This window comes from Macaca thibetana, chromosome 11, assembly GCF_024542745.1.
Source record: "Macaca thibetana thibetana isolate TM-01 chromosome 11, ASM2454274v1, whole genome shotgun sequence".
Classification (NCBI taxonomy): domain Eukaryota; kingdom Metazoa; phylum Chordata; class Mammalia; order Primates; family Cercopithecidae; genus Macaca; species Macaca thibetana.
This window is the reverse complement of record NC_065588.1, coordinates 27,460,914-27,578,637: the sequence shown is the minus strand read 5'-3', so window position 1 is coordinate 27,578,637 and position 117,724 is coordinate 27,460,914. Positions and strand designations below refer to the sequence as shown.

The 117,724-nt window shown below is 39.7% G+C and overlaps 1 protein-coding gene across 5 annotated transcripts; it reads right to left on the bottom strand.

Moving 5' to 3' along the window:
- Positions 1-41,652: 41,652 nt before the first annotated feature.
- On the bottom strand, positions 41,653-116,924 carry BMAL2 (basic helix-loop-helix ARNT like 2). Of its 5 annotated transcripts, none has more exons than XM_050746709.1 (18): positions 116,668-116,924; positions 86,928-87,078; positions 85,108-85,209; positions 79,316-79,357; positions 78,473-78,580; positions 75,618-75,775; positions 70,250-70,329; positions 68,489-68,581; positions 67,230-67,347; positions 66,152-66,295; positions 57,571-57,811; positions 56,976-57,082; positions 56,665-56,815; positions 55,656-55,714; positions 54,797-54,905; positions 51,680-51,758; positions 49,430-49,538; positions 41,653-42,103 (listed from the first exon to the last, which is right to left on the bottom strand). In XM_050746709.1, exons 1-18 carry the CDS (start codon positions 116,696-116,698, stop codon positions 42,051-42,053), a joined length of 1,935 nt encoding a protein of 644 aa, XP_050602666.1. In that variant the 5' UTR covers positions 116,699-116,924; the 3' UTR covers positions 41,653-42,050. The 5 variants fall into 5 exon arrangements, with proteins under 5 accessions (XP_050602666.1, XP_050602665.1, XP_050602670.1 ...); XM_050746708.1 differs by lacking the exon at positions 41,653-42,103 and adding an exon at positions 42,959-47,422; XM_050746713.1 differs by lacking the exons at positions 41,653-42,103; positions 116,668-116,924 and adding exons at positions 42,959-47,422; positions 116,487-116,536.
- Between the last annotated feature and the right edge of the window lie 800 nt (positions 116,925-117,724).

Genomic DNA, 117,724 nt, shown 5'->3' with positions numbered 1-117,724 from the left:
CCTCAGCCTCCTGAGTAGCTGGAATTACATGCATGCTTGGCTAATTTTTGTGTTTTTAGTAGAGATGGGGTTCTACCATGTTGGCCGGGCTGGTCTCGAATTCCTGACCTCGAGGATCCACCCATCTTGGCCTCCCAAAATGCTAGGATTACAGGCGTGAGCCACTGCACTGAGCCTAAGCATTTGATCTTCTTGCAAACCAGGGATGCTCCTACTTTATACCTCTGTGACCTCATCTCCTTTGAAGTCCATACTTCCTCTTATTATCACACTTTTACAACATACCTTCACCTTCTTCCAGGACTTCAGTGCCAGGTTCCCATTTCCCTCTCTACCATATCGTCTCTCATTATTCTTAATGAACTCGGCACCCATGGAAAGGGCCTAACAGTCTGACCTTACAATTCCTAAGCCCCTGCTCTTAAGACATTCCTCTTCACCTGTCAAAAACATTTAGCACCATGGAGATAAAATACAGAACAGTTCTTAAAAACATCAACTTTAGAATCACATCAGTGTTTGAAACCTGGTTTTGCCATTTATTAGCTTTCTGGTTTGGGTCCAAATTTAATCTCTTTGTCTGAAAAATTGGTTTACTAAGATCTACCTAACTGGCTTGTTGAGAAGATAAAGGCACCACGTGAGGAATGAGTTTCAGGTAGAGTGGCTGCCACACAGTAGGTGCTCAAAAAATTTTGTTAAAGGAATGGAATGAATGCATACATGGTAGGCATGATTTTTTTTATGGCAATATTTTAGGTCTCATTATCACCCTGAGTATTTCTTCAGCCAAAAGCTCAAGTTCAGATGAGTTACCTTTCTTCTTACGGTCTGTACTGCATGCCCTACCTAGTTAGGAACCAGACTCCATCAACAGCCCTCCCCCAGTGCCTGCTGGGCTAGGATCCAGCCTTCAGTCCCCTCCTTATACCATGACTATGCTCCGAACTTTGGTTGTTCTGGGCGACCTTACATTTCTTTAGGAAAAAATCACAAAATTCTTATGACTAGTTCCATCACAAAATAATAACAATAATAGTAATAGCTACTACTTGCTGAGTGATTACAAATGTGCCAGGCAGTCTTCCAAGTGTTTTACATATATTACCTAATTTAATCCTTATCACCCTTTGAAAAGGAAGGGATCTTGGACTTAAACCCAAATCCAGTTAGTCTGGCTCCAGGGGCCATGCCCTAAAGCACCACTGTATAGAACACACTCACACACTGGGTTCTCACAGTTACTCAGCCAAACTCTTCTCTCTCTCTTTTTTTTTTTTTTTTTTAGACAAGGTCTCGTTCTGTTGCCCAGGTTGGAGTTCAGTGGCACAATCATGGCTCATTGCAGGTTCGACCTCCTGAGCTCAAGTCATCCTCCCACCTCAGCCTCCCGAGTAGCTGGGACTACAGGCATGCACCACCACACCTGGCTAACTTTTGTATCTTTTTGTTTTTTGTAGAGACAGGGTCTCACCATGTTGCCCAGGCTTGTCTCGAACTCCTCGGCTCAAGCAATCCTCCTGCCTCGGCCTCCCAAAGAGCCAGGATTATAGAGATGAGTCACCATGCCTGGCCTCTTCTGTGTCTCTGGTTGACTCCAAAATATATGGGCCCCAACAGCCAGTTTTTGTCTTCCTCAGCTCCCTCCCACTCTGCCAGCTCCCTCTGTGGGCGGTGACCTTGCCTCTGCCTTACTGCACTGATCAAGGCCAGCTGATGAGAATCTTCTTTCCACTGACAACTCCTGTGTGTAGCCTCTTTTCCATTCAAAATATTCCTGTGTTTTCCCTCATCATCTCCCACTCCCCTTCTATCTCAGAGAAAGCACATGTCCACTCTCTTTCCTAAGGCTCCCTTCATTCAGACCCTTGTTGTTTTTTGGGGATTCTATTCCATTAATTCTAAATGCTGTTTGCAATTTCAAAACCCCTTTTTGAGTGCCTGTGCTGGCATTCTGCTGGGAGCTCCCAATTTCTTTGAGGAAACAGACGTGTAAGTATACTTCTGACATCCTCAGGCTCTGCCTCTGCACTGTTGCTTTGCTTCTGTATGCAAACCTGCTTCTGTTTTCTCTCTTTTAGGAAAAAATAATTTCTTTCTTCACTCTGTTTGAGCTGCCATCTTCTCTCTCTCTTTTTAATAAAGATTTCTAAGAATTTCTCATGACACATTACTCATTACACATTCATATTTTAACTGCCTGTGGTATGGCTTGTTGATTGCAGGGGATTTTTGTTGCTTTTTGCTTATTTTCACAGTTTCAGAGCCTTCAGTCATCTAATTTCCCTGATGGGGTGGGAACAGTGCATTTGTTTCTTACACTTATTTGACCCCAGAGCCTTTTCTGTGCTCAAAGCAGTGTGTTTCATGGATTGTGCTTTGGGAAACCCTTTTTAAAGATTATGGAGAAGCCCGGCATGGTGGCTGATGCCTGTAATCCCAGCACTTTGAGAGGCTGAGGTGGGCAGATCACTTGAGGTCAGGAGTTTGAGATCAGCGTGGCCAACATGGTGAAACCCCGTCTCTACTAAAAACACACAAAAATTAGCCGGACGTCATGGCAAGCACCTGTAATCCCAGCTACTCCGGAAGCTGAGGCAGGAGAATGGCTTGAACCCGGGAGGTGGAGGTTGCAGTGAGCCGAGATCGCCACTGCACTCCAGCCTGGGCAACGCAAGTGAGACTCTGTCTCAATAAATAAATAAAGAAATAAAGATTATAGAGAACGTAAGTGAAGTTCTCAGCCTACAGGAAGAATCACAAACAGCAGCACCCACAATCACAGGGCATCCCCATAGTTGCATCTTGGACTCATGACCTTGACCTTGACAGCTTTCCTGAACCACCTCTTCTCATCCAGTGTTGTAACCTCTTGGTGCTGCAGAAACAGACTCCCTCCCAGGCCGGCAGCTGGGTCTAACCCCAACATCTGCTCCACTCCAGTAGGAGGGATGGTGTAGTCCCAGCTTGTCCCATCTGCCAGCCATCAGGCCACCCCCTGCCCAGTGAATCCTGAGACCCAACACTTAAGAAGGGTGTGGGATCCCAGAGAAAACCATAAGCCCAGAGATTTCAGGAAATAAACTTAGAGGGGAGTAAATATGTGTTGATTTATATTCTCACAGAAATCTAAACCTTTTAATGAGCACCTTTCCCTGGAGGGGTTTGTAATATTTTAATTTACTCTCAATTATTGTTGTGAAACTAGTAGTTAAGTAGGCTACTCTGGTTTGAATGTGCGTCTCTTTAAACTGTGCCAGGACAGACAGATACCTGCACGCTACTGAATGCCTCTGAGCTTCCCTTCTCTCATCAGCAAAACACGCAAACAATAGCTACCTTGCAGCTTACTGTAGGTATGCAGTGGCTTAATTGTACATAAAGCTCCTGGAACACAGTAGGCATTAAAAAGAGAAGTGATGGTCTGGAGGAGTCAAATACATAAAACCTCAGGCGGCGAAGATTTTGACCTCCAGGAGAAAGGGAGTATTATTCATTCTACATCTGGAAAGTCCCTGGCTTCTAGCCCTTTAGTAAAATGATAAAATCACTGTTTTTAAGGAAATTGAGCTCAAAGAAAGAGAAAGAAAGGGAGTAAGGGGGAGGGCGAGCAACTGTGTCATTTCCTGTGATAGTAAAGAAAGTTCTTGGAAGCTGAAACTCTCCCGTTAGACTCTAAGCAAAAGTGATGTGGGAGCTAGAGCTATAGAAATTGTTAGCACGTCGAATGAACGAGATTAGGGCAGGTAGTGCCTACAGGACTTCATAGATATCTAGGAAAAAATATCATTGTGAAGCCCCCTTATGTGGTGGTAATAGCAACCTCATCTCTATTATCAAATATTCATCAGTTGCAAATCTAAGGCTTTGTGCTAAGTAAGGCAGGGAATAAAAGGATGTCCAAACAGTCTTTAACTTCAGTTTAGATAAAGATAAATAACAACAGCAGTTAGTACACGTTGATTGCAAGTAATGGCATACGTAAGTGCTACAGGATTGTAGAGAAAGAATTATGGAAACAATGCCTACAGAAGGGTAGCGTGGCTTTTCTAATACTTTCTAAGAGTTTCACGCAGTAAAAGCGACCTGAATCAAATATTGTTCTGATTAATGAAGAACAGGGAAGAAAGCTTTCCAGGGAATGGGAGCTTTCTGAAATGCCAAGGTAAGGGATTTAAATTTATATAGAAGTTGATGAAAAGAAAGTTTGTCTGACAAATTGTATTGTATAAAAGTAATTGTAATTCAATGAATGTTTTAACCAATTAAACAGAATAGAAGGCAATGGTGGAAGCCACATTTATATAAATAAATATTCATCATCATATCTATACAGCCAATTCTCCTTAGCTGCGGGATCCAAAATATTTTAAACATTATTCTAAGCGAACTAACACAGAAACAGAAAACCAAATACTGCATGCTCTTACTTGTAAGTGGGAGCTAAACATTGAGTACACATGAACACAAAGGAGGGAACAGACACTGGGGCCGACTTGAAGGTGGAGGTTGGAGGAGGGTGAGGATTGAAAAACTGCCTATTGAGTACTATGCTTATTACCTCAGTGATGAAATAATCTGTACACCAAACCCTGTGACATGCAATTTACCTGCATAACAAACCTGCACATGTGCTCCTGAACCTAAAAGCTAAAAAAATCTTAAAAAATATAAAATAACAATATGACAATAAAATAATAAAAGTTTAAAAACCATACAATATTTACATAGCATTTACATTGTCTTAGGTATTAGAAGTAATCTAGAACTGATTTAAAGTATACATAGGAGGATGTGCATAGGTTATATGCAAATACTACACCATTTTATATCAGGCACACGAACGTGGGGGGGGTGGTTCCTGGATTTCAGAAAGGAGGAAAGAAAAGGGAAAAAGACAGGAAGGCAGACAAGCCCATTGGCAGGAAGGAGTTAGCGAGGATTTCTGTGCCAGGACTGACTTGGTCTATCATGCCCTTGCACAGAAACCGTGTCTTCCTTTCTAAAACCTGGCTTGAAATTGATGTCAGGACATGGTTTCTGGGCTGTTGGAAAAGGAAGCAGTGGTTTCTGGGCACTGGTGTGGGTTTTCCAAGACAAGCCCCTGACTCTCATTTCTTTTCCTTTGCGTAACAGAGCTAAGGCTTTTGTAGAATAGTCGAACCTTGAACAACACGGGTTTGAACTGTGAGAGTCCACGTATATGAGGGTTTTTGAAAATAAAATTTACCCCGAGTGTGCCTGCCTCTCCTGTCTTCGCTTCCACGTCCTCTACCTCTTCTGCCTCTGCCACCCCTGAGACAGCAAGACCAACCCCCGGCTTCTCATCCTCCTCAGTTTACTCAACGTGACGATGACAAGGATGAAGGCCTTCATGAATCACCTTTATGATTCACTTCCACTGAATGCAGAGCAAATATGTTTTCTCTTCCTTATGATTTTCTTTATAACATTTTCTTTTCACTAGCTTACTTTATTGTAAAAGTATGGTATATAATAAAAATACCATACAAAATCTGTGTTAATTTACTGATTATGTAATTGATAAGGCTTCTGGTCTACAGTAGGCTATTAGCAGTTAAGTTTCGGGGAGTCAAAAGTCATACATGGATTTTTGACTGTGTGTGTGGGGTTGGTGCCCCTAACCCCGGCATTGTGCAAGGGTCAACTCTATTTATTAAGTACCAATAACTGTCCTGAACACCTTGCATATATTAACTCATTTAATTCTCAAAATAGTCTTATGTGGTTGGTATCATTGTCTCCATTTTACAGATAAAGATGGTCTCACAGAAAAGTCACGCAGCTGGGAAGTGGTAATACACGTTACATATGATTTAGATCTAATTTTAAAAATAGTTAAAATTAATTTTAGATTTGTGATATTTAATTTAAAGGCAGATGCAAACTTGTGATAAGTTTATGCTACTTACTTGCCAATATGTATTCTCCCCTTTTGCTGTCATAACAGACTCCTGAGGTTTTAGCTCAATACGTGCCTGCACAGAATAAAAACCACATTTTCCTGCCTATTTTTCATTTCCAGGTGACTACATTCTGGACAATGTGAGTTAGGCGGAAGTGTCATGTGCAACTTAAACTAAGAGGCATGCCCTTTGTCCCCCTTCTCCTCCTCACTGGTGGGGATGTGAGGATGTCAGTGTGATGGCTTCAGCAGCTATTTTGGGCAATGAGGAAGCTCACACCCTAAATGATACCCCACTGGGATAGGAGAGCAGACAGCTGAAAGAATCATGGTCCCTGTCCAAATCATGAATATTTATTTATTTATTTATTTATTTTAACTTTTATTTTTGGTTCTGGGGTACATGTGCAGATTTGCTCTATAGGTAAATTGTGTGTCACAGAGGTTGTGTGTACAGGCTATTCTGCCACCCAGGTAATAAGCATAGTACCTGATAGGTAGTTTTGATCCCCACCTTCTTCCCATACTGCACCCTGAAGTAGTTCCCAGTCTGTTGTTCCCGTTTGTACCCATATGTACTCAATGTTTAGCTCTCACTTGTAAGTGAGAACATGTGGTATTTGGTTGTCTGTTTCTATGTTAGTTTGCATAGGATAATGGCCTCCAGCTCCAACTCTTTCAGCTCCATCCAAGTTGCTGCAAATGAATGGTTTCGTTCTTTGTTATGGCTGTGTAGTAGTCTGTGGTACATAAATATCACATATTCTTTATCCAGTCTACCATTCAAATCAAGATTTTTTTTTTTTTTTCGAGACAGAATCTCACTCTGTCACCCAGGCTGAAGTGCAAAGATGCAATCTCAGCTCACTGCAACCTCTGCCTCTTGGGTTCAAGTGATTCTCCTGCCTCAGCCTCCCAACTAGCTGGGACTACAGGTGCACACCATCATGCCCAGCTAATTTTTGTACTTTTAGTAGAGACGGGGTTTCACCATGCTGGCCAGGCTGGTCTCGAACTCCTGACCTCAGGTGATCTGCCCACCTTGGCCTCCCAAAGTGCTGGGATTAGAGGGGTGAGCCACTGTGCCAGGCCAGGAAGTTTTATATAGAAGAATAAAACCTTATATTTAAGCCATGTTAATTAGGGGTGTCTATCACTCACAAAAATCTAATGTAGATAATATTAAATTTAATTGTTTGTAGACATTATTTAAACTTTCAAAAAACCTTTATTTGCCCTATTTATAAGTTGATTTATTTCATTTATAAGAACTGCATAAGTGCTTAGAAAAATTTTACTATGCTTATAAGTCCCTTCAGGCATTTGAAATGTTTGAGAGGAAAATCTATGAAATGTATAAATTTTATTTAAACTCTTTCAGGAAGTTTAATTAACCAGTTGGTAAATGAGGTTAATTGTTTGAGGAATTTAATCTGTTTAATTTATTCATTAATTGAACACTCATTAATCAAAGAATGTGTGAAAGTAATGCTTCCTTTATTTTTAATAAAAATAAATTTACATATAGAGTACAAATGTGCCTAAGCTAAATTTAGATTAAACACTAGGTTTTTAAATTTGTAATTTAAATAATTGCATATTAATTTAAGCACAAGCAGATGCAATTAGTCTTTTCTGCCTACAAAACTTTTTCTCAGACATTTAACAATATAGCTGACAGCAGATGAGAAAAACGGAGACATTGAGGAAGCTGCAAATATGTGAGGAATGAGAAGAAAATTTTAATCTTTCTGCTGGTGCAAAACAAAAAAGAATGAGAGAGAATACAGATTTTCTCACATTCTTTTTCCAACTAAAACATCAACCATCCTTCCTCCCCCAAGATGAGATAACAAAAAGATATTACATTTTATTTTTAACCAGAAGCACTTGTTACGAAGTTTTAAATTATTATGTCTTACGTAGATTCTGACTTCACCTGTAGTCTCAGTGACTTTGTACAGAAATCAGGAAGATGCTTTGAAAGAAACACTGTGCAATGAAAGTGCTATTGGTGTGCCTAGCATTGAATGCTTTTGACTGCAAAGACTTGAGCCCACATGTTGCCTGAAACCTTCAGTCACTCAAAGCTGTGATTTCAAGACCCAGATGCTGACAGCTGCTCAGAATGCTTCTCAGGCAGAGGCTGGGACTTCCAAGACCCCATTCCTGGGTTGGGTGGTGAGTGGCTCTGATACTGTGAAAACTCACAAAAGACTATGTAATGACACCGAGCACGTGAGACTATTTTGAGAATTAAATGAGTTAATATGTGCAAAAGACTTTGTGAGTGGGACAAAGAGAACTCAGAGAGTGTCTAATCTACCATGGCTGGCTACATAATTTGGGAGCCCCAATGAGAAGTGAAAATGTAGGGTCTCTTTTTCAAAAATTATTAAGAATGTCAAGACAGTGACAGCAAAATGTTAAATCACATGTGAGGCTCTGGGGATTGCACAGATCTCAGGCTTTCAAAGCTGGTTTGTAATTTGTGTGGCCTGGGGAGCCAGGTCAGGGGAGGGTTGTTAGGCCTGCCACCAACAGGACGAGGAACTGATCGGAGTCGCCAACTTCTGCCCTCTAGACCAGCGGTCCCCAACATTTTTGGCACCAGGGGCCAGTTTTGTGAAGGACAATTTTTCCACAGACAGTGGGAGAGATGGTTTTGGGATGAAACTTCCAACTCAGATCATCAGGCATTAATTAGATTCTCATAAGGAGCACAACCTAGATCCCTCACATGTGCAATTCACAGTAGGGTTTGTGCTGCTATGAGACTAACGCCTCTGCGGATCTGACAGGAGGCTGAGCTCAGTAGCAATGCTCACCTACCTGCTGCTCACCTCCTGCTGTGCAGCCCAGTTCCTAATAAGTCACCAGTCCTAACTGGTACCTAACAGGGTACCAGTCCGCAGCCTGGGGGTTGGGAACCCCAGCTCTAGACCAGCACTTATGGTAGGTTTTATACATCGGTGGAGTTTCACTTAAAAGTTTGGGGAAAAAAAATGATTCTTCTCCCAGGAAAAATAAAAAGGAAGAGAAAACAAAAAGGAAGAAACTGATTTTAATCCTTTTATTTTATACTTTAAATAATTATTAAAAACCACTTAGTAGTCAGGTGGAGTGGTGCACACCCATAGTCCCAGCCACTCAGGAGACTGAGGTGGGAGGATCGCTTGAGCCCAGGAGTTTGAGTCCAGCTTAGGCAACATAGCAAGACCCCATTCCTCCCCCTCCGCCGACCGGGTTACACACTAAGAACAGTTTTGCATTATAAGAATTCAAACAGTATAAAAATATACAGACTTTAAAAATGACGAAACGCTTTACTTGCCTTATAATTCCACTTCTCACCCCAGAGGTATCGATATCTTGATGTGTACTCTTCCCAAGGACATTTATCCATGTGTTGATGCAGAGCTATATTCATATAATATATTTTATATATCCAATACTTCTTTGTTATTTTGTTTTTTTGAGATGGAGTTTCACTCTTGTTACCCAGGCTGGAGTGCAATGGCGCAATCTTGGCTCATGCACCACCGTGCCTGGCTAATTTTATATTTTTAGTAGAGATGGGTTTTTGCCACGTTGGCTAGCCTGGTCTCAAACTCCCAACCTCAGGAGTTTGGGATCCACCCACCTCGGCCTCCCAAAATGCTGGGATTACAGGTGTGAGCCACTGCACCTGGCCTCCAATACTTCTTTGTATATAACATTACTGTGATCATGCTGCATGTTCTGTCCTAAAACTTTTTATTTCTTAATATGTCATGGAACATTCCAAGTTAGTCTTATACATCTTCCTCATTCTTTTTAATTATTGCATAACATTTCATAACATAAATTTTCCTAAAGTATATAAGCCATTGATTTCTCCTATTCCTGAATAAGCTATTTCTTTTCAATTTTGGGGAGCTGCTACTCCTATTACATACAAGGCTACAATGAATATCCTTGTTGGTGCTTCTTTTTGCACATACAAGACTTTGTTGTTTTGTTTTTGGGGCTAGATACCTACAAGTAGATTTGGTGGGGCAAGAGAAACTGAGTTGCAAAAAACCTACACCACAGCGCACAGGTTTTAATGGTAAAGTTGATCTAAAAGATAATAAGCTTGGTAAACTTATAAACTGTGTTCTTCTGAAAGCAATTTGTGATTTTATACTAAAAGCCCTATAAATGTATCTTATCTTTTGACCCAGAAAATGTGCCTCTAGGGATATTCAGATCTTTGTGAAGACACCTCTCTATAAAGATATTCATAGCTATTCTATTTGTAATAGTACTAAATATTTTGATGGTCAGAAAGCTTGCATCAATATGCCCACTGGACTATTAAAATATTAAAAATCTTTCATTATGAATGATACATAGATGCTGCTTGGAGTGCTTCTCCAAAATGCCCCCACCTGCCTGCCTCCTGGATCCTCCTGTGAAATTAGGCCCTGCCATTCAAACACCAAGGTTAATGCCTGGAACAGTCTGGGGCCTCCAGAACCCAGCTCTGGTCTGACAGCCTGGTCATCCTAAGTGGCGGGTCCATGCCCTCCTGGATGTTAAATACTTTCTATGTATTTTCAACTTAATTCCTGGAAATAATGTAAAAGTTCAACAATAGGAATTGATTAAAAGAATTATGATAATAGAAGTCCATGCAGCTATTAAAAATGGTGGTCTGCCATGGAGTACTATGCAGCCATAAAAAGGATGAGTTCATGTCCTTTGCAGGGACATGGATGAAGCTGGAAACCATCATTCTCAGCAAACTAACACAAGAACAGAAAACCAAACACCACATGTTCTCACTCATAAGTGGAGTCGAACAATGAGAACACATGGACACAGGGAGGGGAACATCACACACTGGGGCCTCTTGGGGGCTGGCAGGCTAGGGGAGGGATAGCAATAGGAGAAATACCTAATGTAGATGATGGGTTGATGGGTGCAGCAAACCACCATGGCACATGTATGCCTGTGTAACAAAACTGCATGTTTGCACATGTACCCCAGAACTTAAAGTATAATAATAAAAAGAAAAAGAAATTTGCCAATCCAAAATATAGACAATAGGAATTAAGCAATGTGTTTAATACCACAGAAAAGGCAGGTAAAGAGAATTGCAAAAGGTTCACATGGAAGCATTTTAAAACTCCAACCCTATCGCCCATTATCATCCTATAAATAATTGGATGAATTGTCCTTTTCAAAAAAAAAAAGGTGCTCTGAAGATATGATTGGAATATATTGCCAAGTGAGGGGAAAAAGCAGTATACAAAACAATATTCATGATGTAATCCCATTGGAAACATATTTATTCATATTGATTCACAGAGAGGGCCAGGCATGGTGGCTCACATCTGTAATCTCAATACTGTGGGAGGATGAAATGGGAAAAATCACTTGAGCCCAGGAGTTCGAGAGCAGGCTGGGCAATATAGTGCAGCCCGTCTCTACAAAAAATTTAAAAATAAGCTGGACATGGTGATGCATGACTGTGGTCCCAGCTACTCGGGAAGCTGAGGTGGGAGGATCACTTGAGCCGGGGAGGTTGAGGCTGTAATGAGCCATGATTGTGCCACTACACTCCAGCCTGGGTGACAGGGTGAGACCTCGTCCCCCTCCCCCACAAAGAAAAGATTTATAGAAAAAGGCTAAAAGAAACAAAAATGTCAACAATGGTTATATCTGGATGATGAGATTATACTTGATTTTTGACACTTGTTCTTGTTGCTTACCTGCAGTTTTCTTTTCTTTTTTTTGCAATAAGTTTGGCAAGTCTTATAATTAGGAAAACAATGTGTTGCTTTAAAAATAAACTAGAACTAAAGTTAGTTAACAGGAAAAGGCAGCCTTTTTTCTTGATTTGTGCAACATTTGCTGTACTTGCTTGAATTCAGCTCCCTGGGGCAGGGACTAAAGGGTAAGCCAGTAAGGCTGACAGAAGCTCAGCAAAAACATCTGGAGGGAGGGAGGCTGGGGATGGAGGGAAGAGAGGCAACCGTATCGGCCAGCCTTCTGTCTCCTTTCACTCGTTCCACTTCCTTTTGTTCAGTCAGTTCATTTTGGTGAGGCCGCAGGCATTTTTGAAATTCTGCAGCGTGGGGAGCTGCCAGGATCAGCCTTTCTGTTCTTTCATGTCTGAGCATATGTGACAGTTTTTCAGAGAATATATATAAGGGAACGTTCCATTCTCTAGCTGGGCTTTCATCCAAGGTATAGATTTTCAGAGCTGTGGACACAGCCACTGAAATAGCACTCACATGCCCCAGCACAGGATGGGGCAGCAGCTTTTATCTCAGCAGGCTCTGGTTAGAACGGTCTTTTCATAATGATAAAACTTTGAACAATAGGAAGCATACCCAAGCCACAAGGAATTCTCTGGACCACATTTGGAGGGCTGACACGGAACATGTCTTCCCATCCAGCCGATTCCTGGAGGAGGTACTCTCATGGCCAGGGATCTTGTATGATATGATGGATGCTTGACTCCAGAATTTTACCTGCTTAAGAACTTGCAGCCAATCTACAGGTATGTCTCCCTTTGGCCATTGGGACAGCAACTTGAAATGCTCAGTGAGACCCCAGGAGGAGTGGGCCATGGGCTCTAATGCTCTGAGATTGTTGGCATCAAACAGAACTCCAGAACCATAGACTTCATGGGACATTTTTACAACCATGGGCCTAGGAAGAAAGCTCCAATTCCCATAGTAGGTGGTTCCTTAGTGATGTGATATCAGAAATGAACCTTCTTCTGAAAAGAGAACCACCATACAATCCAGCAATCCCACTACTGGACATCTCCCCAAAGGAAAGTAAATCAATATATCAAAAACATACCTGGCTAGGCATAGTGGCTCTTATCTGTAATCCCAGCACTTTGGGAATCTGAGGTGGGAGGACTGCTTGAGCATAGCGGTTCAAGACCAGCCTGGGGAACATAGTCAGATCCTATTCTACGACAAATAAAACATTAGCTGAGTGTGGTGGTGCACACCTATAGTCTCAGTTACTTGGGAGACTGAGGTGGGAAGAATGCTTAAGCCCAAGAGGTCAAGGTTGCAGTAAGCCATGATTATGCCACTGCACTCCAGTCTGGGCAATCGAACAAGACTCTGTTTCAACAAAAACAAAAAGATACCTGGACTCATATGTCTATCACAGCACTATTCACAATAGCAAAAATACAGAATAAGCCTAAGTGTCCATCAGTGGATGACTGGATTAAAAATGTGACAGAATGTGGAAAGATAGACCATGGAGACTCAGGAGGGTGAAGGAGTGGGAGGGGAGTGGATGATGAGAAATTATTTAACGGGTACAATGTATGCTATCCGTTAATGGATACCCTAAAAGCTTGACCATTACACAATGTATGCATATAACAAAGTTGCACTTGTACAATTTATACAAAATTTATACAAACTCAATTTATACAAAAAAAGAAGTGAACCTTCTTTAGCCCCACTTTCCGTAGTACCCACCCTATGACTCTGCAATCCTTCTGATAAAGCTTCATTCCTCAGTATGATTAAAGAACAGGTCCTTACACAATTGTAAATATCCTTGGAACAGTGTCCTATCAGATATGATATCTTAAATATGATTGAATTTAATGCATCCCACTCCTGCCAGTTCACAGATATTCCCTGCAGAGAGGGGTAGATGTAAGGTGACTTGAAGAGTGGTAATAACAGGTTCCTATCATGGATTTCACTTCAGGAAGACAGGCCTAGGAGGATTCTAGAAGAGAAGCCAAGAATGAAGGTAGTTGGGACAGGAGTGGCCACGGAACCAAGAATATGCACAGTTCTCATTATTCCTCACTAATCCTTATTATTCACAGATTGCATATTTGCTAATCCACCTACTAAGTATGATTTATTTGCATCCCCCAAATAAATATGCTTCATGCTGTTGAGGCAGACATGTGCAGAGTGGCAAAAAGTTTGAGTCATACAATTCATGTTTTCATTTAAAGTGGACTCCAAGTGTAGTGCTGAGGCACTGCCCAGTGTTCCTAAGCCCAGGAAGGCTGTGAGGTGCTTTGTGGAGAAAATACACGTGTTAGATAAACCTTGTTCAGGCATATCTTATAGTGCTGTTGGCTGTGAACTGGATGTTAATGCATCAACAGTAAATATTGAGCACAGTGTCTTTAAATAGAAACACACATAAAATAAGGCTACATATTGATCATTTGAAAAAAATATGACTAGAGAGGGGACCAGCAGGCGGAGGTCGGGAGAAAGAGAAGAGATAGAAATGGATGACCGTTATAACCCCAATGGGGAGTGCTATCCAGCCCAGGGTCTCCCTCTCCCCAGAACGTCAGGCTGAGGCTCCAAAAGATAACGTTATAAAAGAAGAAAATGTGACTAGAGGCTAGAAAGAGCCTAACCCTGTATTTCCCCTGGGAGCAACAGTTTGCATTTGCTAATTCAGGGCTCACAGCAACTACAGAACAGAACTACCACGTATAATGAGAATCAACTGCAATCTGAAATTTTGGACAGAGAACGAATAGTAAATGGCAAACAACTACCTATAGTAGTAAAATAAATGACAGATATATTTGTATCGTTCTATTATTTACATGAGAAAAGGTGAATGAGAGCCTCGGCTTGGCAATTTGTAAAGTTTATCAAAGTCTAGAATTCTTTGGAATAAACCAGTGTCTCGTAAAGTTTCTAAAATTTCTCTTTCACTCCTCCCAAGGAATTATTCAGGGCAGCAACCCTTTCCCTGTGAGGACAGCCTCGTTCATGGACACCCCTTTGCAGTACTCACTGTATGAAGCCAATCATACAAAAAGACCAAGAAAACACCACCTAAAAAGATTCAGCCCATTTTACCTTAATATAGAATTTTTATCACTTAATTTTATCAGACAGGCAAATATTCTTGAAAGTCAGTTTCTAAATAGCTATAGGAATAGTTACTTAGAAAAACTCCAGGAACAGTCCTTGACCAACGAGCATTCTTTCTAACATCACCTAGGTAATTGAGGGATTCTCTGTTCCTGGGTTAGATAAAGATTGGCAGCACCGCTCCCTCTGTGGGGACCCTGGGCTGTGATCCTCCTCGTGCTGATTTACCAGTCCTGAAGTACGGCTTCCCAGGAGCCGCTGAGGGTAAAATCAATGTTAACTTACATTCACCTTCATCACACCGTTTGCACTGAAGGAACACTGCTAGACTTACTAGTGCTGGATTCTAACAAACTAGGTGAGAAGAAGCCCCAGCTAGTTGATAAAATTCATTTGTAATGAGGACACAGAGGTCCAGTGGAAACTGGGCATCAGAAGAAACAGGCGAGGTCACGTGGTGCTTGTCAGGAAGCCCAGCCTAGTTGGTAGGGGTGGGCAGGGAGGGAGGAGGGCCAGAGAAATAGGGTGCCTGCCTCCTTCCCAAGGTAGGGATTGGAAAGCCTGAATCAAGAAAGGAAGGTCAACAGCCTTGAGGAGAATATGTTTCAGTGACCAGGTGTGACCCTCAGAACAGGGCAGGCAGCCAGAGGCCCCACAGACCTCTCCCCTGAGAGAGGAGCAGAGCTGAGCCGGGAAGAACGCTGTGTTCCTGCATGTGGCCCACAGAATTCATTCCTCACAGCATTTGATAAGCTTGACTTAAGGGGAGACCATTATGATTGGAGTAGAAGTCATGAGCTAAATCTGGCCGATGAATGGATGGAGGTGAGAACGAATAAAGGGAGGCAGCAAAGGCAGGGCTGCCTGCTCGAGTCTTTCAACAGTCCTACAGGAAGGGCTTGGCTAGAGATCTGGACCCATGTAGCCAGGGATGAAAGCCCAAGAAATGGGTTCAGCCCCTCCTTTTGGTTCTCCAATGGGGGAAAACTGGCATTGTAAGAGCCTGTCATTGTATTATAGGACAAATGGAAATACCCAGCCAGAGAAACAGAAGTCCAATGTGCCAAGAGGGGAGTGGGACACAATTTGGGTTATCAGTGCATTATTCAATGGATTTATAGTAGATATTTTAACTCCCCCCACCCCCACTTCAAGGGACCAGATGAGAGCTAAATCTGTATAAATCCTTGGGTGTTATCTTTAACTCAATCCAAGGCACAATAGATTTTCAACCACATTTTCTCTGTGCAGAAAAAGTTTCCAAGAAGGAAATGGAGGAGAAGCCTTATTACTCCCTTCTGTCAGTCTCTTACTCTGAACCCTCCATAAGCAGTTTCCTGTGTTTCTCACAATTAATTTTATAATTTAATTTTTGCAGATAATTCTGTATCATTGAGAGAGTATGTCAACTTGTTCCTATAATTTTTTCAGAAGTACACAGTGGGTGACAGATTTTGTCCCTTACACAGATAAAGATAACGAAAGTATGAAATGTTTGTTCATCCAAATGTTATTTATCCAAAGATCAGAGCAAGTGTTTGGTTTGGGTGTGGTAGTTCAAAGAAGCATCTTGATGACCTTTGCAGCTTATCTAATAATGCCAGCATTATGTTCTCTGTGATCATGGAAGCGGTGCAGGGGTGGCCTGATTTATTATACAACAGTCTTTGGTTTAGCCAGTCTAGCACACTTAGGACCGTATAATCAGGTCAAGTTTTCTCACCCACACAAAGCCTGCAGGGTGGCTGAGACCTAGGGTGGCTTTAGTCCTCAACTTTTTGAGCCAACAAACACTTGAGTCTGCAGTGGACAGACAGTTTCCCTCCGCTTGCCTTCTCTTTCTCCTCTTTCAAAGTCCCTTCGTCTTTTATCCCTTTGATTCCGGTGTGACCATTCCATTCGTCTCTCATTATTTGGCCAAGTGGTAGACTACGTGTGGGAGTGGGAGATTGAGAGGTTGAGAGAATCATGTGGTTGGAGAATGAGGGTAGAGGATGTTAGAGTGAACTCCGAATGAATTATCAAAAAGACCATAAGACCTTTCTCAATGCAAATGTTAACCTCCAGCTAGTACATATTAAGCTGATTATTCTGCTTAAAGCTCATTTGTTTACTGCCTCACCTTGAACCACACTATAAAAGGTTCCCTTGTTTACTTTTGTTTGGAACTGGAGAGAGGATTTTAAAAATGTAATCCCAAGGGTCCCAGAGCCTGGCTTAAGGAGCTTAAGGGTCTGCTGGCCCCAGTTTAAGTTTTGTTCTCCTGACACAATGCCGAGAAAGGCATTGATTCCAGCTCAGTTCTCAGGTTTGTTTATTTGGTTTTACTTTTATGCAGTTGGGGGAAAACAGAAAGAAAAATGGCATTAAGCTCAAGTGTGGCCACCCTTTCTATTTCAACAAGTAGTATTCCACCCAACTCAGTAAAGACTTGCCGCTTGGGAGAACTAAGGCAGAGGGCACTCTTCTTTATTGTGCCAACCCTGACTTGGCAGACACAGCATTCTGGGTTTACATCTATTACACCACTAATCCTGACAGCAACCCTGTAGGGCTGATATATTTCTCAACTTGATAATATTCTCAACTTAACAATGAGTAACAACTTCTGGGAGGAAGGTGACTTGTTCAGGGTCCTACAGCTAGTAAGCAGTAAATCAAGAACTTAAGTCCAAAATTCTCGAACCAGAGAGCTAATACTTTATCTACTTGTTTCTAAAAACATGTATTTAATTGATAACTATTTTTGAGCATCTGCTATGTGCCAGGTACTGTGCTGGAGTGGAGAACGCAAGCATGCGTCAAGATACAGTTCCTGTCCCTGCGGAGCTTGCAGGCCACTAGGCTCTGGTCAGGAGCAATGTGTTAAGTGCTAGGGAAGGTTGCGGTGGCAGCACATAGGAGAGGCACCTGGCTGAGTTTCTGGGACTCAGACGCATCAGTCCAGAGAAAGTACATCTACAGGAGCCTGAAAACAGTTTCTTAAATTTTACTGTAAATGTGAATCATTCTAGGATCTTGTTAAAATGTGGGTTCTGATTCAGGAGGTCTGGAGTGAGGCCCAAAGTTCTGCTTTTTTTTTTTTTTTGAGAGTCTTGCTCTGTCTCCCAGGCCGTGATCACCGCTCACTACAGCCTTGACCTCCTCTCATCTCAGCCTCCCGAGTAGTTGTGACTACAGACGTGAACCACCATGCCTGGCTAAGTTTTTGTATTTTTTGTAGAGACAAGGTTTTGCTGTGTTGCCAGGCTGGTCTCAAGCTCCTGGACTCAAGCGATCCTCCCACCTTGGCCTCCCAAGGTGCTGGGATTACAAGTGTGAGCCACCGCACCTGGGCAACTCTGCATTTCTAACAAGCTGCCAGAAGAGGCTGTTGCAGCTGGTCCATGGATCACGCTGTTAGTAGTAAGGCTCTAAAGAGCAAGAAAGGGTTAGCCAGCTAGAGAGGTGTGTTGGTGGTGAGAGCTTCCCCAGTAAAGATGCAGAATGGGCAAAGACTTGGGGAGAAAAAGATCACGATCATCATCAGGGAACTGTGGTTTCCCCAGTAATCCTGGACTGGGGCATGAGGAGGTGAGGTAGTTCAAGAAGGGGTTGGAGGCGAGAGTGAAGAAGTAAATGGAAATCCATCATACACGGCCCCATAAGTCTTCTTAAGGGGCTGTAGACACTGAGGGCAGTGAGATGCCATTCACTGTTTTAAGCCGATGAGTTCCTTTATCGGATCTGTAAGCACACTGACTACAGTGTGGAATATGCATTAGAACAGTGTTTTCAACGGTGTCTCCATGTCAGAATCACGTGGGGAACTTTATAAAATGCCAATGCAAAGCCACCGCCCCTAACCCCCACCCCAGACAATTCAAGAGGATCGCTAAGGCAGAGGTTCTCAAAGCATGATCCCTGGACCAGCAACAGCAACAGCATCAGGGAACTTGTTAGAAATGCAAATTCCCAGGCCCCATCCCAGACTTACTGAATCAGGAACTCCGGGAGTACGCCCTGCAGCCTGAGGTTTCAGAAGCTCCCCAAGGGACTCACGTACAGCTAATGTTTGAGAACCACTGGATTAGAGAGAGAAAAGTGAGGAGAGAGAGAGGATAGTTGACCAATCAGAAGCAGAGAGATGATGATGTCACAGAACCCACATCAGCTCTTATTAAACTCGAGGATCAACATCATCTTGATAGAGCCCCATAGTGTCTCAAAGTGGGGAGGTTAGGATGCTGGTTAGTCATGGGGTATTTTCAGAGTGGAAATTGATCAGTGATATTTTGTCAGGGATTGATCCAATTTATAAACTAGGTAAGTTTCTGTGTTATGGATTGAACTGTTTTTCCCTCCCAATTCATATGTTGAAGACCCACCCCCCAGTGTGATGGTGTTTGGAGATCAGGCCTTTGGGAGATAATTAGGGTTAGATGAGGTGATGAGGGTGGGGCCCTCATAATGAGATTAGTGCCCTTATAAGAAGAGGCACCAGAGAGCTTTTTCTCTTCCTCCTCCATCCTCCTCTCCCCTTCCCCTCCTCTTCCTCTGTCCCCAATCCCTGCTTCCCAACTCCCACCATGTGAGGACACATTAAGAAGGCCACCATTGGCCAGGTGCAGTGGCTCACACCTGTAATCCTAGCACTTTGGGAGGCTGAGGTGGGTGGATCACTAGGTCAGGAGTTCAAGACCAGCCTGGCCAATATGGTGAAACCCCATCTCTACTAAAAATACAAAAAGTAACTGGGCATGGTGGTGGGTGCCTGTAATCCCAGCTACTTGGAAGGCTGAGGCGGGAGAATCATTTGAACCTGGGAGGCAGAGCTTACAGTGAGCTGAGATCAAGCCATTGCACTCCAGCCTGGGTGACAGAGCAAGACTCTGTCTTAAAAAAAAAAAAAAAAAAAAAAAGAAAGAAAAAGAAAAAAGAAGGCCACCATCTACAAGCCAGGAAGAGAGCCCTCACCGGAAACAGACCATGCTAGCACTTGGTCTTGGACTTCTATTCTCCAGAACTGTGAGAAAATAAATTTCTGTTGTTTAAGTCACCCAGTCTGTGGTATTTGGTGATGGCAGCCTGAGCTAAGACACTTCTGGAATGGTAAGTGGGCTTGTTGGGACACACAGGTCCCTGTGGAGTTAAGTGTTAAAATGGTTTGTCTGTGGCCTTATCTTGGGACACATGGGTCTAAGTGAGTTGCACCTGTAACAAATTGAGCTTATATAGTTTATGTTGCAAGTTTTCAGTTTTGAAATTGTGGCTTTTGTTTCATATTTTAGAATTCTAAACTAAGGCTGTGATATGAATTATTGAAATTCAAAACTCTTAATAGGGTTTCCAGATAAAATATAGAACACCCAGTTAAATTTGAATTTCAAGTAAACAGTAAAATGTTGAATATAATTACATGCCAAATAGTGCATGGAATATACTTATTCTAAAAAAAAAATTATGTTTTATCTGAAATTCAAATTAAACTGGGTTCCTGTATTTTTTAAAATCTTATTGGGGTACAATATACATATATAATTTGCCATATTTACCATTTTTAGATGCAGTTCAGTAGTAATAAATACATTGATAATCTTTGTTTTCCCTTTATTCTCCTCCCTTTCTCTGCCTCTGGTAACCACCAATCTACTGTCTTCATGAGAATCACTTTTTTTTTTTAGCTCCCATATATGAGTGAGAACATATGATATTTGTCTCTCTGTGCTTGGCTTATTTCACATAACATAATGGCCTCCATTTCTATCCATGTTGCTGCAAAGGGCAGGATTTCATTCTTTTTTTATAGCTTAATAATATTCTACCGTGTATATATATCACATTTTCTTTATCCATTCATCCATTGATGGGCACTTAGATTCATTTCATATTTTGGCTATTGTGAAGAGTGCTGCAATAAACATGGGCGTGAAGCTATCTCTTTGATATATTGATTTCCTATCTTTCACATATAAACCCAGGAGTGGGATTGCTGGATGATATGGTAGTTCTATCTTTAGTGTGCTGAGTAGCCTCCATCCTGTTCTTCATAGTGGTGGTACTAATTTATACTCCCACCAATAGTGGATGAGGGCTCCCCTTTCTCCATGTCCTTGTAGGTATCTGTTACTGCCTGTCTTTTTGATACAAGCCATTTTAACTGAGCTGATAGATATGATCACACTGTGTTTTTTATTTGCATTTCTCTGATGATTAGTGATGTTTGCAAATATTTTCTCCCATTTTGTGGGTTGTCTATTCACTTTGTTAGTTGTTTCCTTTGCGTGCAGGAGCTCTTTAGCTGAATGTAATCCCAATTGTCTGTTTTTGCTTTGATGGCCTATACTTTTGAGGTCTTACACAAGAAATCTTTGCCCAGACCAAGGCCCTTGAGTATTTCCCCAATGTTTTCCTCTAGTAGTTCATAGTTTCAGGTCTTAGATTCAAGTCAGTAATCCATTTTGAGTTGATTTTTGTATATGTTGAGAGATAAGGGTCTAGTTTCATTCTTCTGCATATAGTTATCCAGTTTTCACAGCACCATTTATTGAAAAGACTGTCCTTTCCCCATTGTATGTTCTTCATGCCTTCGTCAAAGACGAGTTGGTTGTAAATGCATGGATTTATATCTGGGTTCTCTATTCTGTTCCATTGGTCTATGTGTGTCTGTTTTTATGCCAGTATGCTGGCATACGGGCATAAAATCATGCTGCTTTGGTTACTATAGCTTTGTGGTAAATTTTGAAGTTAGGTAGTGTGATGCCTCCAGCTTTATTCTTTTTGTTCAGGATTGCTTTGGCTATTTGAGGTCTTTTGTGGTTCCATATAAATTTTAGGATTGTTTTCTCTGTTTCTGTGAAGAATGTCATTGGTATTTTGATAGGGATTGCATTGAATCTGTAAATTAATTTGGGTAGTATTGTAATTTTAACAATATTAACTCTTTCAATCCACGAGCATGGAGTATCTTTCCATTTTATTGTGTCCTGTTCAATGTCTTTCATCAGAATTTTATTGTTTTACTTGTATAGATCTTTCACTTCTTTGGTTAGATTGATTCCTATGTGTTTTGATTTCTTTTACAAATTGTTCACTGGTGGCATATATAAATATGATTGATTTTTGCATGTTGATTTTGTGTCCTGCGACTTGATTGAATTGATCAGTTCTAACGGTTTTGTGGTGGAGACTTTAGGTTTCTCTAGGTATAAGATTTGTCACGTACAAACAAGGCTCATTTGACTTCTTCCTTTCCAATTTGGATGCCCTTTGTTTCTTTCTTTTGCCAAATTACTCTGGGCAGGACTTTCCAGTATTATGTTGAATAATAGTGGTGAAAGTGGACATCCTTGTGTGGTTCCTGTCTTTAGAGGAAAGGCCTTCAATTTTTCCCTATTCAATATGATGTTAGCCATGGGTTTGTCACAGATGGCCTTTATTATTTTGAGGTATGTTCCTTCTATACCCATTTTGATGAGCCATTTTATCATAAAGGATGTTGAATTTTATAAAAATGTTTTTTGGCATCTATTGAAATAATTATATGGTTTTTGTTCTTAATTCCATTAATGTGATATATCACATGTATTGATTTGTGTATGTTGAAACATCCTTGCATCCCTGGGATGAATCCCTCTTGATCACCATGAATGATGTGTTTAATGTACTGTTAAATTCAGTTTGCTAGTATTTTGTTGAGGATTTTTGCATCTATGTCCATCAGAGATATGACCTGTAGTTTTCTTCTTTTGTGGTATTTTCTTGTCTGGTTTTGGTATCAGGGTAATGCTGTCCTCATGAAATGAATTTGGAAGAATGTCCTCTTCAATTTTCTAGAATAGTTTGAGTAGGGTTGGTATTAGTTCCTTGAATGTTTGGTAGAGGCCAGGCACCGTGGCTCATGCCTGTAATCCCAGCACTTTGGGAGGCCAGGATGGGAAGATCACTTGAGCTCAAGAGTTCAAGATCATCCTGGGCAACACAGTGAGACCTTATCTCTACAAAAAAATCCAAATATCGGCTGGGTGTTGTGGCGCATGCCTGTAGTTGCAGCTACTTAGGTAGCCAAGGCAGAAAGATCACTTGAGCCCAGGAGGCTGAGGCTGCAGTGAGCCATCCACTGTACTCCAGCCTGGGTGACAAAGTGAGACCCTATCTCAAAAAATAAATGAATCAATGGTTGGTAGAATTCAGCAGTGAAATAATAAACTCCTAGGCTTTTCTTTGGTAAGAGACATTTTATTATGGCTTTGATTATTGGTTTGTTGAGGTTTTCTATTTCTTTATGGTTCAATCTTGGTAGGCTATATGTGTTCTGGAGTTTGTCTGTTTCTTCTAGGTTTTCCAATTTGTTAGCATACAGTTGTTTATAATAGTCTCAATGATTCTTTGTATTTCTGAGGTCTCAGTTTCTTTGTCCCATTTTTCATTTCTATTTATTTGATTTAATTTGATTTGAGTCTCTTTGTTTTTTAAAATTAGTCTAGCTAAAGTTTTGTTGATTATATCTTTTCAAAAAGCCAACTTTTCATTTCATTGATTTTTCGATCTCAATTTCATTTATTTCTGCTCTGATTTTTATTATATCTTTCCTTTTACTAATTTTGGATTTGGCTTGTTCATGCTTGCCTAATTCCTTGAGGTACATCATTACGTTCTTTAGTCTACTTTTCTGATCTAGGGATTTGTTGCTTTTAACTTCCTTGTTAGTACTGCTTTTGTTGTATCACATAGATTCTGGTATGTTGTATTTCCATTTTCCTTAGTTTCAAGTCATTTAGGAGCATGTTGTTTAATTTTCATGTTTGATTTATTTTCCAAGGCTGCTCTTGTTATTGATTTCTAGTTTTATTCCATTGTGGTAAGAGAAGATATTTGACATGATTTCTATTTTTTTGAGTTTATGCAGACCTAAGATATGGTCTATTCTGAGAAATATTCCATGTGCTGATGAAAAGACTATGTATTCTGCAGCAATGGGGTAAAATCTGTAAATGCCAGTTAGGCCTATCAGATATAGTGTGTAGTTTAACCCCACTGTTTCCTTGTTGATTTTTCTGTCTGGATGATCTATCTATTACTGTGAATGAGGTGTTGAAGCCTGTACTATTATGGTACTGCAGTCTATCTCTTCCTATTAATGTTTACTTTATATTTTTGGGAGCTCTGGTGTTAGGTGTATAGATGTTTATAATTTTTATATCCTCTTGCTGAATTGACCCCTTTATCATTATATAGTGACCATCCTTATTTTTTTGATAGTCTTTGATTTGTAGTCTGTTTTATCTGATATAAGTATAGTTACTCATGCTTGTTTTTGGTTTCCAGTTGCATGGAATAGCTTTCTCAACCCTATCACTTTCAGTCTATGTGCATTTTTATAGGCGAAGTGGGCTTCTTGAAGGCAGCATTAGTTAAATATTCTTTATTTATCAATTCAGCTCCTCATGCCTTTTTTTTTTTTTTTTTTTTTTTTTTTTTTTTTTTTTGAGATAGAGTCTCACTCTGTTGCCCAGGCTGGAGTGCAGTGGCACAACCATGGTTCACTGCAGCCTTGACCTCCCAGGCTCAGGCAATTCTCTAATCTCAGCCTCTCAAGTAGCTGGGACTATAGGCATGTGCCACCATGCCAGCTAATTTTTATATTTTTTGTAGAGACATGTTTTGCCATGTTGCCCAGGCTGGTCTCGAACTCCTGAGCTCAAGTGATCTGCCCAACTCAGCCTCTTAAACTACTGGGATTATAGGCATGAGCCACCATGCCCAGCCACTCTATGCCTTTTAATTAGAGAACTGAGACAATTTACATTCAGTGTTAGTATTGATAAGTAAGGACTTACTACTGTCATTTTGTTGCTTGTTTTCTGTGTTTTGAGACTCCTCTCTTCCTTTGTGGTTAAGTGATTATCTCTAGTAGTATGTTTTAAATTGTTGCTTTTTATTTTTATTGAAGCTACTATAGATTTTTATGCTGCGGTGACCATGAGGCTTATAAAAACATTTTATAGCTATAAAAGTTATTTTAAAGAGATGACAACTTATCCTAGATCACAAATAAAACACTAGAAACAAAGGCAAAAAACAAAACAAAACAAAACAAAAAAACAACAGAAAATTCCACATTTTAACTCCACCACCCCCAACACACATTTTGACTTTTAGTTGTCTCAATTTATTTTAATATTGTCTATCTCTTAACAGGTTGCTGTATCTATAGTTGTTTTTGTTAGATTTACCTTCTGGGCTTCATTCTAGAGTTATAAGTGGACTGCACACCACAAATACAATAATAGAGTATTCTGGGTTTGTCTGTGTATTTACTTTGCCAGTGGATGTTATACCTTGAATAGTTTTCCTTTGCACATTAGTGGTTTTTTCTTTCAGATTGAAGAACTACCGTTAGCCTTTCTTGCAAGACAGAACTGGTGTTGGCGAATTCTCTCAGCTTTTGTTTTCTCTAAAAGATTTTATCTCTCCTTCAAATGTGAATGACAATTTTGCGGATACAATATTCTCGGGCGACAGGTTTTTTTTGTTGTTGTTTCTTTTAGCACTTTGAAAACGTTTTTCTACTCCCTCCTGGTCTCTGTGGTTTCTGTTGAGAGGTCTGTGGCCAGATGAACTGGAGCTTTTTAATATATTATTTGCTTCTTATCTCTCACTGCTTTTAGGATCTTCACTTTATCTTTAGCCTTTGGGAATTTGACCATTAAATTCCCAATTTATTTGTAGTTTTATTTGGGTTGAATCTGTTTGGTGTTCTAAGACTTTCCTATACCTGCATATTTACATCTTTCTCAAGTTTAGGGAAATGTTTTATCATTATTTCTTTGAATAAGCTTTCTACCTTTTGCTGTTCCTCAGTTTCCTCTTAAACACTAATAATTCTTAGATTTGGTCTTTTGAAGTTTTTTTCTATATCTTGTAGGTGGTCTTTGTTCCTTTTTGTTCTTTTGCTTTTTTCTTCTCTATGTATTTTCAAATGCCAGTCTTCAAGCTACTGATTCTTTCCTCTGCTTGGTTCATTTTGCTGTTGAGAATCTCTAGAGTTTTTCAACTCAGCAAATGTATTTCTCACTTCCAAGATTTCTGTCTGAGTAAAAATTATTTCAATGTCTTTGTTAGATTTCTCCGATACATTTTTGAATTGTTTTTCTGTGTTATCTTGGAGATCGCTGAATTTCCTTAAAACTGCTATTTTGAATTCTTGGTTGGAGAGCTCACAAATTGCCATCTTGTTCGGGTCAGTCACTGGATTTTTGCTTTGTCTTTTTGGCAAGGTCATGGTTTCCCATTTGCTTTTGTTTCTTGTGAGTATATGTCTATGTCTTTGCAGTGAAGGATTAGTTATTCAAATCACTGCCTCCTTTTCAGTTCTAGGTGACCTTAAGCTCAGGTTCACCTTGGCTATAATAAATGGTTGAAGCACTGCCTGTCCCAAATGTGGAAGGTCCCAAAGGGATTATCCCAGCAGTGTGGGAAGGCTGGCTAGGGCTTCGTGCCCAGGGGGCCTGGGGAACATACCTCCTACAGCCACTTTTATCTGGTCTCCTTTGGCCAAGTTAAAGAGCAGAGTTTCTGGGCTGAAGATGGTAGCCCTGCCTCCCTATTTGTCTCTGCCTATCCTTAGGGATATTTCTCCCACGAAACAGTCCTAATGCTACTTGTGGGTTAAGGCAAGGACAGTTCTCCTGCCAGAAAAGCCAGAAAGGTGAGGAAGCTTATTAACCATCTCAGTTTCACTTTTCCAGCGTAGGAACCAGAAGTTGGAGGGGGATTTTCCATGTGGTTCATGTCTTGCACAATGGGGTGGAAGGGGCATTGCAGATGCAGATGTCTGGTTCTCCTACCACTGTCTCAGAGTTCTTCCGTTTCTCTGTCGCCACAGGAACTGTCTCATCCTCATACTTGAGCTCTGGTTTGTTGCTGGTGAAGATCTCAGTCCTATATATTTGTTTGTTTGTTTGTTTCGTGGGGGAAATGGTGGTTGAGTGGGTGGGTGGGGGGAAAAGCCAGCTTGCTTCTGTGTGGCCATTTTGGAACTGGAAACTCCAATCTCCTGTATTTGCTAAACCGGCAAGTCTAACCTGTAAAGGATTGATATAGATAGATGAATGTTTGTTGAATGGATGACTAATGTAGTTGATCAGATGTATAGAGTAAAAGGGAGAAATGAGTGAATGATGTCTTCCAGGTTCCTGGTTTGGAAACTGGGCAAATATTGGTACCCTTCAGAAAAATAAGGACAATAGAGGAAAAGCAGGTTGGGGAAGAAAGGCAAAGTGATGAATTGCATTTTGGACAGGTTGAGGTTAAGGTCCCCCTGGAACATATTAATAGATGTGACCAGTAGGCTGTTGGCTGCGTTGTTCTGGAGCTAAGGAGAAGATCAGGATGGAATCATAGGTTTGAGAGTCATCATCAATTGATGGTAGTAAAGCTATAGGAGTGGATGAAACCACAGAAAATAAAGCAAGTAGAAAGCAGGCCTAGGATGAAGCCTAAAGGAATTCTGACATTCGAATGGCCAGCTAGTTAAAGGAAAACCAGGAGTGAGATATCACAGAAGCTGAGGGAGGAAGATTCGAGAAAGGGAAGACGTGGTCTGCAGTGACTAACATTCCAGAGAAACAAATGTTCGAGAACACAAAGAGGTCACTGGTGACCTTGATGAGAAGCATTTCAGTGGAGGAGATGAGATAAGAAGTGAATCAGAGAAGTGAAAGCAGGAAGCCTGGGAGCGTAGGCAAGTCTTATAAAAACCCAACTGTGAAGAGGAGGGTGGTCACTGGAGAAAGACAGGGGCCTAAAGATGATTGTGTTTGTAATCAGAGTAAACAGAGTAGGTTTAAATGCCCACGGGAAGGATTTAGAAAAGAGGGAGATGTTGGAGATACAAGAGAGGGAGACAGACGGAGGTGTTGAGGGGAGATCGGATACAGAGCCCAGGTGAAGGGGTCTTTCGACCAAAGGAGCTCTCTTCCATTGTAGCAGGACAAGCCACAGACAAAACTCCTCAGACACTGAGTTAAAGAAGGAAGGGGTTTATTTGGCCTGGGGCATCGGCAAGACTCCTATCTCAAGTGCCAAGCTCTCCAAGTGGGCAATTCCTGTCCCTTTTAAGAGCTCACAACTCTAAGGATGTGCATGTGAGAGGGTCCTGATTGATTGAGCAAGCAGGGGGTACGTGACTGGGGGCTGCATGCACCGGTAATTAGATCAATTAGATCTAGAACAAAACAAGATAGGGATTTTCACAGTGTATTTCCATACAATGTCTGTAATCTATAGATAATATAACCGATTGGGTCAGGGGTCGATCTTTAACTACCAGGCCCAGGGTGCAGGGCCGGGCTGTCTGCCTGTGGATTTCATTTCTGCCTTTTAGTTTTTATTTCTTCTTTCTTTGGAGGCAGAAATTGGGCATAAGACGATATGAAGGGTGGTCTCCTCCCTTACCATATTGACAGGAAGGAGGCTGGAGCTGCGCATGCAGGTGAACTGGCAGTTTAGGAAAAGGAAACTGCATTATGGCAGGAGAGCTCTGTGCACAGATTCTCCCCGCTAAAGAACCCCCTCCCCTTTGTGACCTGTTCATGCCAGTTGTACTTATAATATTTAACAAGGTGAGCTGAAGGAAATCAATTTAAAATAAAATCGAGTGAAATAAAATCAAACTAAATGAAAGCTACACTTTGCGAAAAATCCTTTAAAAGGTGAGTTGCTACTTTTTTGGGTCAAAGTAGGTGTGGGCAAAGTCAACTATAAAAGTTTGGATTTAAAAAAAAACAACAGAACCCCTAAAACTGAGTAGGACTTTCACCTGTATTGCTTTACCTAAAAAGTCCAAATTGGACATCATCAATGAAAAATCATTGTCATGATTTTTGCAAACTCCAACTTATGGACCTTCTCCAAAAGGTCTTGGCTCTAACTCAGATGATTAACAAATGGATGCCCACTATGTTTTGTTTTTGTTTTTGTTTTTTGAGACAAGGTCTTTCTCTGTCACCCAGGCTGGAGTACAGTAGCCCCATTATAGTTCACTGTGGCCTTGAACTCCTGGGCTCAAGTGATCCTCCCGCCTCAGCCTCCCAAAGTGCTGGGATTACAGGTGTGAGCCACTGCACCCAGTCCCACTTATGTTTTAAGTTAAAATAAAATGTCTACGTTATACATATGTTTCTTTTTTAGTGATTTCCTGCTTTAATAAGCCTTTTCAGTTCATGTAACAATGTGTAATCCCAACCACATCCCATAAGGGGATTTCTGCTGTACTTTCATGGTGAACATGGTGAAGTGATATGCACAGTCATCTCTTGTAAGGACAATGTGGTGACATGGAAAGTTTGAAGAAAGGGAAAAAGTTTGAAATTGCTGTTCATAGGGAATGGGCAAGATAACTGGCTTCATAAATATATGTAGCTCTATCGTCATGCCCTATGTGCCTATATCTAGCCCATTACCAGGAGGGGCACGATCTTACCACCTTACTCTTAGCTAGCTCACCAGCAACATACTTCGAGGTCAGTGGATGGAGCTTTCCTTTACTTGATACGTCTGGGTCAAGGGGATGGAGTGGATGGAGCATTCCTTTACTTGACCCATGTCATTACTTATAATTCATACAGAGTCAACCTTAGCCAGGCACCTGGAGGCTCATTCTTTCCCTGATCTCCCTCACTCTCTCCTTTCTTTTCTTCTTTTTGTTTCTTCTTCTTTTCTTTTCTACCCCTCTTCTCTTCTGCTAGACCCATCCTGTGAATGCCCATGCACCATGGTCAGGGCTGGAGGAAGGATTGTTTCTGGCTGCATTCTGGCAGGACAAATGTGGGTCTATCTGGTTGGTCACTCCTTACAGTTTTCCACAGGGTTCCCACCCATCCCCTACAGTTTCCATTCTTCAAAGTGCAGTATTAATAAGGCAAAACCAAACCAAAACAAAACAAACTTTGTGTTGCTAATACTGATGAGCTCCCCACCCTAGGTGAGTGCCGCAGACTGAATGTTTCCTGATTCATATGTTGAAATCCTAACCCCACTGTGATGGTATTAGGAGGTGGGACATTCGGGAGGTGATTAGGTCATGATGGTGGAGTCCTTGTGAATGGGATTAGTGCCCTCATTAAAAGGGTCTCAGAGAGCAACCTTTCCCCTTTTCCATCATGTAAGGACACAGCAAGAAGACAGTTGTCTATGAATCAGGAATTGGAATCCTCATCAGATACTGAATCTGAGAGTATCTTGATTTTGGATGTCTCAGCCTCCAGACTGTGTGAAATAAATGTTTGTTGTTTAAGCAATCTATGGTATTTTTGTTATAGCAGCCCAAATGGAATAAGACAGTAGGAATGGAAAAGATCGAAGTGGGTAAAGAAAAACAAGAACCTCATGGGGCGGGGGGTGGAAGAGAGAAAAAGAGAGAGAGAGAGAGAACGGAGGGGTAACAAAGCAAAATAGGAATCAGATGAGTGGTGGCATTAACGAAGACAAAGAACAAACAAGAGAATGATTTTTCCTGTCCCTTTTAACAGAAAGAAAGGAAAACTCTACCTCTTTAGAGTTTAGAGTAGTGGTTCTCCATTATGGGGGTGGGGAGTTTGCACCCCACCCTTCCAGAGGACATTCGGCCCTGTCTGCAGACATTTTTGGTTGTCACAATTGGGGGTTGCTGCTGCCATCTAGCGGATAGAGGTCAGGGATGCAGCCAACAGTGCACCGGACAGGCTCCCATGGCAAAGAATTATACAGCTCCAAATGTCAGTAGTGCCAAGGTAGAGAAACCGTGCTCTAGAAAATGTGTCACTGTCATCTGAAAACTGTGAAGCATCCTCCAAAATGGGAACATTACCCAGGAGTTTAAAACGTGCCTGCCTAAGGAACCCCGGCTTCTCAGCACAGTTTATCCTGCCATGAAAAAGAATGTGAAGGTCTCCAAGAGGACAGGGAGATTTCAGGAGCCCCTTGGAAGGTGGTGGTTGTGAGTGGAGCCTTCCATGGCCTGGTAGCAGGTGCCGCCTCTGTGTAGCAGACAGCCTCCTACAGACACTCCCTCAGTCACTGCAGCTGCCCATGGTGCCATCTCTAGAGCAAACAAGCTCTCGTATTTGACTTAGAGGACCACCCTCCCTTAAAATGTCCTGTTGCTATTTATATAAGTTTGGATTATTTCCATAGCTGGGGAATGGCTACATTATTTTCTCCTTAAGCTGCCACAGATATTATTAGTCAACTTTGCAGTATTTTTTTCTTTTTCTTTTTTTTTATTATAAACTAATTGTCTAAATCCAGTGATAAAAAAGAATGGAACTTTTTTAGTTGGTTTGTTTTCCTGAAAATGCTAGCATATCTTCTTTTTGTGTTCTAAAAATACATAGACAACTTCTGTACTCAATTTTGCTACAATAGGAGGGTCATTGTTCGGCTGCTCATTAGATGTTATATTTGGAAAGCTGTCTCTGTATTTTGCTCTTCAAATGTGAGGAAATTCTAATATTATCAAGATCACAAAGAATAAGCCTCAACAAGTCTAGATAAAATGGACCAAACTAATACCAGACACGAAGCAAGCAATAGTTCACAGTAGCGTGTCTCAGAATCACCTAGAGGGCCCATTAAAGGTTTCTGGGCCCTATACTCAGATTCAGTGGGCTCAGGTGGGGCCGAAGAATTTGCATTCCCGACAAGCTGCCAGGTGACACTAACGTTATCAGTCCCAGGACTGATATTGGGAACCACTGTAGATTCCGACATTTATTTTTGATGGATTCTGTTTTGGTACTAGGTTATGTTTCAGAAATCAGCTCTTTACTTTTCAGAACCACGTAGTATGTTACTCTCTAATGGTTGTTCTTGTGACCACACATCTGAGATTGGAGAACATTAAGCTTTAAGATGTTTTGCACAGGGAGGTGAGAGTTGCAGTGAGCTGCGATGGCACCGCCGCACTCCAGCCTGGGTGACAGAGCCAGACCATGTCTCCAAAAGATGTTTTGCAATCTTGCATGTTCATGGCCACTGTTGGTATGATTTTTAATAACTTTATTTTCTGTGGCCTCTTAAGAAATATTTTAATAACAAATGCTCATCAAAACTGTATCTATGTAAATATATAATCTTGAGTTAAAGGAAGAACGGCCTCTAGGCAGTAGGCCTAAGCAGCCATGATTTCTCATCTGTGCAAAACACCAGCTAGATATCTAATTAATAATGACTTCATTCCTTTTGTGGCTTAGTTTTTCAATATCTGTAATCATTATAGTTTAAAACAATCACTTAAAGTTGGGTAGAGTTTTAGAATTTCCTTTCTCCTGACACTTTTGAAATGTTCATTCCTGGTTGAGAATATATGTGTATATATGTGTGTGTGTGTGTGTATGTGTGTATGTGTGTGTGTATGTGTGTATATATGTGTGTATGCATGTGTGTGTGTATGTGTATGTATGTGTGTGGTGTGTATGTGTGTGATGTGTTTGTGTGTGTGTGTATACATCTGCATCTACTCATGGTGTAGAGCATCCCTTTCATCTCTAGAGCAGATGCCCACTTATTTGACTTAGAGGTAGCCCCCTCCCTTAAAATGTCCTCTATCTATATAAGTTTGGATTGTTTCCATAGCTGAGGAATGGCTACATTATTTTCTCCTTAAGCTGCCACAGATAATATTAGTCAACTTTGCAGCTATACTCTTATGCTGTTAACGTTTCCTTCTTGTATTGTTAGCGACCAATCCTCTAAATCTAGTGATAAAAGAGAATGGATCTTTTTTAGTTGCTTTGTATTCCTGAAAATGCTAGCATACACACACACACGTATATATGTGTGTACATGTATGTTTATATTTTTTCTTGTTTTTTAAACTTTAAAAATTATACATTTTCTTGGAGACCAAATTTCACAAGATAGTTAAGATGCAGAATAAAGTTGACTAACATTTTCCAGAGAACTGACACCAACGTTATAAATGGCCATTCTATGGTAAATACTGGAGAACTGTTTCAATAATACTGTTTCATACAAATCTAATTTCACAGTATTTTAATAGAAACAATATAGAAAATGAGGATTAATCAGTGAAATAATTTCTGTCTGGGAGGACTTCTCAGTGAGTTTCATATGCTTGTAATCATTGTGAATCTGCAGCTATGACTGTTTTCCAACGTGGCATGTTTGGAGAATTCGGCTTTAATGAATATGCTTTTGGAAGTGTTTTTGAAGACATAATGACAAACAGATTTCATGTAACCTGTCACCTCAGTTGATCGTGAATGGTTGCCTGGAGCTCTGTGTTGAGAAGGGTTCTGAAGCCCATTTGGGTTCAGCAAGCAAAAGCGTGATATTTCTTTAGCCGCATCTGCTGGGGATGTGGAAAGGATATGGTACAAATGCTGTGTGCTTGCTACCCCTCTTTTAGATATGAACAGGGATAGTTCTTTTTTTCTGTCTCCCATTTCTTCTTCTTATATAGTTGTATAAATTAGCCTCTCATATTTACAATGCTGAACTAACGATTTACAAATACAATTTTCATACTACATATTTCAAGAAATTTCCTAAGGTTTTCAAAATGTATTTCATGGCATTTGTTAAAAGTTTTTAATGTATTTTTTCCCAAATAAGTAGGATATGTGCTTCAGCAACTGAGATGGAAATAGACACCAAAAGCACAAGCAACAAAAGCAAAAATAGACAAGTAGGACTGCCTCAAACTTAAAAGCTTCTGCACATCAAAGGAAACAATCAGTGGAGTGAAAAAAAAACCTATGGAATGTGAGAAAATATTTGCAAATCAGGTATCTGATAGGGTGTTAACATCCAGAATACATACATACATACATACATATATATATATATATATATATATATATATTTTTTTTTTTTTTTTTTTTTGAGATGGAGTCTCACTTTGTCACCCAGGCTGGAGTGCAGTGGTGTGATCTCAGCTCACTGCAAGCTCCACCTCCCGGGTTCACACCATTCTCCTGCCTCAGCCTCCCAAGTAGCTGGGACTACAGGCGCCCGCCACCACGCCTGGCTAATGTTTTGTATTTTTAGTAGAGGCAGGGTTTCACCATGTTAGCCAGGATGGTCTCAATCTCCTGACCTCATGATCCACCCATCTTGGCCTCCCAAAGTGCTGAGATTACAGGTGTCAGCCACTGCACCCGGACCCAGAATATATTTTAAAAAACTCAACAAAAAGAAGCCAAATAACTTGATTTAAAAATGAGCAGAGGACAGAAGATATACAAATGGCCAACAAACATCCGAAAAGACACCCAACATCACTAATCATTAGAGAAATGCCACAATGAGATATCACTGCACACCCATTAGGAGGGCCACTATCCAATAAACAGAATAATAGGAGTATAACAAGAGTTATAACAAGAGTTGGCAAGGATGTGGAGAAACTGGAACCCTTATGCACTGGTGATTGCAATGTAAAATGGTGCAACCACTATGGAAAACAGTTTGGAGATTTCTTACCTCAAAAAAAAAAAGAAAAAGAAAACGGAATTATCATATGATCCAGCAATCCCACTTTCAATCCAAAGAATTGAAAGTAGGATCTTGAAGAGATATTTGCACACCCATGCTCCTGCCAGCATTATTCGTAATAGCTAAGAGGTAGAAGTAACCTAAATGTACTTCAATGGATGGATGGATTTTTTAAAAACATGATCTACAATGGAATATTATGCAGCCTCAAAAAAGAAGGAAATTCTGTCACATGGTACAACGTGGATGAACACTGAGGCTATGATGCTAAGAGAAATCCAGTCACAAAAAGACAAATACTTCATGTAAGTATTTGTATTTAAAGTATTCAATCTTATAGAAACAAAGCAGAATGGACGTTGCCAGTGGCTGAGGAGAAGAGGAAATGGTATAGAGTTTCAGTTTTGCAAGATAAAAACATTCTAGAGATCTGTTGCAAAACAACATGACTACAGTTAACCACTAAGCGTGTGATTCAGTAGTGTTAAGGTAGTAAATTTAGGCCAGGTGCGGTAGCTCATGCCTGTAATCCCAGCACTTTGGGAGGCCGGATCACTTGAGGTCAGGAGTTCGAGACCAGCCTGGCCAACAATGGCGAAAACCCATCTCTATTAAAAATTTAAAAAATTAGCCAGGCATGGTGGTACACACCTGTAATCCCAGCTACTAGGGAGGCTGAGGCAGGAGAATGGCTTGAACCCAGGAGGCAGAGTTTGCAGTAAGCTGAGATCGCACCACTGCACTTCAGTCTGGGGCAACAGAGCTGTCTTTAAAAAAAAAAAAAAAATAGTAAATTTTATGTGTTTTTTTTCACAATTAAATATCTTTTGTAAAAGAAATTGCTGTGCATTGAGTTCAGGGGGTTGGGGTCCCTGAGAGCGCACGATAAGTCAAAGGTTTATCAAAATCACGGTTGAGAGCATGCATCGAGCTGCTTGGGTCTGGATTCTAACTCCACTGCTTATGAGCAGTGGGGTAAGTTACTTAACTCTTAAGCCCCAGTTTGCTTGCGTATAAAATGGGGGATAATACCAGCATTTATCTTCAGGATTGTTAGGAGGCTTACATTAATACATGTAATAGGCTTAGGAACTGTGCCAGCCATGGTAAGTATTTAATGAAGGTTCGATTTTATTCTTATTCCCTCAAAATTTCAACAACGCAAGAGAATTCAGATTGTAGCATTGGCAGATGGTTCCAAGAATAAACATGTTGGAATTAGATTTCTATATATAACAAAAGTTTAAAGGAATGCTAACACAGCCAAACTGTTTCTGAAAGTTTGGTTCTAACACAGTGGAACCTCCTGGGTTCAAGCAATTCTCCTGCCTCATTGACGGAAGTGTTTGATGGGTGGTCTGATAAATTAAAAATTTTAAAAGGAAACGTTAAAGTCAGAAAAAGCCACTATTCCCTCTGCTATCTTATAAATATTTTATAAACAAATATATAGAACTATATTTTATAGTTTGAACACTTTTCAGAAAATAAGAGAAGAAAAAGTGATATACTATCACATAATGGAAAGATCAGTATCAAACTCTACTGTGTTTATTAACTTAAACAGTTTGGTACTGGTGAAAGAACAGACAATCACATTAATTCAACTCCTTGCCCACCACCACCATTACTTCCTTTCAAAACGAGTACCAGAATATTCAAGAACTTAATCAATGGTAATGGCAACATTTCAAATCAGTGGGAAAAGAAAGGACTAGTCACTGGAGAGTTGTGGAGAAAGAGCATAATATTTTGGAAAGAAAAATAGACTCCTGTATCTTATTATAGGCCAAAATAAACTTCAGCTAGATCAAAGACTTTAGTATAAACTACGAAACCACAGGACACCTAGAAGGAAACTGAGGTGTGTGTTTATTTGATCTTGGGGTGGAGAAGTTTTCCCTCCTAAGCATAAAAACAAAGAAATTAAGCAAGAAAAATCAACATATTTAACCACATAAAATTAACTCTGGAAAGAATGCTGAATGCAAACTGTTTATGGCAATTGGGCAATTTTGATCTGGCAATTGCACTCCAAGAAATTCATTCTAAACAACAGAAGAGAGGTATACAGCATGTGTGTGTGTAGAAGGATATTAGCTGTCATGTTACCCATAACAGTAAAACTTTCCAACATCCTAAATGCTCCATAATAAAGAAATACTTAAATGAATTGTTGACTTCCGATTCTATACTCATTCTGGGCCACTCATGAGTGACAATAAAAGCATACTTAGAAACATAAGTACAATAATCAGCTAAAAAATGGTATAAGTGGTTGCTCTAGAGAACAAGAATTAGGGCTAAGGTGGGGACTTTTTTTTTTTTGTAATTTTATGACTTTAAATGTTATCTGACTTTTAACCAATATATGTGTTACTTTGTACAATTTCATTATTTTTTTGTATTAAACAGTAGGATTCTAACTTTTAAAAAATCATTAGAATATAAAGGCCTTGAAAAAAGAGAAAGAATAGCCAAGTGTTGACTATGGTTTTTCACTAGGTGGTAAAATTCCTTATTAGGTGATTTTTATTTTCTTTTTAGCACCTTTATATAATCCTGAATTTTCCAAAAATGAATGTAAAGTTCTTCTACAATCAGAAAAAACAATTAAAAATGCAATCTGCTACTAATATGTTACTACAAAGAAACAGAATTAGTGTCTTTTTACTCCTGTTTATTATTTTACATATAATCTGTGTCCATTTTCTCCCCCAATAATAGATATTTCAGACACTATAACTGTGTTTTACTTGAACTTTGCTAAATCAAATGGAGCATTTATGGGCTCCCAAATAATTTAATCATCAGCTAATTATGTGATATTGGTCTACATATCCCTTCTGGTAGATGAGAAGCCTTTTGGGTGATTGCTCAGTCAACAAAGTATTAAATACAATTTTCAAGGGCTCTGTTAAGTTTTAAGTTTATGTAATGTAGGCATCTCATTTTAGTGTAGTTGTGTAAAAAAAAAAAAAAAGTAAATTTATTTGATGTATTTACCCCCAAGGTAAAATGTAACAGATTTCCTCCTGGACAGGAGTAAATGTGAGAAGCATTGCCTTAAAGTCAGCCAAGAGCTAGGAGTGTCTAAGAAACTGTAATTCCAAGGCCAGAGGCACACAGCTGGTCAAGAATTTAAGGCAACTCTTTATTGACTCCCTTAACACACAATGCCTTAAGCAATGGACAAAGTCCTCCACAGTGACTAGTGGCTGAGTATTTAAAAAAAAAAAAAAAAAAAAAAAAAAAAAAAAAAAAAGGTGGCCAAGATTAAGATTAAAAAGGTGTGACACAGCTTTCTCTGCCTTGCCTCCCCTCCTCAACAAAAAACAACCAAAACAGCCAAACAAAAAGATTGAGGCTCACGTACTGAAAGTGCCCTTGCAAAAATTATAACAGTGAGAAAAATCTGACATAGGAAAATCATGACAGTTATGGAAATCTGACCTAACCAGCTCCATCTTGCTTCTAACTTCCAAGGTATCCTTGTTCATTCCTGGGTGTAGGTTGAATTAACTTTGGGAGGGGTTTAGTTTATAGTTTAACTTTGAAACAAAGATGCTAACAGCCCCTCCCTGAAACAAACTCACTCCTTGCCTGGGGACCAGACTGCCTTTGTAAAACTAACAAATTATTTACAAGATTAGAAATTATGGCTTGGGAGTATTCCCACCCTCCCCAATTGCTCCTGTGGATAACATCACTATTGTAAAACCTAACATTGGTGTTCAGAGATGTTTCTGATGAACCAACTGGTGTCACCCACAAGGGTAATCCGGCTCAACTAGTTCTGCGATCCCACCCAGGAACAGAAGACAGCAAGAAAAACCAGCTTCAACCCCGTATGATTTCATCCCCAACCCGACCAATCGCATTCCCCATTCCCTAGCCTTCTGCCTGCAGAAATATCTTTAACAAACTCTCACCTCCAAAGTTTGGGGATGGCTGATTTGAGTAACAATAAAACTCCAGTCTCCCATTTACCTGGCTCTGCATGCATTAAACTCTTTTTTATTATTATTATTATACTTTAAGTTCTAGGGTACATGTGCACAATGTGCAGGTTTGTTGCATATGTATAAATGTGCCATGTAGGTGTGCTGCACCCATTAACTCGTCATTTACATTAGGTATATCTCCTAATGCTATCCCTCCCTGCTCCCCCAACCCCATGACAGGCCCTGGTGTGTGATGTTCCCCTTCCTGTGTCCAAATGTTCTCATTGTTCACTTTCCACCTATGAGTGAGAACGTGCGGTGTTTGTTTTTTTTGTCCTTGTGAAAATCAATGTGCAAAAATCACAAGCATTCCTATACACCAATAACAGAGAGCCAAATCATGAGTGAACTCCCATTCACAATTGCTTCAAAGAGAATAAAATACCTAGGAATACAACTTACAAGGGATGTGAATGACCTCTTTAAGGAGAACTACAAACCACTGCTCAACGAAGTAAAAGAGGACACAAACAAATGGAAGAACATTCCATGCTCACGGATAGGAAGAATCAATATTATGAAAATGGCCACACTGCCCAAGGTAATTTATATATTCAATGACTTTCTTCATAGAATTGGAAAAAAAAAACACCTTTAAAGTTCATATGGAACCATAAAAGACCCCACATTGCCAAGACAATCCTAAGCCAAAAGAACAAAGCTGGATGCATCGTGCTACCTGACTTCAAACTATGCTACGAGGCTACAGTAACAAAAACAGCATGGTACTGGTACCAAAACAGAGATATAGACCAATGGAACAGAACAGAGGCCTCAGAAATAATACCACACATCTACAACCATCTGATCTTTGACAAACCTGAAAAAAATAAAAAATGGGGAAAGGATTCCCTATTTAATAAATGGTGCTGGGAAAACTGGCTAGCCATAAGTAGAAAGCTAAAACCAGATCCCTTCCTTACACTTTATATGAAAATTAATTCAGGATGGATTAAAGAATTAAATGTTAGACCAAAAACCATAAAAACCCTAGAAGAAAATCTAGGCAATACCATTCAGGACATAGGCAAGGACTTCATGTCTAAAACACCAAAAGCAAGGTAACAAAAGCCAAAATTGACAAATGGGATCTAATTAAACTAAAGAGCATCTGCACAGCAAAAGAAACTACCATCAGAGTCAACAGACAACCTACAGAATGGTAGAACATTTTTGCAATCTACTTATCTGACAAAGGGCTAATATCCAGAATCTACAAAGAACTCAAATTTACAAGAAAAAAACAACCCCATCAAAAAGTGGGCAAAGGATATGAACAGATACTTCTCAAAAGAAGACATGTGTGCAGCCAAAAGACACATGAAAAAATGCTCATCATCACTGGCCATCAGAGAAATGCAAATCAAAACCACAATGAGATACCATCTCACACCAGTTAGAATGGCAACCATTAACAAGTCAGGAAACAACAGGTGCTGGAGAGGATGTGGAGAAATAGGAACACTTTTACACTGTTGGTGGGACTGTAAAGTAGTTCAACCATTGTGGAAGACAGTGTGGCAATTCCTCAAGGATCTAGAACTAGAAATACCATTTGACCCAGCCATCCCATTACTATTAATGGGTATAATCCCATTTAATTATGGATTATACCCATTACTATTAATGGGTATAATCCCATTAATACCCAAAGGATTATAAATCATGCTGCTATAAAGACACATGCACATGTATGTTTATTGCAGCACTATTCACAATAATAGAGATTTGCAACCAACCCAAATGTCCATCAATGATAGACTGGATTAAGAAAATGTGGCACATATATGCCATGGAATACTATGCAGCCATAAAAAAGGATGAGTTCATGTCCTTTGTAGGGACCTGGATGAAGCTGGAAGCCATCATTCTCAGCATTAAACTCTTTACTGTAATTTCCCCATCTTGATAAATTGGTTCTATCTGGGCAGCAGGCAAGAAGAGCCCGTTGTGTGGTTGCAATACCTACAACAATTCTAGGGAGTCAACCAGCATGAATTACAAGAGGTTCTATTGTCCCTTCTGCAGATAACCCCTTCCTCCCTCTGGCCCCAGGCTGTCTGGCTGTTGGCTATTTCTGATGTCTTTTCCCCTTCAAGGATGCCTTTAAAGTTCATTTTAATGTATTTAATAAGAATTAAAATGTTATAAAGGGAAGGCAAAATAAGCAGTATGTTCTGTCCACCCTGAGGCCCTCTGTTCCCTACTCCACTTTCCTCAGAAGAGCCCTAGAATAAGAGGTCTGTGGACACGTCCATTTGTTGTTTGTGAATGGCAAGATCAGCGGTTCTCGAAGTGTGGTCCCCAGGCCAGATACCTCAGGATCACCTGGCAACCTACTGGAAATGCAAAATCTCAAGCTCCAAGACAGACCAACTGAATTGGAAATTATGGGCGTAAGGGGATCCATAATCTGTGTTTTAACAAGTCCTCCAGGTAATTCTGATGCAACTAAATGTGAGAGCCATTGGTCTGGATAAATAGGAAAAACCTGCAAGAGTGTAACATATTTTGACTACACTTCACATACTCTATTAGCCTGACCTTCCCATACTCTATTAGCACTCTGCACATCCCTTTAAAGCAGCAGCTATCATATTCTATAGTTACTGCTTTCCACTGTCTTTCTACTAAACTGTGGTCTCTTAAGAGCAGGGACTGTGGCGTTTTCAATTGTCTCTAAGAGCATAGCACAGGATAAATAAGTGCTTAAATGGAAACAAATGGTGTCATTTATTAAGAACCATTTGAACTTTCTTTTAAAATGCCTTATAGATGTCCCCCTTAGCAAACAAAATTGTTTATCTCTTTGTGCTGTAGACATACGTCTTCCCAAACACCCTACCTCAGTTGGGTTCTCTAGGTACTTAACGCTTTCCCATTGGTTATGAATTTCTACTGTTATTTGGGTTAAACTTTTGCAAGGCTTAAACTGCTGTTATACTACTTATATATTTGTTTGCTATATAGTCTCAGGAACTTTTTACTAACTTAATGAAGCATCTCTATAACACTAATTTCCAACATTTATTATCATACTGTAGAGCTTATATATATAATATATATTATATATATAATATTACATATATAATATATAACATATACAACATACATAATATATAATACATATCATATTACATATATAATATATGTTATATTACATATATCATATATTGCATCTATTATATATAATATACATTACATATATAATTTATTATATTGCATATATATTACATATACTATATATTATATATTGCATATATAATATGTATTATATATATTATATATTGCATATATAATATATTATATATATTGCATATATAATATATATTATATATTATATTACACATATAATATATATAATGATCATTGTTAAAATTACTGTCAACGTGATAAGCACTTTATGTAAGCTAATTTAATCCTCACTAAAGCTCTGCAAGGGTATTTACAAACGAAGTCTACTTTACAAACGAAGAAACTGGGGCTCAAAAGCTTCAGTGTGCTGCTCATCTCAGATCTGTCTCCCATCCTCCATACTCACATATCCAACTATCTACTAGACATCACCCGGATGAACACAACTTGTGTAGAACTGATGCATCTTCCACTCCAAAGTTGTCTCTCCTCGTGTAACTCTTACCTCTTGAACAGCACTGCAATCCAGACCCCTGGGGCCAGAAACTTGAGTCATTATTCACAGCTTTTGCTTCAACATTTCCCATATGCAATTGGTCCTCAAGTTCTTGCCATTCTACTTCTGTAATACTAATCTCAAATCTGTATCCTCTTCACCTTCACAGCCTCTTGTGCTGGCAGCAGGAGACCTGGGGAAGAGGAGAGTCCAATGTGTTGGAAGATTCCCATGGGAGATCCCCATGTTATTTATGGGATTCCAACAGGGCTGCCTTGCCAACCTTCAACCCAAGGTTGGGCATGTATCACAGCCTGGCCAATCCGTATATTCCAGCCTGTTGACCTGGAAAGAACCTACTGCTTATTTTGCCTTCCCTTCCTAACATTTTAATTCTGATTAAATAAATTAAAATAAACTTTAAAGGCATCCTTGAAGGGGAAAAGATGTCAGATGCCAACAGCCAGATAGCCTGGGGCCAGAGGGAGGACCGGGTTATCTGCAGAAGAGACAATAGAAGCTTGTAATTCATGATGGTTGACTCCCTAGAATTAGTGTAGGTACTGTAACTGCCCAATGGAAGGTCCAGGTAGACCAAGTTGATCCAGAGGCCCAGTCAGTGCACATTTGCGTGTGAATTACTAGGAAACAGAGAGGCTCTCTTTCCATTGAAATTGTCAGGTATAAGAACAATACATGCTTGGAACTTCTGAGTGTCATTATGGGGAGAGGGTCTACCGACACATAAAACCAGCTCAGAGGAAAGCAAAGCTGACAGATGAAATGAGGAAGAGGCAGAAAGGGAGGAGGAGAGAGTAAGAGGGTCAGATAAGGCTGATGATGTTGGAGTCTGATATGAGCAGAAGAAAATCTTTACTGGTTAAACCACTGAGATTTTGGAGTTGTTATAGCAGTTAATATACCCTGGGGAACACACCCAGAAACATACATAGTAACAGAGTTCAATGTACCCCTCTGCCCAGTGGTTTGAGGGCACTGGATGGTTTCCTTAATCTATGTTTCCACATTAGAAAGTAGTTAAGGGCATACTTTTTGGAGGAAGTTTATTAAATTAAAAAAAAAAAAACTACAATGAGTAATTATAAAAATATAATTTCACTCTTTTCATTATTTACTACAAAAATTTAAAAATACCAATATACAGACAAGCGCAAGTGAACTGGAAAAGAGCTAAAAATTTTATAAAAGACAAATCTAAACTCAAGAATATATGAGCAGTGACGTACACCACATACTCTCGAGTGAGTTCAGAAAGCATATTCCATGCTGGACAGGTTTCTTTCCAGGTCAGTTTTTATTGGCACCACACCTGGAAAGCTCCCTAAGCCAAAGTTCTTATGTGTCAGGATCTTCCTAGACCTCCCTTGGAAAGCATTTCTCATAAAGCAACTCTCACCAGACAGGCTGACTTATTGTAGGCGCAAAAATCATAAATACCTCTCATAGGCCCCATGGAGCTTGGAAAAAAAAGATCTGCTAATGAAAACAAAGCATTATAAAAACGGAAAAGTGGCACCTAGTGGCCACTTAGCAGCTTTTCTTTATGGCTTCTAGTTAATCATAGATGTCGGCCTCTCTGCCCATAGCATTGTGCTGGGCAAGTACGAATCTCCAATTCCAGAGCCCAGCAATGACCTGCCCGAGGGGGAGATACCTCTCGGCAGCATGATCTGAACCCGGACACTACTAAACATGGTCGGGTAACTAAATATTGGCTATTTCTTGTAGCTGTGCCCCAGATTTTATGGAGATCCCTCAATGACTATGATGACAAAGACCTCCTTTTCTGTCGTGACACTGTAAATAAACACTTCCCTTCAAATTCCATTTATTAAGCTCTATTCTGTACTTTCCTGTTTGTCTTTCTGTTTCACGACAGATTTCTAAATTTGGTGATGACCATATAACTCATTTCACTTGATTCCAAGTATCATCCTGTAATAAAATATCTGATATTTTAAAGTTTATTATTTTCAAAAGTTTAAATTTGGTAACATGGATAGAGACTTGTTATTTGATCTTACAGATTCAAGGATCAATAAATAATTGTTCTTCAAACATGGTACTTAAGGAAAAATGTTCTTACGGTATAAACTTTGGTCTACTTCAATAGTAACCACTTAATATAATGTTCTAGAGCAGCGCTGTCCAATAGAAATATAATCTGAGCCACATGTATAATTTTATTTTCTTCTAGCCACATTAAAAAAGTAAAAAGATACAAGTAGAATTTTAATGTTTTATTTAATTCAGTATATCCAAAATATCATTTGAACATGTAATTAATATAAAATTATTAATGTGACATTTTACATTCTTTTGGTAATACTAGTCTTCAAAATCTGGTATGTATCTTACATTGACAGCACACCTCACTTTGTGCTAGCCACACTGCAAGTACTCAGCAGCCACATGTGGCTAGTGGCTACCGCACTGGACAGCACAGTTCTAGGTTCCACCCTAACGCCCACGTCCTGTGGATTAGAATCCCAGGATCAGAGTTGGAAGTAAACAGAGAGTTCAAACCTCCTTTTAAAAATGAGGCAGCTGAGGCACAGAGAGTTTAAATGGCTTGCATGAGGTCACACAGCTAAATTCAGCCTCAACAGGGTCTTCTGATTCTAGGCACTCTTCCCACTCCACTACATTATTGTACTGGTAATTCTAAGGGTTAAAAAAAAGTCTACAGTACTGTTTTTATACTTTTATGCAATTTGTGGATATGTTCTTTCTCACCAAAGTTCAAACAATTGATTTGTAGGAGAAAAAAGTAACATAGTGTATGCCATAAAAATATGTCATGTCCAACAGCAAAAATCAAATTTAGTTGAAGACAACTAAAACATTTTGAAGGAAACACAAACCTTAGGAGAGCGACGGTATCATACGATGCATGGATTAGATTCTGAGTCCAGGACAAAAGGATCTACAGAAAATATTAGAGTGAACTAATAAAGGATCAAACCATGCACAGAGTATTCAACTGGCTATCTGCCCACTGGTCTATGGAATCGAACAGCCCCTCCTCTTGCAAAGAGAAAAAACTGCCACTGTCTGAGGCAGCACTGGTCTGCCTCTAGAAACTCTGCCTCTCAAATCCTGGCATCAGGAGGGCAGGTCTGCCCCCATCTGCTTTTGAGGCCATCCAGCCATGATGGCCTACCCTGCCACTCCCGGCTCAGGCAGACTCTTTGGAAGCCAAGTCCAACCCGCAATGGCTCAGTCCCCTAAAAAGTGATATTGGTAGGCAGGCCTCCCTGCCCAATTTAGAGAACACAGGGGATCTTTCACACTTCCTTAGACTTAACTATAATGCTTAGGCTGCTGCACACCAATTCTCCCCATCTCATAGGATTTCTTTGGCTTATTCTAAACCTGATGTCTCTCAGGTCCTCGAGTGTCAGACCAGGAATGATGCCGACCCTCCGACATTGCTGGGACACTGTATCAGTTCAAGAGGTCAGGGTGCCAATACATCCTTGTCCACGCAGCCCCTGCACATTTCACACTTGAACATTTGTTTTTGGTTATTGTCTGTTGGTATGTTTGTCATTAACATGTCTGACAGAAGTTCTAATCTATCACCTACAGCTAAAGAAATAGCATGCAGGGTCAACATGCTTTGTTTTGGCGAGGGGCTCTGAGGGAAATTTGCTGGAAAGATGTAGCACCATAGAGAACAGGAAACTGGATTTGAAGCCCACATTGAAGTGTGAGGGCTGCTGCATGAGTTCCCAGCCTATCTGACTTTCATCTGTGAGGCACAAGAGAGAATATATGGGAGCATACTCGGTAAGCTATGAAGAGATGCCGAAGCAGAAAGTGTCATAAAGTAGGATCCCCGAGAAGGTAGACATGCAGTATTTTAAATAATCTCAATTCTTATACTCCACTTGAGCCATCTCTAGATTAATTACTGTTAAAAATGCTCTCCAAATTTTAAATTATAACTAGAAAATCGGTTTTAAAATTATTTCTCATTGCCTCATAATTTAAAAAATGTACTTGTCATTTGTTTCATTACCTTTGGTTACAGGCAATAATAACTGTAATTACCTAGTTACCTAGAAAGCTACAACTAGTTCCTAGGTCAGTTAGTTAATCATTTAACCAGTGAGACCAATGTTTTCCCAAATGTGTATAAAGAAACTTGTTTATATACATTACACATTTAAAACTATGAATTCAACGTGTGACTTTACACAAGACATTTAATCTGCCCAGGCCTACTTTTTTCCTCTAGGACAAATCTATCCCTAAGTATTTTTTCAATGTCAAAAACCTAATCTAGCTATAATAGAGATCTTCAGTGATTATATTAAGAGTAAATCTTATTTATTTATTTTTTTTGAGATGAAGTCTCACTCTGTTGTCCAGACTGGAGTGCAGTGGTGCGATCTTGGCTCACTGCAACCTCTGCCTCCCAGGTTCAAGCAATCCTCTCACTTCAGCCTCCCAAGTAGCTGGGATTATGCCTGGGTAATTTTTTTTTTTTGTATTTTTAGTAGAGATGGGGTTTCACCATATTGGCCAGGCTGGTCTTGAACTCCTGACCTCAAGTGATCTGCCTGCCTCGGCCTCCCAAAGTACTGGGAGTACAGGCGTGAGCCACCATGTCCGGCCTAGTAAGAGTAAATCTTACATGCAAAGGTTAATCCCCAAGATCTAGGGCCCAAGATCCTTCCTTTTCTGTAAAGAAAACTGAAACTCTTTTGACTTTCTGCATTTTAAGTAATAAATCATCTCACTTAAAATTCATCTTAAAGTGCTCAACTGAGCATACATATCCCAGCTCTGTGCTTGCCTAAGTCTCCAAAGATCAAATACAGTATTCAATGTGATTATGACTATAAATTGCACTGTCCCTTTAAATGTTCAAGTACTCACTGTTTTCTTAAAGTGTGTAAGCCCTATCCTCAATTAAGGAAATTCGCAAGGAATGGAAAATGTTCCAAATTATACAAACCTACTATTATAAATGAATCTTAGACACAAAGGAAAATATCAATATATTACATTACCCCAACTAAAAAAAACTGCATCAAAAATAAAACAAAGCCAAAACAATAGGTATGTAGTATTCTTGGTTAGAAATATTTTAGCAAAAATATGGCAACTAGTGGATTACAAGCCATTTCACTGAATAAAGGAGTCTATAATAAACTTGGTTCTCTTGGGAGGAAAACATATTTCCCCACATCCCTGTGACAATAAGATGCAAATCTATAAAAACTGGTAGAACATTAATAAAAGATACAAACAATATCAATACAGTACTGAAGAATAGTTGAGACAGTTTTTCGTAAATAAAATGCTTTAAAATGTTTCTCATTATTGGAGTTAAAAATCAAAGGCTAGAGGGTCCACTGGATGTCACTGAAGTCCCCAGGGTCTCCCAGGCCCCCCTCTGCTTCTAAGTAATTCATAAATGCAGCCATGGCTGTGTCATCATTGTCACACAGGGTATCGAAATCCAACTGTGCACCATCACCTATGAATTAAAATACAGGGCTGTGTAAGTAAAGGTGATCAAGAAAGTCACATGTTTCACACATTTAGAGGTTAAAGAATGATTGTGATTAAAAAAATGGCAAAGCAAGGCTAGAAAACCATAAAATGTGTTTTTGAAGGCAAAGTATGTATCTTAAGCTGCAGATGGCTGATATACTTTTAAATGGGTTACCTAGTTTTACAACAATCTGCCAGATAAATTGCACCTAATTCATCTGTTACAGAGAAGTAAGCTAGTCTATGAGTTTTCTAATAGGAAATTACATTGCTAAAGGGTACAGACTCTCAGAGAGCTGGAAGGAAGCTAGGAGATTTTTGTGTGTGTGTGTGTGTGTGTGTGTGTGTGTGTGTGTGTGTGTGTGTGTAAATCCTGGAAGGAGAAAATGTAATCTGCTTGTGAAAGAACGCTATCTGTTTCATACTGAAATGAGAAGCCTAAGACAAAAGCATTTTCTAAAACTTTGGAATTTTCTTACAAAAGGGAGGTAAATCAGATTTTTATCAAAAAAGGAAATAAGTAGGAACCATGGAGATGATAACTAATTTAGAGATAAGAGGTTCTAGAAATTAGGGTTAAAATGCAGATAAAGACTAACCGAAGGTTTGCATATATGTGTCAAAGAACAATGGAACTTCAGATAATAAATATATGACTCTCTGTGTGTTTAAAGTGGATATCCAAATTCCTTCAAGACCTTTGATTCTCATTAGTGTATGCTTTAGCAGAGCAATGTCAGTCATGGAGGATATGAAACTATATACAATAGTTTGAATTGTCCACTAAAATTCATGCGTTGGAAACTTAATCCCCAACACAATGGTGTTGATAAGTGAGGCCTGATACAAGGGGATTAGGTCATGAGGCCTTTGTGCTCATGAATGGACTGTCATCATCGTGGGAGTTGGTTAGTTATCTCAAGAGTGGGTTTGTTATAAAAGTGAGTTTTCCCACATCTTGCTTTCTTGCTCTTACGCTCTCTTGCCCTTCTAACTTCCACCATGGGAAGATGAGGCATGAAGGTCCTCATAAGATGCCTGCACTACACTCTTGGACTTTCCAGTCCCCAGAACTGTGAGCCAAATAATTTCTGTTTATTACAAATTACTCCATCTGTGGTATTCTGTTACAGCAGCATAAAACAGACTAAAATACCACATCACTCAATTTACTTATCTGGACTTTGCATAAACATTGTTAAAATGAATGATTACATCTTAAACTTTTTTGACTTCTATCCTTTATGAATTCTTGGTAATTCTTGAGAATGGACCTTTTTTTTTTTTTTTGAGATGGAGCCTCACTCTGTCGCTCAGGCTGGAGTGCAGTGGCACGATCTTGGCTCACTGCAAGCTCCGCCTCCCAGGTTCACGCCATTCTCCCGCCTCAGCCTTCCAAGCAGCGGGGACCACAGGTGCTCGCCACCATGCCCAGCCAATTTTTTGCATTTTTAGTAGAGACAAGGTTTCACCGTGTTAGCCAGGATGGTCTCGATCTCCTGACCTCGTGATCTGCCTGCCTCGGCCTCCCAAAGTGCTGGGATTACAGGCATGAGCCACCATGCCTGGCCAACGGTAGCATCCATTTTAAGATTGAGTACAATTATTATTATTTAGAATTTTGAATGAAAAAATATTTATTTATTTACTTATTTTTTTTGAGACGAACTCACTCTGTCATCCAGGCTAGTAGCTAGGACTATAGACATGAGCCATCATGCCTACCTAATTAAAACAATTTTTTTTTCAGTAGAGATGGTTTGTTGCTATGTGTGCCAGGCTGGTTTGAACTTTTGGCCTCAAGCTAATCCTCCGGCCTTGGCCTCCCAAAGTGCTGGGATTACAGGTGTGAGCCAATGTGCTCAACTGAAAAAAACCTTAGTTTTAAAAACTGTCTGCTTCTCTTGAAATTTCCTGTGCCTGAAAACACAGTGATTAAGAAGGGGGTTTTGATAATGAAAATGGTCAGCAGTTCCCAAAGAAAACTTACTGAGGAGTGGCTCATGGCTGTGGACAGCAACAGTACTCTGGTTTTGCCTGGTAGCCTCTAGCTCCCCCATTTCAGAAGGACTTGGTGGAAACAACTCCTTATTCGACATCTGAAAAGACAGCCAGAGTAATAAACAGTGAGGTTCCTACTAGAATAAGGATAAATACTCTATTTATTTATTTATTTTTACTTTTTATTTTTTTTGAGATGGAGACTCGCTGTGTCACCCAGGCTGGAGTGCAGTGGCATGATCTCGGCTCATTGCAACGTCCACCTCCCGGGTTCAAGCGATTCTCCTGCCTCAGCCTCCTGACTAGCTGGGATTACAGGCATGTGTCACCACGCCTGGCTAATTTGGCTAATTTTTTGTATTTTTAGTAGAGACGGGGTTTCACCATGTTAGCCAGGATCTCCTGACCTCGTGATCCGCCCACCTTGGCCTCCCAAAGTGCTGGGATTACCGGTGTGAGCCACTGTGCCAGGCCAAGACAAATACTTTTTAGCAGTTATCAGACATGGGCCAGCCGCCAGTGCCACAACTACCACCATCAGTATGGAAGCTTGCTTTTCCCAAGTACCATGTGCCAAGCTCTCCACCTGCATCGTCTCATCTCACTTCTCAGATACTGTGAGGCAGCTATATTACACATCATCAATCTGAGGCCTAAAGAGGGCACCTTGCCCAAGGTGCTGAAGCCATGATTCTAACTCAAGTCTACCTGACTCCAAAGCCTGCGTTCTTAAGAGCCATAACTGAAGGTGCATATGTAAGGAATAGTTTTGGATGAAGAAGAAAAAGTTCATGACCACAAATGCTTCAGGTCAAAGTTTATTTCTGTGTTTACAAAATGATGGCAAAACTATACCTCATATAAAACTACTATGGGAAATACTGCTTTGGAGTAGGAAACACTAAACCAAATGCTGTTACTGAAAAGTTCTTATACTGTTATATAGTTACAGGCCAAACAATCTAATAATCCATGTAGCTCATAAAATAGGAAATCATTTGCCTATATTGTCTTATTAAGTTAACATACTTTATCTATAGAATGCCTACATAATGTACACTACTTAGACATTTTTACTACCACATAAATCTGTTTCTCGCATACTACCTCGCACAAAATGGATGCCCAATAAACATGTGCTAACTGTATGAGTAAATGAATAAATAATAAAGCAGAAGACATGATATTTGTGTAAAAAGACATGACATTTATATTTTCTTTTTTTGCTTTTAGACAGTTGCAGTCTGCCAGTCAGGCTAGTGCAGTGGTGTGATCATAGCTCACTTCAGCCTCAAACTTCTGGACTCAAGTGATCCTCCTGCCTCAGCCTCCTGCAGTAGCTGGGATTACAGGTATGGGCCACCATTACTGGCTAGTATTTTTAAAAATCTTTTTTAGAAAGGAGGTCTCACTATATTGCCCAGGCTGGTCTTGAACTCCTGGCCTCAAGTGATCTTCCTGCCTCAGCCTCCTGAGTAGCTGGAATTATAGGCACAGCCACCATGCCTGGCTCTGATATTTGTATTTTTAAGTTTCTGTTTGTCCCTGGTCAGATAAAATTTCTCTTTTCTCCTGTAGTCTGACACTGCTTGATTTACATATCTGCTTTAGAGCTTTTTGTTGTCTGTGCTAAATTAGAATTATATTGTATTTTAGTCTTCCAGATAGCACTAGGTTTAGTAATTTTTGTATATACAATAATACATTTCAAATAGCTAGTATTTGTTCAACTGAATTAAGTAGTATGTGGTATTTATCTCGTGGCTTATATTATTTAAACTTTTTTTTTCAAACCTCAAGGAGTAGCTTTAATCTACTAAATTGGAACCTATTACAATAACAATAATAAGAGCTACCATTTATTGAGCACTTACTGTGTGTTAGGCACTGTTGTAACAGTTTTTGTTTATGTATTTAAGCTCTTAATTCTCACAATCCTCTAGGAGATCAATGATATTCTTATTCCTACTTTACGAATGAGAAAATTGAGGTACAGAGAGTTTAAGTAAAAGCCCAAGGTTATGTCCCAGTAAGTGTCATAACTGGGACTCAGATACTGTGTTCACAGCAACTTCACTTTTTACTATGCAACAAAGCCACTTAAAAATCACTGAGTGACCAAAACGGGTTCTTTTTTTTTTTGACAGAATGACTTATTTTTTTAAAAGAAATAATCAACAAGGGGCAAATTTTATTGTTCATTTATTTCATGAATATTATCATTTACAAGTATACTTACACTCCTGCAGTTCACAGTGTTAGTATCTTTCATTAAATTTGTTGGACTCAAATCATCAAGGTATGAAGAAGACTGTAACCTTTAAAAAGTGACACATAAAACATTTTTAATTTTTACATATTTTAGAAGGAAATGTTCTCCTCTAAATACATAATAATCTACTGATAAAAATACAGTGAGGAACTTGAAACTGAGTATCATAGCAGGTTTCACAATCAGACTGACTTTCTAGGTGCCAGGCTTATTTTTGACTATGGAATGCTGAAAAACACTCCATAGTAAATGGAAAAATAAAGCTCTGAGGTAAAATCTCTTGAGTAAATCGTATCATCTGTCAATATAGCCTGTGTTAAAATAACAGAGTAACACAGCACAGTTTAAAACAGGTGTTCATGTCAAAAATCAGCTCCTCCTCAAGATACTAAATGGCAGAACTGAGAGTAAGGAAAGACTTATTAACATTCTGGAACCTTTTTAAAGTGGAAAATGTGCCATATTTTTACTACAATAGGTCATCCTCAGGTAAAAATCAATGAAACACATACATAGAGAACAAAATGGCATAAACACAATTTCATGTCTTATGTGTTCCCAAGAAGGCAGTTGACGTTGAGGTGTACAATACGATGGTTTACTGTACATATACATAGTAAAATTGCTGCAGTTAAATAAATTTACATATTCATCACCTCCCACAGTTACCTGTGTGTATGTGTATGTTGACAGCACCTAAAACCTACTCTCCTAACAAATCTTCAGTATATAACATCATGAACTATAGTTAGTTCTCATGCTGCACATTCGATCTGTAGACTTATTCATTCTATCTTAAGACCTTAAGACCTAAGACTATAAAACTATTAGGAGGAAATAGTGGAACAGCCTCATGACATTGGATTTGGCAATGATTTCTTGGTATGACATCAAAAGCACAGGCAACAAATGAAAATAAATAAATAAATTGGAGTATATAAAAACGAAAAACTTCTGTACATCAAAAAACCTGATCAACAGAGTAAAAAGGCAACCCAAAGACTGAGAGAAAATATTTGCCAATCACATATCTGCTAAGTGGTTAATATCCAGAATATGTGAACAACTCCCAACTCAACAACAGCAACAAAACAAACAACTTGATTAAATAGTGGGCAAAGGACTTGAATGCACACTTCTCCAAAGAAAATATACAAATGGCCAATAAACACATGAAAAGGCAGTCAATATCACTAATCAGTAGGAAAATGATAATGATTAGCTCACTGCAGACTTGAACTCCTGGGCTCAAGTAATCCTCCCACCTCAGCCTCCCAAGTAGCTGGGACTATAGCTGTGCACCCCTATGCCTCGCTAATCTCTTTTTTTTTTTTTTTGAGATGGGGGTCTCGATACGTTGCCCAGGCTGGTCTTGAACTTCTAGCCTCACATAATCCTCTGCCTTGGCCTCCCAAAGTGCTGGGGATTACAAGCATGAGCTATTGCACCTGGCCTTTTATTGTGTCATTTTTTTTTAAATGTAATAAGCCAGGTAGCCAGGTGTGGTGGTGTGCGCCAGTAGTCCCAGCTGCCTGGGAGGCTGAGGCAGGAGGATCGCTTGAGCATGGGTTGTCCAGGCTGCAGTGAGCCATGATCACACCACTGCACTCCAGCCTGGGGGATAGAGCAAGACCCTGCCTCAAAAGAAAATTAAAAAAAAAAAAAAAACTATTCTATATACTATAATGTTTAATATAGAGAGATATATAAAATTAAATACATAAGGTTTAATATAAAGCGTATTTTATTCTTTACACAATAAAACTGTATATACATTAAGATAGTTTGTCTATTTTACTGTATGAAATTCACACATTGTCCAGTTTATAATTTCTCTTTTAACATTGTTATAATGATATAGTTACGTGTAAGGTTCTAATTTGCATACAATTAAATTTACCAAATATTTTTCTTTATAAATTCTGGATTTTGTGATGTTTAGAAAGGACTTTTCAAGTTGAGAATATAAAAATTCATACATGTATTCTTGAAAAACTTTAGTTTTATAGTTTTACTTTGAGCTCTGATTTATCTGGAATTTATTTTAGTGTAAAGAATAAAATTGGAGTCTAGCTTTATTTTTCCCCCAAATGGTTATACAGTTATCATAATGCCTTTTAATGTTTAATTCATTTCTACCTACTGATTTAAGATGTCATTTTTAATTTTTACCATATAATAAATGTCCATGTGCATTTGATGATGTTTCTGAAATATAGTATTTTACATTGATCTATTTGTGGGTCACACCAAAATGTTTCAGTGGTCATAGCTTTATAATGTATTTTAATATCTGATAGCATTAGTCTCACTTTATTACTTTCTTATTTTTCATAAATTTCTAGATATTTTAAAGTGATTAGTATAATCTGTTGGATTCCAAAAAAAAATGCATGGTGGTATTTTTTTTTTTTTTTTTTTTTTTTTTTTTTTTGAGACAGGGTCTTGCTCTTTTGCCTAGACTGGAGTACAGTAGCAGGATCACAGCTGACTACAGCCTTGATGCTGCTCCACCAGCCCCTCTCCCTCCACCCCACTCCAGTGATCCTCCCACCTTAGCCTCCCAAGTAGCTGGGACTACAGGTGTGCACCACCATATCCAGCTAATTTTTTTTTTTTTTTTTTTTGGTAGAGATGGGGTTTTGCCATGTTGTCCAGGCTGGTCTCAAACTCCTGGACTCAAACAATCTACCTGCCTTGGCCTCCCACAGTACTAGGATTACAGGCATGAGCCACCATGCCCGGCTACACAGTGGTTATTTTGACTAGATCCACATTATATTCACAGTTTAGTTTAAGGAACAGGACATTCTTACATTCTGTCTTCCTGTTGAAAAACAGCTTCTATCTGAAGTTATTTGAGTTATCTTTTATGCACCTTTGAGAATTTTAAAGTTTTTTTTTCATGTTGGTATGAACATTTCTTGTAAAATTTATCTTTTTTGTTGCTACTGTAAAGATAATATTTTCCATTATATTAAACCGGTTATTATTTGTATATAGGAAGACTACTGATTTTTGTATATTGGTTTTATAAATATGACATTTTTAGTTTTGAAAATATTTGCAGCAATAAAACATTACCTCTGTAAATCCAGAATTTCATTTGCAATATCTGTTCCAATACTACCAGCACCAAGTACTGTTCCAGCAGACATTCCAGGTACACTCATACAAGACTGTCGAGAGGATTCTAAGTAACAGCAAAAGGGGACATTCAATTAAGGACTTTATCTTTCTTTCAATTCAAATAATTTCACAGTTCTCTCCTTAAAAGAAACAGACTAGCTGTATCCAAAAATGTTAGAAAACACTCATTATTGCATTACAAATGTAATTCATGATGCTCTTTGAATCAAATGTGTAGAAAGTCACTGAGGGCACAATCGTGACTTGTAACCCTTGAGTCCAGTCTCTTCCCACTTTAACTTCCACAGCAATACTACTTCAACGTTACCTAAGATTTTTATTTTTACAAGTAATACATTAATATATTCCTGTGGTGAAAAACTAACACAGATAAGCAAAAACTCCCCCTAATACTTTTCATTAATTTGTCCAATTGACAAGGAACGATGTTAGCTGTTAGGGCTGAATAATGGATAAAACATCATTCCTGCTCTTAAAGAACTCAGTCTACTGGAAAGCAAGTAGAATGAACAACTAACTGCAGTACAATGCAAGATTATAACAGAAATGTGAGCAAAGCACTGTGGAAATTTTGAGGGGGATATGGTGATACCTTTGGGGGTTTAAATGGGATATCTGTTTCTCATTGAACTTAGTCTCTTCTAAACCAAAGTTGGGATTCCTATAACCTAACCTGTAGAACTCCTTTTAATTTCACCTTCAAATTTTCCCCTCTCCAGGCCAGAAAAAGACAATAATAGTCTTAATAATATGTCTTAGTAATAAGTCTTCCATCATCTGAAACTAAGCTTACCTTCTGATGATTGAGAGCTACAAGGAAAAAATGATGCTTCTCCAGGCTCACTATGTCCCCTAGAATTAAAAACACCATAGATGATTTGTTTTCTAAGGTGAAGGAAACTGTTATAGCAACTACACCAAGCTCTATATATTTAATTTGTCAATTTGTGGCCCATTTATGTTTTATTTACACATATTGTTAGTATCACCACCAGAAATCAAGGTCTATTAAGACATTAGTGCTAAGTATCATGGCATTTGCCAAATGCCCCATTCCCCTATAAAGTACGTGTTCTCGCAATAACAAACTCTTAGTTCATGTACTAATAATAAGTAGGCAAAGATTACTGGGATGGGTGACAGGAAAATACTGGAGGTATTAAACTTTTAAAAAAATTATTTTTCACTCGGTATTGTAGATAAGGAAACAACTGGTTCAAGGAAACCTTACAGCAATTTCAAAGAGAAACTTACAGAAATAAAGTAAGACTTAGAATGGGGCCATCCTAGTCTACTATAAAATCGGGAGAACTTGGCTCTTCCTTCAGGCTGACACAGCGACAGACCAGGGCCTGCTAAAGCAACACCTGGGCTGGATTTCTGTTCTCCCCCATGCTGGGCATGCCTACACAGACATGGTGGCACCCCAGGCTTACAAGATGTGCACATAAAAATGACAGGGAGGACAAAACAATTTCTTACAATAATGCACAGTTGAAATCCATGTCTGCATTGTTTACTGAATGGCCATGGAAGGTAGGAAGAAAATGGTTGAATAAATGCCTTTACCCTCACTTATTATATCAAGTAAGAAGGAATATATTACAAAAATGAAAACTTTTAGCTTAATTCTGAGAACTAATGTCACTGAACAGTAAATGACTTACTCAAAAGATAAATCTCAAGTTATAATAAAAGGCCAGAGGATCATATGGTTTTAATGGTTTAGCAAGATGAGAGGAAAAAAGCAAAGAGACTCATTTGAAATCAATATAAAGGTCTTAACATAAAAATTTACTTACAAAACTAAAGTGTTGACAGATACAATATATTCCAGTTCTTTCGTCCAAGGATTTGTGAAACTAAACCATTGGCTTTTTAAAGTTACGAAAGAGCCATCTTTTGCTCTGAATTTGTAGGAATCTGTAAGTATTTTCTCCTTACTCTGTAGAACTTAATGAGAAAAGATAATTATCAGCATAACAGTCTACCACTATAAAAATCAACGTTGTGAGGAATAATTCAAATTTCAAATTTCACAGGAATGGGAAGTTAAGAGTTAAAGCTGTCATTTTGAATTCCCCAAAATGTCTTCTGCTCAATGCATACCTACCTGCTTTGTGCTTGTCAGTCAAATTACTATGGTCATCTTGATGAAAATATTCATAACAAGAAGTTCCCAAAAGTTCCTGAGGCAGATATCCTAAAATTGCTGTTGCCCTGGTTTTAAAATTGAAAATAAACTTCAGAAGTGGTGAGTGTACTCCCTCCCAGAAGACTGTAGGCCCACATATGGTCAGGATAGTAAAGAAGTGCACAGGGTAGGGGATGAGTGACCATGCACATCACTGGGCTCCTGTTGGCTGCCCTAGAGCCAGACTAGAGCCGCAACACAGAACAGACACCCAGGCATGAGGCCTCCACCCAATCCAGGCTGTGCTCTTACTAGCTTTTGCCAGTAAAATCGTGGGCACAGACCATGTCCAGTTTCTGCACCACTGGCTAAGAGACATTCTTTCGAGTTTACATGTTGGCTTAAACAAATTTACTGACATGTCCATATCCTTATTTCATTTAAACTTTCTGTTCTGAAACAGCAAAAAAAAAAAAAAAAAAAAAAAAAAAATCTAGCAGTGCTACTAAGACACGTCTTTAATAGCTTCAAATATCCTATTGAATTCTAATCATTATAACATGTAAATGTTTACCTTTGATCTACATAGACAAATTTTCCATTCATTGCAAACCGGGTTATAAATTCAGTCGGTTTCACATGAATCTCTCCACTGTTCTGTGGAATAATATATGGCTGTAATCTTCCAATGGCCACAAGGCAGGTAAAATTACTGTTGTCTTTCTTACTGTTCCTTTCTTCTTCCATTCCAACAATATTTGGAGGCCAGCTTCTCAAGTAACCAGTGCAGTGGATAGTATAGAATTTTCTATGCTCTAATTCAAAGATTTTTCAAAAGGACATTTAGATCATTATAAATAAATCATTAAATTTCTTATATTGACATCTACAATAGTGATAATTGTGCTATAAAATGCTCTTTAAATATGCTAAAATATGAAAGGGGAATGGTATTCCATTGAAAAGATATCATCAATTTTGATTATTTCATGACTTTATTATTAATAGGTTATTTTCCTCAGGAACTAAATTGTATGTACTACATGAAAAAGCAAACAGGTTGCTTTATTTTAGTATTAACTAGGTCTATGACTTAATATATTTCCAAGTCAATTTTTTAAATTACAGTAATTTACATCTGTTGGAAAAATTAATCCTCATGCCCCCTTGCAATACTGTTTTCAGCTTATTAAGTTTTTTGGTATATTGTAACTTATATTCGAAAGTTTAAAAAGACATTTAAGTCATTATGTATGCATTCTTAAATTTCTTATGTTAGTGCTTATAATGGTTAATAGATATATAACGTTATAATAGATTATAGAAACATTTTAAAGAACACTTGGAGAAATTTATAATGAAAAGTATAAAAATAAAACAAATTTCACTTTTTAGGAAAATCCGAAGCAATTAACTCATAGGAAGAAGCTTGTCAAGCATGTCCACCAAAATAATAAAAAATTGGAAATAATCTATATGCTCAAATATCATGTTTAAGCAAACAATAAATCCAATACTGGCATAAACGATGAGTAGGATACAGATTACGGCATGCCACAAAAGTGATTTAAAGGTTAAAAAGTAGGGGAAAAGCCTGATAAAAAATTATTTGAAACAGCTGTTTTTATGGTAAGCTTTAGAAAAGATTAGAACAATCAACGTTTTAAATTGGCACTATTTGGTAAAACTTCCACTACAATAAATCCTTTAAATTTGTGTTTAAATAGAAGGTGATATGAACTGTCATATAAGATAGTAGTTAACAATAATAGCAAAGATTTAGAGACCACTTTATGTGTCACAGTCTGTTTTAAGTGCATTAAACGTATAACTCATTTAATCTTAATAGTTCTGTGGGATGTTCTAGCATCTCCATTGTCTTTGGAAACTGAGTTAATGGCAAGATCACAGCTGGTACAGGATGGAGCTGGGGTTAAAACTCAGGCTGGTTCCAGAGCCCACTTTCTAAACCACTAACGCCACACCATTTGCTGATAGTGAGTGCTCTGTCACCAAAGATGTTCAAATAGGAGTTGCCTGGGTGACAGAAGGGGAGGGGTACAAAGGTGTTCCAGTCAGAGGGAATGACCAGTGAGAACTGAGAGCGAGCGGTCAGATGCGGCTGAAGCATATGCTGCAGTGGGAAAGACTGGAAAATAAAGCAGGGAACAGAGGGCAGGCTGTAAGCCACGCATAAAACCTTGTATCCAACATCTAACAAACAGCACTCCCTTCCCAGGCCACAGACGCCCTAAATTACAAAACTCCTTATCTCTTCCAACCCAAACCCAGTCTTTATCACCTATTCCCTACCCTGTTTACTGGTGCCACGATCAACCTAGGCAGTTCAAAGAGAAATCTGGGGGTCATCTTAGGTTCTACCTCCTCCTAACAACCCAGATACCTCAAAGGAATTAAAATTGAGTAAGTATGAATAAAGGTTTTCATTCATATTAACAAAACCAGATGGTAGTTAAAAATAAAAGGGCTTATACATCAGGTTTGGCATTCCTGCAAACTTATAAATGATACTGACTAAAAATATTCCACTCTACTGAAAATAGAGACTTCAGAAAGTATATTTTTTATTTATATATGTAATCTCATCACACAGAACCTAGCTTGTTGCATTTATTTCTCTCTTACAACAGGGTTTACTATCTATATTTCCAAATCTAACTGTCCCTCAATTCTCACTGAACATTTATTCAGTTGGCAATTTTCTAGTTGGGATTGTGTAATTCTATCAACTGCAATTCGTTTGATCAGCTATCTAAGTTTTTTTTTTTTAATCCCATTTAATCCATTTCCTGTTTAGAAAAGAAAAAATACAGCTCGCTACTAGTGCAGTATTCTCAGGACAAATGGGAAATGGGTTAAAAATTCTTATCCCAATAATTCTTTAGCTCTTTATCTAAACATTGGAGTCATGAGCCCAATCCTTGCCAAACTATTTACTTACATCAGCTCCACAGGCTAGATTCAAGTGTCATCTACTCCACGATTTCCCAAAAGTGTGTAGGGGTGAGGGGGGGGGGAGAAAAAGCCTGTATTACCCTAAACACTGCCTTAATTTACAGGACATCCTTTCAAAATCCTTTATGAAATATTTCCTCAACACGTTGCAGGCTAGGTCTCTCAACTTGGTGTCTTGCTGTCTTCACTTAAACTCTTGAGGAAGCAGATCCAAAACAAGGATTCAAATACAAGAAGTTAATTTGAGGGGTGGTCCCAGGAAACACTGGCAGGGAACTGGGAAGTGAGACAGGGAAGAGAAGGAAGCTAATAAAGTACCTGAAACGTGCAAGTTCCTGGAGCCACAAGCAGAACTGGCTCCAAAGACCAGAGGAAGAGGTCAGGCAGAGTCCTGGCGTTGGACACTGGAGGCCAGTGGCACACCCTGTCTGCAGTGGTGGGTGCTGGGGGGATACACCATGGGGCACTGACAGATAGCATCTGCCATACGTGCACAAGAAGCAAGCAGATTCTGGGTGTACTGTTGTACTTCTTCCTCATGCACAATTATCTCACGAAGATAAATTTAAGAAACACTTAAGACACTTGGTGGCAGTCATCCGTCCTTCATCAGCCTGCAATTTCACAAGTTCAGATACCCAAGTAATTGTCTCTCTACCTTAGAAGCTTTTTCAAAGTTTGAATCCATGACATGAAGGTTTGATTCAGGATATAAATAATTTTTTAAAACGTCGTTATTTTAAAAAAATCTTTTATTATGTAAAATCTCAAACATAATGCAAAATCAGAAATAAACTTGGGTAACTCATCTTGAGAAATCCTGAGAAATGACCTTTCCATAAATCTTAAATTCAACTTTCAATTAAAATAAAAAGGGCTGCTCTCTAGTCTTCCTCTAAGTTTAAATGTAACTGACATGTCATGGTAAAAGGGAAGAAAAACACGTTTACTAACCACAGGCTTTCATCATTAATAATGAGGGGTCTTAAAACACAGTGAATTGGCCGGGCACGGTGGCTCATGCCTATAATCCCAGCATTTTGGGAGGCCAAGGTGGGCGGATCACAAGGTCAGGAGATCAAGACTATCCTGGCTAAAATGGTGAAATCCCATCTCTACCAAAAATACAAAAAATTAGACAGGTGTGGTGGCACGTGCCTGTAATCCCAGCCACTTGGGAGGCTGAGGCACGAGAATCACTTGAACCCATGAGGCGGAGGTTGCACTGAGCTGAGATCAAGCCACTGCATTCTAGCCTGGGTGACAGAGCAAGACTCCATCTCAATAAATAAATAAATACATACATACATACATCAATACATACATACATAAAACCACAGTGAATTCCACTGGTTAATTACTATTCGAAAGAGTAATTTCAAAGCGATCATATGCAACATGTAATGTCACTTGACAGACACTCTCCTTGGTTAAAGCAGAAGACAAAATGACCCTCACCAAGGTCATCCAGGTGGCAATCAGGGTTTACATTCTTCAGTTATCTTATCCTGGACCAGCTGTCTATAGGCAGTTCTCAAACCAGGTCCTGCAAGGACTGATTTCTGACACATTCCCTTACCACTGCTTAGGCCTGTGCCTTTGGTACAGAACTCTGTTGTGTTAAGTGAATACTTGGTTCCAGGGCTTGAGCAGATTCAAAACTCCTTTTTGAAAAGATATTTGCCTCTGTGTGCAGGCATCTGTGTGGCCCAGCCTGGCATGGGAGTGAACACCCTTGTGTGGGCAGGAACACATTCCTATAGCAGGCGCCCACTCCCTCACTGTGTCTGCTGCGAAAATCATCCAGAATCTCTTTCACTAAAACCTTTTGGCATCTAGGAAGCTAATGTAGTAGGTGGCATGGCATAGTGGAAAGAATACAGATTTTAAAGCCAGATTGCTGACTCTGTCACTCTCTATGTGACTTTAGAAAAATTACACAACCTTCTAAAAGTGCAGTTTCCTCGTCTGCAAGACAAGGATGCTCTGCACAGAACTGTTAGGGAGATTAAACTGGGTAATTATGCAACGTGCTTGGCATATAGTAGAATCTTAATAATTATTCACTCACTCCTTTCTCTCTTTCATTTTCTCTTCTCTTCTTTCTGAGCTGCAAATAGCTACTATTTATTGAGTGCTTCCTAGGAGCCAAGCACTGCATGAGTCACAGGTGATCCCAACCACACTCTCAGGAGATGCTGTTATTACCCACTGTATTAGTCTGTTCAGGCTGTCATAACAAAATTCCAGACTAGGTGGCTTAAATAACAGAAATATTGTATAGGGGTCTACCCTTATAACCTTATTTACCCTTAATTACATCTTTAAAGGCTCTAACTATGGATACAGTCACACTGAGGCCTAGAGCTTCAACATACAAACTTTGGGGGAAAACAATTCACCCAGTCCCACCCATTTTCCATATATTAGGAGAAACTTGCCTAAGGTCACACAATTGTTAAGCAGCAGACCTGACACTAAAAAACCCTACTGAATTCAGAGCCCAGGCCCTTTCTACTCTGTCCCACAGCATGGCTGTTGGGAGGCAGAGTCTAGTGGGAGAACCCGGAACATCAGAGCGACTCAAAAATTTATTTGTTCCTTTAGTTCCTCACAGAATTCAACTATGAATTAACTCTAATTGACCATTTGCCAGATATTCTTGAAATATCTATATTTTCCCAGTAAGATTATCACGTATTTCAAAGGAAAGAAATCATTCCTACTTCTTCTATAAATCTGTAAAACTTGCAATAAAAAAATCCTTTTAGGAACCCATGGAAGGACTAAAATTTGATTAGCACATTTTCAAGAATGCTGCTTGGTTGTTTTTTTTCTTAAATATATGACTATACACATGCATTTTTGTTTGAAAATTGAATATTTAAAAGACCCGCTTCAAAATACTATAGCAGGGCTATAGAGTTCTCTACAGAGGACATCCCACTTTCCTTCTTGTATCTTTGCAAAGGGTTAAAAGACTGCAGATTATTAGACGTCCAAGATTATCATCAGTGACTGACTTGAGGTCCCATATCTAGGAAAATCCTCCAAGAATGTATATATTTGGTCATGTGTTGTCTAGAATTTCACAAAACAATGAGAGGAAGAATTGAAGGCGACAGAAAGGAGGAGAAGCCCAGACAAGGTGGAGTCCTGCTATTGCTTTGTGACTTCTAGTTCCATATTTGAAGCCAAATTTTAAGATGCCAATTTAATTAACAGACATTTATTTTCAGAAAGGCCCAGATGCCTTTAGTTCTCAGGGCAGAGCCTTTTCAGATTTCTTTCTCATGAGAACTATGGTATAGAAAATGATCCAAGCTGGTTGCAGTCTGAGGTTGGGCTGCCATAGCAAAATAGCAGATGTGGTTGCTTCAACACCAGGAACTTATTTTCTCTCAGTTCTGGAGGCTGGAAGTCTGAGATGGAGGTGTCAGCAGGGCTGCGTTCTGGTGAGGGCTGTCTTTCTGGCTTGCAGATACCCAACAACTTGCTGTGTGCTCACATGGCCTTCCCTTGCTCACTGCATTCATGCAGAGACAAAGAGCTCTCTGATGCCTCTCCTTACAAGAACACTAATCCCATGATGAGGGCCCCATCCTCATGACCTCATCCAAACCTAATTATCTCCCAAAGGCCCAATCTCCAAATACCCTCATGTCAGGAATTAAGGCTTCAACATAGGAATTCTGGGGACACAATTCAGTCCCTAGCATTTGCTAAAAACTTCTTGAGACAAAATCTAAAAAATATGTTGAAACTGCTTCCTTAGGTAAAAGAGAAAGATTTTAATGTATATTCATTCATTTAATTTATAATTGTTCCTGTGGATTTGAGAGTGGTTATGCGGTCAGTCAGGTAGGAACAAAGGACAAGAGGATCGTCACTTATGCCTTCAGGAAATGTTTATTGAATGTCTATCATGGGCCAGAAACAACAGACGGAAATGCAGCTCTCATTCCAGTGAGGGAGGAAAGTATCAAAAAGTTAAGTAATTTCAATACAGTGCAGAAGAGCAGCAAATCTGAGAGAAGCTCAGGATTACTGATGTGGGTACCTGGGACGCAAGCCACCACAGTTGGGAGGGTATTGGGGATCGCTTCCTGGAAAGAGGAGATGCCTGAGTTTTAATGTCCAGGGTCTGCAGACAGACTTGTGTGTTGTAGTCAGGCATGGTAGCTCACACCTGAAATCCTAGCCTTTTGGGAGGCTGAAGTGGGAGGAATGCTTGAAGCCAGGAGTTTGAGACCAACCAGAGCAATATAGCAAGATCCCATCTCTATAAAAAATGTTAAACTTAGAGGGATGAGGTGATACATATCTGTAGTCTTAGCTACTTGGGAGGCTGAGTTAGGAAGATCATTTGAGCCCAGGAGTTTAAGGCTGCAGTGAGCTATGACTGTACCACTGCACAAGTGTGTTGTGTCTGTAATTGTTACAAAGTGAATAGTAACAAAAAACTGTGAAAATAATCTTTCAGTATTCAAAAACTACTATTAATTCAGCAAAGATGTCATTCGCATCACACTTTCCACTACCTACTTATTAGTTTACATGTTTCTTGGCTGTCTGTAGTATATGAGGGCCATCTCACATAAGGTCCACTACAGCAGTACTTGTCTGCCTGCTCCCTAGTGTGTCCTTTGCATTTGGCATAGTACCCAGCACATAGCAGGCACTCAATAAACTGTTCATTCACCAACATCTACTGTTGTCACACAATGATCTCAGGTTTATCCCAATCATTTCCCCTCAGCACAGCCAATGTGCAGGGGTCTTTTTAGAAATAAGACTGTGAAAGAAGCTAGGAGAAAATACAACTTGGGGAGGAATCTTTAGTCCCATTACTGGGTATACACCCAAAGGAAAACAGATCATTCTACTGAAAAGACATATGCACTTGTATGTTCATTGCACCACTGCTCACAATAGCAAATACATGAAATGTGCCTAGGTGCCCATCCATGGTGGATTAAAGAAAAGTGGGCTACATATAAAGCATGGAATACTACACAGCCATAAAAAAGAATGAAATCATGTCCTTTGCAGCAATGTGGATAGAGCTGGAGGCTATAATCCTGAGTGAATTAATGCAAGAACAGAAAACCAAATACCACATGTCCTCACTTATAACTAGGAGCTAAACATTGAGCATATAAGGACATAAACATGGGAACAACAGACACTGTGAACTATTAGGGGGGAAGGGAGGGAAGGGTGTGAGGGTTGAAAAACTATCTACTGGGTACTATGCTCACTACCTTAGTGCAATATACCCATGCAACAAGACTGCACATGTAGTCCCTGTATCTGAAATAAATGTTGAAAAATTTTTTAAAAAGAATAGTATTTTCACGAGGACTAAAACATTTACTTAGCACAGTATCTGGCACGGGGTAAGTGTTAAATAAATGAGTATTAGCAATTATCATTTTAGGTGTTTGTCAAAAAACATTCTGACCAAAACTTGTAAATAAATTGAATTTTGTGGCTCCATATAAATATCCTTTTAAAGGATAGGAAAGCAAATCCCATGTTGAAATTTGCCTACGAAATCCTATATCTAATAGCTTAATATGCTCTTAGGCAAAAAAGTCATGAGACATTTTGTAGTCCCCGAAATTTCCCAATTAAGTTAAATAGATGACTATTTAATCAATTCAAAAAGTAAATATCTGCAAGACAAATCTAGCAAAGGATCATAAGAAAACAAATGAGATATTTACCAAAGAATCAATATCTCATAAAAAATTAAAATCACACCTGGAACATCTTAAGAAACTTTCACCAAAATTAGTCAGATCAGGCTCTTGTACTACTGACTTTTTTATTTTAACATCTAACTTTTATATTTTAAAGAGTAATAATGAAGTTTCATAGCAAAAGTTTTATTTCTATCTCTTGTGATTTTTTCCCATTTGATAGGCCCCAAACTACAATTTCAATAATACCATTAAAATCTTGGGTAACAAAGACAATATGTAATTACCTGATAAATTCGAAAGATATGATGAACCAATCTAAGTAATTTTGGTTTAAAAAAAATCTTATTTTTAAGATGCTTTTGGATTCAAATATTTCCCTTGACCATATATTTTATTTTTTCTGTACAGAAAATATTTAGGACATTAATTTTATATCCACTCTTTGCATCACTTGACATTTCAAAATGATACCTTTCTTCTTTGGGTTGGGTAAGCATTCATGCTCTTCTTTGACAGAGATTTTACAACTCTTTATCCGACAGAAAAAAGATCGTCTTGAGCCAGAATAAACATGTGTCCTTCCAGTATGGAAATTACTGTGAACTTGCAAACCAGCTTTTGTAGCAGAAGGGGGTGAGAGAACAGGTGGAAAAGAATATTGTAAAATAATTTTGAAATTTATCTTCCAACATTTTCTGATCATCTATTATTGAGAAAGGAAATAGTTTTTTAAAGCAATGGCATGATTGTACAGTAAACCCTAAAGTGAAACACACCCAAAAAATGTATTTGTCAAGCAATCACATTTTGATAACTTATAGACATTTGCAATTTATCTTTCTTTTTTCCCCAAATGGGGAAGAACAAAGTTAATTTAAGTGAAATGAAATAAAAATTAAATTAAAAAATGAAAAAAACCTCAACTATTACAGGAATCAATTGTTTTATATTTCATATAATTATTTGGTACTAGGCATTTTCAGAGAAGAAAAAATACTTACACTTCCCAAACGCAATTATACAAGGTCTTTCATACAGAAAAGACCTAATCCATATACAAGAGGATAATTGTCTTTTAGCATGTAGCTAAATAATGGGAACTTCAGCAATTTTTTATCCAAAATGACACTTTCTTGTAAGGATTTTATTTGTATATGAAAAATAGCGGCCGGGCGCGGTGGCTCAAGCCTGTAATCCCAGCACTTTGGGAGGCCGAGGCGGGTGGATCACGAGGGCAGGAGATCGAGACCATCCTGGCTAACATGGTGAAACCCCGTCTCTACTAAAAATACGAAAAATAGCAAATATGAAGGAATCATATTTTCCCCAAACAAAGCATCTTCATATGAATGCATTTGTGTTTGTATATGTCTGTATGAATACAGGAATTTTCTATATAGCTATATATATTAACTATGATGTAAAGTTTACAAAATAATTCTCGTTTGATAAAAGCTTAGTTAGCTGTATTAAAAACACCGTGTAGCTAAACTTTTAGGTGATCATTACATTTACATAAAATAATAAGCATGCAGAAATGGACACTTACTTTTGGCATCTATTAGCTTTTCTCTTGGTGAAATATCAAAAGAAGAAAGTTGTTCCTTTACTTTGGCAACATCTTTTGGATGCAAGAAGTCAAATAAGCTTTGTCCAGTCAAACTAGCCTATTCATAAGGTAGACATTCACTTAAAATCAGTACCATGCTTTTTCTACATTTCTTGATGCATACAATAAATGTCCTTTTTTGTTAAAGGTTGATTTTTCTCAAGCTCAAAGATACGTTCATGACACTATGTGACATGAGCTTAATGTTCAAAGTGGGGTGATACTTGTGGACAGAAAAAAATACATGCATATAGAACCATCCCTGGATATACACAAACCATATACAAACACTAATTGCTAGTATTCCGCTACATCTTGTAACTCTTGTTAACATGATACTTGCAAATGATTGTGATTTATTTTGAACTTTTTTGTCCTTGTTAAAAAAAAGAGATTACATGATAGTATAATATAGAAATCACAGAATATCTGTGACTTTATCAGACATTTACCATACTGTTTAAAAAATTACCATACTATTGGTAAGTAAAATCCAACCCAGAATACCTCTCACTTCCCATTCCACCACTCCCAATATGCACAGCATCCCCAGGTCTATGCCTTTGCTGATACAGTCCCATTCCTCAGAACTCACCACCCCTTCCCTATCCCTTGGCCACTCCAGCCAAATTGCCTTTGACTCCCTAGACTTCGGGACTCCCTTCTTTCTCCCAGCCTGAAATGTTTCCTCCCCTTCTCTACATCTCGCTTCTGCCAAGCCTCGCAGACATCCTACTTCATGTGTGATGCCTTCCCTGACCCATAGTGGCCACCCCTCTTCTGAATTCCTGTATTACCCAAGCAAACATTCCTATAGACAACAGGACTAATGGACCAGCCAATACAAGTAGGCTGAATTGTTTGGCAGTTAGACATTTCATTCTAGAAAAAAACCTGTGTGGTTAATATAAGTCTATATCTAGGACTCTCTAAGGCGGATCAAGTTTCTGAATCTGAAAAGCAGAGGACTAAACCCTGAATCATGGGAATCCCTACATGCCCCTGAGCAGCCAGTGAGTCTCTAAAGAGCCTCTTCTTTGCAAAGTCAGTGCCCAGTAGGACTGGATTCCACGTCACTAACTTGAAACTTAAGTGATACCCTAAACTGTCAGTCACCTGTGTGTGTGGGTGTGTGTGTGTGCATGTGTGGGTGTGTTTTCCATCTCCAATTAGAATATGGAATCATGACGTTTGAATACCTGATCGTAATTAAGTATTTTGGAGACTGACTTAGAAACGAAGAGAATTTTTCCTCTTTCACATCCAACCACAAATAAGAAGCCTTCTGCAGTCTAGGATTTAAGAAAATAAAAGTGAATATTTAAAAATATTGTCTGTCTCTTATACACATACACACATTCAGATTCTGAGGGAGTTATTGTGGCAATAAAACTAACAGACTAGTTTTATTGAGCTAGTTTTCATGGAGCTAGTAAGATTAATTTTAAGAAATGTTCTTAAGATGCAAACTGATTTATAAAGAACGTCATGTTGAAATCTTATTCTAAATTAATGTTTTGGACATGAAAAGTTTGGCTGCAGAATATTTACTTGAGACGTTTCTTTAAAAATTAGGCCAGGTGCTATAGATGAGCCTATATACAGCACTAAATGAGCCTATATCCCAGCACTTTGGGAGGCCGAGGCAGGCGGATCTCTTGAGCTCATGAGTTTGAGACCAGCCCGGGCAACACTGGCGAAACCCTGTCTCGACAAAAACTAGAAAAATTGGCCGGGCGTGGTGGTGCACACCTGTAGTCCCAGCTACTCAGGAGGCTGAGATGGGAGGATGGCTTGAGCCCAGGAGGCAGAGGATGCAGTGAGCTGAGACTGCACCACTGCATTCCAGCCTAGGCAACAGAGCCAGACCTTGTCTCAAAAAATAATAATAAAATAAAATTACCTTTACCAAATCCTACTATACTGCATGCAGAACAACAATTACCTGTGGATGTGTTGAGGCAGGAGGACTGTGCAGATTGGGGACAAGGAAGCAATGAAGACATCGCACTGTACACCTAGTTATAGTTTTTAAATAATAATAAGGCATCACTCATTCTAAACTAATGTGTCAGCTACTCTCATAAGGTCTACCCAGCAAATCCCATGAAGCAGCCTGCATGGAAGTGGGAACATATGGCCACATAGGAAGAGCCTGGCACTCCTGCTGGGCATGCTCTGCAGGGCAGAAGCAGGGTTCCATGAAGGTGTGACTGACGAGCATATACAGATTGGTCAGAAAGCTTCGAAAGCAAACCGTACATTTTGCCACCTTCAAAAATTTTTTTATCCACACAATATCCTTTATATCCCTGCCAGGAATGCTATATTTAAATTCAGCTGTTCAAATAAAAGAGTGGCTTTTTTTAATTAAAGGAAAAATGGACAAAAATGTGTATGAAGAATCTTTCTATTTAATTCAACTATCGCTTAAAACCTAGTAGTCACACAGCTCATGACCAAGACATTTATCACCTCCGAGGGCAAGAGAAGCCAATCACATGATCACAGTTTCCCCTCTAGACCGGTGAATCTGAAAAGCCATGCACAGGAAATGATGAGGACAGAAATGTCAAAGCACTAACAACTCTAAGCAATGACTGGCCTCCGAGAAGAACAGGATCCTGAGGGAACAGGATGTCAGGCTGACGGCTTTGAAGGAGGTGGTGATCATGGCGAATAGATCCTATGTGTGAGAGATAGGTAGTATAACATGCTCAGCGCTGAAGACAAGCTTTGCTCTGTAGTGTAGAAAGTGCCTATCCTCTGTCTCTACTTTCATTAACACAAACTAGTAACACATGGCTACTTCTCTATTTTAAATTTCTATATTAAAGGAAATATGGTGTAACATGGAGTCTTGCATGTTTATCACAGGAAGCAAATGGAAGAAAATCTGCCTCGTATTCAAACAGCAATGAAAGCACATATACAACTTAGACAAATATATCTTCAGTTACCTTAAGGATTAAATGTCTGAGCTCATTATCCTGAATAAATGATGGTCTACAATTATTTCCCACATAAGAATTTGTCATGCCTAAAAAGAAAGGAGTCAAGAGTTATCGGAAATATAGTAGAGAGGGCAACACGCTCAATGAACATTAGCAATGCCACTGCTGCTGCTGCTGCTATTTTTTCTTTTGGCACATTCTAAGACATTTTCTGTCGTCATTTTCTTTTTTTTTTCATTTTCATTTAATTAATTAATTTATTTTTGAGACAGAGTCTTACTCTGTTGCCCAGGCTGAAGTGCAGTGGCACCATCTCAGCTCACTGTAACCTCCACCTCCTGAGTTCAAGTGATTCTCATGCCTCAGCCTCCTGAGTAGCTGGGATTACAGGCATGCAAAACCACACCCGGGTAATTTTTGTATCTTTATTAGAGCCAAATTTTCACTATGTTGGCCAGGCTGGTCTTGAACTCCTGGCCTCAAGCAATCCACTCACTCAGCCTCCCAAAGTGCTGGGATTACAGGTGTGAGCCACGATGCTCAGCTAATCATTTTCTTTCTTCATTATCACTTGATTAAAATTTATTTCTTTTAGATTGTGAATTCTTGGAACTACTTATTCCTTTATATTCAAATATGCACATTAAGAGCTATATATAAAAACATTGTAATAAACTGTACATGAATAATATTCAAGAATTGACATGCAGTAGTCCCCCCTTAGCTGTGGTTTCAGTTACCTGTGGTCCACCGTGGTCTGCAAACAGGTGAGCACAATACAATAAGGTATTTTGAGCGAGCCAAAGAGAGAACATATAACTTTTTTACAGCATATTGCTAAAATTGTCCTAGTTTATTATTAATGTTAATCTCTTACTGTGCCTGATTTATAAGTTAAACTATATCATAGGTATATATGCATAGGGAAAAAAGTACTATGCCTAGGGTTCAGTACTACCCACAGTTTCAGGCATCTACCAGGCTCTTGGAACATATGCTCCATGGATAAGGGGGAACTACTACAGTTATTTAGATAATGTCTCAGCTAATTAAAGTTGATCATATGAGTTACCTTGAAAGGGGATATTCTGGAATTCTAAACAAGTGTTACGGATTCATGAGATTTTCCAGTAAGAAAACCCTCTAATGGCAATATAGAGACCTCTATTCTGATAATACACAGATTATTTTAAAAATGCATAAAATATAAATGAAATAATTCATTTTCAGCCCTTAGCACTGAGTTATATTAAAATGAAAGTCTCTAAAGCAGCTGCAGAGCTTGTAAAATGTTGAGGAATTATCAGGCCAAAACCAAGGGGAATGTTTGACCTGAGAGGAGTAAGGGACTCCACCAACCCAGACACGCAAAGCCCTTCAAGGCCACAAGGGGGCATATGACACAGTCAACAATGCCAAGCAAGCCATCAGCAGGGAAAGGATGATTCAGAAGTCAGTCAATTTTCCCTTCCTTATATTCCCCAAACTTCTTGACTCCTATCCCCTCTTCCTGGGTACTGTAAGAAAAGTTGCTTTTGCAGGGGAAAGGTGGGGTAACATCCTTAGACATTTTAACCACACATTGGCACTTGGACGGATCTGTGGCCCAAACTCACCAATGAACTAAGTGGTGGTGGTGGCAAAGTAAGTAGGTGGGGCAGAAAGGCAAAACGCCTCGTGCTATGATTCAGTACAGTTTTCTCAGACTCATAGCACTCTAAAGAGCCTGGCATAGGGAAAAGAAAATCTCTTCTGTTGGAATCTATCTTCACCCTAGGGCTCAGGGAATTCTCCCAACGACTTCTTGTTAATATTACTACACAGCAGCTTGGGAGGGAGCTGAGGAAGGAATGAAGGACGCAGATTCTGAGTGCTAGGTCAGGGAACAGCAATAAATTGATTCTGAGCAAGGTAATGACATTTCAGGTCTGGCCTGCAGCAAGGTTGGCAGAGCACACCAGGCAGAAGTGGGCTGGGAAACCCTGTCAGTGTAAATCAGCCAGCACAGGCGAGCCCTGACTCAGTGAGTGAGTGGTGATGTGCTCAAGAGAAAACAAGGGCAGTGAGAGCAGCGCTGAGGCATGGTAGAGGCCGGCCCATAAATGCACGCTGTGGTGTTCCGCACACTTGTCCACACATTGGCTCTCAGAGTTCCCATGGCAAAAACCAACGAGGCAACATGATCACTTACTTTTTTCACAATGTTCATTGGGTTAAAAAACAAGATAAAAATGACAGTAACAGTTCCTCCTCCTCTTCTTACCCCACCCCCACCATTAGTGAACACTGTGCTACACTCTACATGCATTACTCTTTACTCTTTTTATTATTATTATTATACTTTAAGTTCTAGTGTACATGTGCATAACGTACAGGTTACATATGTAAACATGTGCCATGTTGGTGTGCTGCACCCATCAACTCGTCAGCACCCATCAACTCGTCATTTACATCAGTTATAACTCCCAATGCCCTCCCTCCCTTCGCCCCTCCATAATAGGCCCCGGTGTGTGATGTTCCCCTTCCCATGTCCAAGTGATCTCATTGTTCAATTCCCACCTATGAGTGAGAACATGCGGTGTTTGGTTTCTGTTCTTTACTCTTAACAATAGTCCCAGGAGGCAAATGCATCGTCCCTATTTCACAGATGCGGAAACCTGAGGATTAGAATGTCAAATAACTTGAGTAAGTCATATAGCTATGAAGGGAGGAAGCCAGGATTTGAACCACAAGGTCTGCCTTCAGTACGCACATGCATGAACCACCGCGCTCCACTGCCCCGCCTGGTAATCAGATCACAGACACAGGACCTCATGCTACAGAGCAGGGCTACTCCAAATGTGGTCTGCAGACCAGTGGTTTTCTTACCAGCAAACTGGTAAGATCGAATGCAGAATTTAAGAATAAGCATTTAGAGGCTTTTATAAAAATGTAACATTGCTGTGACAGCCAAACCCATGATCATTTTTCCATAATTAATTGTATTTTACAATGAACTGGTGGTGGATGGGAGAAACACCTGTTCTTCACCCAGATAGTTTAAAAAGCACTGCTGTAGGGTATAGTGAAAAAAAATCACATCACCATCCTTCTGCCTTTAACCTAACTATCCTATGGACCAAAATAACATGATCCACAGGCAGCCCTCTGTTGATATGGCTTCTAAGCTTTTGCCGAGCAAGTGTGGGGATGCTGCGACAATACCCTGGAATGCAGATCCAGTTGCCTTAAATCATCTTGCTGTGAGCAGCACTGACCAAAGGATCTGGTCAGACTGCAGGGATGAGTTCTTAACCATGTCACTTCTGCTTAGCAGAGCTGACGGCAAAATTTACGCCCTGTTCCAAGGAATCTCCTTTGGACTCACCTCCTCCCTGCCGAGTTTCCACAGCCTCTCCTCTCACTCGTATCACTGCTGTAACATTCATCACACTAGACTCTGACGATCTCTTCCTAAGTCAGTCTTCCTAGTCAGATCACAAACCCTTAAAGGGCAGAGACCTTGCCTCATTAATTTTTATATTCTCAGCACAGAACAGGAATGCGGTTGAAGCTCAGATCATGTTTTGTTGAACTAGTCCACTGATTCATGGCTTTTCCCTTAGGTCCTCCTCCCTTAGGACACTGCAAATGTGAAAATACTCAGCTAATTTTAGGGTTGCAATCAAATGACCTCAGTTGAGCCTGTAAATTTTCATTGCTGAAGGATTTAAGGAAAACATTGCAAGCCTCAGCTGTGGGTAAAAGAGAAGCTTATTTCATAACAGACTGTTACGAAAGTAAGATCTCCCATCACGCTCCCAACAGGAAGCACCAGGAGTCCAGGTTAGTGCTGCTCTCCTCTTAGCCAGCTTAACTTGACTTGGTAAAGTCCTTGTATGGTGCCCAGATAATTTCCATTACCCTGAAATATATTTTCCTTTTCCTGGCAGTGTTTGAGATCTAAACTAAGACCCTTGGTAATCCTTTGCTCACTCCCTTTTTATGATTTTTGAGCCAAATTTTACTATAATCTTCTAGATCTTTATAGATCTGCACTTGCAGAGTCTCCTCTGGAGTCTTCAGCTTGCTACTTGTCCAGGTCTTATCTTTTCCATGCAAATTTACATCATCAGCATTGATAAATAGAAAACTCTATTCCACTTCCATCACCCTGTCCCCCAAGTTGGACTGGGGTTATTCCCAAACCAGGGGTGATTTCTACTGCACATGTTGATATGGTTTGGCTCTGTGTCCCCACCCAAATCTCATGTCGAAAACTAATCCCCAGTGCTGGAGGTGGGGCCTGGTGGGAGGTGATTGGATCATGCTTGTGGATTTTCCCCTTGGTACTGTGTCGCAATAGTGAGTTCTCATGAGATCTGGTTGTTTAAAGCGTGTGGCACCTCCCCGACCCTCTCTTGGTCCTGCTCCTGCCATGTAAGATGCCGGCTCCCGCTTTGCCTTCTGCCATGAGTAAAAGCTCCCTGAGGCCTCCCAAGAGGCAGATGCCACCATGCTTCCTGGACTGCCTGTGGAACCATGATCCAATTCAACTTCTTTTCTTTATAAATTACCCAGTCTCAGGTATTCCTTCATAGCAATGCGAGAATGGACTAACACACAGGTACATATACACATTTATTACACTTTGATTTAAAATTCAAGCTCAAATTGGGGAATTGCTAAAGCCAGAAATGATGACCCACACACCAAGAGGCACTGGCAAGGACCTCCTTCCCCCAGTGTCTCACATATTTGAGGATACCCTGGAATGGCAACGTGTGATGCATTGTAAGGTACTACTGATAAATCTGAATGAAGCCTTAAGAGAAACTGCAGAGTTTAAGGAAGTTTTCTTTTTGAAGGATAGAAATCTCTCAATAACTTAATAATTAATACTATCCTTCAGAACTTTTTTTTTTTTTTTTTTTTTTGAGACAGGCTGTCACCCAGGTTGGAGTGCAATGGCACGATTACTGCTCATTGCAACCTCCACCTCCCAGGCTCAAGCGATCCACCCACCTCAGCCTCCCAAAGTACAGGGATTACAAGCATGAACCACCATGCCCAGTTCTACTTCAGAACTTCTAAAGAACTGAGAGGTATGAAAGGCAGGTGATATTCTCTTCGTATTATATGTGAAGCAGAAATGTAAATACTTTTCAAGTTTGCATAGTGAGCTTGAGATAAAGCTTTTATCAGAACCAAGTTTCCTAACATCCAATTCAGTATTCTCCCCACACATAGACTATAGACAAATGCCAGTGAATACCCGTAAAGCTGAAAGACACATCTGGATAGAACCTCAACAGCTGACAGCAAAGCGAACCAATCAGAGACCTCAGTGACAGAGCAGATTTCACTTAACTGTGGAAGCCGTCGTCAAACTCACCTTTTAAAGATCTCAAGTGCTGAACAGCCATTCTTAAAACTGTAAGTTTGTCCAGTTTACGCGCCATGGGGTTGCACTGAGGGATCATTGCAGACAGTTCTTCAATCAGGTTATTCATTTTATCTCTCCTCCGCTTTTCGGTTTGGCTATGAGCTTCTCTAAGAGGGAAAAAGGAACTTCCTTTATATTTAACATTTGGCAGACCTCCAGACCCCCACCCGTGGCACTCAGTGGAGCAGATGCTGAGCCCACCAGGCACACACTGTTCTTCCTCCTAACTTGGGTCCCTGCAGTTGTCATTGAGGAAGAGGAAAGTGCTGCTGAGACCAGGAATAGCATTCATAAAACTCGCTGCCCTTGGTCAGTCCCTCCCTACCTCATTTTCTGAAATCTTTAAGAACGAAGACAACTGTCTGAGAGCCTAGGTGGTTTTTCTACCTGTCTCCAATATTACAGAAGAGATGGGTGCCCTTTTGTTCAAAGCTAACTATTCTCTTGCATTTGCATAAATAGTTGTCAGCATCTTAACCTCATTATTTTTATAGCTCCTTATCATGGGTCTATTAATGTGCTCAAGTATCTTCCCCCCTGAAAAAAAATCCCTTCCCTAATTCTAGTTGTTTTTTGTTCTTGCTACTGTCTTGCCCCCTCAGCAAGCTCCCTGAAAGAGTGCAGTTTCCACTCAGTCTTTCATTCCCAGGCATTCTGTCCATCTGTAACATCAACCTTCCACAACCCCTGCCCCACTAAAATGGTCCTAGCGAAGATCGTTCTTCTCTCTTGCAATCTCTTGCTGATTCCTGCCTTGAATCTGACACTGCTGACACTTCTCATTCTCCCCTGGTTTCCACAGCCTCTCTGCCTCCTCGTCCTCCTCCACTCTCCCTGCTCGGCTCAGTCCCCTCGTCTCCTCACCCAGCTCTTACTTGATCCTTAAATATTGGTGTGTACTAAGATTCCCTGCTCAGCACCACTCTCTCCTCACTCTTTATTCACCCTGAGATCTCATTCCCTCACAAGGCTTTACAGCTACTCATAAGCTACTGGTTATTATAACCCTATCTCATTCATACTTCACTCAGCTCCTGACCTATGGAACTAGAATTACAAATCTAAACGATTCTCAAGAAATCTAAAACTCAGGAAACCCCAAACTGAATGCATTCTCTGCAATGTACCCCCATTTTCAATTCTTCCTGTACTACTCCTGATTTATTAGTCCTTCTATAGGGTTTATCTTGGTTGGTAACGCAACTGCTCATTCTAGACCAAGCTGGTCCAAACTGCACTCCAGGATGGCTTTGAATGCGGCCCAACTCAAATTTATAAACCTTCTAAAAACATTATGAGATTTTTTTTTTTTTTTAAGCTCACTAGCTATCATTGGTGTTACTGTATTTTATGTGTGGCTCAAGACAATTTTTCTTCTTCCAACGTGACCCAGGGAAGCCAAAAGATTGGATACCCCTGGTTTAGACCCTTCCTCTTCACCCTAAAAAGCCAAATAATCACAAACTCCTTCGATTCTAGATCTTAAAATATTTCTTAAACATGTCTTCTCTTCCTCTCCATTTCCTCTGTCACCATCTTAATTTAGGCTCATTGCATTACCCCAGAACCTTTTAAACTGTTGTTCCTTCTTCTCCCAGTCTATCCTATGCCTTCCGGAATTATGTAGTAAAACAAATCAAGTCACCTAATCCCATTGCACAAAACTGTTCACTGCACATCCACTGCCCAAGAGGACTAGCCAGATTCCCTAATTATAGGCCAAGGTTCTCCCTGACCCGCCTCATGTCTTCATCTCCAGTTTCTCTCTTCAAGACTTTTCCCGACAGCTCCACATGTCCCACGGCAGCAATGTGTGAAGACTTGCTCGTCCTCACACACGCCATGCTGTCTCACACCTCCTCCATGCCTTCCTCTTTACCCGGCTTACAAAGTCCTTTCTGACTGCACTGTTGGAGAAATCCTATTCTTTCTTCAAAATCCAGCTCAGTTATTCTTTTGGGAAGCTTTCTCTGACTACGACATGATTAATCACTGCTCTCTCTAAGCCACCTCAGTACCTTTCATACCACTACCCCTATTTCATCAAATCTAAGAGCCACCAATTGTAAGACGCACGATTATTTAAAGCATCACAAGAGAAAGAAATGCTGCCAACTGACAGGAAGATGCCACTGATAAGAAATTTCCACAGAAGATAAAACGTAGAGGGGAAAAGTGTATCTTAGATTTCAAGAATTACATGATTTTACTCGTCACACTTTGCTGCAAATCCCTCTCCTACAACACACAGAAACTCCGGAATTTCTCTATTAGAATAGTTCAGGGGCAATCTGATGGGAAAGAGGGTAAGTGGGAGACTTCCCTGATCTGTTTTTACAAAGACTTTAAATTGGATAAAAGAAAATGTAATTTTTCCAGATAAAAGAGTAGGGAGGTGGGTAGGGAGGAACATCAACGAAGGCTGTGGGAGCTAACACACTCCCTGCCCCAACCATTCACCCTGGGCAGTGACACGCCTGGAACAAAATACATACTGTTGGATGAAGTGGATAGGATTCAAATTAGATGTGTATTCACATAAAATTCAGTTATCTACTCATACTTTGTTCTATTTGTGAGCAATCAGATATTTTTCTTTTTCATTTTAAAGTCAAGGTCTCACTCTGTTGCCCAGGTTGCAGTGCAGTTGTATGATCACAGCTCACTGCAGCCTCAAACTCCTGGGCTCAAAGGATTCTTCTGCCTCTGCCTTCCAAGGAGCTGGGATTACAGAGCATCTCGATTAAAATGAAAGTGTTATGATTGAAAGAATATTGTAGTTACACTCTCACTAGAAGGATCACCTCTTCTTTCTAACAGTGTTCCCCATCAGCATGGACAGCAGCGATGGATGGAGACGCCTGACTCCAGGATGTACAGCAGAGGAAGGGCTGCTCTCTCTGAGCCAGGATCTGGAGAGAGATGAGAGCAGGGTGGGAGAAAGCCCACGGTGGAGAAGGTGAATGATGATGCTGGGAGCCAGGAAACCCAGGGCAAGGTGAAAGAACCAATGTCTGAACAAGGTACTTTACTTGAAGGAGCTGCACCTGAAAAGGTTTCTGGAGGCTTTCATTAAGGAAAGGCATAATTATCCAGAGGCCAGCTCTCTGCTTAATACTTCATCAGAGCTCTGGCTCCTAATTCTGTGTACAGTTACTGCCACTTTGAACCACAGCAGTATTTTGTAGAATCCTATCAGAAAACAAAATAAATGGAGCAAAAGCAAAACTCTGATAGGCCATGTTGCCAGATGGAGAAAAATATTTTGTTGTTGTTGTTGAAAAAATATGTTGAAATAATTGACAAAGAACTTACGAGGATGGGTTTCCAACAGTCAGATGCTCCTCATAAGTAACTGATTTGTTTAAGTCATGAATCAATTTTTCTTTAGTGCTTAAAGAAAATATTCTTTTTTTTGAAAAAAGCTATTCTAAGAGAAAGTTAAAGGCATGAAAGCCAAAATGTTATCCAAGTAGACAGAAAAGCAAGACAAAAGGTGCCTGATAACATTGCTTCTCAGAGCATAACAAGACAAAAAAGTCTCATCTTCAAGCCCTTCTATCTTGGCGTCACCTTTGCCTTAGGCTACAGGCTTGCCTTTGTGTACCTTTCCACTCACCATGTACCATCTCAACAAGTCAATGTACCTGAAGGCCTTCATTTTAACTTGGTGTTCACCATCTTCCACGCTACAAAAAAGCAGGATAAATTATCAAACTACATGAAATACCTTTTCTGTAGTTCTTGAGAGAGAAACAGATGTGAGATTAAGTCCAATCATCCTAATTCCTATAAAATCCTTAGCTGTAAATGCTCCCTTGAGCACCTAATGACCCGAAATGATTACTACTGTCTACAGGAACCATTCTCTTCCTAACGCTGACAGGCAACACCATTCCCATAAGGATAACAAAAGTTATGTTAACTGACAGTGAGCAATAATTAGTGTATTACTTGGATATGATCTCATGACAAACTTGAGCAATAGTAAGATTTTCATAGAATTAACATTAAAGTCATTAAGATCATTGATGGCTTAACCAAAAACTTTATGATAGCTATATTACAACAGCCTGAAAATGGATTAAGAATCCCAGACCTTTAATCAAAAGGAATTTATTCTGCCTAAAAATCCATCTGGATGGTAACAAATATTGAAAACTGGAAACTCTTGCCAATAATATTAATTTTCACATTAGTATAGTTCCTAGCATCAGAAATGTACTCATCAGACCATTACTAAAATGAAAAACATTGGTGGTGATAGAAGACTGTCAGCATTTAAAAATTATGCAGGCTGCATAGCTTTTAAAAATATGTAATCTTAAAAGATATATTTCCAAATGTATCATTTTGTGAGAGATTTGAAAAATTCCAGGAAAACCACCCATAATCCCATCTGGAAGTAATCACAGTTAATATTCTAACATGTCTCCTTCCAGCGTTTCCTAAACATGTAGATACATACAATGATTATTTAACTTAGCCATGGTGCATGGGTACCATGTGGATATTTCTGTGTGTTCTACATATAGAATAAATAAAACTCAGATCATAGTATATAATTTTCATGTCTTGTCTTATTCATTTAACATTCTAACATGAATATTTCTGCATAGTTGCAAATATTCTTGGAGAACATGGTAGTCCATTGATTAGTTAAATCATAATTCATTCATTTGCTATTGTTGGATATTTCAACATTCTAATATTCTCAATATCATAAATAATATGGCTAAGAATATTGTGGTGTGGGCATCTCGAATTACACTCTAGGATAAATTCCTAGGAGTACAATTTATGGATAAATATTTTAAGGCTTCTGATTCATCTTAACAAATTTCCTTCTTTATAGATATTTAACAATGAACATTTTTCAGGCTTTGAAAAAAGTTTGGCCTACTTTAGAACTGTCTTACTCAGTTGAACTCTTTTGAAGTTTTAATATTTTTCCACTTAAAAAAAGATAATGCTTATAGAAAAGTTAATCAAATTTATAAAGAGATGCTTATAAATATTCCAAATAAAAAAGACCACAAAGACTAACGCTTAATCAAGTGGTGCATTTCCTTTTCACAGTTTCAATCAAGAAGAGCTTTTATATTTATGGTACTTTATCAAAAATATTTCCACACTTGATTCTCACAGCACAGTGATGAAGTTATTACTATCCCCATTTTACAGATGAAGGAGTTGAGTAAAGTTAATGACTGTCCAAGGTCCTATAACTAGTAGGAGGCCAAGCAAAGACTATTCAACACAGGCTGGCCTTCCACCATACCTGGCCTGGTGTGCCTTCCACCATACCTGGCCATTTCTCTCACCACTGTCAGCCTGTTGTGTGGCTGGTACAAATAAAATTAAAAGTTTCTCTGAGGCAAAAGAGAGGGTCAGATTAAGTCAGCTTCTTTTCTCTTTTTAGCCATCTTAAAGGAATGAACAGAAAACAATTATACGGGTCAATAATTTTCTTCCTAATAGTCTGGAATTATATATAATTGTCCCTCAGCATCCGTGGGGACTGGCTCCAGAACCTCCCGCAGATACCAAAACCTGTGGATGTTCAAGTCTCTTCACAGTATTTGCATATAACCTATGCACATCCTCCCATATACTTTAAATCATCTCCAGATTACTTACAATACCTAATCAATGTAAATGCTACGTAAATTGTTGTTATACAGTATTGTTTAAAGAATAATAACAAGAAAAATAAGTCTGGATCTGTTCGGTACAGACTTGCTTTTTTTTCTGGATATTTTCAATTTTTGATTGGTTGCCCATAGATATGAAGCACTGACTACATATATGTACATTACTTCAATTTCAAAAGGTAAACTTTGACCTTTTAAGATCATGTTTTCCCTTTGATCATTGGCATTTTAGCAAATGAACTCACTGAGTGAATTTGCCTCCTTGGTGAAATTCAAATATACTGTACTTATTAAATACAAATACCCTTCTATTTAATGGCCCCTGGCAGAATAGAATAAAGGCAAGATCTTGTTAGTCAAACAGTTCATTTGTTTGTAGAACAAATCTAGATAATTAGTAAATTTGGTCTATAATCCTAACATTTTACAAATTTTTACAAATGTGTTTTAATAAGCTTCCTGATATTAATAATGTTCACATTACTGGGATACATTTTCTTAGTGCAGCACCTTACATTATAGTAATAGAATTTCAGACACAATGCAAAGTTTTCTTGAAAACTATTTTCACTGCATTTTGAATGAAATGTAGGCATTCTTTCTAAATTAACCAAAGACAAAGTTAGAGGCAGATGCAATCTCAAAATATTCCCCAGATTTGCCACTTGTCAGGCGTTCCTCTTTTTGAAACGTGCTTCCTTTGATTTCTGTGTGCCGCTCCCACTTCAGAGCCATGCCTTCACATAGTCTGGGCAGGCTTCCCCTCATCTTGTACTATCTTTAGGTCAGCGCCCCCAGAGTATATCCTCAGTCCCCAGTCTCCCCACTCCATAAGCTTCTCCCAGTGACGTCACCCACATCATCAGTTCAAGTACTTTTTGTGCATTAATGATGTCTGAGTCTCTAACTCCAGGCCAGGCCTCCACCCTGAGCTCCAAATCCTCATGTCCATCTTCCTGCTTGAAGGTTCTATAAATATCCCATTCTTAGTGTGTCCAGAACTCAATTCATCATCTTTGCCTCAATATAAGTGAATGAAAATACCACCCTCCATCTAGAAGCCCAAGTCAGAAAATGTGGGCACACTTTATATCCTCCTCCCAATGAACAATCACGAAGTCCTATTGATCTTATCTTCTGAGTGTGTCATATGTCCCTTCCTTTCCCTCCCCTTCCTGTCCAGGGCCACTCTCTTTGATTGAAGCTCAGAAAACCTCATCCTTGGCAAGAGCTATTCTCCATGGTTCTCTCTGCCTACTGGATCTTCCCCCTTCAGACCATCCTCCATGCTGTTTCCAGGGTGATTCTTTGAAAACTGTAAGACTGTACCACTCACACCTACCAGGATGGCTATAATCACGCAATTGAAAATAATAAGGATCAGTGAGGATGTGAAGAAAATGGAACTCTTGTACACTACTCATGGGAATGTAACGTGATGCAGTCACCGTGGAAAACAGTATAGCAGTTCCTCAAAAACTGAACAGAATTATCACATAACCCAGCAACTCTCTCCTAGGCATATATCCAAAATAATGGAAAGCAAGGACTAAGGCAGGTATTTGTACATCAGTGTTCATGGCAGCATTATTCACAATAGCCAAAAAGTGGAAATAACCCATCAACAGAGGACTGGATAGATCAAATATGGTATATATACACAGTGGAATATTATTCAGCCATAAACAGCAATGAAATTCTGACACATGCTATAATATGGATGAAACTTGAAGACATTATGCTAAGTGAAATAAGTCAGACAAAAGAACAAACATCATATAATTCCACTTTGTTTTTTTTTTTTGAGATGGAGCCTCGCTCTGCCGCCCAGGCTGGAGTGCGGTGGCACGATCTTGGCTCACTGCAACCTCTGCCTCCTGGATTTAAGCAATTCTCCTGCTTCAGCTTCCCAAGTAGCTGGGACTACAGGCACCTGCCACCACACCTGGCTAATTTTTTGTATTTTAGTAGAGACAGGGTTTCACCATGTTGCACAAGCTGGTTGCAAACTCCTAAGCTGAGGCAATCCACCTGCCTCGGACTCCCACTTATGTGAAATATCTAGAATAAGCAAATTCATAGAGCCAGAAAATGCACTAGAGGTTAGCAGGGGATCGGGAGAGAGGAGAATGGGAACGCTGTTGTTTATGGGCACAGAGTTTTTCTTTGGGGTGATTCAAAAGTTTTAGAAATAGAGGTGATGGTCTATAATACTGACTATAATTGATGCCAATTAATTGTACACTTAATAGTGGTTCAAATGGCAAATTTAATGTTATTTATATATATGTGTTTGCGCATATATGTGTGTGTGTGTATCTACCATAATAAAAAAGTGAAAAAGTGCAGAGGCAATCAATTCTTTAAAAAATATAAATCTGATCAAGTTCTTCTCATGCTTAGAATTCTTCATTTTCCTACTGCATTCAAGACAGTTTTCAGATTCTTCAGTTCAGCAGATCTTTCATGACTCAGTTCGTGTTTATCCCTCAAATCTCATAGCTCACCTCCCTCTAAGTGCACCCTCTGCTCTATGGTGACAACCACTCATTTCCTGATCAGGAGTGTGCAACTACATACCTGTATGCCTGCACGGTTGTTCTTTCCACCTAAAATATCTTTTCCACTCCTGCTCTGTAGACTCACTTCTTCTTTTCTGTTTTTAAATATATTTTTATAGAGATAGGGTCTCACTCTGTCACCCAGTCTGGAATGCAGTGGCGTGACCATAGCTCACTGCAGCCTCGAACTTCTCGGCTCAAGTGATCTTCCCACCTCTGCCTCCCAAAGTGCTAGGATTACAGGCATGAGCTATCACACCTGGCTGTAGACTTATTTCTATTTTTCATTTAAAACTTAGCTTAAGTCAACTTTTCCAGGAAGCATTTAAATCTTACTTAAATGCCTAACTTTATTTGCTGACATAGTACCCAGGGTCTCTATTATAGCAGTTATGATGATGTAAAATAATTGTTTGTATCTTTTCCACTTGCACAAGTTTCCTGTACCTTTGTGTCTCTCTCTCTCCTAGTCTACTGACTGTCACATAGTAGCAACCCAATAAATGTTTAATGACTACATTCCACAGATTCATCAAAGACCCTTTTAAAGAACCAGCTCTCCAGCCAGGTGCGGTGGCTCATGCCTATAATCCCAGCACTTTGGGAGGCCGAGGCGGGTGGATCATGAAGTTGAGATTAAGACCATCCTGGCCAACATGGTGAAACCCCATGTCTACTAAAAATACAAAAATTAGCCGGGCGTGGTGGCGGGCGCATGTAGTCCCAGTTACTCGGGAGGCTGAGGCAGGAGAATCACTTCAACCCAGGAGGCAGAGGTTGCAGTGAGCCAAGGCTGCGCCACTGCACTCCAGCCTGGCGACAGAGTGAGACTCTGTCTCAAAAAAAAAAAAAAAAAAAAAGAACCAGCTCTCCATTCAAAACCAACAGTGCCACAGAAAGGGTGGACATTCTCACATATTCTTCGTTTTTAAAAATATCCAGCACTCTGAGGCTACGTGAGTGAAATCAGCCTCACCTATTGACTGGCTTTCCTGCACTGAGTCCTGGGGAAGGACACTATATAGTCAGCACCACGTACTTTGACATCCATAATTTCATTAAAGGGAACAGAAACTGGTAGGATAAAGGAAGGATTGGGGCAGAAAGGAGAAGCTCTGGGATAGATGATGAGCAAATCAGCGGGACATGTATTACGTTTTCACTGCCACTCTATGCCCTCTTCAAGTAGGGGAGGGAGTATGTCAAAAACGGTCCAGGACTTACCTGCTGCCACTGGAGGCTGATATTTCTATCCTTGTTGAAAGAAGATAGGTAAGGGGATTCTCAGAAATCTTTTCCACCACTTTTTCTGTCATGATTCCTGACCTGGAAGGAAGGAGGCCTTGGGTCACCCCCTACCCAGATGTTCTGGGAATGGACAGCAAGCCTGTCCTCAAGTGGAGAAAGCAGCCCACTCTGTCCAGCTACCCAGTGACAGGAAGCTGGGTGAAGTGGAGAAAATACCACATCTGGAATCAGGCATTCTAACAAGCTGTGTGATGCTGGGCAAACTGCTTGACATTTCTGAGTTCTAGCTTCTTCCTCTTCTAAAATGTGAATAGTTATCTAAATAATCTTCAGTGTTGCTTGCTGACAAAAAAATGTCGGTACTGTCAGTACTTTGCATGTTTCTTACATTTTTGCTAGCACTGACCCCACTTTCCATTTCACCCCCAAACCACTGCAAGGTCTCATCTGTGCCCCGCCATGTGGCACGAAGCTGGGCTACCTCTATATTCACTGTTCCCACTTCAATTGCTGAAATCATATTTAGACACCGAGAAAGAACAGTGGTGCTTATGATTCTGAATAAGGAAGCAAATAAAAAGAACTAACAGTCACTTTTAGCTCAAGTTAAGTGGGGGCTATTGACTGATAATTTAGGATAGAAAACAGCTAGAGAGTCTAAAAAGACTGTCACTTTATCAACTATAGTTTTCAGAAGCATCCATGTTAATGGAAGAGACTAAGGGAATAGAGACAACCAAAAACAGTAGAAAACCTTCCAATCCTTTATATGTGGCGTAGGAAGTGCTTTAGTATTTACTCTATTGTCTTGGGAACTGAAGCTAAATTATAAAGTGTATTGGGAAGAACTGAGTTAAAAAGAGCTAGCATGTGCCCACTTTGTAAATAAGAGCTGAATATCATCCCCCAACAACAACAACAAAAAAGAGCCAGGATGTTTTATTATGTCCTTATCTTGACCTCCAACTCCCAACGCAGGATTTTTCCCTTCATTCATGATGGAGAACTGTCATCAACTCTCAAATTTATGTAAAGTACCAGCCTATGATGAGTTGCTCTAGATGGCTATCTTTATTTTTCCTTAATATTTTCTAAATTTTATACCTATTTATTTAGAGATGGGGTCTTGCTGGTCTCAAACATCTGGGCTCAAATGAACCTACCTCAGCCTCCCGCGTAGCTAGTACTGCAGGCGTGTGCCACTGTACCTGGCTTGCCCTGATGTTTTCACCATATAAGCTCCAGCTTTGGGGAAGTCATTAAAGAATATTTAGGACTGAAGCTGCAGGGGTAACAAAAATAAATAAGGAGACAGTGGGTATTCTTAACATTGACTTTATTATCAATTTGACTTAATAAATATGGAAAGCACGAGTTTTATATGATTAAACTGACTACAGATAACCAAGGGTTGGTTATTCTATACATGATGAGTAAGGTGAGAAGTAGTCATTATTATTTTAAGTCAAACATCCAAGGTGTTCTCCTCATGTTTATAAGGATTTCAGTAAGGAAGGCAAGTATCTTGCCATGACCATAAACATTAACCAAATAAAAGTCATGTTCCTATGTCTCTTTCAGACTCCAGCTGACTCTTCTAGATACCTTTCTTCAGAGCTGGATGGAAAAGTTCCAAGTCAGTCATTGACAAAGGTAGCAGTTGGGTAGATAAGTACTCTCCTGTCTCCAAATGTTACCATGAACTTGGAATTAAAATTAAAGATTTTAAAAGGAATATTTTCCTCTTCTCCCTAGAGTCAAAGCTCTCACTGGGTTAGAGGAACAAAGTCACTTACTGGGATGGGTCTGAATCACTTGCTTTGCGTTTTCGTGGAAACTCTGTCATGTGTGAGATGAAGGACCCCATAGCTGTTGGTCCTGTCCTTGGACTCACGCGGCTGGAAACCACAGGAGCAATGCGCTGGTTCTCCTCTCTCAACACTTTACCTACGGGCAGCAGAGTACAACAAGACATTTATTTTAAACATTAACTTTTACTTTGTACATATCCATATCACACATTTTAAATGACTTTTCTATCTTGATATTTAAAAAATACCAGCTAAGGCCAGGCGCGGTGGCTCATGCCTGTAATCCCAGCACTTTGTGAGGCTGAGGCGGGTGGATCACCTGAGGTCAGGAGATAAAGACCAGTCTGCCCAACACAGCGAAACGCCATCTCTATTAACGTACAAAAATGAGCCAGGCGCAATGTGGGCATCTGTAATCCCAGCTACTCAGGTGGCTGAGGCAGGAGAATCCCTTGAACCTGGGAGGTAGAGGTTGCAGTGAGCTGAGATCATGCTACTGTACTCCAGCCTGGGCAACAGAGCAAGACTCTGTCTCAAAAAAAATGTGTATATATATATATAATATATATACACACATATTATATCTGTATATACACACTATATATATACACACACATATTATATATATATATCAGTCAAAACCAACATAATATAGAATGAAAGACTAATTGTGTACACTCAAGTATTAATTAAATAAGCATTTCTTAGTTCATGCTTTTAAGGCTTTCCTCCTATATTGTAAAAGAAATTTGAATATGGTAGAAAATGCAGAAAACACAGAAAAATAGAAAGGAAGCGGGAAAAACCATTTTTCCCCCAATGTTACATCAATTAATGTTACAATGCTTTTGAGATACTTCTTCCTAGAATTTTTTTCTATAGTTATCATTAAGGTAATTGAAATCATACAGTATACAGTAGTCCCCTCTTATCTGCAGTTTGCTTTCTGTGGTTTCAGTTATGCACAACTTTGGTCTGAAAATATTAAGTGGAAAATTCCAGAAATAAATCATTCATAAGTTATCAACTGCACATGGTTCTGAGTAGCATGATGAAATCTCACACCACAGGTCATCCCTCTATCTAGCATATCCACGCTGTATATGTCACCTGCCCGTGAGTTGCTTAGTGGCTGGCTAGGTTATTAGAGCCACTGTTGCAGTACCACAATGCTGGTGTTCAAAGAACCCTTATTTTGCTTAATAGTGGCCCCAAAGCACAAGAGTAATGATTCTGGCACATTGTTATAATTGTTCTATTTTATTATTAATTATTGTAGTTAATCTCTTACTATGCTAAATTTATAAATTAAACTTTTATCATAGGTATGTATGTGTAGGAAAAATTCATATATGTAGAGGTTGGTATTATCTGCAGTTTCAGGCATCCACTGGGGAGTCTCAGAACATATCCCCCATGGGTAAGAGGGACTGACTGTAGTCAGATTTATGCATCATTGTGACATAATAACTTTCCAGTTTTATTATAAATTCTTTATAAATGACTCTAATGGATGTATAATACATTATCACATAGCTATGTCCAGTTATTTAACCACTCTCCTATTGTTAGAACCGACATTTAATTTTATTTTATTTGCCAGTACAAATATGTATTTTGGTACATAAAGCTTTTTATCTGCTTCTGGTTATTTTGGACAGTATCCCAGAAATGGGTTAACAAGGTCAAGAGACACCAATATTTTTAACTCTGAATTGCTAAGTGTGATTTTAAAAAATCCTTGTTGTCTCAAGTGAGGTTTATTAAATGTTTTACAAAATATAAAAATCAGAATCACTGAACCAAAATAACCTATAGTCTAAATTTGAGCCTCTGTAATTAACTATATTTCTCACATTAATATGCATATAAAAAGTTTAAGGTAATTTGTACCCAATAACACAGATTGAAAATATGTAACAATATTTACAAGGAGAATGTAATAAGTCTACAATAGTGGAAGATTTTTAACACATCTTTGACAATAACTGATAGATCAAGTAGTAAAAATAATGATATAGAAGATTTATCTAGCACAATCGGCAAGCTTCATATAACACACATATATGGAGCACTATGCCTAGCAGCTTGAAACACCAGTGTTCATTGTTTTTGGCCAACTATGGAGCATTTATAAAGACTGACAATATACTGGACCAAAAATCAGTCTCAAAGATTTTGACAAATTGATACCATACATAAAATATTTTCTGACTTCAGTGTAATTGTGTTGAAAGTTAGTAACAAAAAGATAACCAGAAAATCCCTATATCTTTGTAAATCAAGAATCCCACAAATAATTTATGGGATAAGAGGAAATTCAAATGTAAAATGACAAAATATTTGCAATTAAATATTAATAAAATGTCATACACAAAAATGTGTAGAGATGCATAAGCATTAGAGTGAAATTTTAACAATGTTTAAAAAAAGAAAAATTGAAATTTAATAAGTAAATAATTTAAGAAATCAGAAAAAGATCAGTAAAATAAATCCAAAGAACTAGAAGAAAGAAAATCATAAAAATAAGACCAGAAATAATGAAATAGAATATAAACATATAAGAGTGTAGATCAAAAAAGCTAAACAAAGTTTCTTTCAAATGATTGGAAGCTCTAACAACTTTATGGCAAGATTTTTCAAAGAAAAAAATGTACAAAAAAATAAAAAATTTGGGGTCATTATTTACATGCACAAGAAATTTAAAAGATAATAAAATATCATTAAAAATCATGCTAAATATTAAAAAATTTAGATGGAGCATTTTCTATAGAATTTTAACTTACCTAAATTGAAACAAAGAGAAATAAAAACCCGAATATTCCTATATCCTTCCTTACACAAACTATTCCACTATATGAAAAAAGAGGGACTACCTTGACCCTCAACTTTTCTTTGTCAAGGAGGCTTACATAATTTTGATATGAAAACCTGACAATGACAGTACAAAAGGAAAATTACAGGCCAATCTCATTCACAAACAAAAATCCAAAAATCTCAATAAAACATTATCAAACAAAATCCAGAAATGTGTAAAAATAACCATCCATCATGACTAAGACAGTTTCATCCTAGGGATGCAGGAGTACCTTCATATTAGTAACTAATGAATATAATTTACTACAATAACAAATAAATGAAAAACTATACATCATCTCAGTAAATGTAGAAATACTAATGAAGAAATATTGAAAGTGTTCTTTTTAAGATCAGAAACAAGAACACCCTTACTTAATTCTATATTAGAGGAGCTCACAGTAGGGTAAGGCAAGAAAAAGAAAAATGAAATATAAAATTAAGAAATAAAATTGTTTTGCTCTTATTGAGAAATGATATAATTGACTACATAGAAAATTCAAAATAATCAATATATAAATCATTAAAGTTAGAGGATATAGCAAGTTGGCTGTATATAAATCAATATGTAAAAATCAATTGCCTTTCTATCCAAAGTAACAAATGGTAAGAAAATGATATTTAAAAGATAGAATTTATAATAATCTCAAAAATACAGACTATCTAAAGAATAAATCTAATAAATGTATAAGGTCTTTATGGAAAAAACTAAAACTTTATTTAAAATATTTTGAAAGATCCAAATTAACGGAAAGATATGCCAGGCTTTTGAATTGGAGGCTTCAATATACTAAAGATGTAAAGTACCCTAAAATAGATGTGCAATTCCTCTCAAAATACTTAATTTTTTGGTGGAACCTCTCAAGTGGAATATACAACTATGCAAACTATATACAGAAGAACAATGGGTCCTGAATAACCAAGGAAAAGGTGGGAACACTGGCCCTATCAGATATCAAGACTTGTAAAGACACAGGAATTAAGACAGTGTAGTACTGGCATGAGGATAGATAGATGAATGGAAGAGAACAAAAAGCCCAGACATGTAATACGGATATCTGCTAAATATCAAAGGTGGTATTTCAGATCAATGTGGGAGAAAAAAATCACTTTTTAGTAAATGGTCTGGGATCAATTGGTTTTCTCTATGGAAAAGATGAAACCGGACTCCCTGTGTTACACCAAATACAAAAACAAATTCAGTTGAATTTGAACCTAAATGTAAAAAACAAAAATAGAATAGAGAAACTTTTGCCATGGTTTGAGTGTTTGTGTTCCTCCAAAATTCATGTGGAAACTTAATTCCCAGTTCAACAATATTAAAAGGTGGAGCCACTAGGAGGTGATTAGGTCATGCACACTCCACCCTCACAGATGGGATTAGTGCCACCGTAAAAGGGCTGAGAGGACAAGTTTGTCCCTTCCATTCCTTTGCCTCTTCTGCCAAGTGAGGATGCAGCAAGAAGATACCATCGTAGAAGCAGAAGGAGCAGCCCTCACCAGACAGTGAACTTGCCCGTGCCTTGATCTTGGACTTCCCAGCCTCTAGAATTGTCAGAAATAACAACTGGTTGTTTATAAATTACCCAGCCTAAGGTGTTTTGTCATAACAGCAGCAATGGACTAAGACAACTCTAAAGGAGGGAGAGTATTTTTATTTCATAGAAAGAAATTCCCAAGACATAAAATGTAAAAACAATAAAGGAAAAGATTGTTAAATGTGACAATCTTTAAGTTAATGTTGATCAAAAGACACTACAAAGAGAATGAAACCACAAGCTACAAACTAGGAAAAGATGTTTGTTAGACATATAAACAACAAAGGGTTAGTATTCAGATTATATAAAGAATGGCTTTGAATCCTTAAGAAAAAGACCAATGACTCAATAGAAAACTGGATAAAATACTTGAATAGGCATTCATAAAAGAAATTCTGGTTGTCAACACATGGATGAAAGATACTCAATCTCATTGGTAACCAGGAAAATCCTAAGGAAACTGTAATGATATACTAATATATGATGGCTACAATTGAAAAATTTGATGATATCAAGTGTTGGTGAGGACGTGGAGCAATGGAAAAGCTCATGCTCTGCTGGCAGGAATGTAAGTTGCTACAGCCACTTTGGAAACCAGTTTTACATTACCTAATAAAGGTGAACACATATATAATATATGACTTGGCATTGCCCTCCTAGGCATATGGAAAAACTCTTACTGTGTATTAGCTGACAGGTGTATAAGAAATGCATTAGCAACATTGCTTGTAATTGAACAACAACCACAAAAACCTGAGAAAACTGGAAACTTTAAATTTTCATCAGTAAAATGGGTACATTGCTTAGTTACTGAATGGAATACTAACAGCAGCAAAAATGAATGAAGCCCAGCTATACTCAACATGAATGAATTAAATAACATAATGCTGGCCAGGTGCAGTGGCTCATACCTGTAATTCCAGTATGAAGACTTGGAAGGCCAAGGTAAGAGGACCACGTAAGGCCAGAAGTTTGAGACCAGTCTGGGCAACATAGCGAGACGCTGTCTCTACAAAAAAATTTTAAAACTAGCCAAGCACGGTGGTGCGTACATATAGTCCCAGCTACTCAGGAGGCTGAGGTGGGAGGATTGCCTGAGTCCAGGAGTTGAGGGTTACAGTGAGCGTGCTGCACTCCAGCCTGGGTGACAGAGTGAGACCCTGTCTTCTAAAACAAACAACAACGACAACAACAACAATGAAAAACCATAATGCTGAGGGCAAAAAAGTCACTGTCAAAAACACATTGCATGTTTTTAAAAATTTATATAAAGTTCAAAAACAACTAAAAAAAAAAAAAGTAAAACTAATCAATTTTAGGAATACCTGGGTTTTTTCAGAGCTTTTTTGTTTGTTTGTTTGTTCGTTTGTGTATACAGATATCTCCCTATACAGAAAGCAAGGGGCTAGTTAAGACAAAAGTCAGAACAGTGGTTCTCTTCGGGAAAAGAAAGGGGGTGTGACCATGAAGGACACACAGGGACTTCTAAGGAATTCATGTTCTACCTCTTTCACAGATCAATGTCTTATCTTTCTTCTTTAAACAACACACATTATTTTTACCATCTTCACAGGAATAATAGATCTCATGATAAAGAAGTGGGGAGAATAATTTTACCAGTGACCATGGCGCACTTGGGAATTAAGTTTCCAGTCTGCAACATCCCAAGACTTACTTCTAGGCCTGGATTCTCTAAATGGGACCAGTTCAGGATCACCACATACCACATGAGATCAAATACGGCTTCAGCTTCTAGACTTCATTCTACTGGATTTTGAATGACAGATTACCATCTGTCTCTACAGAAAAGTGCAGGGAATTTATTTCATCAAATGACAAATCAAAAGGAAAAATTCACTCCCGTTAAACCACAGCATACCCTGGAATATATAATAGCAGACCCCCAACCACTCCCCCTACTTCCAACACACACTCTGCAAGCACATTCTTTCCCTCACATAAGTTCAGAGACAGAAATAAAATGAAGATTTTTTTTTTTTTTTGCCTCCCATTCTGGGAAGCATGATCTTCACATGTTTCTATCCTACTTCCTTATTAACCTTTAAACAAAAAATGTGAATTATCTCCAGGCAGGCAGAATAGTCTTCTCTTGACAAAATAAAAATCTGAAGCTTTAAAGGTCTTCATGTTCTTTAATGGGTGGGGCATACTGCCTTATAATTAGCTATGTTCCATTGACTCTGACTATGTCAGTAGAAGTATATTAAAAACAGAGGGCTTTCTGTAAGCAAAAGGAAAATATGGGTTAGTGAGACTAGTTAGTTTTAGCTAAAAGGATCTGTTCTTTGGAAATAATCTCCATGATGCAGATTCTTATTTTTGTTAGTAGGTGACTCATAATTTAAGGAGTAAAAATTTCATTTTTAACTTTCCAGTTTGCTTGACTTTCTGCCTCCACATATACATCTGCAGAAGATGAGACCATGTGTTAGGAATTGAAGTTCAGCCCTGCTTTTATATAACTCATTGTGGAGGTATATGATTTAATGTTTTCATATTGTCTTTCCTCGCCAAATTGAGTGACTTCTCAGTGGTGAATGTAACATGTGTTCTTTAACACTCAACAAAATAACACAGAATTTAGGTTAAGTGAAGATATTGTGATTGCCTTTTTACAAAGAAAGTTTGTGATTTTACTTAAAATGAGATTAGCATTAAATCTCACTCCGCTCTACATCTCTCCCTGGTGATGATAATCCATCTTGCAATATTTCAAAGGTCTACTATTTAGTATCAATTCCTTAAGGAGGAAAATAAACTATGGGAAATGAGCAGCTGTTTGGAAGTCATAACCGAGGGAAGCCAAGTAGCCACTTGGTTTAGGCTCATAGTTACAAAGGGGTTCAAATTTGGAATCTGGCATTGTGGTTGAAAGAGAATACACATTGCATATACGCACCTATGCACACACACATTCACAGAAGCCATGGCAGTTTGGGGAAATTTTTCAATTTTCATAAAACTTTAAAACTTTTGTTCCATTACCTACTTTCATGGCCAATAGTGTGCTATATCTTAAAGTTTGTGTACATTTTCATTATCTTGTAAATAACTTTTGGTTAAAAATAATTTATTCTGTGTAAATGTTTAAATTACTTCCTTGAAAAATGAAAGTGGCCTTTTTAACTTCTGAGAGTCCAAACCCAGAAAATCTTTGTGGTCCCATCTACCCACTACTTTGTTAGTACTGGGTTTTTTTTTTTTTTTTTTTTTTTTTTTTTTTTTTTTTTTTGGGACAAATCACTTAACATAACCAACCCTGTTTCTTTAAGATGGAGGAAATTTCCCACAAACCACATTTGTTTGTTTCAGAATCAAATAAAAAAATGTACATGAAATCTGTTTGAAAACCAGAAGCTTACTGATGCTAATTAAGTAAGCAGCCCAGCAAAAACGTGTGGACATTGTTGGTGAGCCAATGTAGATGCCTAAGGTGTCAGTTAGGTAAACAACATTGAGTTAATGTTGTTGCTTTATTTTTAATTATAAAGCTGTTAACCTTTTTATCTTAAAATAATTTCAGGTTGGCAAAGGTAGTGTAAAGAATTCCCATATGCCCTTCAATAATATTCCCCAAATGATAATGTCAGTCTTAACCCCAGCATAATCATCAAGATCAGGAAATTAACACTGGCATACAATTATTATCTAATTTACAGACCTTATACAAATTTTGTCAATTGTCCTAATGTCCTTTGCTGGTCCAGGATCACACAATGCATTTAGCACCTGCCACCTGTCCTTTGTTTCCTTTCCTCTGTAATGGTTCCTCAGGCTTCTTTTGTCTTTCTTGAGACTTTTGAAGGGTACTGGGAAGTTATTTTCTAGAATGTCCTCCAGCTTAAGTTTGTCTGATATTCCCTCATGACTAAATTTAGATTGTGCACATTTGTCAAGAATACCAGAAAAATGATGCTGTGCCCTTCTCAGTGCTAAATTCTTTCTCTTTTACATTTTACTGCTGCTAGTACTTTTTTTAAAATAGGGTCTCACTCTGTCACCCAGGCTGGAGTGCAGCAGCACAATCTCAGCTCACTGCAACCTCTGCCTCCTGGGCTCAATTCATCCTCACATCGGATACAGTATATACTGCTCGGGTGATGGGTGCACCAAGATTTCAGCAATCACCACTAAAGAACTTATTATTCGTGTAACCAAACACCACCTGTTCCCCCAAACCCTATGGAAATAAAAAATAAATTCTTATGTAATGTTTAGTTTTAAAAAGGAGGACGAAAGACTATGGAAAAACAACAAAAATAATGCCATCTGCAAGTGAGAGAAAACACACACACAATGAAATGTTTCTAGGAGTTTCATCTCAGTAGCCAAAGGATTTTTCTCTTTTCTGCTTTCTTATATTGTTCCAAACTTTTCTAAGTATCACGTCTTACTTTTGTAAGACATACACGCAACTCAGAGAAAAGAAGGCATATGGACTATCGGGGGATAGCAAGATCAGTATGGCTGGCCACAATGTAAAACTGATGTGAGATCAAGCTTGAAAGGTAGATTGCACTAGTTCATGGAGGGCCTCGGATGTAACACCGAGGGGTCTGAGCTTTATCTCCAGGTAGCAGGAAGCTAATGTAGTTACCTAGGACTGCCTCAGCCCTATTCACTACTGAGGCCAATCCTCACCAAGGCAGGGGGAACATTTACGATGTTCTCCCTCCTAGCAAATCAGTTCTGGAATTAGTCTTCCTAGCAAAAGCTACAACTTTCATCATAATGCATTCCATCTTTGCCTAAACAGAATGGCCTCTCATCTGTTTATTTCTGTAATGAAGACTATACTCCAAGCTGTATAACTGAAAACCTCTCCATCTTGGTTGGAGAAATATGGCTCTGCTGCTAAGCCTGGACAGAGAAGGCCAAAAATTTCAGGCAGGGGTCAGGAGCCCAAAATATCACATCACAGATAGGATATTAAAACATCACAGAAGGATTTGATTCTTCTGGCCTCGGCCTCAGAAGTAGCAAGATGTCTAAAAGGGAAGTACTGAGGATGGTTCTTAAGATTAAATCATCTTAGGGGAGCGAAGGCTCACATATGGTGAGAAAGGAACCCAGGTGGAAGTCCCTGGGACACAGCATAACTGTCTCAGACTCCAAAAACTAAAATGTATTTAGGCTCATTTTCTGTGAATTTTTATTTTAAGACTGTTAGTTTCCGTGAATTCCAAATAATAAAGGGGAAACCACACAATCCTAGATTCCAAGGACACACAGCTCGGCTGGCATGTGATTTTGTCCATGATCACATAACAGCTGGAGAACTGAAGCAGAGAAAATAAATGCTTTGGGTTGCCCAAGGCCAGCAACTTCCCAGGGAAGTATGTAGAAGTTCAAAAAGATAAACAGGTAAGTGGTGTCTATCACATCACAGTCAAATGGTGCATCACAGATCACAGGCTGGGCAGGAAAGCAAGAGACACACAGAAGGAGCCAAAAAAGGAAATGGGAAATGGATGGAGTGCTTGGAAATAACATTAGGATGACAAAGAAATTTGGTGTCAGTGGGAGAGCCATAAAAATATGAAACCGTGGTTTGCAGTGAGAAATTCAGACTTGGGGATTCAGAGGTGAAGAATTTCCAGCTGATTAAAGGTCTATGGAGCACTGTTTGCGGTGAAGTGAGGACAGAGTGTGTTAAAAAAGAGAAGATCCATGTTGCCTAGTGTAACATGAGGGGATGGGGAGGAGAGGAAATGTCTCTAAGAATATGATGCCGCAGCACCCTGAAGGTCAGCAGAAGACTAAGCAGAAGCAGGTGTAAGAGGAGAGTGCAATAAACAGAAAACCAAAATGAAGACAATAAATGACAGCGAGAAATAACGTCTGGAAATGGCAATAAGGCTCAAATAAAAGAGGTCAACCTCACTTCCTACTGCTGAAATACACAAGACAGTGATTTGTTTCCACAATGTCTCTAGTTAATTCCTTAAAATTTGGGCTGACCATATTACTACTAATCTAGTAATTACTGAATTATAAAACCGATCATTTGTTGAGCTGGCAAAGGTGCCTTACAGAAGGGGAAGGGGTGAGAAGACATCCTTATAATTTCATACATTTCTAGTAGGAAGGAAAACTGGTACAGGTTGAATATCCCTTAACTGAAATGTTTAGAAGTGTGTCAGAATTTGGATTTTGTTTGGATTTTGGAATATCTGCAGATACCCAGTAACATACCAAGTGTAAATACGGAAGTCACTTATGTTTCATATACACTTTATACACAAAACATGAAGGTAATTTCATACAATATTTTAAGTAATTTTTGCACAAAACAAGGTTTTGATTTTTTTTTCTTTCTTTTTTTTAAATCTCATTTAGGTTTAAGGGATATATGTGCAGGTTTGTTATATGTGTAAACTGCATGTTGCTGGGGTTTGGTATACAAATTATTTCATTACCCAGGTAGGGAGCACAGTGCCCAATAGGTAATTTTTTAACCCTCACCCTTCCTCCCACCTTCTGCCTTCAGAAAGTAGGCCCCGACGTCTATTGTTCCACTTGTTGTGTCTGTGTGTACTCAGTGTTTAGCTCCCACTAACAAGTGAGAACATACAGTTTTTAGTTTTCTGTTCCTCTGTTAATTTGCCCAGGATAATAACCTCCAGCTCCACCCATGTTGCTGCAAAGGGCACGACTGCATTCTTTTTACGGCTGTGTAGCATTCCCTGGTGTGTATGTACCACATTTTCTTTGTCCAGTCCACCACTGATGAGCATCTAGGTTGATTCCCTGTATTTGCTATTGTGAACAGTATTACAATGAACATTTGAATGCATGTGTCTTTTTGGTAGAACAATTTATATGACTTTGGGTGTATACCTAGAATTGGGATTGCTGGGTCAGATGGTAGTTCTGTTTTAAGTTCTTTGAGAAACCCCCAAACCGCTTTCCACAGTGGCTGAACTAATTTACATTCCCATAGGCAGTGTGTAAGTGTTCGCTTTTCTCCACAACCTTGCCAACATCTGTTACTTTCTGACTTTTTAATAATAGCCATTCTGACTTTCATAAGATGGTATCTCATTGTGGTTTTGATTTGCATTTCTGTAATGATTCATGATGGTGAGCATTTTTTCATGTTTGTTGGCTGCATGTATGTCTTCTTTTGAGAAGTGTCTGTTTATGTCCTTTGCCTATTTTTAAAATATGGTTGTTTTATGCTGGTTAAGTTCTTTATAGATTCTGGATATTTGACCTTCTTTGGATGCAACATTTTCAAATATTTTCTCCCATTCTGTAGGCTGTTTATTCTTTTAATACTTCCTTTTGCTGTGTAGAAACTCTTTAGTTTAATTAGGTCCCACTTACGTATTTTTGTTTTTGTTGCAATTGCGTTTGGAAACTACATTATGAAATCTTTGCCAAGGCCTACATCCAGAATGGTATTTTCTAGGTTTTCTTCTAGGCTTTTTTTTTTTTTTTTAATAGTTTTAGGTTTTACATTTAAGTCTTTAATGCACCGTGAGTTGATTTTTGTATCTGGTGAAAGGAAGTGGTCCACTTTCAATGTTCTGCATATAGCCAGCCAGTTATCCTAGCACAGTTTATTGAGTATGGACTCCTTTCCCCACTGTTTGTAATTGTCAGCTTTGTCGAAGATCAGATGGTTATAGGTGTACAGCTTTACTTCTGGGTTCTCTAACCTGTTCCATTGGTCTATGTCTGCTTTTGTACCAGTCTCATGCTGTTTTGGTTACTGTTGCCTTGTATAGTTTGAAGTCGGGTAGTGTGATGTTTCTGGCTTTGTTCTTTTTGCTTAGGATTGCTCTGACTGTTCGGGTTTTTTGGTTCCATATTAATTTGGGGATAGTTTTTTTCTAATTCTGTGAAAAATAACATTGGTAGCTTGATAGAAATAGCACTGAATCTGTAAACCACCTTGGGCAGTATGGCCATTTTAACAGTATCGATTCTTCCTATCCATGAGCATGGAATGTTTTTCCATTTGTTTGTGTCATCTCTGATTTCTTTGAGCAGTGTTTTGTAATTCTCTTTGTATAGATGTTTCACCTCCCTGGTTAGTTGTATTCCTAGGTATTAATGGCTATTGTGAATGAGATTGCACTCTTGATTTGGTGCTCAGCTTAGCAGTATGAAAATGCTACTGACTTTTTAACAATTATTTTGTATCCTGAAACTTTACTGAAGTTATTTATCAGCTTAGGAGCCTTTTAGCAGAATCTTTAGGGTTTTCCATATAGACAATCATATTGTCACCGAGAGAGATAATTTGACTTATTTTCCTATTTACTATTTGGATGCCTTTTATTTCTTTCTCTTGCCTGACTGTTGTGGCTACAACTCCCAGGACTATGTTGAACAGGAGTGGTGAGAGTGGGCATCCTTGCCTTGTTCCAGTTCTCAGGGTGAATGCTTCCAGGTTTTGCCTATTCAGTATGATGTTGGCTGCGGGTCTGTCATAGATGGCTCTTATTATTTTGAGGTATGTTCCTTCGACGCCTAGTTTATTGACGTTGACTTCATTTTAACCACAACCTGTCACATGAGGTCAGGTGTGGAATTTTCCACTTGTGGTGTCATGCCAGTACTCAAAAAGTTGAGGATTTTCTGGCACTTCAGATTTTGGATTTTCAGATTAGGGATGCTCATCGTGTATAATGTTTCCAAAAGGCAATTTGAAAAATTACATCAAGGGGCACAAACACATGCTGTTCTTCGATTTAGCAATTCGATTTCTTTGAACTTATCCTAAAATCACTAAAGACATACATAAAGACTTTTGTACAAAGAAATTAATAAAAATACTTCAGCAGCATAAACCTGAAAACAAATCTAACAGCTTTAACAAGGGAACGGCTAAAAAATTAGGGTGCAATTATCTGATGGAGTCCTCTGCTGTCTTTAAATACAATGTTTTCAAATTACTTATGAAATAGCAAATGCTCTAAAAATATTAAATTTTGTACGGTATCTTGTTCACTTTAGTTTTACAATATAATTTATTAGTAGAAATTTGAGATAAAGTAGGGTCAATCAATCAGGAGACATTTATTGCCACTGAAAAGACAGACTGTTACTCGCCGTTCCCACATGGAATGGGCGTGCCACAACACTGAAGGTGCCACAGGGGAAGCACTGGGTCAGTCAGAGGAAGAGAGAGAACTGAGGGCAAGAGTCTTGATTCTGGTTTCTGAAGGAACAGGTGAGGCAGGCTAAGCAAGCTTGGAATTGTCTACTTTGAATAATTTCAGCAGACTCTGGGGAACAGGGGCTGTTCCTACGTAGGGATCTGGTATCTGGCCCCGGGGTGATTAGGTTAGGTGGATAGTAGCCGAGACTGTATGAGCTCAATAAAAGAGATGGTTGGGTAGTGGGCTCTGGACTGGTTTATATTTGAAAAGCACATTCAAGGGCAAATTGTTTACTATCTCTAGGTATTGGCTAATCCCAGGAGGGACAGTCCCTCCAAAGTCAGCAAATCCCAGATATCAAAGCATCAGAATACAGAAAATAAAAGACATGGTTAAGCCATTTCTATTTTTCTTAATTTACCTTTTCCTTTTCTACAACTAACACATATTACTTTTTTAATTCAGAAAAATAAGGCCAGGTGCCAGGGGCTCATGCCTGTAATCCAAGCACTTTGGGAGGCCAGGGCAGGAGGACTGCTTGAGCCCAGGAGTTTGAGACCATTCTGGGCAACATAGTGAGACTCCATCTCTACAAAAAACAAATAGTTAGCTGGGTGTGGTGGCACACACCTGTAGTCCCAGCTACTTGGCAGGCTGAGGCAGGAGGATCCCCTGAGCATAGGAGGATGAGGCTGAAGTGAGCCAGGTTCATGCCACTGCACTCCAGCCTGAGTGACAGAGCAAGACCCTGTCTCAAAAAAAAAAAAAAAAGGAGGAGGCTGGGTGTGGTGGCTCATGCATATATATTTTAGAGCATGTTTAAGGTAAGATGTGGATTTGCTTGTATTGCTCATACTGGACTGTGTACTATAGATGGCCTTAAAATCAGCAGGTGCCCTGGATCTCTTGCACAGTACATACTAAGGTTGGTTCTTCCTAGCTGATCCTAAGGGCATGGCACTCAGGATAAAACACAAACCAACTGCATGGGTGTGAACATCAGAAAAATGATGTTTATGTTTTAACCTTAGAATATATTCAAACCAGTTTTCCAGTTTGCAGTACAACCTGATTGAAAGGATATAATTTAAAAAAAAAAAAAAAGCTAGCCTATTCTCCTAAATGGATGGCCACCTGGTGAGTGGTACTTGTCCGCTGTGGTCCTATAATGTCCTGCAGATCAATTAGTAAATATTCCTCAAGCACCTACTGTGAACAAGATGCTGAGCCGAGGGCTGGAGATATGACGGTGACAAAAGAGACTGATCCTTCATGGAACTCAAAAATCTAACACATCCTCCTGTGTATCCTGGAGTTCTACCAGGTATTAATCAAAGGCTCTGAATGCCTCTGGTGGTATGGGCAAATGCAGGAGAAGGCCAAAATTATTGAGAAATAGTATCATTTATGCATATTAGTGAAGAAAATGCAGCGCATAATCTTGAAGTTTTGATGTACATAAAATAGCCGTATCACTTCCCTGTGTGACATTCAATGCCAAAGATGTTGGGTTTATCTCGTACTTGACTACTGTACTAAGCTACTCTTAGTCCACTTAGTGTTGCTGTAACAGAATACCTGAGACTAGGTAATTTATCAAGAAAAAGGGTTTATTTGGCTCCTGATTCTAATAGTGGGAAAGTTCAAGATGGGACATCTGCTTCTGGTGAGGGCCTCAGGCTGCATCCACTCAAGGTGGAAGGTAAAGGGGAGCCAGAGTGTGCAGAGATCACATGGGGAGAGAGAAAGCAAGAGGGCAGGGTGCACCAGGCTCTTTTTAACAACCAGCTTTAACAAATAATTAAACAGAGTGAGAACTCATTTACTCTCAAGGAAGGACGTTAACCTATTCATGAAGGATCCATCCCATGACCCAGATACCTCCCATTAGGCCCCACCTCCTACACCGGAGATCAAACTTCGACATGAGGTTTGGAGGGGACAAACATCCAAACCATCGCAACTATTCACCTATAGTCTTGAATTTTAAGAGTCTGAAAGTATATTTTCAAAAACTGTGACATCAACTGGGAGCCACAGTCTGACAGTAGACTACGGGAACAGAACGCCTTCTCCAGCATTGGTGGACCATAGCCACATAGGAAAGGTGAGAATCATGGCAAAGGGTGGGAGTAACACTTTGAAAACCTTTGGCTCACACCTGTAATCCAAGGACTTTGGGAGGCCAAGGTGGGTGGATCACCTGAGGTCAGGAGTTCCAGACCAGCCTAGCCAACATGGTGAAACCCCATCTCTACTAAAAACACAAAAATTAACCGTGTGCACCTGTAATTCCAGCTACTCAGGAGGCTGACACAGGAGAATTGCTTGAACCTGGGAGGCAGAGGTTGCAGTGAGCTGAGATCGTGCCACTGTACTCCAGCCTGGGAGACCGAGTGAGACTCCGCCTCAAAAAAAGGTTTAATCATCACATTCAGGAGATAAGATGAAGTGGCAATAAGCAGGCAGGTAAATCAAAGTTCATAAGACGGAAAGATCAGAAACATGGCAGGAAGATTAGTATGAGTTGGATTTGCACAAGCAGTTCAGAATAAGGACCAAAACAGTTACCAAGTCCAATAGACTAAAATGGTTTCCAAGTTCATTCATTTGTTCACACATTGTCTCTTATCTGAAGGAATACAAAAGTGGAAGGTATTTTTCGCTAATTTTTTAATCTATTATTTGATTCAACTATAATTAAGTACTCCCTTTTAAATATTTGGTTCAATATGGAAAAATAAACTAGTCTTGCTCTTAAAGATAAAAATTACTAAAAAACATTTTGGAGAAAATCCTAGAAACATATCTGGTTTTCTCACTTTGCAATACAAGATTAATAGAAGGGAAAAAAAGAAGGAAACAAATTATCAGCCAGGTGTGGTGGCTCATGCCTGTAATCCCAGCACTTTTGGAAAGCCCACATGGGCAGATAGCTTGAGCCCAGGAGTTGGAGACCCACCTGGGCAACATGATAAAATCCCGTTTCTACAAAAAAGAAAAAAAAAGTACAAAAATTAGCTGGGCAGGGTGGCATGCATCTGTGATAACAGCTACTCCAGAGGCAGAGGATGATGCAGGAGAATCACTTGAGCCCAAGGCATGGAGGCTGCAGTGAACCGTGATCATACCACTGCACTCCAGCCTGGGCAACAGAGTGAACCCTGTCTCAATAAAATAAACAATTAAAAAAAGTATCTTGCCCAATTTACTCATCTTAAAGCTGAGAAAACTTAGGTTCAGAGTGGTGAAATAATACGCTCAGCTGTGTTTTACATCTCAGTTTAAATAAAAGAAAAAAAAAAACAACAGAACTTAAAACAGTTCTCATGCATGTCCCATCCTCAATTACTGCAGAAACTGAAAAGGAACGAAAGACACTTAGAATGAATTTTGATGCCACTGCCCTCCCCAGCACTACCTTTTAGCAAGTGAGCAGGCAGCATTTTTGGGAGGGGAAGCAGTTGAAGTGTGCACCAGTTGAGGAAATCTATAAACACAGTGTACCTGGATTTCAACAAGACATTTTTCAAAGCTGGAGAGTAGTGTGCTACACTTTAAGCCTTTCATGATAGCCTTGAGAAAAAAATGGGGATGGATTAAAAGAGTTTGAGGCAGAAATACTAGTTAGGAAGCCATCCACTGCCATGAACAGCAATGACCAAGAGAGTGATGAAAATGAGGACCACGTCACTACTGTAGGCAGGACCACAGCTGCAGCTGCTGATATCCCCACCACTGCCACAAATAATATCATCTTTTACTGAATCCTGACATGCCAGGCACCATATGCTTTACATATTTTATACAATCCTCACAGGCCTATGGCGTTTACTATCCCCCTTTAGCATGTGAGAAAAACCAAGGCTCAGAGAAATAAGGCAACTTCGCTATGTCATCTTGACTACACTACAGTCCTCAGTTATTCTGTCAAACACTTGTCTAGGCATTGCTGTGAACGTATTTTGTAGATGTGATCAAAGCCCATGATCAGTTTATCTCAAGTGAGGGAGACTATCCTAGATAATCTGTGTAGGCCTCATTTAATCAGTTGAACGGTCTTAAAAGCAGAGCGGAGTCTTCCTTAAGGAAAAAGAAACTCCACCTGTGAACAGCAGCGTCCGCCTGTGCTGGAGTTCAGCCTGCCTTACTGACAACCTGCTCCGTGGGTTTCAGTCTTGCCTAGCCAGCCCCACAGTTGCATAAACCAATCCCTTGCAATTAATCTCGTAATATATATATCCTATTGGTTCTGCTCCTTTGGTTGAACCCTGACTAATAAACACGGCAAACGTCACACAATTATTAGGTGAAAGACCTCAGATGCTCTCAAAGTCAAAGTAGGCCAGTGTTCCACACTCCCTCCCGGAAGATCAGTTTTAGACATCAGCACTCCACAGAAATGGAACCATATCCAAACGCCTTGCAGACACTAAAGGAATGCAACCTAGGGCAAGGTTACAAGCTCTGAAGGCCACTCTGCCTGGGTTCAAGCCCTAGTTCTGCCACCTTAATGTTAGGCAATGTACTTAAATTCTCTATGCCTCTGTTTCCTCCTCTGAAACACGGATTAACAATAGTACTTACCTCATAAGTTGCTGGCGATCTAATGAATTACGCCATGCAAAACATTTAGAACACCTAGCACATAGTAAATACTCAATAAAGATTAAGAATTTTAACTATTTAACAGAACCAAAGAGAGAATTATAGAAGATGAGCTTTTGAAACAGGGCAAAGAGGGAGGAGAAACACTCATGATGACTATAAGGAAACTGGAGTCAAGGGAAAGTACTCATTTGTGATGCAGAACGTAATCAGAGTGATATAAGCACTGAAGAATGCTTCCCTGACTATGACCATTCCAGAAAAGGCCAGCATTTCATAGGCATTATACCTAATCCAGGGATGGGCAAAAGCAAGAAACCACAGTTCATCAGAATTTCAGTTCCATATCAACACAGAAAAGTCCCCTAACTTGTTCTAGGCCTGACTGATACAAAAGAAGAATGCAGGGTTTAACATTTTCAACATCAGCAGGTTTTTCCAAAGGCACAAAAACGTATTTAGATTTGGATGGTCTACACTGAGATCATTGTTACATGCTGGAAAATACAGCTCAACAAAATATAATTCCTGCAGGTTATGAGCAAATAGGAGACACAATGTAGGCCATTATCATGATTCACACTAGTCGGGCGGATATGCCAAATTCTACACAAAGCCTATAAAAGATACATGATTCCTGACAACTCAAGTAGCAACAAGATGAGACACCTTCCGTTTAACTTTGGGGAAAAAATACATCAGTGTTCATAAATATGTTTGTGTATCTTTTCACTGAATGGCGATTATTCTAGAAAAAAGGAAAGAGCCTTTTTTAAAAAGAAGCGGGACACTGCAACAAGCAAATGTTAAAGTTTTACAAATACAATACAGATGTTAAGTGCAATGGTTAAACACAATATAGATTTTAAAAGCAATAAAACCCACAGTGACACTTATGGCTTTAATACGATCTAGGCATAACATGCCTTACGAACAATGATGATCATAACCTAAAGTTGCTTCCATGTGCTTCCTACAGAAATAGCTAAAGAAAATTATTTCTAAACCTTTTGCTAAATAATTTGCCCCGGATGCCTTCTAAACTTTGAGGTATGAATTGAACATCCCTCTAAGGTCAGGCTGTTTTTCTTATGACTACATACCCCAGAGGTAGCTATGATTATTGTTGAAAGGAAGTGATAAGCCAAAAGTGCTAGCATTTCAAGTTGAAAACTAAAGAAAAGGAGAACTGTCCTAAAGAAGCCACTAGCACCATGATACATGGAAAACTGGATTTAGTCTCTCTTTTCTAGGTCAGAGTGGTTGCCTGGGTGACGTGTTATAGAAGAGATGGCCTACCTACAATACAATATTGTTTGTTTCCATGGTAGTGTAAGCACAGCCTATCTTTGGGTGCCATGTAAACTCAGAGGAAATTTAATTCTCCAACCAGGGAGCTGGTACGTGTTCAAGGAAAGAAGATAGAGCTGGATACGGTGCTCATTGTTTCATCAAAACTTTTCTCTAGATCTTTAATAAAACAACTGTTAATCTTGATAATCTTCTATTCCTTTTAACATCTATTGATAACACACTCTGTCAAGTAATCAATTTCAATCCCACCTACTGTATGGATGGCATAGATTCAATCTACAGATCAGATGTATACTGATCTATTCCTCTTAAAATCTGCATTTCTATAAAACGCACTTATAGCTTAAGTACTCTATTGGCACAATAACATATTCTCCCTATATTCTCTGTTCTAAGAAAAAGAGATTATGTATTTTGATAGAGAGAGAGAGTTTGTTTACAAGTAACTTCTAAGCCAGAGATCCTCTGTACTTTAACTGAATTGAAATAAGAACAACTGGCTGGGTGCAGTGGCTCATGCCTGTAATCCCAGCACTGTGGAAGGCCAAGGTGGGCAGATCGCTTGAGGCTAGGAGTTTGAGACCAGCCTGACCATCATGATGAAACCACATCTCTACTAAAAAAAAAAAACAAAATTAGCTGGCTGTGGTGGTGCACACCTGTGGTTCCAGATATTCAGGAGGTTGAGGCACGAGAATTGCTTGAACCCAGGAGGTGGAGGTTGCAATGAGCCGAGATCACACCACTGCACTTTGGCCTGGGCGACAGAGTGAGATTCTCTCTCAAAAATTAAAAACAAAAAATTAAAAACAAACAAACAAAACATCTCCTGATGTCACTATACTTAGCTGTTTCCACGAGTGCTCTTTTCATGTTAGGAGTATGTTCTGATGCAGGGCACTGGATTTCTTATTGTTTAAAAACCTTCATTAAGTGTTTGGAAGTCAAGGCTGAGGGTCCTTGGCTTTGTCCCATGGAACTGCATAGGAAAAGTCTGTAAGTGCTGCAGGTTCTTTTCTGTGAGCATGCCTGGAGCACATACCCATATCAAGGACACAGAGTGATGGGGATGGTAGAACAACACAGGTCGTTATGCTGAATAAATGTGGAAACTGCAGATACCTGCTTCCCAACAGGCTGTCGTGGAAATAAATGAAATAGTACTTATGCTTTTCAGAAGAATGTGAAATGTATTTAAGAGAGAAGTAGCTGCCTTAACCAAATCCAGCAGCATGTCAAAAAGCTTATTCACCATGATCAAGTAGGCTTTATCCCTGGGGAGCAGGTCTGATTCAACATACGCAAATCAATAAATATGATTCATTGCATAAACAGAACTAGAGACAAAAACCATGTGATTATCTCAACAGATGCAGAAAAGGTTTTTGATAAAATTCGACACCTTTTCATGTTAAAAAACCTTCAACAAAATAGATATTAAGGGAACATACCTCAAAATAATAAGAGCCATCTACAACAAACCCACAGCCAACATCATACCATCATACTGAATGAGCAAAAGCTGGAAGCATTCCCCTTGAAAACTGGCACAAGACAAGGATGCCCTCTCTTACTACTCCTATTCGACGAAGTATTAGAAGTGCTGGCCAGAGCAATCAGTCAAGAGGAAGAAATAAAGGGCATCTAAGTAAGAAGAAAGGAAGTCAAACTATCCCTTTTTGCAGATGACATGATTCTATATCTAGAAAACCCTATAGTCTCGGGCCCAAAGTACCTTAAGCTGATAAATAATTTCAGCAAAGTCTCAGGATACAAAATCAATGTGCAAAAATCATTCCTATACAGAAACAACAGTGAAGCTGAGAGCCAAATCAGGAATGTGGTCCCATTCATAATCACCACAAAAAGAATAAAATACATAGGAATACAGTTAACAGGGAGGGGAAAGAGCTCTACAATGAGAATGACAAAACATTACTCAAAACAGAGATGACACAAACAAATGGAAAAACATTCCATGCTCGTGGATAGGAAGAATCAATATTGTTAAAATGGATTATATACTACCCAAAGCAGTTTATAGTTTCAGTACTATTCCTACCAAACTACCAATGACATTCTTCACGGAACCAGAAGAAACTATTTTAAAATGCATATGGAACCAAAAAAAACCCTGAATAGCCAAGGCAATCCTAAGCAAAAAGAACAAAGCTGGGAGTATCACCATTGCCTAACTTCAAACTATATTACAAAGCAAGAGTAACCAAAAAGCATGGGAGGGGTACAAAAACAGACATATAGACTAATGGAACAGAATAGAGAGCTCAGAAATAAGGCCACACACCTACAACTATGTGATCTTCGACAAAGCTGCCAAAAACAAGCAACTGGGAAAGGACTCCCTATTCAATAAACGGTGCTGGGATAACTGGCTAGCCATAGGCAAAAGACTGAAACTGAACCCCTTCCTTATGCCATATACAAAAGCCAACTCAAGATGGATTAAAGACTTAAATGTAAAACCCAAAACCATAAAAACCCAAAAGACAGCCTAGGAAATACCATTCTGGACATAGGAACAGGCAAAGATTTCATTATGCAAGACACCAAAAGCAATTGTGCCAAAAGCAAAAATTGACAAATGGAATCTAATTAACCAAAGAGCTTCCGCACAGCAAAGGAAACTATCAACAGAGTGAACAGACAACCTACAGAATGGGAGAAAACTTTTTGCAAATTATGCATCTGACAAAGGTCTAATATCCAGCATCTATCAGAAACTTAAATTTACAAGGAAAAACCAAACAACTCATTAAAACGTGGGCAAAGGACAGAACAGACACTTTTCAAAAGAAGACATACATGCGGCCAACAAGCATATGGGAAAAAAAAAGCTCAACATCACTGATTATTAGAGAAGTGCAAATCAAAACCACAATCAGATTACCACCTCATACCAGTCAGAATGGCTATTATGGCGGCATGCACCTATAGTCCCAGCTGCTGGGGAGGCTGAGGCAGGAGAATGGCGTGAACCCAGGAGGTGGAGCTTGCAGGGAGCCGAGATTGCGCCACTGCACTCCAGCGTGGGCGACAGAGCGTGACTCCGTCTCAAAAAAATAAAAAAATAAATAAATAAATTAATTAATTTTAAAAAAGTCGAAAAGTAACATATACTGGTGAGACTGCAAAGAAAAGGGAATGCTAATATACTGTTGGTGGGAGTGTAAATTAGTTCAACCACTGTGGAAAGCAGTGTGGCAATTCCTCAACGAGCTAAAAACAGAACCACTATTCACCTCAGCAATCCAATTACTGTGTATATATCCAAAGGAATATAAATTGTTATAAAGTGCATTCATATTTCATTGCAGCACTATTCACAACAGCAAAGACATGGAATCAACCTAGGTTCCCATAAATGGTAGACTAGAAAAAGAAAATGTGGTAAATATACACCACGGAATACTATGCAACCATAAAAAAGAATGAGCTCATGTCCTTTGCAGAACATGGATGGAACTGGAGGCCATTATCCTTAGCAAACTAACACAGGACTAGAAAACCAAATATCACATGTTCTCAAAGTGGGAGCTAAATGATGAGAACACACAGACACACAGCGGGAACCAACACACATTGAGGCCTATTGGAAGGTGGAAGGTTGGAGGAGGGAGAGGATCAGAAAAAATAACTAATGGGTACTAGGCTTAATACTTGGATGATGAAATAACCTGTACAACAAACCCCATGACACGAGTTTACCTATATAACAAACCTGCACATGTACCCTTGAACTTAAAATAAAAGTTAAAAAAAAAAAAAAAAAGATAATAGTAGTTCCCTTTTCAGCAAAGAAAAGAGGATGAAAGAAAGAAGGGGCCCAGATAACTTGGAGTGAAGACTAAGAGCTAAGAGACAGCCATCTGGCAGGAAGCAGGAATCAGTAAGCTTTCTGGCTTTCTTACTGATCAGAAATATGCCATAATTTGCCTTTCAAGGTGATTTAAAAGCTCTGTTGCCTGCCAGGAACCAAAAAGAAGATGCATGTATCTTTCCTTTTGTAGAGTAGGAAAATCACCTATGTGTAAGACAGGCTGCCTGTGTTCACTGTCCATGCCTCATTGCAGACCTCGGAGGGGAAGCCCAATAGAAAATGATGAAACTTTTCGGTGGGCCAATTCTTTCTTTTTCAGTTTTCCTATCCGAAGCCAAAGGACACTGGCATCAGTTCTTCTGTGCATGTCACTGGTGATTTCCATTTTCTTTTTTTTTTTTTTTTTTTTTGAGACGGAGTCTCGCTCTGTCGCCCAGGCTGGAGTGCAGTGGCCGGATCTCAGCTCACTGCAAGCTCCGCCTCCCAGGTTTACGCCATTCTCCTGCCTCAGCCTCCCGAGTAGCTGGGACTACAGGCGCCCGCCACCTCGCCCGGCTAGTTTTTTGTATTTTTTAGTAGAGACGGGGTTTCACGGTGTTAGCCAGGATGGTCTCGATCTCCTGACCTCGTGATCCGCCCGTCTCGGCCTCCCAAAGTGCTGGGATTACAGGCTTGAGCCACCGCGCCCGGCCTATGATTTCCATTTTCATGCCTACTCTGTTGCCTGGAAGAAATCCCCCGCCCCGCTTTTTTTTTTTTTTTTTTTTTTTGCTGCTTCTCCAAGAGTTATCTTTCCATCAATACTAAAATTAGCCCTTTCTCTGAAAGCCTTCTGTGGTTCCTTCCTTCATGAACTAGATATAATTTCTCCCAACTGTGGGGGAGGAGGCTAACTCCTAACAGTTAGCCCATATACTGTACCATGTTCCTATCTTATATTACAAATATTTTGGCTGCATTTCTCACCTAACCTAATAGATTCTGTAAGCTCTTTAACCCCTTCTCCCGCTTCAACCACTTCTGCTTCTCTGTTTGCCTAGTGAATAGTGTGTATTTAATGGATTCTTTAAGAATGAACTAATCCTTTCCACACCTTAAACAAACCATCCTTCATTCAAAATCTGCAAGCCTTTATTAAGCACTTCATAGGTGCAAGAAATTGGAGATTATAAAGCTGAGTAAGAACTAATTCTGAGGCCGGGCGCGGTGGCTCAAGCCTGTAATCCCAGCACTTTGGGAGGCCGAGACGGGCGGATCACGAGGTCAGGAAATCGAGACCATCCTGGCTAACACGGTGAAACCCCGTCTCTACTAAAAAATACAAAAAACTAGCCGGGCGCGGTGGCGGGCGCCTGTAGTCCCAACTACTCGGGAGGCTGAGGCAGGAGAATGGCGTGAACCCGGGAGGCGGAGCGTGCAGTGAGCTGAGATCCGGCCACTGCACTCCAGCCTGGGCGGCAGAGCGAGACTCCGTCTCAAAAAAAAAAAAAAAAAAAAAAAAAAAAAAAGAACTAATTCTGGCCGCCTGGGAATGTGCAACTTAAGTGTGGAGCTAAGAAACCAAATAACTTGCGGCAAACAGGCGCAAGTGTTATGACAGGCACACACACACAAAAAACTGCAATGTGAAAATAGGAGGGGAGAATAATTTCAATGTGGGTGACGAGGAGGTTCTGGGAAGGTTGCATGAGGAAAAGGGGAAAATCATTTGTTGAAGGTCAGAGTTCATTAAACAGTCTGTAATCATTATCTCATTTAATTCCCACAACCACCTTCCAAGTTAGGTATTTTTACCCCTATTTTACCGATAAGGAAATTGGGGCTCAGAGAAGTTTTAAAATTTGACCAAGTTTACACAGCTGACAAGTAATGAAATCAGAAATCACAAGCCCAATGGCCTAGTTCCAAAGCTTATACTATTTTCCTACACCAGTTGTCCTCCACACATTAAAAAAAAAGTGACATCTGCACTCAGCCTTCGAGCTTGATTGGTTAAGATTCTCCAGGCCCATCTAGAGGGAGGGCGGGGGTATTCCAGGAACAGCCAACAGCCTGAGGAAAGGCCTGGCGGTGGGAAAGTGTACATTATGTTAGGGAAAGGCAGGTCCCTTCACATAATTGAGTATAGGACATATCAGAGGGGCCAAGGTGGAGGCACTTTGGTCAAGAAGGAGAGTAGATGATTCTCTACTTTCCCTGCAATATGCTTGAAAAATATGATAAAGTGTATTTCTAATCTACTTAAAAATGTATGAAATGTTGTAAGTAAAACATTTTTAATGTCTTGGAAATTATTGTTTTATCACAATAGTCTTAACCTTCAATTCTAAATATCCTTTAATGCAAAGCATAGAGTAGAAGAATGATTCTCTTTACATTTCCTTTTCCTTTAGACTTCTTTGTTTTTAATCTCTCTGTAATGATACCATCTAGAGATTTAAACCATCAGATTAAAGACTAGAGAAATGAAATACAAATAATTTAGCTACATAAATGTCAAATTTCCTATTATACCAACCATTTAAGTATTTTCAGGTGAGAATGTTAACATCGTATAACTGAACTGATTTTAAGAAGTTTAAGAATATTTTAAGTTTAAAAAAAATTTTTTTTTGAGACAGTCTCACTCTGTCACACAGGCTGGAGTGCAATGGCACGATCTTGGCTCACTACAACCTCTGCTCCTGGGTTGAAGTGATTCTCCCACCTTAGCCTCCTGAGTAGCTGGGATTACAGGCGCGCACCTCCAACGCCTGACTAGTTTTTGTATTTTTTAGTAGAGACAGGGTTTCACCATGTTGGTCAGGCTGGTCTCGAACTCCAGACCTCAGGGGATCCACCCACCACAGCCTTCCAAAGTGCTGGGATTACAGGCGTGAGCTACCGCGCCCAGCCAGGTTTAAAAATATTTAAAGTTAAAAAATTTGGTGGGTAAATGGGATATTATAGCCTAGCGTGATACAATATAAATAGTATGTGTCAGGGACCAGAAAGGGTGCCAGCACCTGAGTAAGAGAAGGAAACAGGTGGGGCAGGGCATTCATAGCTAAGTATTGCATAAATTATCAGTAAATATCTAGAAATCCTACACGCCACTACAGAGAACATATCTCACCTGCAGTCCCAGCTCCAATAAGGGCTTACACTGAAGGCTCTTAGTTCCCACCGGCTCCTGCCACTGGGAAGGGGCGAGGCACTGGGCAAGGCAGGGGCTACAGAGGGCTGGGATGCTGAGAACCAGGGGAGCCACTCCAGGTAGTAAACTTGCAAAAACCAGGGCAGGAAATCACTGCCTCACAAAACAGGCAGATGTATCAGGTGCCCCTGCCTCCTGTAGGGCACATGGCACACTCTGAGGCCCCTGATAATGCTTATGACCATGATGATACTGACTAATGACCCAGATCCCAAACACCCGAGTAACTCAGTTGTCACTGCAGAGAAGTGGAGGTCTTCAATTAAAGGAGACAACTGAAACTGGGGCTACTAGAATGAATTGTTATTTGCTGATTTATGATTTCCTGAACATGACACAAAGGGAGACTTCAAAAGGACGCTACCTCAATGCTCACCGCACAGAACATCATGCTTTTTAGAACTAGGGAATCATTTCACCAGGACAAAGTAAACTGAAATCACTGTATTATCCTACTGATATTTTGGTTTCCCTACATATTTTAAACACAGTTTTTGTTTTTCCTGGAGTAAAACTTTGATGGAGTGGCAGTCCCTCCCCTCCTCCCCATCTCTTTCCTTCACTCTCTCCTTCCTCCTTTTCCTCCTTTCCCCTCTCCTCCTCTCTTTACTTCACACCTCCCCTCTCTTTCCTTCTTCTCCCTCCTCCTCTCTCACTCTTTCTCTCTTTCCTTCTCTATTTTCCTCCCCCTTAAATATGTGAAAAGTAATTAGCCCATCCTGGTTTATCTCGAGTAATGCATTTCTGGCTGAAATTTTGCCCAAGGATCCATGCCAGGAACAGGAGCTTATGCAAAGTTGACTTGGACATGACTTTTGATTTCTGACTCACAAAATGAATTTAAACCACTGTAATTGCAGAACTACACGTTAAAGAGTTGGATCGTACAATATCACAGGTGAAAACACGAGCCGGTAAGAAAACGGAAGGCGAGAAAGCTGCCCCACAAAGGCCTCGACCTCAGACCATCTCTGGCAGTCAGTCTTGGAAATGTGCTGCTCCCCAAGACCGCCCTTCTCCTAACTCCAAGGATTCTGGAATCATTTATCGGGAGGACACTCAGTCACCTGGCAGCATGCTCAATTTCGGTGTTTACCATCTAAAACTGATGGGGTGGGGAAATTCATAGTTTGGCTTACACTGTTTAAAAAAAAAAACAAAAAAACCTTAGGGCTAGTTTTGTAGATGGCCACCAACTGGCCCAGAGGCCTGTTTTTGTTTTCCCTCTGGGAATAGGGAGAAATAGTAAAAATATAAATACATTTTTTTTTCCTCCCAGAGCTCTCCGTTGAGAATTTTATTTTTACTACTCTTTAGATAAACAGGTGTCTGGAAGTGAGCACACTTGCTCATTAGCAACACCAAGTCTGATGGGAAAGAAATGAAAGCAGTATGGGCAAGAGCCATGGATTTTAACTCTAGTTCTGTCGCGTCCTGGCTGTATAACTGTGAGCCAGCCTCAGTTTTCTCATCTGTGAAATGGAGATACCACCTACCTCACAAGGCTGCCGTAAGACTAACAGAAGCACCCCTTGTGAAATGTCTGGGACATCTTAGGTACTCATACCTGCGGGCTCTCCCAGCCCCCACAGAAACATTGCTACCCTTAACTAAGAAAATTTAACTTTTATTATTCCCAACTTTACATTTGGTATGCAAAGAGCAATAAACTGTTTATCTAAAATAGTTAGAAAAATAGCAATAAACTTTATCTAAAAGCTTGCCATAAGTTCGTAAGACTTATCCGGGGAAAGTCGTTCTTTGAATTAGTAGGTGCATTTTCACTGTTCGTTCTTTCAGTTTGGCCAATTTTAACTCACGTGGGACAACACTTTCTTAATGGACCAGACAGGACACACCAATTTCACAAAGCAAATTGTAATTGTAAATTAGTAACTACATTAAGCTAATGTTTTATGAAGCACTTACTATTTCCTAAATATCGGGCTAAGCATTTTATTGGCATTCATATCTCATTTACTCCTAACAATCCTGTAAGGCAAGACTGCATAGTTATCTCCATTTTACGGATGGGGGAACTCAGACCAAGGGATTTCAAATAACCTGGGTGACACAGACAGTAAAGGGCAGAGCTCAGTCACGAGACGGAGCAGAAGGAGTGTCAGAGCTTAACACCACACGTGCCATCTTCTATTTTCAACAAAGGGTTTACCTAAGACAAGGAATATTCAAATGGTGGAATTTCTGAAATCTCCCCACGATGTAAATTCCCACAATTATATTAGAATTTCGAAAGCCACCTCCTCTCATTGCCTTATTTCAGAGAAGAATCTGAAACTCTACCACCTTATTCCAAAAGGAAAGGAGAGAATTAACAGCTTCCCTGAACTTCTCTGCCAGTCTTCCTTTAGTTATTTCTATTTTCCTGCTTCTCATTTGTCTTCAACAACAGCTGTTTTGTATTCATTCCGTAATTGTGAGCCGTGGTCCCAAAAGCACCGTTTTAAGAAACCACAGAATACTGCCAGTAAATACTAGCGAGAAGGAAAAAGCACTGCAAACTTCCAACTCCATTCACAAAAATACCCCAGGAATACACAATCGAACAAGCTAACTCCACTGACGGCTTTCCAGAAGCTGCAGTGGTGAAAGACACGAGCCGCCTGTCGCTTACGGAGGGGCTGTCGCGGCGCGGGCTGCGGTACCGGAGTGTGGCCCCGCGTCCACGCGCACCTGCCCGCCTGCGCGCTCCACCGCGGGGCAGCGGTTCAAGCTAGGAAGCCGCGAGCATTTTCAGCTCAGAGATGAGGGGTTCGCAGGACCCGAGCTCCGTCCACGGCTGCTGACAACTGGTTTACACAAAAGAAAGAAACGTAGGAAGTCCCCTCAGCAGTGCATGCCACGCCGACGCCGAGGCGGGCGGCCGGCGGCGGGTGGAAGCGGACGCTCCCATCGCGGGTGCAGGGTCCCCCTCTGGCTGCCTTTCGCCAATGCGCCCGGCCCGGGACCAAGACACGGCGTACTGAGCGCCGGCGGCAACCCCGGCTCCCCTCCCCACGTCCCGCTCCCCGGGAGGACGCGCCGGGCGCCACGCCGCACCTGTGCCCCACGGGGCGGCCTTGTCCCAGCGCCCCTCGGTAGGCGATGCCGGGCCCGAGGGGACAGGCGCAGGCGCTTCCCTCGGGGCAGAGGGGGCCGACCTGGCGTCGCGGGGACGCCCTCAGCGCGTCAGGCGCCACGCGCCCACCTGGGGCCGCCGCCTCGCCGCAGGCAACCTCACCTCCCGCCGCAGCCTCCTCTTCCGCCGCCATCGCAGGAGCCACCCGGCCGGCTCCGCAGCCCCGCGGCTGGCAGCATGGAGGAGCTCCGGGCCCGCCCTGCCCTGTCCCAGGCGGCGGCTCTGGAGTGGGGAAGAGGGGACTGGCTGGCCCTGCCGGGTGCCGCGGCGGCCGCCACCGAAGCCCGTTGGCGCGCAGCCGACGCCGCCCCGCAGCCCGGCTGGCCGCGGCTACTGAGCATGCGGAGCCACCCGCTCGCCGCTCTGGGCGCAGCTGGGCTCCCGGGCGGGAAAGAGACCCGGGCCAAGGGCGGAGCCGCTGCGGACACCGCCCCGCCGAGCCCTGCCGCGAGCGGCACAGCGCGAAAAGGCCAGTTGAGTCCCTCTAGCAATCGCCCTATTGAAAACAGGCTTCCATGCTCATAGTAAGCTTTGTCCCAGCATTCCGAAGATTGCAGTTGTAAACCCTCGGGGCAAAGGTAAAGGGTGAATGAAGATACTTGCACGGTGGGTTAGCGGAGGGCACGGGGCTTGGGCTGGGGAGAAGGGTGCTGGACGAGAGACCCTGCTTTTTTCTGCTTAAGGAAGGGCTTAGCTGCAGAGACGAGGGTCCCGAGGAAGCCGTTTTGCCTCGTGGAACGGTTGGGTAAATCCAGAAACATGATCTTTTGGGGATCACTTGACAGCCCTACATCCTATGGCCACGTGTCTAGAATACACTGGTTTGCTGCCCTCCCACTGGTCCCTAGACCCATTCCTTGGTAATCTAGTAGGAGTAAAGGGAAGGCACAGTAGAGAAGACACCAAATCAAACTTTGCAACCAGCCTAAAGGTAATAATTTTCCTACAAGGACTCAATTCCAACGTCTTAACCAGCACCTTATGTGTCCTCAGGGCAGTACTTAAGGCCATTGTGAAAATCTGGGCAAGGGGTTTGGAAGTGTGTTCCCAAGCGGAAGTGGGCATGACAGGAGAAAACTGTTGCAGGCTTAAGCAAGGGACTAGGACTTTATGCAGCTAGAGGTAAGGGAGACGTCCTGAAAACTGTGCTGTCCTCAAC

Bases quoted from the DNA above. Each gene is read 5' to 3' on its own strand.
- BMAL2 (XM_050746708.1), bottom strand. From the start codon at position 116,698: ATGGCGGCGGAAGAGGAGGCTGCGGCGGGAG. The intron at 87,079-116,667 runs GTGAGGTTGCCT...TGCTGCCCGTAG, and splicing joins AGAGGAGGCTGCGGCGGGAG to GTAAAGTGTTGAGAGAGGAG. The intron at 57,083-57,570 runs GTAAACATTTAC...TTTTAAAACCAG, and splicing joins TTTGTCTATGTAGATCAAAG to GGCAACAGCAATTTTAGGAT.